The sequence below is a fragment of the Candoia aspera genome, chromosome 5 (genome assembly GCF_035149785.1).
Source record: "Candoia aspera isolate rCanAsp1 chromosome 5, rCanAsp1.hap2, whole genome shotgun sequence".
NCBI classification, from domain to species: Eukaryota; Metazoa; Chordata; class Lepidosauria; order Squamata; family Boidae; genus Candoia; species Candoia aspera.
The window spans coordinates 14,061,272-14,205,450 of NC_086157.1; the positions used below are offsets into that span (position 1 = coordinate 14,061,272).

At 40.9% G+C, this 144,179-nt stretch overlaps 1 protein-coding gene across 2 annotated transcripts; it reads right to left on the reverse strand.

The window, feature by feature from the left end:
- Positions 1-8,794: 8,794 nt before the first annotated feature.
- Positions 8,795-92,996, reverse strand: CFAP99 (cilia and flagella associated protein 99). Of its 2 annotated transcripts, XM_063304638.1 has the most exons (16): positions 92,898-92,996; positions 90,787-90,914; positions 82,960-83,104; positions 81,085-81,179; positions 77,347-77,459; positions 75,424-75,592; positions 61,043-61,123; positions 57,876-57,944; positions 54,283-54,342; positions 49,188-49,276; positions 33,910-34,114; positions 31,960-32,101; positions 25,469-25,620; positions 19,809-20,014; positions 11,369-11,549; positions 8,795-9,113 (listed from the first exon to the last, which is right to left on the reverse strand). In XM_063304638.1, exons 2-16 carry the CDS (start codon positions 90,901-90,903, stop codon positions 8,955-8,957), a joined length of 1,983 nt encoding a protein of 660 aa, XP_063160708.1. In that variant the 5' UTR covers positions 90,904-90,914; positions 92,898-92,996; the 3' UTR covers positions 8,795-8,954. The 2 variants fall into 2 exon arrangements, with proteins under 2 accessions (XP_063160708.1, XP_063160709.1); XM_063304639.1 differs by lacking the exon at positions 8,795-9,113 and having other exon boundaries at positions 11,375-11,549; positions 19,849-20,014.
- Between the last annotated feature and the right edge of the window lie 51,183 nt (positions 92,997-144,179).

Sequence of the window (144,179 nt, forward strand, 5' to 3'; positions counted from 1 at the left end):
CTGCCTGTGGGCTTCAGGGCTGCCAATTCCCTACTGGAAACGACTACTCCGCTCGCCAAAACCGATGGCCCAGGAAAGCTATATGTCTGGACTCCTCGACTTCAGAATGCGGCCTGACGATGTTCTCACCTGCTGCTTTGGACCCTGGCTCCTGGAACTCGTGCAGGCAAGCTGATCTTTGGGTGCTGGTGTATGCGTGTGTATGTATGTATGTATGTACAGTATATATCTCACTGGACTTATTTTTCAGTATCAATATTTGAATGATTTTTTTTTTTGACAAATTGCCATTATTTGCCACAAATTGCTAACCTTGAAAGTACATACCGATTTAAATCTTAGCAGATGGTACAAAGTTTACTAGGACAAATTTAGTATTTCCAACTTTGCTAGGAGTAAGAGATACTTGGATCCTGTTAGGTGATAGGTTTAAATTTGATGTGGAAGCTCATGAATACTTAACTGTCTGGCATAATCCTAATCTAAAAAGTGGGAGTAAAACTTGTTACTGGAAAGAATGCGTGCAAAAGGGTATGATTTCACTAGATCAGTTATTGTTTAATTATTATTTTAAATCTTTTCAGCAACTGCAAACAATTTTCTTTACCATTAATGCAACAATGGAGATATTGCCAGTTAAAATAGTGACCACTCAGTATGGACCTGATGCTATAACAGCTTCTAAAATACCCGATATGTTATTGATACTAAAGAATTCCATTTCAAAATCCAAACCTACTTTTTTCTTTTGTTAAAAGTTAAAGGAACAGTTTAAAATACCTACAACAAATATACAAGAAGCTTGGAATCAAGAATTGGAAACTCCAGTCCTTTCAGATCAATGGACTCAAGATTTGGAAAACACTAAGTTTATGCCCTCTGATTTAAAGCTGAAATTTATCAAAAGATTGTTTTTCATACCTATTGGATACCATCTAGAATGTTTTGTAAAAGATGGATTATTAGTTGTGTCGGTGTTGCAAGAAATTTGAGGGCACCTTAACTCATGGTCATGTTCGTCTTTATTTAACATTACCCCTTTTGGAGTGATGTTATACAATATGTTGACAGAATTATTGGGAAAACTGGTTTTTAAAAAAATGCATATTGCATATACCAACTACTTAGAATTTAACATGTTCTAACAATAGCAAAAAGAATAATCTTTAAGAGATGGAAAATACTATAATTCCAGGTGTAAAGGATTGGATTTCAGAGACATATGATTTAGCAATTTTTGAGAAAATTATATATTCTATAAATTATAAATTATATAATGCATAAGTATATAAATTAAAATTATATATTCTGTTAATCAGAAAATGTCACATTATTTCTCCATTTGGAAAAAATCCTTGGACAGGCTGTGTGAACTTTGAAAGTTTAATTTTCCTCTTTAAAGACTTAACAGCATCAGGTAAACTTGGGATACAGATTGTTTTTTTTTCCTGTTTGTGTAATTCTCCCCCCCCCCTTTTCTCTTTGGTGATTGTTCATTTTTACTTTATATATGCTTGATTGAAAATAGTTTAATAAAACTTATAATAAATTTTTTTGACTTTGCTGGCACATGCCCGGCCTGCCACCACAGGCACTATTGCAACGTGGCCCCAGCAGGGTTGCCTCGTTCTGCCCGAGGCTTCATTGGAATCTTGGGCTTTTGGCTATTCCTGAAAGGCAGTCAGTCTGCAGATAGTATGGACATTTTTTTTGGTGGGTCGTGAATGCAAATTATTTTTATATGCTGATAGTTTAGCAATTTTAGGTAACTATTCTACCTCTCTACCTAATTTTTTACAAGTAATACAATATTTTGGAAAGTATTCTGTTTATAAGATTAATTACAATAAACCTTCCCTTCTGCCTTTGGGCTTTAGTATGTCAATGCAATTATGTTGGGTTTTGTGATTTCTATTTATTATATTAAATACTTGGGACTTTATATCCCCAGAACATTTCTAAATCTATGAAATAAACATTTGGAAACATTTGAAAAATATTGATTTGGATGTTAATAGATGGATTAAAATTCTTACAAATCTGTGGGCTAAAATTATTGCTATTAAAAATAATATTGTCTCTTGTCTGATTTATGCCTTGAGAGGTTTCCCAATGTTAATTCCAAATAAATATTTTCTTCAGATTAGTAATTTATTTAGGAAATGTATATGAAAAATTAGACACAATTTCATGAGCTAAATTCAGGATATTTGCTGCAAATGTGGCAATATTCAAAAAACTACCCATCTTTTACAGTGCCCTTTGGGACCGATATGCACACAGGGTGACTTACTGGTGGGAAACACTTCTGCCATCAATGGGCTAGAGCTATATAAATTTTATATTTTTATTAAATGTTTTTAACTTTTTAACTTTTAATTAATACTTTCCCCCTTTCTATTTCCTGCATTTCTGGCACGAAACAAGACAAGATGAGCTAAATTGAGACTATCATTTGGTGATGGTAGTTTTAATTTACCAGACTAGCAAAAATATCGTTGGGCTTAATTTTATCGGCCACAAGTGTGTGGAATGAAAATTTAGTAATCATCCTCTATGGGCCTTGTTGAACAATTATCTCCACCAGGTCATGGCAAGTTCTTGAAAGAGCATAGAGTAGAAAAGGTGTTTTATTTCCAGGAGTGCATGCTGTGAGAAACCTTTGGGTTTTATTGGGACATAGATCGTAGATTTAATACTGAGTGTCATGAATATTTAACTCTTTGGAAGAATTCTATTTGAAAATAGATTTTGGAAAAGTGTGGATGGAAGCTGGGATAGTTACTTTAAATCAGTTCTTATGTAATTATTGTTTCAAGTATTTTTCTTGGTTTCTGACCAAATTTGGTCTTCCTAGTTCATAACAGTGGCAGTATTTTTAACTTAAGCACATTTTGTTGATTTAATATATGCCAGATGACTTGGCTGCTTCAAAGGTATTTGAGGTGCTTTTTGTTTGATGGAATGCATGACTAGATTTAAAGCCCCAATATATCTACCAAAAAAAGAACATTTTTAAAAGGCATGTCACTGGGATTTATCAACTATTTACTAAAGAACTGGAATATCCAATAATGCCATATCAATGGTTGCAAGTCCTTAAGAACATTAAATTGGTATCGAGGATTTGAGATTAAAATTGATTCATCAAAATTCATCAAAAAATTGTATCTGAGGGTATTAGACTCCCCAAAGAACTTATTTCAATGATGGAAATCAGATTTGTTTTGTTTGAGGTGTAAAATATTTGAGGGATCACTGACACACATAATCTGGTCTTGTGAATTATTAGTATCCTTTTAGAATAATATTTCAATGTACATGTATTTGATGTTAAAGAAGTAAAGCTTTTGATAAATTATAGCTATTATCAGGCACGGGAGAGTTAAGGAATAGGCTGAGGAAATGCATGCTGCAAACAGTCTGTGAGAAAACTAGAACTAGTATTAGCCAAGAGATTTACACACTCATTTAGCTATTTAGAATTTTCTATTGTTTCCTGAAATAATTTTCTATTCTTTCCTGGACTTTCTCCCATAGAATCCATATACTACAGCTCTCACAATATGTGAGTATATTTGTGGTTGTATTTTTGTATGTAGGTTATATATTCAACATACATTGGCTGTAATTTTAATTCAGATTCTTAATTACCTTTATACAGTAGAATCTCAGTTAACCAGAACTCAAGCAACCAGCAAAATAATGAAATACATTAAATAAAAATTTAAATAAAATCAATTTTTAGTGGAAAGGTAAGTTTAAACTTGGCGTGCCACACCTAGCCGCCCCAATCCCTTTCTAGCAGAAAGGGAAGTTTAAACTTACCTTTCTGCTAGAAAGGGATCAGATCAGGGAGGTGCAGTGTGCCAAGTTGAAACTTACCTTGGCGTACCACACCTATCCCTTTCTAGCAGAAAGTATGTTTAAACTTGGCACACTTATTTTTAATAGTAACCCTCAGGCAACCAGAAACTACATTTATCTGGCATCTACCAATCCCCATGGGTGCCGGTTAACTGAGATTCTACTGTAGATGTTTTAAATAAGGAACAAGTGCACAGGGTGATCATTGGCAGCACTGATAGCCCTCATTAAACTTTCTGGTGGAGTTCCCAGGGTAGGGAGGGAAGAGAAAGCACTGGGATGTTGGGGCAGAAGGCCCCAATATGCCACACCGGAAGCTGGGTTCCGCGAGAGGTCACCAGGGGTTCCCTGGAAGATCAAGATTTCAAAAATTACTTCAAATTTGGGCAACTTCACATTAAAGAGGTAAGTTTCATTCTTTATTTTTAGTTTAAGAACACTGTTCACACACACAGGCCTACCCATGAAACAAATATAATAATTTTGCAACTTCTGGCCTATGTTTGAGCCTGAATGTGCAAGGGTTCCCCAAGGCCTGGAAAATATTTCAGGGGTTGCTCCAGGGTCAAAAGGTTGAGAAAGACTGCTTTAGCGGTTGGCTGAGATAAATCTCTTCAAATTAGTTGTCCAATACTCATTTTTCTTCTCCATTTTCTTTCGACCTCTACAGTTTTTTTAATATGCTGAATATTGCATTTTGTTCTTGAACCTGTTCTCATTCTGACAGGGAAATAACCTGTCAGATATTCTGGCTGTTCTACCCAGCTGCAGAAAAGAAAAAGTTGAAGTTTTCCACTTTCTTCCTCCTGAGAAAAAGGGCAGAGTGGTTTTCTTTCAAGTAGAAAACATGGCAGCATACCAAGAAGTGGGGGAGGTCGTAGGTGGAAAATCAAATGACTCCTGGTGGGAGGCAGTGGGGCCGCATTCCCCTGTATGTGTGATTGCAAGGAAGCACTCCATGACATGGCAGCAACAGCCATGGGATGGCACAGAACAGTTTGGACCCAAAAGGCCTGAATGAAGAAGAGTGGAGATTTCTTTTTCAGGCTTGGGACAGTTTTTTTATTTAAATATACATCACTGTAAAATCCATTGATAGAGTTCTCTTTTCTCCTCTTGTTCTCAAGCAAGATGAAAGAGGGAAGCAGGATCATGGCCAGTCCTTTTTTCATTTTTCTCGCCTCCCCCTTCTTTATCTCTACCTTGCAAATGAGCAGAAATATAAAGAAGGTGTATGCTACCTTTACAGAAAATGCCACCCCTCCAGAGGAGGACATGGTAAAGGAAAAGTGTCAGCAAGGTCCAGCAGCAATCACCTGGGAGGCTGGCAAGAGTGATCCAGAGTATATAAATTGATCTGTGAAAGCTGGAATTAGGGGACCTGAAAAACACTACTTCCGAGGTTGGCCATGGAAGAGACAGAATGGCACTTGAGGTACAGATGGAGAAGGGCACCACATCACAAGGTTCACTTGCACCCAGTGTCTACAAAACATATTTCACAAGTACAAAGAAGGAAAAAAATTTAGCTAAATTATCACAGCCTGATCGTGTTTTCTTAAGCACATGAAACATGACATCCTGCTGCTTCAGTTACTTCTGACCCTCCAGGGTGTCTCCATCCACATCTTGGGAACTCAGTATAAAGAATTCTTGGGGTAATGTTAGAGAGGAGTTGGTTGGAGTCATAAATGTGTGCGTGCTTATATGCTGATGCCACATCGTTGGATAAGAACCTACTGATTTGCCGCCAATAGGCAGACTGTACAACACACATTGAGGAAGGATCTGAAAATTACTATATTGAGGAACAAGGTAGGGATATTTGACAGGAAAATGGAATGAACAATTGCATCCTAACATATAATTGGTAACAAATTAGAGCAAGTAGATTCATTTTTGTAGCCTTGTAGAATGTTTACTGAATTTGAGTTGAGATATGCTCATAGAAAGTTAGTGTGTCTGTTGCAAAGAATGTTTAAAAAATGACATGGTTCTGCTCCTCTGTTGATCAAATTGATTGATCAAATTTATACACCACCCATCTCACTGCCAGTGACAAGTAAAAAAGACCATACAAAAATATACAAAGTTAAAAGAGCGCATCCTCAGGCCACCAACCACTCCCAGGGCTGCATACCGCTATTGGATCCCCATGCTAGTTGACAAGACCCAGATCTTAATGCTCTTCTGGAAGGCCAACCACACCTCAGGACGCAGGATATTTCACGGGGGGGGGGGGGCAATGGCAGAGAAGGCTCTTCTAGACACCGCCAAAGTTCTTTAGCCGACAAGGTCTGTAGCATGCCTTCCGTGTTGGACAGGTCAATGTACAGGCAGCCTTCACTTAACTGACCAGATCTCTGTACTCTGATCAAGAAGCAACTGTAAGGACAGCATATGGAGAGACAGATTCAAAATTGGAAAAAGCACTTGTCAGGGTTGTATTCTATCACCTTCATTATTCAACACGTACGCAGAAGTGGTTATGAGAAAGGCACATCTGGAAGAATCTAATATTGGGATAAAAATTGGCGGTAGGAACATCAAGAACCTTCTTTATGCAGGTTATATAACACTGCTGGCAGAAAGTAAAGATCTAGAACAGCTAATCCTAATAATCAAAGATGAAAGTGAAAAACTTGGATTGTGCCTTAACACCAAGCAAACAAAGATAATGACAATGACAGAGAAGATGCATGTCAGCGTTAAGATCAACAATGAGGTAACTGAAGCAGTAAAGGAGTTTAACTTCCTTGGCTCTAAAATTGATCAAAAGGGTGACCCTTTTGATCAGAAGACGTATAGTGCTTGGAAGAACAGCAATGACCAGTACAAATAACATCTGGAAGAATAAAGATATCAGCCTCCCAACCAAATGCAGACTAAATACGATCATATTTTCAATAGCTATGTATGGTTGTGAAACTTGGACTTTGAGGAAGGCAGATAGGAAATAGATAGATGCATTCAAATTGTGCTGGAGATGACTACTACACATCTCATGGATAGTGAAGATTACCAACAAGGAAGTCCTAGACAGAGTCAAACCAAAAATATCCCTGGAAGCCAAGCTCACCAAACAAAAACTGTCATACTTCAGTCATGTTATGTTAGCTGACTCACTCGAAAAAACAATTATGCTGGGATTAGTTAGTGGTAAAAGAAGGGGCTGCCCTAGGACTCACTGGCTTGACACCATCAGAAGGGACACAGGAATGACTTTGATGGAACTAAAGGAAGCTGTAAGAGAGAAAGGCATTAAGAGCATTGATTCACAGTGACCAAGAGTGGGACATGACTGAACGGATAGACAAGACAAGTAGAACAAAGATTCCAATAAAGACCTGACATTAAATTTTTTAATAATCAACCAGTAATATTAGTTGAAAATAACAGTAATATAAACTGAAAATAATACTACTGTAGCCACAGAAGCATTTCCATAATCATGTTTTGGTGGAAAACATATGACTATCACACTCCACCCCCCACAGTACTGCAAAGTGACTCCTGGTTTGCAGGAGACCGTGCCCTTCTAACTTCTGGTTTGCAGGAGACCGTGCCATTCTAACAACCGAATGAAACTACAAGCCCCAATCACTTAATGACCACTATGACTTGCTTAACTACCATGGTAAAAAAAGACGTATAAACCAGTCTGGACTCACTTAACAACCTTACAACCAAAAATCTGGGCTCAGTCATGGTCATTAAGTGAAGACTACCTGTAATGGAGATGAGGCTGTTTCTCAGGTACCCTGGGCCCATGCCATGAAGGGCTTTAAAGGTCATAACCAACATTGTTATATGAAAGTGGGCATGGAAGAGGAAAGTTTTGTTTTGAATCTGCAACAAATCATTGCATTCTGGAGGTTCTGTCAAACCATTTTGGCCCAGCTAAAAACCTTAGCTGAACTGAGACGTGGAATTGTTTTAGGTCTTGGATGAAATAAAATCCAGATGCGGTGACTGGTGCATGTCTTCTCCACTCTCTCTCAGGGTTTCCCAAGGTTGAGAAACCCTGCTCTAGAGCAAGGAAACACATTTCAATCAAGGGCAGAAGAAACTGATACAGGATAACAAAGCTCACTGAAGAGACTACATGTCATTTTCCCAAAAAACAAAATTTGAATTCATGTCTAACTTACATTAGTTTTTAGGCTCTCTTATATTTATAGTATACTGTATGTATATGTGCTCTGACTTTCAGGTCCTTGTAAATTGGGTATTTGCTTACCTGGCTCTGAATGAACCAGGAAAGAGTGGCTCCGTTGTTCCTGTGAGAGAGAAGGTACAACAAAGAGAGCATCTGAGGGGAATCTTCATAGCCAATATTCTCATGAAATTGTCATATATTCATTCTTTCTAAGTACTTTCACAGAACATCTCCCCAGATGGTTATCAAGAGAGTAATAAACAAATAGTAGAATAATTTTGTGCTTTTGATTTTGAGATAAACTATACAGAGAATAAAAAATGTACCTGGCAAGAGTTCATAGTTTCTTTCAAAAACTTTTGTGAAGGGATATAAGAAAGGAGAATAATGATCCTCCTAAACATGGCAGGTAGAAAACACAACCAGATAAACATTTAAGAAATGAACCACCACCACCACCCCTTTGCCCTAAGGAAAGAAAGAACTGGGAAATCTTTGTAAAGAACATTGAAATTGATCCCTCTCAATGTCTCCATTCAAGATTTAGCCAAGCTCTAAAATAGTTACAATTTTCCCTTAGTATTTGCTTTTGATACATTAGACACATTTTATTTTTGACTACAGCACACTGAGGTATTATTTCTACTGAAATGAAAAAAATATTTTGAAGTATCAAAATACATTTGTCCTTTTATTTACTTGAAAAATAGCATGACTTGTTTACCACATACTTGTTTTGAAAACTAGTGATATCATAGCTAAAATGTTAAAAGCATTATAGTTCCAGCATATATGAACTAAAAACAGCTGCCAGTTAATAGCAATATTTATGTTAAAGTATAAAGTAGTTCATGAGATAACTCCAGAAATTGAGTCACATTACTAGTAAATGTCTAATAAACAGAAGTGTATCTAGAAACAGATTTGTCTAACTTCGCAATATACAAGCAGTGGTTCCAGTTCTCATAGCTTCATTTGCTATCATTTTTTGAGCATTATCTCTGGACATAAGACCATGCTGAAGCATCTTAAATTGTTGTTGTCGACTTTCTTCCAATTTCTTCCAGTGATCTTCTCCTTGAGATTTCTGTGAAAGCAAAATATAGATTCCTAGTATTAATTCAAATGTGTTAAATAAAATAATTATTACAACACACTGTACATGGTAGTGCCCTTGAAGACCATCCAGAAGTTGCAACTGGTCCAGAATGCAATGGCACACGCAGTTTGGAGTGCCCCACAGTTCACTCAAATAACACCACTGCTGCATGAGCTGCACTGGCTCCCAGTTGCTTTCTGGGCATAATTCAAGGTACTGGTTATCACCTTTAAAGCCCTATATAGCACAGGGCCAGGTTACTTGTGGGACCACCTGTCCCTGAGGGCATCTGCCCATCCTACTAGAATCATAGAATTATAGGGTTGGAAGGGACCTTGGAGGTCTTCTAGTCCAACTCCCTGCCCAAGGCAGGAATCCTTATACCATTTCGGACAAATGGTTGTCCAATCTTTTCTTGAAAAGGTGATGGAGCACCCACAACTCCAGGAGGTCCCCTCCCATAAATGTTGCCACCTGATGGGACCAAAGAGGTGTGTCTCCTCGGTGGCTGCCTCAGTCCTTTGGAATAGCCTCCCACCTGTGATCCGAGGGATCCTTACCCTTCAAGGGGTAGGGGTACCCTTCAAGGGGATCCCTACTCCTTGAAACTTGGCAGAGTTTGGGAAGACACAGGAAAAAACTCCCTTTTATGTGGTCCTTTATCATGCTACCTAAATTTCCCTCTGATGGTTTTATTGCATTAAATTGAAGTGGCCTCCCTTCTTTCTTCATCTGGCAGCTGGTATTCCTAGATAGTTGAGTAGGATGAAGAGCTTGAATCTTTCAACCCCCATATTGCCTTTTGGGTGGATTTCTGTCTAGAAATTCTGTGTGTTCCTATTGCTTTATCACTTTCCCTTTCAGGAAAGCCAATTTCAATGAACTTAAGCAAGTACTAGGCAGAATTCCATGGACTGAACTCCTCAGGTCAAAGGGAGCACAGAAGGGTTAGAAAATTTGCCAAAAAATAAGATACTGAAAGTAAAATCACACACCATTTACTAACAGTGTCATCCCCTGCTTGACCTCCAGATACCCTAGATTGTCCACTTTGGAAATTCTGCATCAAAAAAAGGGAATGCCACTTCCAAACTGAAACAACTACAGACTGCTCTAGGCTGCCTCAGCAGTGAGCTGAGACTGAGATGAATGTGATATGGACACCCCACAAAAATAATTAGTAAATTAGTAAATCATGCCATGCAGATGTGACTTTGGATCCCCTTTTTGTGAAGCTCCTCATGAAGATGGATATGGTCACACAGGAGTGGAGAAGGTAAATGTTGCTCTTCAAATAACAGGGAAAAAGCTATTATTTGAAGACTGTAAGCTTAAAAAGGCGAAATACTGGAACAGATTATTAAGCAGTTATTTGGCAAGCATTTAAAAATTAAACATTGCCTGTCAGAAAGCAATGTTGTTTGGTATTGCTAGTGTACTTCATTAAGGGTTAGCAGCAGAACACTTATATCCTTGATCAGCAGGTGAGACAGACCCAGAACCAATAGCAACTTGTTGTGATTGCTATATTCCCCAGGAGCAGGGAACTGTTGCTAATTTAAATTCAGAATAAACTCTCTCCTCCAAACAGTCTTCAGTATGGGACTAAATATTTGGTGAGTTTGGAAGACTGAAGCCAGGCCTAACAGTAAAACATTATGGAAAATGTCATAATCTTAAAGCAAATTTTACTGAATACCATGTACATCAAATATTCTACTTCACAAACTACATCACTTGCCAATGTGTACCTGTCCCTGACCCCAAATCTTGACTTTAGCCTTTGATGAGCATTGATGGAATAAAATTGGGAAATGATGGAATTATACTAAATCTGCAAAGTGATTAAACTAGAACAAAGGGACAAAAATGCTTTTAAGGAACTCTAAAGTGTAATTTCAACACGTATTAAAGTGCTTGATTAACATCTGAAACAGCCCAGTTTTATATACATTTTAAACTTTTTTAAAATTTAATTTTGTCATATAGTTGTCATGAATATTATGAGTACAAGTCTTGTATATAAGAATGGAAATTTATGTTCTACTATTAGATATAGAATATATCAAATATACTGAATGTATTAAATGTACTGTGTGTATGTATAATTTTTTAAATTGTAAAGCAAGAATATACAATTATTTAAATTTCCACAACTGCTTCAAAGACCCAGGAAATTAAGAGATAAGGACAGTCTAATTGTTTTATAAAACACAAATGAAGCATTATTTTCCTTTTCTTACTTTCTCTGACTTCCAAGATCGCTTTGATTTTTCCTTACACTTCAGATATGTAGTTTTTAAATATTCAGTTTGCATTTTACGTTCAAAAGACTTTTCCATAATTTTTTTCTGTAGATCTAAAACTTGTTCCTCTTTCAAAATGGCTTCACGAAGTGGTGTCTTAGTTTTCTTTTCCTCCTGTCTAAAAACAAAAATGGTGTAATAAATGATACTTCGTAATTAATTGTGTGAGCCAGCATCAATTAATTACAATTTAATAAGAAAGACATATATTCAATCATGGTTCCATTCTAAACAAAAGGATTTATCAGACATACATTCAGCTGGATTGTGCCCTTATATATTCATAAATAAAAATAAAAGGAATTAAAGTTGTAGACCGGTAGTCCCTGGCAGAGAATTCCAAGCTGTATATGTTTGATCAAATTTCCCCAGAATCCACACCAGAAATGTCTTAATGACCCCCAAGCCTTAATGGACCTGTGATATATTTCTTCTAAATCAGGTGCAAAGGCAAGAAAATTATCAGTTTTCCTCCCACCATAAAAAAAATAGCCAGCAACAAATAGGAAGGGGAATGGTTTGGCTGAGATGACTTTTCAGATTACATAACTTCAAACTGTAGAACGATCTGATTAATGGCAAGAACCTTAAGCCAATTCCTAAAGCTGGGCACTACCAATCCACAGAGGCTCTATCTCTTGAGATTCAGATTCATCTGAAATATAAAGATGAAGGACAACTAAAACATTAATAGGTCAGAACAGTTCACTGCAAGGGAAAACCATAGCACTTGGAGTCTTGTAGTTTAGTTTGTAGTTTAACATAAATGGTAAAGATACAAAGTTCTATATGGCATGGAAAATATAGGAAGCTTTTCCCTTTTCTCATGGTATTAGAACTGAGGTCATCATTGCCAACAAATGATGATATTTAAATGATTTTTAAAGGGGTATAGGGTAAAGTGAAGGTTATATTACTACCATCTGAATCAGAGGCAGCATACCTTAAATATGAGGTCATGGTGTTTGTCCTTTTTACAAAACTTCCATGCATGTGGAGCCTTTTGGCAGAGTGCTGTGAAAGAATTTGGCCCAGGAGGGATCAGAAAAGTCACACACCAGGCATTTCTAAAAAAATAAATTTATTGACAGAAAGCACAAACATGTATTTACAGGCTTGTGCATTTGCACACGCTCAGAGAGGAGCAATCTGCTCATTCAGGCTGCAAGGCTAAAAACTAACCAAGTAACAAGCAAGCTGCCCTTGCCTCAGGCAATGTAACTATTATCACCTAAACTGAGGACAATTAAATTTGACCTCTTCACCCGGCCAGGATAAAGTTACCATAGTAACCTTAATCTGTAGCAGAAAATATACCAAACACTCCCCTTTTTATGCTACGGAATGAGATGCAGACCAGTTTGCTTTGTTAACTCTGTATGTCTTTCCATTTGCAATATTTTAACATTATTCCCCCTTCGGCTTAACAGAAAGCTACCTTCTTTCCAAGCCTAGGTAATTTGTTACTGTTCCAAGGCTTTTTAATGTAAAACGGCTTTTCATGCAGGCTTCAAAATCAAGCCTTTGTTTTTCTGTTGGTGTGAACAGCAGCAAATCATCAACATAAATGCATAGATACATACAGCCTTGTTTGTCTTTCTTCATATATACACAGGGACCTCCCTTTTTTCATAGCCAGGGGGTTGCCGCATGTATAATTTGCGGTCTAAAGAGAAATGCAGTTTGAATGTCATAGTGCTGAACTGACATTCCTTTGAGTGCAGCAATTTTTAACAATATCTAATCGATTCACCTTTAGTAACTGGTGCAAAAGTCTTGTCAAAGTCTAAATCTTTCCTTTGAGTGAACCCTTTTGCAACTAACCTTGCTTTATATTTTTGGATTTTGCCATCAGCATCCCTTTTCAGTTTGAAAACCAACCTACAACCTAGACAGCGTTCATCGGGAGGTAGATTTACTAGTTTCCATGTTTTATTTTCTTTCAAGGATGCTAACTCCTGTTGCATGGCAGAATGCCAATTTTGTGCAATCTCAGGTGGTAAAGAATTCACTTGTTCTAAAGACTCAGGTTCTGTGAATATGTGAAAAGCCTTTACTGTTTCAGCCTGAAAACGTGATGGAGGAACGCCTTTATTACTTCTCTGAGATCTGCGAGGTAATACAGGGCTTAAATTTTGTCTCCTATCACTTTCCTGAGAAGCATCTGTCTCATCAGACAGATCTTCAGTTTGCTTTTCTGGTTTAATGTCCTCATCAGGCAAAAGATCACCATCAGCAAGTCCTTGCTGTTCTCTTGTGGTGGTCAGATCAACTGGAGAGCTAGAATTTAATCTCCCCCAGTTTTGTTCAGCAAAAGCGCTTTTGCTAATTATTAATTTCTCTCCCATTATGAACCTGTAGCTCCTTTGGCTTTGTTCATAGCCAACAAAGATGGCTTTCTTTGTTGTGGGGCCTCCTTTCCTTCTCTGTTGTTTTGGAATATGAACCCATGCAGTGCTACCAAACACTCTAAGATGGTTTACCTTTGGTTTCACACCATAAAACAAATGGAATGGAGTGTCCTGAATCACAGAGTTATACAATCTGTTTTGTACATAAGAGGCAGTAGATATGGCCTCTCCCCAATATTTAAAAGATAAATGTGAATCTTTAAGCATGCATTCCATTGCATTTTGCAAGGTTCTGCCCTTTCTTTCAGCAACACCATTTTGCTGAGGGGTGTAAGGGTTAGAAAGAATTTGTGCTATCCCCTTTTCCACTAGGAACCTTTTGAACTTGTGAGAAAGGTACTCTCCTCCTCTATCATACTGGAGTGCAGATACAGGCCTAGGGAATTTTCCATTTGCCCATGTCACAAAACCTTTAAATTTCTCAAATGCCTCATTTTTGTTTTAAGATGTAGATAAATGTGTATCTTGAGAAATCATCAATGATGGTCATTGCATACCTTGCTTCTCCAAGACTTGAAGCAAAAGGACCAATAATGTCAGAGTGTACAATTTCCAAAGGTCTAGTTGTACCTCTGTCACTGTGCTTACTCACAGGAGCTTTTAGTGTTTTGCATTCTTTGCAAACTACACAATCTAAGTATTTGTCACAGGGTTTTATCTTTAGGTCAGCACACAGCTGTGGCATTTGTGCTATATACTTGAAATTAGCATGACCAAATCTTCTATGCATCAGGTGTACGCATTGGTCATGATATGGAGTGTTGCCAACTGCAGCCTTGCAGCTTGGCTTCCTTGCATTTTGCACAATGTACAAGGAGTCTTTTAATATACCAGTAGCACACAATTTTCCATTTTTACGTATCTCACAACCATTTTTCTTAAATGTTATGACATGCCCTGTTGCAGCCAATTGTGCCACAGATAAAAGGTTTGATTGTAAATTTGGCACATACAACACACCTTTTACAGTTTCTCCCAAGCAGGATAAATACAAGTCACCTTGTCCCAGAATTTTGGTCACAGACCCATCAGCCAAAGATACACTTTGTCTTTCAGTTTTAGACAGTGACACAAAAGAGCTTTTACAATTACATAAATGACAATTGGCCCCAGAATCTAATACCCATACATCAGAATTACCCTTCTCAGCAACCTGTGCAATTTGGGTTGTCTGAAGAGCCTTCTTCTGTGTTGCCCTTGTGTCCTTCTTTCCTGTCTTTCTACTCATGGGTCTCAAGGCACAGTCTTTCTGCAAATGTCCAGCTGAACCACAAGTGAAGCATTGCTGGCTGGCTTGTGCTGTGGCCTCAGCTTCCTTTCCCTTCTTTTCCCTTGTTTTCTGGTACTGCAGCTTTCCAGAAGAGATGGGGGGGATCTTTCCTCTTTCTTCTCCCATTCAGCGAGTAAGCGCTGTGTAACATACAATGGGGTGAGGTCTGCTTCAGGCATAGCCTCCAGGGTACAAATCAGTGTGTCCCACATTTCATTCAGTGAAGACAGGAGGATATAGGATTTTGAGAGAGGTGTAAATTCCACTCCTCTCTCCTGCAACTCAACAAACAGCTGCTGAATATAATGCAGGTGCTCGGGAAGGCTATCTCCTTCTGCAAGGTAGGCTTTGTACAGCTTTTTAGTCAGGGTAACTTTACTCCCTGCTGTTGCCTTTATATACAAGTCTCTCAAAGCATCCCAAAGTTGCTTTGCAGACTGCATATCTTGCACGTAGACTAGCTGATTGTCCTCAACTCCCAGGATAATGGTGGCTCTAGCCCGCTCATTCTGTCTCAGCCATTCAGCACTGGGATTTTGGGGGGTTTGCTCACCAATTGGCAGCCAAAGATTCTCTCTGCGAAGATACATCTCCATCTTCAGGGCCCAATTCAAATAGTTGGTCTCTGATAGGCGCTCCAGAGGCATCACTGAGGGCTGGCTTCTTCCTTCTTTTGCAAGTCACCTCAGCTGGCTTCTTTGTCCTGTAGACTGGCAGTTGCTGGAAAATCTCCAGGTGGCTCCAAAGACCAGTCTTCACAGGTCTTTGCTCCTTGCCTTTAAATTGTGCATGAGGTGTGGAGCTGATCTCTATTCTCTCTGGGGTTTTAGTGGGCTGCTTACTGGGCCCATAACCTTTTGGCAGAGTGCTGTGAAAGAATTTGGCCCAGGAGAGATCAGGAAAGTCACACACCAGGCATTTCTATAAAAATAAATTTATTGACAGAAAGCACAAACATGTATTTACAGGCTTGTGCATTTGCACACGCTCAGAGAGGAGCAATCTGCTCACTCAGGCTGCAAGGCTAAAAACTAACCAAGTAACAAGCAAGCTGCCCTTGCCTCAGGCAATGTAACTATTATCACCTAAACTGAGGACAATTAAATTCAACCTCTTCATCCGGCCAGAATGATTAGTTACCATAGTAACCTTAATCTGTAGCAGAAAACAATATACCAAACAGAACCAAACCAGATAGGCTACTGGCTTGATTCAACAAAGCTCTTTTATGTCCTTATATACATTTTATACAGCTAACATACATAGTAATGAAACCAAAATTACTGCTGAATTTAGAAGTATTTTTTAAAAGGCACCATTGCAGATCTTATTTTAGTGGTACCCTCCCAAAATATCACCAGATTATCTTAATGTTGAGGAAAAAAACAATAAGAATCAAAAGAAAACTCTAACAAATAGAATAATATCAGTAGTTGCCTTAAAAAAAACAACAAAATAGCCTTATAATCTGTTTTTTTTTATATTGCATTCTTTTAAAAGCACTGCAGTTTTAAAAATGATCCAAAAGTAATATTCATGATAACAGATTCTACTAAGAACTTGAAAAGTTTCTCTGTATTATAGGACTGTCAGATGTTGCAAAGAAAATGAAACCAAGCACTTAATTTTCACACAATAAAACAATTCATCTGTACTTCTCTAATGGTGAATAGCCAAAGCCTTAAATTAGACTTTCATCCTATTTATTTTGTGTAGACTAAAACAATCTACAGAGCCAGTTTGGTACTGTTAAGGTACCAGGCTAGAAACCAGGAAACCGTGAGTTCTAGTCCTGCCTTAGGTATGAAGCCGGCTGGGTGACCTTGGGCCAGTCACTCTCTCTCAGCCATAGGAAGGAGGCAATGGCAAACCACTTCTGAAATCTTGCAAAAAAAAACTGCAGGGATTTGACCAGGAAGTCACCAGGAGTCACTGCTGACTCAAAAGCAGTAAAAATTTTAAAAAGTGGATAATTGAACTTCTTAACTTACCTTCTCCATACAGAACCTGGCTTGAAGGCACCAAAAAAAGAAAAAAAAGAAAAACTCTAAATGAAACAAATTGGAAAATATAGCCGAAATTAATAATTAAATGTGAACTAAGTCTGTGTAAAAGGGAACCATTTCCAGAAAAGAACTAAAAAAACAGAGTTTTAAGAACTTTGGAGTGCATAACTTTAAACGGAGAATGGCACAGTCCAAAATTGGAAGATCATAACCAAATTAAAATTTTAATTCTTAAAAACTTCAACATTAAAAGTGTTAACATCAAGTTTTAAAATACTGAGATTTGCAAAATTCTTTCCACCACATATTTAAGGTAACCATGTTTCTGGTTATTGAAATACCATGGGTTAAATACTTATAAACTCTAACTTGTTCAATTTATTCAAATAGATTTTTCTTGTTTAGACAGCATTGTTAACTTAATCATTATAATTCATAATTAGGATTTCTGTTGATAGAATTCATAAAATGCTCACATCAATCTTCTCAACTTCACTGTAACCTGGAATATAGAACTGCCTGCATACAATAAAATAAAGGTATCTTTTACACCCACTTTATGCATGACAGGCCAAGAACGTTAAGGAGCCAACATTATTGGTAACATCCACATTAAGCAGTACAGAATCTAAACAGAGCTCTGCGTAAGTCTGTTCCTAGATTTGTAAACTAATTTCTCAGGGATCTAGGAATGGGTTAGTGCAGGTTGAAATCCCCATTCAGCATTCACTTATCTTTGTAGAGACATTATTTTGAGTTTAATTTCAAACATAGGTTTATGGCAAAAAATGAGAATTAAAAAAAAGTATTTCATTTACATACCAGAAGACTATTTTTTTTTCAATGTTTAATAGAAAGAACTGAATAACATGTTGCTGTCTTTAGGTAAAAAAATGACACATATATAATAGCTCCTAATTTGGGGAAATGGGACAAATTCCTCAATAACTGGGTTAAACAGGAAGTCTTGAATTGTTTTATCCCATGGAATAGAGCTTGCTGTCAAGTAACAGATTAAAATGCTAACTGGGAGAGAAAGGCCAGGCTTCCAAATCCTAGAACATCATAGTGAAAAACTGTCAATTCAAAATATTGAAAACATTAAAAGACAGACATATATTTGTGAGAGGCACCTTAGATAGGTAAAACATTATTTTTGTCAATTTGAAATTCTGAGCAAACAAAACAAACTAAAATCATGAGGACTGGGAGACACAAATGAGGCAATTTATGAGGAGCTAGCTAAGTGTAACTAGTGCATGATATCCTTAAGGAATCACTGTTTGGCAAACTAATTGCTCTAAAGCCCCTCTGATACCACAATCATTCTGTAGTGTCAATGAAGAATCATCCGTGTGTGTTGTCCAACTGTTGGCAATGATGAAGCCTTACCATGTACACACAATTTTTTCCATGGAATCTCAAACTCTGCACTTTGGTTGTTTGGAATTTCTCACATATACAGCTCCCTACAAGGTGTCTGTAGCACACTCTGATTATTATCATATTAGGCGTACAGCCTCATGTGGCGCAGAGTGGTAGGTGGCAGTATTGCAGCCAAAACTCTCCCCACAACCCGGGTTCGATCCCAGCGGAAGCTGGATTCTCTCTCAGGTAGCCAGCTCAGGTTGACTCAGCCTTCCATCCTTCCGAGGTCGGTAAAATGAGCACCCAGCTTGCTGGGGAAGGTGACGACTGGGGAAGGCAATGGCAAACCCCGCTATAGTCTGCCAAGAAAATGTCACGAAAGTGGCATCCCTCCAAAGGGTCAGACATGATTCCGTGCTTGCACAGGAGACCTTTCACTCAGGACTTACAGAGTGGAGGGGCTTCTCATCCAATCATCTGGTTGGTTCTGTGCTTGTTTGTATTACTTGACTAGAGTTCCATCCTGTTCCCCAAGGTAGAAATATACCTGATTATGACTTTATACCTTGGAAAATGGAGCAAGAGTAATCAAGGAACAGATAAAAATAATGTCCATCTCAGACCATGCATAAGTTTCTCTGAAGGCAGCCCTAATACAATATATAACTTGTGGCAATACCGAAAGTAGATGGCAGCAAAGAGGGGCAAGATATACTTCAAGAAGAAAATCATTCCTATTTCATGAGCGGGAATCCCTACCATAAGCATTGTCTTTAAAAATATAATGAACGTTATAATCAAAGGCTCACCCTCTCAAAAAATTGTGAAGATGCAGGATTTCAGATGCTGGCTATTCTGAAGCACAGAACATTCACGAAAATCTATTCTTATAGTACACAACTACACCTGCTGGGCATCATTTGGCCTTGGCTATGAGATCATTAAAGAAATAAATTAAGTGTTCACACTTTTATGGCATCTGGTGTCAAGACCAGCCGAAGAACAGTGTTGCGTCAGTGTATTCCAAACTCTTTATTAAAGTTCTTTATCGCTTACACCATACAGGCAGAATCTTGCCAGACTAAAGCTACTCTAACCTACCTAAGGGTAAATAACCTGGGAGACTCTAGGGCGGAGCTACCTTGAACCTCTTAACTTTCCCAGCAACAGTTTCCAGACTGTAAATCCTCTTATCTGCCTGGAACGCGCTCCCTCCTTCCTGGGAATCAGCGGCAGCGCCGAAATCCACATCTGGTTCATCCTAATAAAGGCATTGTTTAGACAGTGGATTCTGGATAAATATTACAATATTTCAAACTAACTTTAATGCAGCTGCTCTGCCAAACTGTTCTCTGAACATACAAATTTGTTCCAGTTTGTCCAAAAGAAGATGTTCCTTAGCATGTTTTTCATGGATTATCAGATCCCTCTTCTCTTCTTCTGCTTTTTTTTGAGCTGCTTTCAGCAAAGCTAAACGTTCTTGAAGTTCCACAAATGACATCTCACCAAGTACACCATGGTTAGCAGTCTAGGGAAAAGAAAAGCAGAAGTACCATATTTCCATTGTATCTTAATTTATATTACAGTCCACATGTGGACAAAAAAATGCAATTCCAGGAGTTTGGGATTGCGCCCATCTCATTCCTTTCCACTATTACCATCTTTCCTGGTCTTCTTGCTAGGGATTGAGTCTTGAACTTTTGTTGCTACAAATATAAAATGTAAACCTCAAATTTCAAACATTCAAATTCATATTCTGAATATAAACGTCCAAATTTGTTCTGAACCCTCATTCTTTAAATCGCCTAATCAATTTTCTTTCAAAACTTGATGTATTATAACAGCCACTTTACTTTTCATGTAAACTTGATGCAATGCCTCATTTTAGCTATAATACCAAAATGTTTTTTTCTTTTTTTTTCTTTCCCCAAAATGGTGCTTAAGATGGTTGGGAGGGGACTTACTTAGAGAGATATTTATCTCTGAGCTTTCTAAACATAGAATACTCAAGATGATGAATAGCAGCAAAACAAACCTGTCAAAATATAGAATAACTACCCATAATCACAGTACTATAAGGGCCAAATAATAATAATAATAATAATAATAATAATAATAATAATAATAATCTTTCTTGGGAGTCTGTTTCAAAATCTAATCTCACTTGGAATAATGTGTGTTCAGGAATGTAATTCATGCTCATGAGTGCTTCCTAATACTTTAAACCAGAGGAGCACATCTTAAAGCCCTTAGCCCCTCCAAAGCCACAGGTATACTTTGTAATTTTTAATGTGAATATAGGGAGAAATTATGAAAGACTTGTTCATTACAGAGCAATCATTAACTATAAAATTTTCATTATTTTTTCATTTAAACATGAATTATATTAAACAGAGTTCTTTTCATGGCCCTTTCCCTTACCTTTTTGAATGTGGTCCCAGCATGCCAAAGGCCAAGTTTTTCTGTGAGAAAAACTTCCCAACTACTTTATGTATGATTTGATCATAAAAACCTTTATCTGTTTTCACTCCAAGTAAAGGAAGGTACTTTCATTGCTTTTTAGTATTAATGGCCATATCCTACCCCCTGAATGATAAATACTGTAGCTGCTGAGAAATACTAGTGGAATATCCATTTGAAACGTTTAAAATAGATACATCAGTTTTGGGAATAACATCATCTTAATTGCTGCCTTACGACTTTAAAATGCCAAGAAAACTCTTGTTCCATTTTTTCATGTCCTTTCTTATTTTTTTCCAAATAGGGCCATAATTGCTATTTAAGCTTACTTAAATTCTTCAAAATATTAATTCCTAGGTATAAAAGTTGTACATTCAAAGAGAATTTCTAAAATACTGGATATTAATTTTTGCTTATGTGGCAGGGTATGAATTTTAGAAATTGACTGTAGGAAGACTCTTACTATGAGGTAATAAATTACATATTACTAAAATTCTTGAATTAAAATTACCGATCTGCATATGTAATTAGTTTTTTTGCTGTAATCATCCACAGAATAAAAAGCATTCAGTGATGAAGGTAGTGGTGAAATTTATGAACTTATTGTTTTTAAAGAATTCCATCTTTTTACCAGACTTTGTCTTTTAACACATCCTTTCAATTTTTTTCCCCCCTAATATTGACACTGAGCTATTTGGGGATTTTATCCATTTGGTTATCCATGACAGACAGCTTGCATGGTAATATAATTTGAGATTTGACAAGGCAAGTCAATCTTGGTCTTTTGAATCCTGTAAAATTTTGAATTTTACTCTTGTTATTTTCCTACTCCATATAAATCTATTGACTGTTCTTTGCCAATCTTGCAGGATTTTATCTGGAATTAAAATTGGCACCATTTTAAATATTAAATTTATCTTAATTAGTTTGTTCATTGATTCAAGATTGGTATCAGCCCTGTAAGGTAGACCAGACTAAGACACTGTGCAAACCTAAACCTACTTTTATTAAAACAGCTATAGTAACAGAATCTTGCAAGTCTGAATGTGCTTCCCTTCCTCCCAATTTTTATCTTCATGTGAATTAAGAGGGATCCAGACTGAGGCATTTTCATAAACCACTTTCTTGGCCTGGGCTCAAATCTCATTTATCTGATTGTTGCCTTAGTAGCAGACCTTCCCTCTGTCCTTCAAGGCCATCCGCTTTACTCATTATACAGCCCTATGCCATGTAGGGCTTTATAGGTAACAACTAGTACCTTGAATTGCACATGGAAGCAAACTGGCAACCAATGCAGCTCATGAAGAAGGGGTGGTACATATGCATACCAAGGCATACTCATCTCTGCTCATGTCATTGTATTCTGGAGCAGTTAAAGCTTCCAGGTGGTCTTCAAGGGCAGCCCCACATACAGCACATTGCAGGGCATGAGTGACTATCTGAAGGGCCTCCCACTTTAGAAAGGGAAGCAACTGGTGCACCAGATGAAGCTGTGTAAAGGCCTTCTGGAATGCAGTTCCTGAAACATTCAGCTAATATTGTAGTAAAAATGTTATAGTTAACATTCAGTACAAAAATTGATCTACAGGGGAAATGGAGTGCAGGGCGGCAGGGGTGTGGAGCAGCCAAAAGGGTAGAGATGGGGGGGAGATAGGCGGGTGGGGGGAGTTGAAGTGCACTCTGTGGTTGTAATTGCGGGCAAGCTGCCAAGCACCCAAATTTTAATCATGTGACTGCGGGGATGCTGCGACAGCTGTAACTTTGAGGACCCTACCATTCATTCAGCCCCATTGTAAATTCAAACAGTTGCTGAACGAATGGTTGTTATATGAGGACTACCTGTACATGACTGAGGTTTCTCTATCCATTCCCTTTTGAATCAAGGTTATATATGTTTCTTTCCACGTCTGAGGTATTTCCTTTACCTTCTGATTTCACTCATTGTTTTTGTCAATGGTTCTAACAATTCTTCCTGTGACTTTTTCTATATTGAGCTGTCAGCAAATCTAGGCCTGAAGCCTTTCCAATTTCAGTTATTTTTATTGCATCTTTAGTTTCTTGAATAGTTATGGATTTACTTAGTATTGGTTTATGTTCATTAAATTCTTTAGATATTGAATCTTCAATATATCAGTACCAGTAATGTTTATTCAGACAATGACCAGCAAAATTTAAAAAACAACACAAAAGTCAAATAAGTGAGAAAATACTAACTTATCAAGGAGTCTCTGTAATAAAATGTAACATAAGCAATGATATGTTAATAAACCGTGCATGTATAGGTCTAAAACATTACAACCTATGAAGTAAAAATGCATGTCACCGAAAACAAAATAATGAACACCGTTGCAGAATCTGTGCATTAAATCTGAAGTGATTAATAAAACAGAACTGGTTATTTCTGTGACCAGTTATGCCAAATTTTCATCACGGCAAAACAGAATTTGGCTTTTGAACAAGTAATGAAGGGTTTCGAATCTTCTAAAAAAACATAGAAATTGTTTGGCCTTCTTCGGAATTTACATATTATGGCATGTAGAATTTACAGCATAGTAATACTGGTAGTACGGTAATCAGGACAGGAATTTCTGTTGCCAAGCAATGAGGTTGTAAAGCGCGGCATCACATGACCGCATCGCTTAGCAACAGCAATCCTACAGCCACAGTCCTAAGCAGAGGCATGTAATAAAGATTCAACAACAGAGAGAGAACTTTGTACATCTGAAAGTCTTGCCAAGAAACAAGTGGCAGAAGAGCCAAGGCTGAGGAGGAAATATTCTGAGTGAAGGAATAGCTTTGGAAATGGTGTTAATGAAGAAATTTGGTTCCTGGAATCATAGTCTGTTACCTGGATGATAGACTGCTGGCATGAGGTGGCTTACACTTTGCAAAGACTGATACAAATAGGTTTCAAGTAAGGGGTTGTGCAAAGGGTTAGTAAAGATGTGTAGGCCTGCAGGCCACAGTTGTATAACTTTTTTACTTGTTCAGTTGATGGCATAGCTGAAATTACATGAATAGGGAAGCTGTCACTCTATAACTTATTTGTACAGTAGACTCTCAGTTAACCGGCACCCATGGGGATGGGTCGATGCCAGATAAATGTAGTTTCTGGTTGCCTGAGAGTTACTGTTAAACCCACTAGATGGCAGCAGAGAGATACAGATTTTTTTTCTGGTTGCTTGAGAGTGCTGTTTTTTTTCTGGTTCGATTTTTGTGCCAGTTGCTTGAGAGTGCCGGTTGTTTGAGTTCCAATTAACTGAGAGTCTACTGTATAACCAATAGCACAATTCCTTCCAGAAATTCCTGACTTGTTTCTCTGACAGTTTTCACCTTCAGAGAAACTGGAGAACGGCAGAAGAAAATCAGTTATCCTTAATTTGATACTAATACAGTCACAACTGAGAAACAATGGGAGAAACTGACTGTGTAATGCTGCAGTTCTTGATTTTAATAAGTATAGTCAAACATATATATTGGACTTCAAGAAAATGGGCATCACCACTCAGGGCTCTTGAATGAAGAAGGCCAGGAGGTAAGTAATAAATAGAATAAGTAAATACACTTTAATAAACTCAGAGAATGGTAGATAGGTTCTTATGACAGGTAAAACTAACGGGAAAGGAAGTCAAGGTGGGTGGGGAGACTCTAAAAAAGGAGAGGATACTAAAGGCATAATTGCAGACTGTAATAAGAAAAATATAGTTAAAGAAAGCCAATGTAGCTATACAAAAACTTTAGTGAAGATCTGAAACAGAAAACAATGCATATAGTAGATGGAAAGACACTGTATAACCACTCTGCTGTTACCAATATGACAAGAACACCAAGTGCACCATCTAATTTCTTTGACAACTGAAATACAAACAAAAATAACCAAGGTAAGCAGCAGACTACCTTTGATTTTCAATGGGAAAAAATTATATAGTTAAATGTGTTTCTCCCTTGGCTCCTGGTATGTGGAACAGATCATTGAGGGCCAAGGGAATTTAAGAGGTGGCAGGTGGCCCATGGGCCTTGGGTTGCCCAACCCCATGGTTTAGTATTATGAATGAACACAAATAAATACATAAATAAATAAATAGTACTTATTAGTAAAATAAACTAAGGTTTATGGTACTGAACTAAATGAATCACTAACTTAATTTCTTTTCTTGAGAACTTTGAAGCTTAATTACCAGTAATAAAATTTGAGAAAGATGCTTTGCCAGAAAATATCCAAGATACTGCAGATAATTTCATGTGCCTGTCATAAAAAAAATTACTCTCACCACAATGTGCACACAAAAGAATAATGGATAGGTCATGTTATAGCCATGAAAACTATTTGTAAAAATTATAATCATATCCAACATTGTAACAATGGTCTCCAAACCCCTGGAAAAATTCCTGGAGGAGGAATTTTAGAAGTTGTAATTTGTAGTTAGGTATTTGGAGCAAAATAGGATTCATGAGCTGTAACAATAGATTTTTTTTTCTATTTTACTGTCGGCTCATCCATAGTATTTTATTATGAGCTTACCCTGGTTAAGTCAATAAATCTATTTTTCAGGAATGGCAGATATTCTATAGCTCTAATTTGCTGAATCAGTTCATATCTTTTTTTAACTTTCTCTTCTTCATCTTTTAAAGCCTGAAGTAGCGTGTCCTGGCTTTTTTTAGATACTTCTTGAACTAGAAAAGCAGAAAAGCATATAAAACTGTATTAATATCATGCCAAAGGTAAGTAAATATAGAAATAACAGACAAATAGAGTGAATTCTACCATAAATGGGAATTGGAGGTCTCAGTAAGCAGAGGATATCTTTGCAAAGAGCTCTTGCTACTCTGCAATTTGAATCAGTGGCGTGACAATATAGAACCAAAAATACAGATCTGTATTCCATTCTATCCCTGCAGATGGCATCTATAGATACCATAAAGGTAGATGATTCTTTAATTGATTAGGAACATTTAAGGATTTCACAAGTTAAAAGCTCTACCAGGGAGAAGAGGGAACCAATGAGTTTTCTCAAATTTTAAAGCACGTCAGAAATTAGAAGGAACTTTGCCTGCTAGGCTTAGGATGTTTAGGACTTCAGCTGCTACAGTACTGGCTTCAGCTCCATTGAAGGACTGTAACTCTTTCTGCACAAAATACTGGAAAAGGACAATTGCTTGTCCCTGTTCTGAAGGTTTCAGAACTAGCCAGGCACTTACATTTAAGGGGAAAATAATTGGTAATCAGACAAGGGTAGTGGGGAATTGGACTTTCTCTCAAAGTGTCATTTTAAAAGGGAATGGACCTCTTTCAAGTTCCCTCCACCTCTTCAGAGGAATGGAACACCTTTTATCTTTTGTACAGCAGAAATATGTCTGGTCTTCCTCCAAGGCATCTTTCATGTAGGCAAAAAGAATTGGGCTTCAGCAGAGGCAACTCAGCCTATGAAAACCAAGAATAGTAGTCCTTTCAGCGGTTTTTCACTCTAGTTTGGGACAGGATGTTACCCAATTATTGCCATCGCCATGGTTGAAATGTCTTAACATCCCAGAGCATTGAGAAGTCAATCCAGTTTTCCATATGTGACTCATTTAAGCCCTTTCTTTGAGCCAAAACTAGTTTGACCCTGTGGTTTCAGTACTGATGGCACTGGATAAGAAACTATCTTCACACAGAAAGGAAGCTAGAACAGCAAACAGACAAATCTTTTCACAATTACAGGACCACAAATCACTCCAAGTGACAAAGAAATTCAAACAAAAACTTGGTCAACATTCCTTCAAAACCATCAGCAACATAATTCAAGTCTGTTGTTGTTTATTCGTTCAGTCGCTTCCGACTCTTCATGACTTCATGGACCAGCCCACACCAGAGCTTCCTGTCAGTCGTCAACACCCCCAGCTCCCCCAGGGACGAGTCCGTCACCTCTAGAATATCATCCATCCATCTTGCCCTTGGTTGGCCCCTCTTCCTTTTGCCTTCCACTCATCAGCATCTTCTCCAGGCTGTCCTGTATTCTCATTATGTGGCCAAGTATTTCGGTTTGGCCTTTAATATCATTCCCTCAAGTGAGCAGTCTGGCTTTATTTCCTGGAGTACGGACTGGTGTGATCTTCTTGCAGTCCAAGGCACTCTCAGAATTTTCCTCCAACATCACAGTTCAAAAGCATCGATCTTCCTTCTCTCAGCCTTCCTTCTGGTCCAGCTCTCGCAGCCATATGTTACTACGGGGAATACCATTGCTTTAACTATGTGGACCTTTGTTGTCAGTGTGATGTCTCTGCTCTTAACTATTTTATCGAGATTTGTCATTGCTCTTCTCCCAAGGATTAAATGTCTCCTGATTTCCTGACTGCAGTCAGCATCTGCAGTAATCTTCGCACCTAGAAATACAAAGTCTTTCACTGCTTCTACATTCTCTCCCTCTATTTGCCAGTTATCAATCAAGCTGGTTGCCATAATCTTGGTTTTTTTGAGGTTTAGCTCCAAGCCAGCTTTTGCACTTTCTTCTTTCACCTTCATCATAAGGCTCCTCAGTTCCTCTTTGCTTTCAGCCATCAAAATGGTATCAACTGCATATCTGAGATTGTTAATGTTTCTTCCAGCGATTTTAACTCCAACCTTGGATTCCTCAAGCCCAGCACGTGACGTGATGTGTTCTGCGTACAAGTTGAATAGGTGAGAGTATACAACCCTGCCGTATTCCTTTCCCAATCTTAAACCAGTCCGTTGTTCCGTGGTCTGTTCTTACAGTTGCTATTTGGTCGTTATACAGATTCCTCAGGAGGCAGACAAGATGACTTGGTATCCCCATACCGTTAAGAACTTGCCACAATTTGTTATGGTCCACACAGTCAAAGGCTTTAGAATAGTCAATAAAACAGAAATAGATGTTTTTCTGAAACTCCCTGGCTTTTTCCATTATCCAGCGGATATTGGCAATTTGGTCCCTAGTTCCTCTGCCTTTTCTAAACCCAGCTTGTACATCTGGCAATTCTCGGCCCATGAATTGCTGAAGTCTACCTTGCAGGATCTTGAGCATTACTTTACTGGCATGTGAAATGAGTGCCACTGTTCGATAGTTTGAACATTCTTTAGTGTTTCCCTTTTTTGGTATGGGGATATAAGTTGATTTTTTCCAATCCGATGGCCATTCTTCTGTTTTCTGAATTTGCTGGCATATAGCATGCATTACCCTGACAGCATCATCTTGCAAGATTTTGAACAGTTCAGCTGGGATGCCGTCATCTCCTGCTGCCTTGTTATTAGCAATGCTTCTTAAGGCCCATTCAACCTCACTCTTCAGGATGTCTGGCTCTAGCTCACTGACCACACTTTCAAAGCTATCCCCGATACTGTTATCCTTCCTATACAAGTCTTCCGTATATTCTTGCCACCTTTTCTTGATCTCTTCTTCTTCTGTTAGGTCCTTGCCATCTTTGTTTTTGATCATACCCATTTTTGCCTGGAATCTACCTCCAATGTTTCTAATTTTCTGGAAGAGGTCTCTCCAATTCTACTGTCTTCTTCCACTTCCGTGCATTGCTTGTTTAAAAATAATTCCTTATCTCTTCTGGCTAACCTCTGGAATTTTGCATTTAATTGGGCATATCTCCCCCTATCGCTGTTGCCTTTTGCTTTCCTTCTTTCTTGGGCTACTTCTAGTGTCTCGGCAGACAGCCATTTTGCCTTCTTGGTTTTCTCTTTCTTTGGGATGTATTTTGTTGCCGCCTCTTGAACAATGTTGCGGACTTCTGTCCATAGTTCTTCTGGGACCCTATCTACTAAGACCCTATCTACTAACCCTAATCCTTATATCTATTCTTCACCTCCACTGCATATTCCTTAGGAATATTAGTGAGCTCATATCTAGCTGATCTGTGGGTCTTCCCTAATCTCTTGAGTCTGATCCTAAATTGTGCAATAAGAAGTTCGTGATCTGAACTACAGTCAGCTCCAGGTCTTGTTTTTACCAACTGTATAGATGTCCGCCACCTTTGGCTGCAAAGGATGTAGTCAATCTGGTTTCGGTGTTGTCCATCTGGGGATGTCCATGTATAAAGTCATCTCTTAGGTTGTTGGAAGAGAGTGTTTGTTATGCAGAGTGAGTTGTCTTGGCAAAATTCTATCAGCCTATGTCCTGCTTCGTTTTGTTCTCCCAGACAATTTCAGGTGTCAATTGACTGCCCACCTTAGCATTCCAGTCTCCCGTGATGAAAATAACATCTCTTTTAGGCGTGCTGGCCAGTAGGTGCTGCAGATCCTCATAGAACTGCTCTACTTCAGCTTCTTCAGCATCTGTGGTTGGGGCGTATATTTGGATCACTGTGATGTTAGATGGCTTGCCCTGAATTCGAATTGAGATCGTTCTATCATTTTTTGGATTGTATCCAAGCACTGCTTTAGCCACTTTACTATTAATTATGAAGGCTACTCCATTTCTTCTGTGGTCCTCTTGTCCACAGTAGTAGATCTGGTGGTCATTTGATGTGAAGTGGCCCATTCCAGTCCATTTCAGTTCACTGATGCCCAAAATGTCTATCTTTGATCTTGACATCTCACCAATAACCACATCCAATTTGCCCTGGCTCATAGATCTTACACTCCAGGTTCCAATGGTGTGTTGATCCTTAGAACATCGGATTCGCCGTTCACCACCAGCACTGTCGGCCGCTAGTCGTCCTTTCGGCTTTGAGCTAGCTGCGTCATCACGTCTGGGGCTAGTTGAACTCATCCTCTGTTCCTCCACAGTAGCATTTTGACCACCTTCCGACCTGGGAGTCTCATCTTCCGATGGTATACCGACATCTCTGGTTGTACTGATCCATTTAGTTTTCACGGCAAGAATACTGGGATGGGTTGCCATTACCTTCCCCAGGGATCGCATTTAGTCTGACCTCTCTGTCATGACCTTCCCATCTTGGGTGGCCCTTCACAGTTTACCTCATGGCATCATTGAGGTGCTCAAGCTCCAGCACCACGACAAGGTAATGATCCTTTGCTGAAGAAGAATTCAAGTCTAGGAGTAAACAAATTTCTAGACCCAAATTTTGCATTGGATATGTACTTGGATGCCTCAGATCACATTTCTACATGTGCGCAGACAAATATATATCACAGACATGATGTATGGGGTGTCACTAGAAGGGAAGAGTAAACACTGCCCACTCAATGAACTTGAAGCAGATCTCTGAAAGGGAGGGCAGCAAAGTTCTGCCAAGAGTAGAAATTTCACCCTTCAGCAGCATTATCACTGCTTTCCTACCACTTTTTCCAGCAGGAAAATACTAGTGACTGCCATCCCAGACATCTTGTAAGCTTCCTCTGTAGGAAACAACAACTTTAAGCAGGACTGTTAGCTATTATTGTTGTGTTATTTTGTATTTATTAATATGAGATGTATTCTACCAATTATTGTAAACAGGTTTTTTAACTCCTTACATTCATTTTTCTGACTGAAGCAGCATAAAAGCACTTATAATAAATAAATAATAAATGTACATGTACGATCCAACATTCATATCAGAAATGCTTATAATTTGCATATGCTTAGCAACATTTCTGCTTTTTTTCTCTACACCTTGGGTGTTTCACCAATACTCATAGTCAACATAGATCTTCACTCCATCCCTCATTTTGGGCATGCTGATCAACACTCAGGGACAAAGTATAAAATTCAACTGTTCTGTACAGGTAGTCCTCACTTAACGACCACAACTGAGATTGGAATTTCAGTTGCTAAGCAAAGTGGTCATTAAGTGAATCTGACCTGATTTTACGACTTTTTGTGGCAGTTGTTAAGCGAATCACTGCAGGCATTAAGTAAACTATGTGGTTGTTAAGTGAATCACATGGTTCCCCATTGATTTTGCTTGCCAGAAGCTGGCCAGGAAGATTGAAAATGACAATCACATGACCACAGGACACTGCAACAGTCATAAATGTGAACCAATTGCTGAAGGGGTCATTATATATGGCAGGTTTTCTGAAGAGAAGTTGGAATTTTTGAGGGGGTCAGTTGGGCTGTTCGATTTTTTTTTAAGAAAAAAGCTCTGTGCATATTGTGGGGATATGTAAATGCTCTGGTTTATTTTGAAGTGGGATAAGGATTTTAGAATATTTATCTGGATTGCTTTTAAGGTTTGGCTGACTTTAATGATTTGGATTAAGATTAAGGTATAAAAATATTTATTTGGATGGTTTTGGGTTTATTAAGATTATTAAAATTGTACTATTAAGTATAATAAGCAGACAATTTATGTGCTTTTTAGTTTGATTTTTATTATAGTAGACAGAAATGTATAGAATAGTAGTAGGAAGGGAATAAAGTGCTATCTTTTGGGGGGGAAAGTAATAAGATGTGGGCAGGTTATTTTTTGTTAGTTTAGTTGGCAGAGAGGAATAAAATCATAGTGAACAAGGATAATACTTAATTGTTTGCTTTTCAGGTGAAAAACTGTGAAGGGTTTTTTATGTTTTTTAAGTGGGAAGTAAAATTTGTTTTAGAGGGGAATGTTGCACTGAGAATTGAAATGGTTTATAGAAATGTTCATCATAGTTTAAACTGGAGTAAGAGAGTGATACTGATTTATGTGTATCTTTGCTGTAGAAAGTTGGAAGTCACTCTGTAGTAGTTTTCTTTTTTATATTTGCACACCTTTTTAGTTTCTTTTCCTTTCTTTATAGGCTTTTTGTTTCATTCTTTTTAGTTTTTATTTATATGTTGAAAATTTAATAAAGTTTTAAATTTTAAAAAAAGGAATAGGCAATAGCAGTTTCCAGATCATGTCAAGATCATCATTCACTCTTGTTAGCAGTCCCTTCTCTTTTAAGAATCAATTGCTTACTCTAAAAAAAACCCTTCCCATGCCACAGCAAAGAAATTGCCTTAAATAAGCTTCTTCGCAAATATAGCAGAAAAGGTTTTGTTTGCATACTTATGAAATGACATTTTTAATAGTTCCTCTCGTTCATGAATGTCCCAGTTACTAAACAACTTTGTCAAAACTTTACAGATCTGACACTAGTAATACCTATCTGCTGTTTGCATTTTTGGAGTTTCATTTGTGCTTGCTTCATGTTTTTATGTCCCTCTGCCACTTGCTGAATCTTTTTTTTTTTCTCCTTCCTTTCTTGAAGGCATCTTTCTGCACGCTGGTGACGCATTTCTGCTTTCTAAAATCCGAACAAAATTCCAAGTTAGCAAATAGGTATAAATCTATTAAGTTTAATTGGGAAAAAAGGTTATTTCAAATTATTTCACAACAGTCTTCTACAGCTTTCACATTCAAAGGTTAAATGGTGAGAAGGAAGGTACAAACACAAGTTCATCCCAACTTCTCTGCAAATCTATTATGAACTGTGTGTGAAGGCTTGCAGGGGGTGCAGACAAACTCAGTTAAATTTTTCATCTTTGAATGAAAACCTAAAATTTTCTGGGAGAGTGGTTGATGTTGGAGTTACTTTATATACCATTCAATTTTCCATGTGAGAGCCTGAAAAAAATCAGAGATATATACCAAGATAAAAGAAGGATAGATGAAGAAGAATAATGTATTGGAGAAGTAAGGTGGTATTATTTCTATGGAGGAAAACAGTAAGAAATTTAGACAAGTTTATAAAAGATACAGTTATTTTGAAGCTAACAAATATTAGGATAATTAAAACAGTATAATGTATGGCTGTGAAAGCTGAATACTGAGAAAGAGTAAGAGAAAGATAAACACCTTTAAATTATGGATTTGTAAATGGTTACTAATGTACTGTGGACTGCAAAGGGAACCATCAGTTCTGGACCAAGTAAAAGGCTGTCTGAGCAATCAATATCAGCAAGCAGAAACTCATATACTCTGGGCAAGTGGTGTGAGTAGAAGCTGAACTAGAAAAAATGATATGCTTAGCAAAGTTGAGGGCAGTAGAAGAAAGGGAAAATAATGGATAAGGTGAATGGGTAAGATTAAAGTGATCACTGGAATTTCCTTAGAAGAGTAATAGAAGTGATTACCCAAAGGTCACCAGGAATGAAATTCAGATCAAGTAACTATTTCTCATTGCTTCTACATCCTTCTCTTTAATCTCTATACGCATCCTTTTAAGTCTGGACTAATCATAGAACTTTCCAGCCATGTGCTTCTTTAGCTATCTCCCATATTTCCTCCTTTCGGATTAATTATGACAATCACCATCAGTACTTCTCCTCTCAATATTACCCTCTTGAAAAATGGAGGAGGGGGTATTATGTATAGTACCTTGAGTTCCTCTTCCTCTCTCTCAAATTTGTGTGCTGCCGTATCTTCTAGATCCAGAGTGGCTTACAACCTAAATACACATACTAAAATGCAAAACAGTTTCCCACACCTATGATGCATATGTAGTTTGTATTTTATATTTTTAGCAGGCATCACCCTTATTCTTCCCTAAATAATTTGTTCTGAAAAGAGCAGCAACAGTAGGAAGTATAAAGAAACAAAATAAAACTTTGTAAAGCAAGTGACTAGAAGCTGATCAACATGTATACAAAACCATTTGGAGACTTGAAGTAAGATGTTATCAGTACATTGATGATACCAAACTCTTATCATCTCAAAAAGCAAAACATATACAAGCCCTGAAGAAATATCTAGATGCAGCAATGAATTTCACTAGAGATGATAAATCAGAACTGCATCCTAACAAGACAGAAGCACTGTGAATAGGAAGAGGGAGATTGCCTAGTTACCTGCATGTTATTCACACTGTGAAGAAACATTAAGTGCAGTACACACTATAGCCTTTGCTCACACACCCTTTTGCAGTTGAAAGAGCAAAGGAAATCTTTTGAAAAGCATTATTTTTCCTAAATACCTCAAGAATCTTCTTAAACTCCTTTCTTGCCTATTCTGCCAAATGTATCTATTGATAATCTATAATCTAATAATGTATCTATCACCTATAATCCTCATATACAAATCAAGCCCAGATAAAATCTGAAGAGCACTCAGTACCTCTTCCCTCTTCTCTTCAGCTTTTCTTTTGTTTTCCTGAATGCAGTATTGGTGTGCTAAAATAGCTTCCTCATAGCTTAGCTTTCCTTGTAGTTTCCTACATTCTGCTTCTGTTAGCTGTTGGTCCAAATCTTTCCCACGCATTTGTTTTTGCCATTCCAGAAATTTTGATGGATCCCGTCCTCCTTGGAGAAGATGTTCAATTCTATAATAAAAATTAAAATAGGTTATTTGAAGGGAGGGCTGGAACAAGTACAACTCCAACAGTGTTGTCTTATGAGAAGACTAGAGTATTTATAAGATGATGTGGGGGCCTTTGGTCTCTGGCTCAGCTTCACTCTGCCTTTTTTCCCTGGCATTTCCAGCCCTTTTCTTAGACATGTGCCAACCAACACCAAAAGGGTAACCCCTAGGGGAGTAGTCTCTACCTCTTTTAGGTTAAGAAGTAAGCTTTTGTCCTATAAGTAAGCCACTCTAAGTGTCCTAACAGCCAGGAACCACGCTGAGACAAGGAATGGGTCTCTAGTGTTTTATTACTGCTACATAACAGAAAATCCTAACAAACTGAAGAAGCATGGGAAAAACCCAGACATATAAACCCCAAAGGCTAAGGCGGGCCCGATCTGTGTCTCTTTGAATGGATACCTAATTCCTCAGTACTACGCATGCGCTTTACAGCCTGGATGGGAGCCCCCTGCTCGCCATCCTTACTCATGACATCACCCTCCCCTCCAGATTCACATTCCATTTCAGCCCCCTCCCTTCCAGAGGCTTGATAAGATTCAACGTCTCCTTCTAAGGTCCCATGGGAACTGGGCAACGATGGAAAGTCTTCAAAGGAAAACTCCTCCAAGGACGAATCAGTGCTGCTCTCCAGGTCTGATAACGCTGCTGGTGGCCGCTGCTGGAAAATAGCTAGATAATTAGAAGAGTCATCCCCCCTCCCCCCTGGGAAACGCACGCCTGAGGTGGAGGGCTGCGGCCCCCCCTCCTCTGTAACTGGAGTCAAGGCTTCAGGCGGGGGTGGAAGGAAAACTTACGAATTCCTCTGCTTGCTCAGCCAAGTGAGGAATCTCTGGTAGAGTGAGAGGCTTGGGTTTGTGAGGGAAAAGCTGATGGAATCGCTGAACCAGCATTGGTGCATGTACATCTCTGGCATTCTCCCATGTGCGCTCTTCCTCAGGGTACCCTTTCCAGTGTATTAAATATTGGATGCCCCTTCCCCTCCTCCTAGAGTCCAGAATTTCCTTGACTTCGTATTCCTCCTCCCCCTCCCTGGAGGTGGGGGGGCAGTTGCGATCGTAAGGCACTTGGGGGAGGGTCCTTGGCTAGCAAGGCTCTGTGAAAGACTGGATGGATTTTCATGGATGTTGGCAGCTTTAAGCGATAAGCCACTGGATTTATCTGCTGTACCACAGTGAAAGGGCCCACAAACTTAGAGTCCAACTTCTTGGAGGGCCTGGTAGAGTTCAAAAACTTGGTAGAGAGCCACACTTTGTCTCCTACCGCAATCGCTGGCCCCTCTTGTCTGTGAGCATCTGCAGCTCTCTTGTAAGCACTCTTTGCCCTGTTCAGCTGCTCCTTTAACAACTCCTGTGCGGCTTGTTGCTCTTTAAGAAAATCAGCCGCGGCTGGAACAGCTCCCTGCTGGGAGGAGGTGGGCAACACCCGAGGGTTAACCCCATAGAGTGCTTGGAAAGGAGACATCTTGGTAGAGGATTGCACAGAGTTGTTATAAGTAAATTCTGCCATGGGGAGCAGGGCTGGCCAATTGTCTTGCTGTAAGTGGTGTAACACCTGAGATACTGCTGTAGCCATTGGTTAATTTTCTCAGCTTGCCCATTACTAGCAGGATGATGTAATGATGATAGGTGGATCTGGACCCCTAATGACTGGAAAAGGGCCCTCCAGAAGTGAACTGAGGGCCTCTGTCACTCACCAAGTGATTTACCATGCCTCTATACCGAAAAACATGGTCCATGAACAACTGCGCTGTGGCTTGTGCAGATGGGAGGCCCTTGCAAGGAATAAAATGCGCCATTTTAGTGAAAAGGTCTACCACCACTAGTATGGAAGTCAGCCCCTGGACCGGGGGTAAATCAGTGATGAAATCCATGGAGATTGTATCCCAAGGCCTACTGGGGGTGGGTAGGGGTTGCAAGAGTCCTGTGGGCTTCCCTGGGAGAGGCTTGGCTCATCTACAGGTATGACAAGAAGCAACATAACCCTTTATGTCTGCAGTCATCTTAGGCCACCAGTAGTCCCTCAGAGCTCTATGGAGAGTTTTGAAAACACCTCCATGGCCTGCCGTTTGATGGTCATGGCAAAGTCTCAGTACTTCTTCCCTCAATGAGGGGGGAATGTATAATCGCCCACTATGCCAGAGGATTCCTGCCTCCACATTAAATGGGGAGGCAGCGTCTTGCAGGTCCCTCTGGAGGTCATCCATCCTGGCCCTGGCATACGGGTCCTGTTGTTGCTGAGCTCTGACTCTTGTAAATAGGTCCTCTGCTTGTCTGCCTGCTGCTAAAATCTCTGTCTGGCTCCCCCTCATAGACCGCTGAAAATTGTGAGGTTGTAATATAGTAGCCTGTACCTCCTGGTGAGTAGCGGGGGTTGCCTGGATGGATCGAGAGAGGGCATCTGCCAAACAGTTCTGCGCCCCGGGAACATAAGAAATAACAAAATTGAAACGGGAGAAAAACTGGCTCTATCTGATTTGGCATGGGGTGAGGGATCTGGTGTTTTGTAGAAGCTGTAAATTCTTGTGATCAGTGCAAACTTTCACAGGAAAGGTTGCACCTTCTAGCCAGTGCTTCCACTCTTGAAATGCTGCTTTAATTGCTAGCAACTCCTTGTTAAAAACATCATAGTTTCTCTCTGCTGGTGAGAGTATGGTTGAAAAAAAGGCACAAGGAAGCAACGTATTCTTGGTTTTGTTTGTATATTGCAATAACACCGCCCCAATGGCAATATCAGAAGCATCTGAATGCATTATGAATTGCTTTGTGGGATCAGGGTGCTTTAAAAGCGGCTGGGATGCAAAGAGTTGCTTAAATTCTTGGAAGGCTGCTTGCTCTCTCTCCCCCCAAATGAATTTTGATCCTTTCTTCAAAAGTTGTGTGAGGGGTTTAGCCCTGTCACTAAATTTATTTATGAATCTCCTGTAAAAATTGCAAAACCCTAGAAATCTTTGTACCTCTTTCACATTTCGGGGGTTTGCCAAGAAAGAATTGCCTGGACCTTAGAAGGATCCATGGATATGCCTTCTGTTGATATTTTATAGCCCAGGAAATGTAATTCAGTTAAATCGAAGGCACACTTCTCTAGCTTGGCAAACAGCTTGTTCTCTCTCTGTCTTTGTAAGACATTACGTACATGGGTTACATGAGTTGTAGCATCCTCAGAGAATATTAATATGTCATCTAGATAAATGACTAGATACTTATAGTAAATCAGAGAAAATTTGATTCATAAATCGGGAAAATATGGCTCCTGCATTAGACAAGCCAAAGGGCAAAACAAGGTACTCAAATTTACCAAACCTGGTATCGAAGGCAGTCAGATATTCATGCCCCTCTTTCATCCGGATCAGACTGTACGCATTCCTGGAGTCCAACCTAATAAAAATGCGTGCTTTCTGTAAGCGATCCAGCAGATCAGATATTAGCGGGAGGGGATAATTTTCTTTTATTGTGAGTTTATTGAGGGAACTGAAATCGTGTACCACTCTCATGGGTGCCTCCTGGTTTGCCGGTGCCAACGGGTCAGGCTTCTTTGGTATGAAGAAGGTAGGAGCAGACGCTGGGGAAGTAGATGGTCGGATGAAACCCTTTTGGAGATTAGAATCCAAGTAATCCTTTAAGGTGGCTAGTTCCTTGGGGGACATGGGATATTGTTTCCTTGCTGGAATCTTGGCTCCTGGTATCAACTCAATGGTGCAATCACAGTCCCTATGGGGGGGTAGTGCTGTGGCCTCGTTCACTGAAAACGTCTGCAAAATCTGCATACTTGGCTGGCAACTGGACCCCCCCTGCTTCTGTGGTTTCGTTGGTTGCTGGAGAGAGGAGAGCGGCTTGAATCTTGTGGTGCTGGCATTCCTTAGCTGGGAAGGAGATTGCTCCCGTAGTCCAGTTCAACAATGGGTTGTGGATCTTCAGCCAAGGTGTGCCCAGGACTATAGGCACATTAAGTGATGCCGTAACATAAAGTTGGATCCACTCAGTGTGGTCTCCCGTTGTTAGTTGCAAAGGTTCTGTGAACCTTCTAATTGGCCCTGCCTTGAGGGGCTGGCCGTCAATGGTCTCCACTTCTATGGGACGTGGCAATTCTATGGTCGGGATGTTGAAGTCTTGTACAGTCTGTACATCAATAAAATTGGTGGAAGCTCCAGAATCCACAAGGGCCTCTAGCTTGACCTGGTGCTCTGGGTTTACGTGCATTATAAGTAGTAAAAGGATTGCTTGGAATCCTCGGAATGAGCCCTTCTTAATTGATTGATGGTCTCCCTGCTGAGCTCTGTGGAGGGAGACCGACGGAGTTTCCCTGGTTGGAAGTAGAGGCGGAGGTGGCTCTTGGTTCAGCTGCTTGCCCTGGGGGTCTTACTGAAGTTGCTTGGCTTCTCGCTGGGCAAGCTCTCACCATGTGCCCCTGGGCTCCGCAGCAAAAACAGAGGGCTCTCTCTCTCCTTCTCTGCCTCTCAGCCTCGGAAATAAGCCTCCTGCTCGCCCCAATCTGCATCGGCTCCTCTGGTCCTGAGTGAGTGGAGGCTACGGAGAGAGCTGGAAATCCTGGAAACGCTTTGAGGGCCCTGTTTCTCCCCGGCTGCATCTGTCTGAGTTCTTCTAGCCTGGCATCTATGACCACAGACAACTGATATAAGGCTTCTAGGTTAGCTGGTGTTCCCTGGCGCACTAATTCATTCTTAATTTCTTCATCCAGCCCGTTTGAATTGGTCTTTTAATGCACTCTCATTCCAGTCCAGATCTCCTGCTAACAACTTGAAATCAGCAATGTAGATTCCCACCCTCGTTACCTTGCTTGAGCTTCCGAATTTCCCGGCTGGCAGTGACCTCTCTGATCGGGTCGTCGAAGTGTGCTCGGAACCCTGCCAAAAAGTTCTGGTAGTCATTGAGAATCGGGTCGTTGTTCTCCACCATGGGAATAGCCCATTTGGCTGCTGGTCCCTTTAGCAGACTTAGGATGAAGGTGACTCTGGTTCTGTCTGTGGGAAACTCTGCCGGTCTGCTGTCGAAAAACATTGTGCACTGTGTGAGAAAGGTTCTCAACTGTCCTGCTTCTTCTCCAAACTTCTCTGGTAGACTGCCCTGGGATCTCAAGACTACTGGCGGAGCTGCTGCTGCTGCTGCTGGCGCCGGTTGTGGGTTAATCGGAGCTGGTTGTTGTAACTGCTGTAGCATGGCAGCTTGTAATGTGTTAATCTGTAGATCTACCTGTTGTTGGTGTTGTTGCAGGGCTGCTGCCAATTGTTGGATGGCGAGCCGAATTTCTTGGTTTTCTGAAGACATTTCCAAATGTCTCCCCTTTAAATTCTTTGTTCCTCCCTCTTTCGATGGGAGTAGGAGTTTGTTAGGATTGATGTCCTAACAGCCAGGAACCACGCTGAGACAAGGAATAGGTCTCTAGTGTTTTATTACTGCTACATAACAGAAAATCCTAACAAACTGAAGAAGCGTGGGAAAAACCCAGACATATAAATCCCAAAGGCTAAGGTGGGCCCGATCTGTGTCTCTTTGAATGGATACCTAATTCCTCAGTACTATGCATGCGCTTTACAGCCTGGATGGGAGCCCCCTGCTCGCCATCCTTACTCATGACACTAAGTGAGGAAACCCAAAGAACTATGCCCTATCATGCATAGTTCTTAGGACTAGATTTTAGGAAACAGTTTTGACAACACTGTAGAATGTTGCCAGGAACACGTGGTTAAAAATTGTGCTAATAAATAAAATTAATTAATTAATAGGATGAAATATGGGGAAAACTTGAAAAAATCCACCAAAGCTAACAATTTCTGAATTACTGCCCTTGACTTGATCTCTTATTTAAAAGTACTTTTTTACTCAGAGTTGAACCTGCTGTTTTTTTCTCCAACAACCCAACAAATCTGTTTTTTACCACCAAAAGTCCAACCATCCTATCAAATTCCCCATAATGATTCCCCCTCCCTTCCAGATGAACAGAGAAGGTTAATGTTTAAGAGTAAGAGTACGCATAAAACAAAAAATGTGTTCTGTACTTGAAATAAAAAATAGCATTCTGGAAATTCAGGCTGGCCACGATCTGCACAAAACAAAATCAGGAAAAAATTGTCTATTGTACATTTAAACTAAACAAAAATCCAAATGTTTTAGGATGTTCTGAACAAAGAAAACAATGGGATTCAGAACAAACTTCTTTGGCTGCAAAAATGGACAACCATTAGACAGGAGCAAAATCACAGAACAATTCTTTGCTACCAACTAGAAGTTATTCAGACTGTGCAGCCATTTTTCATCAAAACTATAGAATGTTTTAAAATCCTGCTAACTGTGGCACAAAAAGGCCTCATTAACTCTTTTTAAAGGATTTATATTTATCAAATTTTTATCACCGCCCATCTCCCTTCTCATCCCCAGCACACTATTGAGGCAGCCTACATTCAAATATAGCTATTCCAGTTTAGAAGTAATGCCTATGTCTTCTTCCAGCACCATCACAACTGTGGTTGCACATATGAATGATGCCTGAGCACTGCTGGCGATGACCTTGTCAAGGCCTGGCATCCACCCAGTTTCTCCTGGAGGCTACTGCTGCGAGCAAGCCTCTCCTCTCTGGCTTTTTGGCACTTCTCTCCATGGCCATTTTGGCTTGAGTTGGAGAAAGCAAACACCTAGCTTTCACAGAGGCAGCTGGGAAAGGTGGAGAAGCAGCCTTGCCTGCTTCCTGTTTTCAGTTCCTCACATCTCAGCAGAGTCTCAATTACTGAAATCATTGGGATGTTTATTCAAACAAACATTTTGAGGACTGTGATCCTCTTCTTACCATCACATGAAGAGCAAAATGCCCTTTAATTCTTCTGCAGGTCCTAGCAGAGCTCATACACAAATCACAGAAGTAAAAAGCCAAAGTTAGAGTTACCAATGCTTTGTCTCAAGGTCTTCAAAACTGATTATCAGGTGATAGACTCCTTTTGGAAACAGATTCAGAACTTTTCCAAAATAGCATTGTTCCATGTCCAAAAGGAGCTCATCAATTAATATTAAGTGATAATCAGACTCTTTTTGAACACACCCAAGCAAAATGGCAAAACATTTGATAGATGGCTAACCTACCACTCTAGTCATCTGCCAGAATTCACCCCTTCCCCATCTCTAAGCCATATTAATGAGAAAAACATATGGGTATCTTTCTTGCCATCTTGTCATGTCTGGTGAGAGAGCAAGCAAAGTCAGAAAAATCCACCATTTTACCTTAATGTCCCACATTAAAACTGCAAGGACAGTTACTGTTCCCTGGCTTTGAACAAACATTTTATTACAGTCCAAGACGAGATCATAAATGTTAAAACAACCAAATACAATTCGAGAATACAATAAAGTCTTATTAAGTAAGTAAATCACCTGCTTCTCTTGTTGGGTCTGAACATAATGAAGCCTCGTGGCTTGGGCACAGACTTTAGTTATTGTACAGTAGGTACAATAAATAGGTAATTTAAGGATGCTTAGATTTTAGAATAAAATTTAAATACCATTGGTATGAATGACCAGGCAGCCTATCTATTATATCATGAGTAACTCAGGAAAAAAGGAGAGTTGTCAAGTCTGAAGGTCTTGACAACTTTTCCATCATATCCTAGACAAGAGCATCTGAAAGACAATACACCTGCCCAGGTATTTGGACTGGGAGATTAAGCAAACTCTGCTGGCTAATTGCTTTTTACTGTTGCTTTTTTCCTGATGTAAATTGGGAACATTTTTTTTTAGTTTGGACAATTGTTATCTGGATTGTTGATTAATTTTATAGTTTGGTTTTAATTCTTTTTGCCATTCAGAGTCATTGCTAGGACGTGCACACAGCTCCCTTGGTTGTTCTCCACAGGGAATAATCCACCATGACACCCTTCTTTTTTTCCTAAGGTGGGCACTGGACACTATACTTTAAGAAGAACATTGAAAAACTAAGGAATGTCCAAATGGGAGCAAACAAGGTAAGTAGGGACCTGGAAAGAAAACTTATAGGAGTTGGAGTTACTGAATACATTTAGCCTGGAGAAGACTGCAGGGAGACATTGATGTAGTCTTCAAGCATCTGAAAGACTGTCACGAAAAGCTGTTAATTGGCTGGTAAAATGGCATAATATTAGTTGAGCAAACAATTTATTTTCTCTAATACCTGGATGTATTTTTCACCAATACCCTGATTCCTTATGGCCTTTACAACTATATTTGACTCTATACTATCAAATGCTTTTTCATGCATTTTTATCTTATATTTATCCCTTTGCACTTATGAGCCTAATTTGACCCCTAGGGCAAGTGATAAAATATAGACAAGGAAAAGGGTCTCTACATGTTGTCCCTGTGCCTGTTTCTCAGATGGCCTATTATTAATTAAATCAGTCTGCATTATGGCATACTCCAATGAGCAAATGAAGAGCTCAGAGTATGACACAGATAAATGGGTGCATTAGGGCAGAACTCACTGCTGTTAGCCATCTACACTGTTCACTTTTGGGCAGTGGAAAGACTGTTACCAGCAACCTGGTGTTAAGGAGCTAGTCTTCGGTCTATGTCCAGTGGCAGAGAAGTCCAGCAAGAGGAGAATCCTCTTAAAGAAGTCAGTATCCCAACATAACCGAGTATAGTCACATCACTTGGAGAATTTCCTCTTAGGACACTGCTTGATGAACAAGAGATATACTTGTGGCCTATCATTACCTAGCATGTTCAGACCCTGGCATCATCATTCCAAAACTGAAGTGGGTTTCCTCATCTTCTTCTGGCTCACTCAGGTAGCAAAGAATAAAGTCTTCTGCACTGCTGTCTGACCCAACAGATTGACACTCCTCTGCCAATATACCAAACATGCTGCCCCAAGTTGAGGTTGGCATAATTGGCCTACCAAGAAGAATCCCACTTTCTGGCTGCTGCTATTAGTGGAGGAGTGCCCAAACCCCTCCTCCTGGTTATAGCTTAGCCTTAGCCCTCCCCACCCCACCCCCAGGTCAGTTCAATAACCAGGAGCTCTCTTTACCCTTGGCTCAGCATGACTGTCTCTCCACTTCATAGAATCATATAGTTGGAAAGTATCCCTGAGGTCATCTAGTCCAACCCCTCCCCCAGTGCAGAATATACTAGAGCATCTCTGATAGATAACAATCCAGGATGTCTGAAGACTTCAAGTGATGGAAAATTCACATGATGTATCAGTTTGTTCCACTGGCTGACAGCTCATACTTCTTGATTGGTTTGTTGTGAAGAAGTCTCCGCTCAGGGTCAAAGAAACACACAGTTGAGTGTCTTAACATATTGTGTATAGGCACCTACTGTTCAAGCAGATTCTTGAACAGGTAAGTGGAGTTCTACCAAAGGGATCAGGAGTCTGCTTGACCTGGTACTAAACTAGCATCTGTGTACCATTTCATACTCTTAAGACACTTGCCCATAAGAGCAATGGTTGTAATCTCAGTACCTTAAGGGCCAATATTGGTGGTGACCTCTCCATACTAAGACCATCCTTGTGCAATCAGGTTTAATTTGTGAGCAACTCAGCCAATACCTGGTTGCCTTGCCTGGGCCTATGAGGTCCCAGTAACAATTTGGTTGTCCAGAGAGCCCTCAACTATGCAGTTCTCTGATGTGTTCACCTCATCTCCCATTCGAGCCACATCCAGGAATGTGGAATGAAGCAGCATCCAGCCAGGGCCAACAGCAGCAGAAATCCTATCATTCTTACCTAACCCCAACCATTTTGTGATGAGAAAGGTTAACAAGCACAAACTCATCCCTGACTCGGTCAAATCTCTGAGGTGAAGTGAAATTTTGGGGCCTGCTGTGGCAGTCCCAACCACTTCCCCAGTGGTGACACAAAGAAGGCATCACCCACCTGCTGAAGGCGGTTAGGATTAGGATACTTCAGCTACTGTGCAGGCATCTTGCTCTGCTGCCAGAAATGGGAAGCACAGCTGGATAATGTCTAAACAGGTGCTTAAATACCCCAAATATATCAATGTCCTTCCTCCAATGATTCATGCCCTACAGTTGTTGCAATTTTGTAACACAAGTGCAAGCTTGAAGTGTCTCCATACTATGCTGCCCTATAAATTTGTTTATAGTAGTTAATCTGCTAATTTGCTGTGGCACAACTATTACCAAATACTATGAATTCAGATTCAGGAAGGGACAGTTCCCCCTAACTTTTGCCTTCAGCTCCTAGGTTGCTAATTATGGAGAGTGGTCTCATTGCCCAAAATTATTCTGCCCCTTGGCTCTGACATAAAAAAGATCTGAAAGCAAAAAAGTACTTCAGAGAAGAGGTGGGCATGCACAGCTCTTCTCTGCAGTTCCTTAAACCAAATATGCCTTTCCTGGATCACACTGCAGGTGCTATATGACATCACTAGACAGTTCTGTCTAGTGCTTAGTTGGTCTCTGGAACACAGGGACTGGCTGGGCATTAGCCAGGATTGCTCTCCATGCCTGTTAATTCCATGCAGAAACTTCTTTCTTTAAAAAAATTAGGCAGGAGAAAACAAGAAGCAAATATGACTGGACATAGGTATGAACTTGTAATGGTATGTGGGGAAGACCTTGGGAGATGGGGCAAAGAGATGCTGCCTAGAGACCGGTCAGATAAGAGACAGCACAGCCTGCAGCTGGAAAGTGGGGGCAGGGCAAGAGGCTCAGAAGCGACCCTACTTTCTTGGGCTGTAAAGAAGACAGTGGGTGAATTGTATTTTCAAACTTGCAAGATTCTGTTAATGTAGCTTTTTATAATGTGTCTATGGAATGATTTATAGAAATCATGTGACCTTGGTTAGATTTACAGTAAGGGATTATTTATGGAAATTGATGTATATTCTTGTTGTTGAAAGTCGGAAGTCATCTTGTAATCTCTAAAAAATCTTTCATTTTCTGTTTTCTCACTTCTTTTCTTTTTGTAGTTTTTTGCTTTTTTGTAGTTTTTATCTCTGCTTTAAACTTAATAAAATTCTTATTAAAAAAAAGGATTGACTGGCTGGATTTGGGAGGTGATTGATGCCTCTTTAAAGGAAGGAGTGGCACCTGTCTTCCTGAAAAAGGCAACGGTATGCCTCTATTTGAAGAGGCTCTCTCTCAAACCAGCCAAAAGAGACAAGTGACACACGGTCTCCAATTCTTCCTTTTTAGGAAAGGTTTTATGAATAGAATACAATCAGACTACAGAACTCTTAATGGATGTTTATGAACAGAATACAATCCATTCCAGAACTCTTAATGGATATGGAAACAACACTGGTTGTTCTTATAGATGACCTCTGATAGGATCTGGAAGGATAGAGTAGAGTTCTCCTGCAATCTCTCAGCAGTTCTTCAATACTCTTAGCCACAGTGTCCTTCTGAACTGCCTGGAAAGTTTGGTAGTTACAGGCATTGTTTTAGTGTGGTTTTGCTCCTTTCTAAGAGGTTATTCTTTTCAATAGTAGTGGGAGAGGAGTATTGAAGCCCGTGGCCACTCCAGAATGGAATGTGATAGGATTTGGCATTCTCTCCCACATTAACATGTTGGAAATTGTTGGGAGAGGTCAACAGGTTCAGGGTGCAGTAACATCCATATGATTCCCAGCAAAGTAACTGCACTGGACCAGTCAGGATCTCATGTCGGTACAGGTGGTCTTCACTTACCAACCGGCCACTTAAAGGCTGTTCAAAGTTACGGTGGTACCTCAAAAGTAGATTTCTGACTGGGGCCTGAAATTATGACACTCACGAGGCCTCAGCAATGACATGACCCAGATTTGGCCATCCCTGAAGCGGTGGCCATTTTGGTCACGTGACCGCCCTTTGGTACCACGAAGTCCTCCAGGCTTACCACGCTGGATTTCCAAGGCAGCAGGCCTAGTCATGTGGTCACACCACTTCCTGTGATTTAGCAGCCTGCAGAGGGAGTCTTGTGTGTAGGAAGGCTGTTCAGGAGCCTTCCTGCACAGGAATGGTAAGTACTTTTTCCATGCTTGTCTTTAATTTTTTCCCAGTTTTTGTTTAACTTAAGTAGAAATTTGTATGGTGGCATGCATGTTCCATCCACTGCCTGTCTAATTTTTAGTTATATTTAACAATACTGAATGCTGGTTTACTGTTTTTAAAACAGTTGTTTTATAAAAATCAGATATGTATACAGTACTGTACAGTAACAAAAGCTGCAGTGTACTACAGCAGGAAAAAAAGTTACCGTACAGTACCTTTAAATCTGTTTTGTACTGTACTGTAGAACAAAGATTCCAATGAAGACCTTACAGTAAAAGTTTTTAATAATCAATCAGTAATATTAGTTGGAAATAACAGTAATATTAACTGAAAATAATACTACTATAGCCACAAAAGCATTTCCATAGTCATGTTTTGGTGGAAAACATATGACTATTGCACTCCATCCCCCACAGTACTGCAAAGTAACTCCTGGTTCACTTAACAACCGCACTGTTCACTTAACAACTGAAGGAAACCACAATCCCCGATCTTGAATCACTTAATGACTGTTATGACTCGCTTAACAACCATGGTAAAAAAAGGTTTCAAAAATGAGTCTGGACTCACTTAACAACCATTATGACTTACAACTGAAAATCTGGGCTCAATTGTGGTCATTAAGTGAAGACTACCATTCAGTGTTTGAAGACTGCAAGAATCTGGATGGGATGAAACAGGCTGAAATTGAATTCCAGCAAGACAGAATGGCTGTTTATTTCCAGAAAACACACACATACATATTATAGTTTATTTGGTCAATGACCAGCAGAAATAAAAAAAATACAATACCAAAATAAAATCATTCTCTAATTGCTTCTACATTAACTCAGAATAGGGTTATACTCCGCTGAAGGAGCAAGTCTGTAACTTGGAGGCCCACTTCTCTTCCTAGTTCCTGCAAGTAGATGGAGGCCTTAGCTAGGGGAACCTTTGCCTAGTATCAGCTAGTCTGCCAATTGTAGCACTTGCCAACAGCTGATTATATCTTTATTATCTTAAAATTGGGCTACCAGGGACTGCCCTTGAAGACTACCTGGCAACTTAACTGATACAAAATGCAGTAACCCATTACCGGCAGGTAAGACAGCATATATTAGTTGCTACTTTCTTTCCAGATACAATTTCATGTGCTGATTATTATCAGTAAAGCCCTTATATTGTATGCTATGATCACATCTACTAAGTGCGGAGATAGCTCAGATCTCTCCATGGGCATGTAGAATTATTCCTTCTCAGGCCATGTCCAGATAGTTCTGTTTACAGGTAGTCCTCGACTTACAACCGTTCGTTTAATGACAGTTCAAAGTTATGACAGCCTTGGAAAAAGCACTTATGACTGTCATACCACCCTCACAGTCACGTGATTGCTATCTGGGTGCTTGGCAACTGGCTCGCATTTATGACTGGTTGCAGCATCTTGCGGTCACATCTTGCAGTGGGGAAGCTGGATTCACTTAATGACCATGGTGATTCACTTAACAACTGTTGTAAAAATGGTTGTAAAATCGGGTCTGGTTATGTGATGAGTCAACTTACGACTGCAACGACTTACAATGGAAATTCCAGTCCCAATTGTGGTCGTAAGTCAAGGACTACCTGTATAACAGTTCTTAGAAAGCTTTTTCAACTGGTAAATTGGAATTTATCTTGTTTCTAATGTTGGCACAAATGAAACAAGATCTAGACAGATATGATTTGTTAATATTTGTACAATATAGAAAGTTTAATTTATATTTTTTGGCTTGCACTATTACTACCATTATAATATACTGTATTTTACATGTACAGTATATTTATACTTATACATTTGGGATAATTATATATTATGTATTATAAATTTGTAATAGGTGAAACATATTTGGTTTGTTGCTTTAAAATGTGCATAGAAGCAGAGTAATACAATTTTGGTTAAATCCTTAATTTAATTATTATTAATTATAATGGTGTCATCTGTTATCCAAACTCAGGGAATTAACCTATTATCCACTCCTCCTTCCAACCTCTTGTGATATAGTTGGAAGCCAGACACAGCTGCAAAATGGAACGGAGCCATTCACTCTATAGTGTATCTGCTACTCCTGACTGTACTTTTTAAAATTTAATTAATTTTATTCCACCTTTATTATTTTTATAAATAACTCAAGGTGGTGAACATACCTATTACTCCTTTCTCCTTCTATTTTCCCCACAACAACCCTGTGAGGTGAGTTGGGCTGAGGAGAGGGACTTTAGACTTTTACTTACAAACTCCTTGCAAAATAAGCAGACAGAATGACATGAGTTTCAGTGAAGACAACAACTTAGTCCAGAATTAAAATTAAAGAGACCATATCCATGATGGATCACGTCTGAGTCCAGACTACCTCACCTTGTGGACCAGAACCAGGGCAGCTTAGACTCCACAGATCTAGCTCTATAGGGGCCAGGTTTGAAGGTGATTTCTTAAGTGCTATTCAGGTGTTCACAGCATCACTGAATTTCACCCCAGCAAGTATGCAAGATTACAATGGAGACAGAAAGAGGATAGAGGTGGAGATCAGTCAACCTTCCACCTTCTCCAACCTTGATCCAGCCTTTTTTCAAATTTGGGAAAACACACAAAAATCAGGAACCCTGCAGTTTCCTTGGCAAGACTTTTCAGAAGTGGTTTGCCATTGCCTCTTTCTTAGGGCTGAGGGAAAGTGACTGGCCCAAGGTCACCCGGCCAGCTTTGTGCCTAAAGGGGGAGTAGAACTCTCAGCCTCCCAGTTTCTAGCCCAGAGCCTTCACCACCACACCAAACTGGCTCTCCTCATCTAAGAGAGCTGAGAATACTAAAATAGTTGTGCCTTAGATTCTTCTTATGTTCTTATTCAGAATTCACACAACTGTTAATACATCTCAGATAGCAAAGCCTGACCTTTATTAATAATCCTTGGAATCCTTTAAGTTTTGAAAGAGAGGGAAATGATTGTATTATAAACAACAGAGTATATCTTAATCTCCTTTAATACAATACTGTCATTCTCTATTTAACAAGACAATTAAAAGCAGATACATGTTAGATACCTCTTAAGCTCTTGTTCCACTTTTCTTTGGTACAGAACACCTTCTCTTAAGACTGCTGCTGCATTTAGCTTAACAGGTGTATTGTCAGTCTGTTAGATAAATTAATGCATAAATATTTTTAGAAGCAAAGCTGTAAAAGAGAAATCTCGAACAATCTACAACTGATATACACAGTATCATATTCCCTACCTATATTTTAAAATAGTTCTTTAGGTTTCTTTAAGTGGTTAATAGATAGGTAAAGGTAAAGGTTTCCATTGACATTAAGTCCAGTCGTGTCCGACTCTAGGGGGCGGTGCTCATCTCCGTTTCAAAGCCAAAGAGCCGGCGTTTGTCCGTAGACACTTCCGTGGTCATGTGGCCAGCATGACTACACGGAACGCCGTTACCTGCCCGCCGAAGCGGTACCTATTAATCTACTCACATTTGCATGTTTTCGAACTGCTAGTTTGGCAGGAGCTGGGACTAGCAACAGGAGCTCACCCCGTCAAGCGGATTCGAACCGCCAACCTTCCGATCGGCACGCTCAGCAGCTCAGCGGTTTAACCCGCAGTGCCACCACGTTCCTTGGTTAATAGATGATAAATTGTACAGTATCTAATGTAAAAAATATGTTTCTATTCTCATCAATGACATAATCTCAACTTACATACTACATTACAATTACAGAAATAAAGAGTGGGTCTAGGGGGTCTGTTAAATCCCTCCTGATAATTCATTAGAATCACAGCAATATTTTTAAAAAGAAAAGGCTCTCAAGTAATCAAAATATTCTTAAGAAGATTTAAATCAGAAATTACTTCCCAAATGTTTTGTTTCACATTTAGCCTACAATCCAAATCTCATTTATCTAGAAATAATCCATGTAAAAATAGATGGAACTTGTTTCTAAGTAGACATTTCTAGGATCATATTGTTAGAAATTTAAGGTAAATTAACATATATGAATAAAAATAAGAATAGGCCATGGTTTGGATCATGAATCCCCCTCCCACAGAAATACATTAATTCATTGGTCAATGAACAGTAAGGTACATAATTCTCCTTTACATTTCTGTTCCACATAGAATGGTTCAAATTATACTGAGTTTATGGTCAGGAAAGGAAGTATGTTTTCTTAGGTTATGGCTTAGTAAACCTCAGCCATCTGCAGCAACCCCAGTTCATGCTTTTAAAATTTGTTGGTACATTTTTCCTTCCTGTTTTCCTTCCTGCCTTTTCCCTCAAGCACTGGGGGCCAACTGAGTGAAAGTCCCCTTTTGGCTGTTTTGTTATGTTGCCTGGTTGCCATTTTATATTTTGTATTTTATATTTATATATTGTACATGTTTTGATGTTATATGGTTTGGGGTGGGGTATTTTTGTTGGTTGGTTTGTTTATTTAATTTTTATCCCGCCTTTATTTTTATAAATAGCTCAAGGCGGCAAACATTCCTAATGCTCCTTCCTCCTCCTATTTTCCCCACAAGAACAACCCTGTGAGGTGAGTTGGGCTGAGCAAGAGGGACTGGCCCAAGGTCACCCAGCCAGCTTTCATGCCCAAGGAGGAACTAGAACTCTCCTACTATGCTGGATTGGCTCTTGGGCTGAGAGAGAGTGACTGGCCCAAGGTCACCCAGCCAGGTTTCATGTCTAAGGTGAGACTAGAACTCATAGACTCCTGGTTTCTAGCCCAGCACCTTAACCACTAAACCAAACTGGCTCTTATTGTTTTTGTGCTGAATGGTGGTGTACACATTGTGTTTGTTGGTATGACAGCTGGACAGCCTTATACATCTTGCTAATAAACAGACAAATAAACAAACATTTTCTCATGGTTTTATTGGTGAACATAAAGTAAGAGGCCTCTAGAAGACAAAGGATTTCCATCTCCACCCTTAAAACATCCCAAAGTCAACCCAAAGAGCCCCCCAAAACAGCTATTTTGAGACATTTTCTGAGTCATGAAGGTTTAAGGTAGGGATAAGAAATGTTTGCTTCTTAAAGACCTCCCATACCTACATCCATCCTTAAAACTATATAAAAAGACAAAAAATGGATGAGCCTTAAAAATGGATGGTGTTACCATCATAACTTTGGAAAGCTTTTTCCAACCCACCAAAAGCTCAGGAGATTGATTTATAGCACCCTGACCTCTCAAATACTGTGTAACCCTTCTTTGATGGACAAAATGTGCTGAAACAATTAGCCCATTCTCTTCCTATATATAATCCTAGAAGAGATGGATTGATAAAGAAAACTACGGAAAGATGAGGCGAGTCAAGAAAACAGTTGACTGCAATAAAGAGTCTCTCAATTATCTTCACAATATTCTTGTTCCAATTTGGGATGAGGTGTGAATTGAATAAAAAACATTTGGGGAATTTTGAGGTGAACAGGCAACTATGTTTTTAAGCATAATTAGGCAATTACAACTATCATATGTAAAAATCCCAGCAATTTTTCAAAGATTTTCAGTAGCACTGTAGGATTTTGAAGAAATGGTGATAGTGGAATGTTTGCCTAATTATGCTTAATGTGCCCACTATAACCTTTTCTGATTGGTCTACTTAAAGCCTGTATCCATTCCCTGGTTATATTATGTTTAGCTTCTTATAATATACTCTACATGGGGATATCCCTGAAGAATGTGAAGAAGCTTCAATACATACAACATGCAGTAACTGAACTAATAACTGGTGCACAGTATTAAGACTGCATTACTGTATGCCTAACTGAAAAACCTGCTTCATTATAAATAGTATTACTACGTTTTCACTGATCAGCAGCTCTAAACTGACTTGTGGTTGGGTCCAGGCGATGGTTAATGCATCCTTGAGTGACGGGGTATTTCCAGCTGCCTTTAAGGAGGTGCTGGTGCACCCCCTCCTCAAGAAGCCATCCCTGGACCCTACTATACTGGGCAATTTTCGCCCTATCTCCCACCTTCCCTTTTTGGGAAAGGTGGTTGAGAAAGTGGTTGCGCTACAGCTCCAGAGGATTCTGGATGAAACGGATTATCTAGACCCCTTTCAGTCAGGTTTCAGGCCAGGATATGGGACAGAGACCACATTGGTCACACTTATGGATGATCTCTGGCGGGAGCAGGATGGAGGGAGTGCATCTATCCTGGCTCTCTTGGACCTCTCAGTGGCTTTCGATACCATCGACCATGGTATCCTTTTGGGGTGGCTCAGGGGGTTGGGGGTGGGCGGTGTAGTTTTGCGCTGGTTCACCTCCTTCCCCCAGGGCTGTTCCCAATCGGTGGTGATAGGAGAGATCCGACCCTCGACCCCTCCATTGTGGGGTGCCACAGGGTTCGTTCTCTCTCCTCTCCTATTCAACATCTACATGAAACCACTGGGTGAGATCATCCATCACCATGGGATGAGGTATCATCAATATGCTGATGATACTCAGTTATATATCTCCATCCCGAGTGAAGTAAGTGATGCAGTCTCTACCCTCTCCAAGTGCCTGGGGGCTCTGGGGGTCTGGATGGGGAACAACAGACTTCAACTGAACCCTGGTAAAACAGAGTGGCTGTGGATTGACAGCCCCTCGGCTTCCAGGAAGTTGTCATCTTTGGTTCTGGATGGGGTGGCACTGCCCCATTTGGAACCAGTGAGGAACCTGGGGGTCCTCCTGGACACGCGACTCCTGCTCAAAGAGCAGGTGGAAGTCATGGCCAGGAGGGCCTTTGCACACCTTCGGGTAGTGTGCAAGCTCCGCCCATTCCTGGATCGAGATGCCCTCTGAACAGTCATTCATGCCCTTGTCATCTCCCACATAGACTATTGCAATGCACTCTACATGGGGATACCCTTGAAGACTACCTGGAAGCTTCAGCTGGTCCAGAATGCAGCTGCGCAGACAGTTAGCAGTGCTGTAAAATCAGCCCATGTGACAACACTGTTATGTGAGCTGCATTGGGTATCAGTTTGATTCCAGATCCAATTCAAGGTGTTGGTTATCACCTTTAAAGCCCTGCATGGCATGGGACTAGGCTACCTGAGAGACTGTCTCATCCCCATAACATCGACCTGCCCCACCTGGTCAGGCAGAGAGGGCATGCTACGGACCCCATCAACAAAGGAATTTCATCTAGCAGGGTCCAGGAGGCAGGACTTCTCTGCAGCGGCGCCCACTCTTTGGAATATCATGACCCCCAAGTTGAGATGGGTTTCCTTGCTCCCAGACTTCCGGAAGAAATTGAAGACCTGGTTCTGCAGCCTTGCTTGGAATGGAGAGGGTAACAGCTCCACCTGGGGGTGGTTGCTGCCATAGCACCCCTATGGATCGGGATCCCATCTCCCCTTGGATTTAATATTTATTATCTTATTTATGTTTTTAAAATTGTGATTGAGACTTAGATGTTTTTATTATCTTTTTTATTGTAAACTGCCCAGAGTCCTCCATTGGGGGAGAGGGGCGGTAATATAAATCTAATAAATAATAATAATAATAATCATACTGACCATTCTCTAAGGACTATGTGTGTTCAGAACTGAAACAAGAAAGATGCCTTACATTGGAAGTGTTTGAAAATATATTTTAAGGAACAAAACAAAAATACTGTTTTAAGTCAAATGCCACTGTGTTTTCGTGGTAGCAATATGAATGTGTTTTGTCACTACTATTTTCCAGGATATTTTTTTTACTTCCCAATCCAGCCTTCATCCAGGGATTCCTGGTGGTCTTCCATCCAAGTATTAATCAAATCTGATCCTACTTGCCTATTTTTCAAGATCAGCCAGGAATGGTTACCCACTCAGAAATATTTTATGATACATTCAGTAAGAACATTTCTTAAAGAAGTATATCCTTTTCAAATACACCATTTCCTTATACTCTTTTATAAGAGGGGTGAGCCCCTTTCAATCCCCTTTGTGTCACTATTTAACATGATTGCTGAAAACTGATAGCAAACAGAAAATGTAGGAATTAGCCGTATCACAAGAAAAAAGAAAAAAGCTCCCAAACTGGCCTGTCCATGTATTTTATCGCCATCAGAAATGTTAAGAGAAGTTGCCTGTCCATTTTTAAACTGATTTCAATCTGAACTTTTTGTATCTCATCAATTTAGAACATTAGGCCACTCAGAGCAGTTCCTCACCTTGAACTTGATCTTCTGGGCCTGGAATTTCTCAGCAAGGTTTGGGATTTCCTTTATAATCTGTGTGTAAAAATTATTGTGGTGTTATTCTATAAATTACTCTACTGAAAAAGGACCATACTTCAAAATCAAATTATGCATACTGGATTACATGAAATTTAAAGAGTACTTTAATGAACTCTGAGATATATAGATAGTTAAATCAACTTTAAAAAGTAGCAGGAGTCATGTAACATTTTAAACAGCATCTACATGACTGGAAATTTAACAGAAATTAACTACATGAAGATAAAGACAGATGAAATCAAGGCAATAAAAAATAACGGGAACAGAAATAATAACGACACTGTTGTGGGTACATACCACAGGCCATCCAACCAAGAAAAGATACAGATGAAATCTTTACAAATCAGATGGTCAAAGTATCCAGGAAACACACTACAGTGGTAATGGGGAATTTTAATTACCCTGATATTAACTGAGAATAAAAGAATAAAGAAAGAAAGATGGGAGACACCTGATGAGATTGGCATCATTGCATTAAGAGCTCTCAGATAAACTGAGAAACAAAGAGGGTAAGTTTTAAAAACTAAAAGTATGGCATATGACAAAAGCAGAACATCACAAAGTAGCCTGAATCTATGAGGATGGGGTGAGGAAGGCTGAGGCTCAAAATGAGCTAAGTCTTTTAATGAATGCCAAAATTACAAAAAAACAAGAACACCAAACAGGTTCTTTGGGTATGTATAGAACAAGATGAAAGTCAAGAAAATGGTTGGCCAGCTTGTTGGGAGAAGATGGCAAGATGGTGACAGACAACAGGGAGAACACTGAATTGCTTAATTCCTATCAGTCTTTTTGCAAAAGGAAAAAGTGATCCAACCTCTCAGAAGCACCAAAATAATCTCAATGATTGGTGTATTTAAAACATCAAAAGCAATTACCTATTTTCAACGAATTAACTAAGCAAAATACATTTAATTATGTCCTAATCATTAAGTATTTAAAAAAAGAAAATCGAAAGCTGGGATGGGAGTTTCATGGTGAGACATGCTGCTGCCATCAAGATGTTTTTATTATCTAAGCTGTTACATCTATTTCAGGTTCTCAAACTAGTCTATTATCATCCCCCATTCAAAGATGGCACAAGTCTTTAATACAGCCTAACATAAATCAAAAGATCATGGATTCATTATTTCCGACCATAAAGCTGAACAGTTGAGAAATATTGTAGGAATAGCAGCTTAATAATAATAAAACTTAATAGAACTTAAGTCATGGTTCTTCATGTCAAGTTTTTAAAAAAGAATTAACAGTTTACCATTCTATGCTTGATTTCTTTGATTATACCAAAGAAATTTTCAATTCTACCTCTAATCCATTTTAAGACAACTCATTTAAGACAACTCTGGAAACTTGGAAAAGTGGCATATATATGAAATATATGAATGAAAGGGCAAAGAGCAACCAGTGTAGAATAAGAGATATGCATCGTAAAAGAATTTTACGAGGCCTGGAGCAAAGAGAACAAAAAAAAAGTTAAATGTCAATCCTCCATGGTTTAATTTACTACAAATATGTTCCCTTTTTTCTTTCCAATACCCAAGTGATTAAAAAGTTGCTTACTAAATTTAAATAAATCAGCAAAAGAGTTAATATCTAAACATTATATTATTTACTGGAGTATAAGATCCTATTATTAGATGGATTAAAACTTTGGGAAAATAACCTATAAATGGGCATTAAGAAAAGGGATTGAAATAAAGTCTGGGTTTTCAAGCCTGTATTTTCTTTGTGTAAATAAAAAGAAAATTACATTATTTATAGATAGTACATGACTCTAGTGAAACTGGAATATATAAATAAAAAGAAATCAATAACTACAAAAAGAAAGCCACCTATTTTTATCTGTGGTGGATATAGCCAAGTTTTTGAATCTCTGGGAGTTTAATATTCAGGGAAATGAGTAAAATGATCAGTTAGAAAATCAAAATAGACCCACACTTAGCTTTGTTGGGAATATTCATTGAAGACAGTGCCAATAAAATCTAGAAAGTGCAATTATAATTTACATATCTTCTTATCTGCTAACAGATCTGTAATGGTATGTAGGAATGACCTTGGGAGACAGGGCAACAGGAAACAACCAAGAGAACAGTCAGATAAAAGGCAGCTTAGCCAGAAGCAGTACTGTGGGCGGGGCAAGGGACTCAGAAGAGACCCTCCCTAGTTTTGGGGCTGTAAAGGGGATGGGGAGAGAGAAGTACTTTCAGACTTGCAAGATTTGGTAATGTGACCTTACAATAAAGTAGAGTTAGCTCATCTGGTCATGTTTCCTGTCTGGTCTACCTCATAAGACTGACAAACCTGAGGTGTTCAATTGGCAAAGTGAAGCATTATCATGTCTGGAAGATAAGAAACAAATAGAGGAAAGAAGGGCAGAAGATGACAATGTACTCTACTAGACTCTCATCTAGACCCACTGGCTAAAAGTTGTTTACTAACAACTCAGTCATTTCAAATTTTAATTAGTAAATAGTTGCCAATAATAAATCAAATGAGTTGAAAATCCTCCTTGAGAAGTTTATAATGACTGGGGCTGTGAAGAGTAAATTAAAGGAGGATAAAATAAAGGAGAATCAGAATGAAAAGATCTATTAAAATAATAAATCCCTGACTTGGGCCAGGGAAATTTAATTGACAAGAAAGATGTAAAGTAGTGAGAAAAAAATGTTCATGCAAATACTACCCAGCTTATTGGCAGCAGCATTTCTCTAAATTATGATTTCATGTCAAAAGTGTAAAAGGAAAAAATAAAAACTAAAAAAAAACACTTATTGCCAATTACAGTGCATATAAAATGAATATAATGCCTGCATAGGAGTTTCTAAAAGGAAAAAAAGACTGTACAAACAAGTGTTTCTACATGAAAAAAGAAATGTAATGAAAGATAACAAAGCATGCTTTTTTTAAGGCGTATTTGGCATATGACTTAGAAAATACTGTAGCAAAAAAGCAGGCTGGTGTCAGGGAAGGTTGATCCATTATTAAGAAATGTCTTTTATTTCAAAACTTAATTGTGAAATAATCTATAAGCAGAATACAGCTTTCATAGATTTAAAGACAGAATTCGACTATTTCCTGAGGAAAATAAAAAATAAAAAATTTAGAAGCTTCCATAATTTATTGGCATTTGTTATTACTAGTACTTTTCCCTTTTCTTTACCTGCAAACTACCAAGATTCTGGTAGTCTATAAATATAAATAATAACAACTCACACCTGACATGCTGATGAAGAACTGCTAAACGTAATTTTAAATTGTCTTTGCTCTGCACTAGGGATGAACTAAAGGCAACAATATTAGGACAAGGCATTTCAATATGATTAGCAGGCCCCTTTGTGTCAGGATTAGGAGTAACATTAGAATGAGACCATAGTGTGTTGTACTGCAAATCATTATCAATACTAACTGTCAACAAAAAATTATTCAAAATGATTTGAACAACAAATTTACAATAAATAAATCCTATTACCTTTTTTTCTTCCATTTACCCATTGTTGCATTCATTTATTGATTTTTGTTTTACTTACAGAGCATTTGTGATCAAACTTTGGGGCTGCACAGCTGAATTGATTAATATTTGCTTCTAGTAGCAGTTCCTAAAGGTAAAAGGAATTTTTATGCCATTAATTGTTTGCAGAGAAGAATTTTTATGTTTATTCTTTAATGTACAAAAGCAGATACTATACACACACACACACAAACTTTGTATACACACACACACACACACATATATACACACACATATACACATATACACTTATACATATATACATACATACACGGTATATCTGAATTTATTCATTGACACAAAGTTGGAAGGTGTCATTTAAGCCATCAAATCCAATCCCCTCAGTGCAGGAATCCAAATTAAATTATCCCAGGCAGGTGGTTGCCTAGTCCCTGTCTGACCATGACTCATGGATGCGCTCTGTTAGTCTTCTGCCTGTCTGTCCTACATAGTGGCTGTTACTGTACAGTCCTTACACTGTATGTTGCAGATGACTCCTGTTTTTTCTTCTTGGGTTACTGGGTCTTTGGTTTACTTAAGATGTTTTGGAGGGCTTTGATTGATTTGTGTGCTACAGCGATGCCGTGTGGTTGTAATAGTCTGTTGGTGGTTTCCGAAATGCAGTGTTATCCTTTTCATAGCTTGTGTTGGTTGTACTGAGGTGGGTTGGGTGGTCAGGCACTTTTTGATAAAGTTGTGGGGATATAGGCAGTCTGTTTCCTTTTTCTAGAAGACTAGCAGAGCGCATCCATGAACACCAACTAGCAGTCAGAAGACATGATGGCATGAAGACATGACACAACCATACTTTCAACTGGGAAACTGAGCATCCTAGACCAAGCTAAATCCAAAAACGCTAGGGAATTCCTAGAAGCTTGGCACTCAGACAAGTCAGCCATCAACAGGCACATAGAGATAAACAACATTTACACACCATTCAAAAGAGACAGTAAAAAGCTAAAAAGAAAACAAAAAGACCAGAACACCCCCTTGCCAGCAGCCAACACCCAGATAAGAAAAGATTAACACCAGGATTAACACCAGATGATCAAGCAGTATACTATACCCTAATCATGGAACTCCCCATGTGGGGGAGATGGGCAGTGATAGAAATATGATAGATAGATAGATAGATAGATAGATAGATAGATAGATAGATAGATAGATAGATAGATAGATAAACTACGAACTCAGTCAAACAATCATGCAGTAAACAATAGCTTAATCAAGGAACTACCAAGGAGAAAACAACACCTCCACTAATACAGGCAGGGCAAGCTACTGTATATAAACAGGGAGCAAACCCTGCTCCCTTCTAGCACTGAAGATGTTGTCTAGTCGGGCAATGAAACATCTGCAAGAAAACAACCAAGCTCAGAGAACACCAAGGACTCCACAGTTCAACCCTGAGCTACCGACAGGATTCTATGTAATGGAAAGAAGCTAATAGTGAGTGTTCCAAAGGGAGATACTATAAGCACAACTACAAACTGTTCCAATGAGGAAAAAAATGAATACAGCAGAAGAAGCCAGCGTAGCTTCACAAAAGCAGATTCTACAGGTTTTCTGGTCACTCTCATCTCTTCCTTCTGATCAATTCTATGGTCAAACTCTGGTTAGTTCTGCCACCTACAATATGTGCTACACTGTTGAAAGTTACATTCCTCTTCACTGAAACAACCCCACTATATCAGAACCAACATTTCATGTCTCTAAGCAGATTAATCCTCACTTGGCTGTTTAGAGTCCTCCACTTCATATGTTGTATGTGTTGTGATTTTCAAATCTTGAGGTTTCTCCCTAATATGCAAGCAGCTAAACAAACTCAGAAGTCTTCTCAATATGATTAGCAAAATCTTTGGAAGTTTGTTCTTTATATTTGAGTTAACGTAAGTTTGTATCTTTATGATGGAATGTCTAATAGACCCTCGAAAGTGAAGGAAGAAACAGATCCGTTGCACCTCAGCCCAGGGGAAGCATTCATTCATTCATTCATTCATTCATTCATTCATTCATTCATTCCTCAAATTTATGCTACTGCCCATCTCCCCCTGCAGAGGGACTCTGAGCGTGAGACACTTGGAGCACTGAGCATGGGAGACTTGGAGCAACTCCGCCTTAATTTCGCTAGATATAAGGTGAACAGTGGAACTGCTTTAACAGGCTTACAAGATTCTGTTAAATTACCCTACCAGCAATAAAAATCTTTCCAGAAAGCTAGGTGGTTCTTGTTTCCTGAATTTGCCTGCCTTGCACAGCTTGGCATTAATCTTGAAAGCATATCAAAGTAATTCTCCCACTCAACTTATACTTAGTGTAATTAAGGCAGAGTTTGTCTGACTCTCTTTCTCATGCTTCTCCCTTCCCTGATGCTAAGGTATCTTTTTTTCAACAATCCTGTGTCCTCCTTTGTTTTCCCAGGGTCTGTTAGATTAAAGCAAGGAGCTCAAATATCTATTTGGATAAGCAATTCTATAGACAACGTTGAGTGACATACTCAGTACAGAAGTGGAAATAACTGCCAAATGGAACAGGCGTATAACTGTTTTTAATACCATTAGATATAACAACGTCAATTATCTTGTTATAAAAATATCTGTACTAAGAAACCTGTATAACAATACAGAACAAAGCAAAGGCATATACAATCAAGTATTCATTCCATACAATGGACAGCCAGGTGCCTTCATGAAACACATAAGCAGCTTTTGGAACAATAGTTCTTTGGCCAGCTGCTCCATCGCCTGAGTTACAGAGGCATATTTGCCTTTGAACATGAAGGCAGGACAGCCACCTTATCCCCTTGAAATTGGTCTCCTCCATTTTAAAAGCCGTTAAGCTCCTGGATGAGATCTCAAGGCAGTGAATTTGATCAATTAACTATATGGGCTGTGGTTACTGAAGTAGATTTTTGCTTAAGTTTGGCCACTTGCTCTATGCTTTAGTTTAATTTAGTTACTTGGTGCCTTGGTTTTATGCAAAAAATATATATATCATACAAATGGCAATCTGGAACAGAACCCTGAAAAGCCATTATTCAAATATAAGCAACCAATTGTGGCAGGCATATGACTACTCAGCAGTTTCTTGGAAACACAACTATATTTCCAAATTCAGCAAATATGTGTAGAAACTTTCCAGCAAATATAGCAAAGTAAATAAATTATAAAGTAATACTGTACTTGCCTCTGCTTTTTGGCGATTCTTCAGTTTGATTCTTTCTAGATGCTGCTTCATTCTAGGAGGTTTGTAAGTATTCCTGGGAATCTAAACAGAAATACACAGCTAAAAACTACAGTTAGTCCTCACTTACTGACTGCCTCATTCAATGACCATGTCATGCTCCCAGATCAAACATTCCCAGAACATTTGATTGGACTCGCATGCATGTTTCAGTCAACACGACTCTTGCGAGTCGAAGGCACAGGAGGGGGAACATCGTTGGAGTGTGAAATCATCTTGTTTGGACTACCTTACAACGCCAAGGTAGTTTGCAAGGAGCCATTGAAGACAGCTGCAGATTATTTAAGCAACTGGCACGAAAGGGAGGGGTGCATACCTGAGATGGGGGTGGGATTTGAATTCACTGAAGATGTTTAATGGGGAAAAAGGATGGAATTTTTTCATTCGCAACTTTTTCTTTGTACTGAATACTACACACCATTAAAGAGAATTCTAAGTAAATACTTATGAGTAGAATTTAATGGGAAGTTGAGTATTACAGTCATCACAGACCATTCAAAGTTATGATGGTGCTGAAAAAATAACTTTACGACCAATACCCACACTTACAACCTTCACAGCATCCCTCAATCATGTGATTGCCATTAGTCAGTATGTGTTGTCCTGTGATTTTTTGTTTTTTCTCCCCTTGCAGAGCGTAAAAATGGGAGAGGAAGGGATTATGAGAGACTAAGCAGGCACACAATGGGGAATACACATCAAAAGCAATGCAGTGGCGGCAGCAGCTCTGAGTGTGCTTGGGGCTGGTAACTGCTAGCACACTATGCAAACAGCTCAGTGTACTCCCCATTGTATGCCTGCTTACTTTCTTGTAATTCCTTCCTCTCCAATCTCTCCACTCTGGGGTGGGGGGGGGAGAGAAAAAATGGGTCAGGCCCAGGATAGACTGCCTACAGGAATTGCTTAGTTTTTTTCTCCCCCCCCCCTCTTGCTGATCAAAGAGATTGGAGAGGAAGGGATTACAAGAGAATAAACAGGCACACAATAGGGAATACATAGGGCTGCTTGCATAGCACACTTGCAGCTCCCACCCCCAGCACATTGGTTTCAATGTGTATTCTCCACTGTGTGCCTGCTTACTCTCTTGTAATCCCTTCCTCTCCAATGAATGTAAATACAAACATTAATTCCCTTCTTGCTAATTATCCCAGTGCCAGAGTGAGCATTTGAAAAGGCAGGGGAGTGGGAAAAAGGAAAGTACAATCGCAGTCATGTGATTTGCCACTTAGCAACCACTTCGCTTAATGACAGAGCTGCTGGTCCCAATTGTGGTTGCTAAATGAAGACTACCTGTATTAGATTATAAAAGTGGCTTTAGGAGTTTTTGAGAGCAAAAGTCACTGTAAATATGTACCACTTTGCTTCACTCATAACTAATGCTGTTGATTAAAGACTTTTTGAATGGCGACAGCAACTGGATCAACACTACATTGGGACTAAAGAGAGCTAATTCCCAGTCCATGTGTATTTGGGGAGGGAGGGGAGGGAAGAACAATTAGTTTGCCACTACTCTCAGACAACTGAGTGTTTGAACATGATAGAAGCTTCACAACTTTCCCAAATAGCTATCTACAGTCCAGCTCCAACAGGAATTTAAATTGGAATAATCATCTATGTAACCCAGGTAATGATGCTGAATTAATTATATTTTTCTTCTGAATTTGAATTGTCTCTGAATGCAACTAGATCTCATTGATAAGCACTCTGCATTAGAAAAGAAACTCCAATATACTGTTGCTGAAAAATGATCGAGCAGTATCTCTACAAACAGATGCGGGAATTTAAAAGTAATTGACTCAGAAACACAATGCTTGGTAAAAGTTGCAACCCAGAAGTACCAAAGCTAAATAGCAAAAATTACCACATATGGGTGTTTAAAATGGAAATGGTTTTATATATTAAAATATCAAATAAAAAGTTATTAAACTCTTATATGTACTTGTCATGAGCACCGTTGAGCTGATTGTGTCAGCACAACGGCACACATAACAATACCAAGGAAGCAGGGGCAAGGGATTAAGAGATATGCAAGCAACGCACAAAGACAGGCAACAGACACCGGCAACAAAGTAACAACTCCAGCGGAAAGATCCAATCAAGAAGATACATTGTTGCAAAGGGTGAAACTGACAACACCTGAGCACAAGGCACGCCCGGAGCTGTCAACGGAAGCACAGAAGATTATCGCCCGGCTTAAAGTCATCACTGGCCAGAGGAGAAAGATTAAGCAAGACACCCGGGGCACCAGCAGGGGCCCCGCGACCCCTCACCCACCGGCAATGGGGAATTACGCAACGGAGGAAAGGGGGAGCGCTGACTGGCGCAGGCTACTTAAATTCCAGACCGGCGCGCTCCCTCCACTCTCAGCTTTAACTAGGCATGCACTATACTTGAATAAACTCAGAACCTGATTTTCCCTAAATTGGCGTCTGTGTCTTATTGAGTAGCAGGCAGAGCCTGACAGAAAGCTGAGAGTCTCGAAAACCAATCTCGCCAAGCCCCACCAGACGAAGACAAGCCGTGGGAGGAACCAGACGGCGAGAAGCAGAACCGGGAGCAACGATGGAGCCGGCAAACCGCACCCAAGATGGACGAGACGGTCAACAAGCGGCGGAGGCGACCCAACGACGGCCAGGGGCGACATATCCCACCGGAGCCACGGACACCCTCCTTGCCCACCCCACTCTCCAGTCTCAGACCCAGCAAGAGGCAGAGGCGACCCCGCAACGGCTGGAGACGATGCACTCCACCAGAGCCACGGGCACCCTCCCGGCCCACACCGCACCCCAGTTCCGGTCCTGGAGCTTCAGCCCAGCCGCAAGAAGCGCAGCGGAGGACAAAGTCACGGACCAATCACTCCGTTACTGGGCCGACGGGGTAGAACACCGGATGGAGCCACCCTACCCGAATTTGGAGCTCACCTACCCTGAAACACCGACCGGACCATTCCCAACAACATCACGGCCAGCTGACAGGGACATGCAAGCCAGGCTCACAGCCATGGAAGCCCAACTACGGGACCTAGGAGCCATGTTACAGTCCCTGATAACCAATGGACCCTACAAGACGATGCCACCGCAGGTAACCACCCCAAACCAGACCCCGAACGGGAGAGGGCACGCCCACATGCAAGTCGCAGCGGCGAGTGCATCCACGCCGGCAGAGCCCATGAGCCAAAGCACGTGGAGGGGCGACCCACAGCACGCGAGGTTCCCAAGGGACTTTTCAGTTACTTTCGACGGGAACCCCACGAAGCTGTCCTTCTTCGTCACCAATGCCAGAGAATACATGGCCCGCCACAGACACTACTTTGATTCAGAAGCAGAAAAAATCTCGGCGGTAGCCATCAAACTGCAAGACAGGGCGGCGGACTGGTACGTCCAGCTATACAAGTCCAAGTCCCCAGCCCTATCAAACTTCCATACTTTCCTCGCCGACTTGAAACACTATTTTGAAGACCCAATGGCGAAGGAGAGGGCGAAGTGCGCACTGCAAGCACTGAGACAGGGCAAAAGAACTGTAGCTGATTACGCCCTGGAATTCAAAGCCCTCGCGGGCAAAATCACCGAGTGATCAGAGGCCACCCTCACCGAAATGTTCAAAAGGGGACTCAACCGAGAAGTGCTTCAATGGGCACTTTACCGGGACGACCCAACCTCACTCCATGAATGGATTTGCCTCGCCGGCAAAGCGGAACACGCACACCACACGTTCCTGCTGTCGACCGGAGACGACAAACCCCCGCCCTACCCAAGAGGACCCCCCATGCACACGGGGCTAACCGGACACGCGGACCAACAGCGGAGGTTTGCCCGCGGACCGTGCGCAAAGTGCGGGAAAATGGGGCACAAGGCGGCAGACTGCTTCGCAAACAGAGCACCGGACCGCACACCCTGACCCGCACCGAAAACGCCACTCAAACCAGCAAACCCACCTCCCCGGCGATTGACAGAAGCTTTAGCAGCCCCAGACGAGGACGCGGACGCCTACCTCGCTGGGGACGACAGCGACGCCCCGGCACAGCCAGGGGGAAACGCTCCCCGCCTGCTCTAAGTCGCGCCGCAGAGCAGGTGGTGGAAAAGGGACGCAACGCACACAGAGAGAAAGATGACAACTCCATCTTGACAGGAAAAATCAGACTCACCTACGGCCCCAGAGCCACCGCGGCCGAGGCGTTAGTGGACTCTGGGTGCTCCAAAAACCTGATTCATCCTAACATCGTTGCGAAGCTCAAGCTTCCTTGCCTCCCCCTCCCCAAACCGCTGGCATTCCATCAACTGGACAGCTCAACAGCGGGGGGGAAACCAGCCACACAACAGACCAAGACCGTCACCCTAACAATGGGCACCCACAAAGAACAAATATCCTTTGTGGAGACCCAAATCGGGAAACCCATCATAGTGCTGGGCATACCGTGGCTAGGAAGCAACAACCCACGCATCGACTGGAGGAAACGGACCATCCAATTCAGCGATGGCACATACCAAGCTCCAGCGCCGGAGAAGATACCCACCCCGACAGTGGGGAGGGCGGAGGGAGTCGCCCAAGACAATAACCCAACCCCAGAAGGACTACCAGACCAATATGCCGACTTCACAGACGTCTTCAGAGAGGAGGAGGCGGACCAACTGCCCCCCCACCGCAAGACGGACTGCAAAATTGAGCTACTCCCAGACGTACCCCTACCCAAACCAAAGATCTACTCCATGACCCAGAAGGAGCTGGCAACCCTCTGGGAGTTCATCGACAAAAACCTGGCCAGGGGTTTTATAGAGCCAGCGAATTCGCCCGTCGGAGCGCCCGTCCTTTTCCAAAAAAAGAAGGACGGCACCTTACGGCTCTGCACCGATTACCAGGGACTCAATGCCGCATCCTCCTCCAATAAATACCCACTGCCCTTCGTGAAGGACATGCTCGCCCACCTGTCAACGGGCCGCGTGTTCTCCAAACTCGACCTCCGTGAGGCATACTATAGGATCCGAATCAAGGTGGGGGACGAGTGGAAAACAGCCTTCAACTGTCCCCTCGGCGCCTTTCAATACAAGGTACTGCCATTCGGGTTAGCGGGGGCCCCGGGGGTGTTCATGCAACTCATCAACGAGGTGCTACATGAACACCTATTTAAAGGGGTACTAGTGTACATAGACGATGTCCTCATTTACACGAGGACACAGGAAGAACACGAACGGTTGGTCAGACAAGTACTGGACAAATTAAGGGGGGCTAAACTCTACGCCAAACTGTCCAAGTGCGAGTTCCACAAATCGCGCTTGGACTACCTAGGGTACCGAATCTCCAGCAAAGGCGTGGAAATGGACCCCGCAAAAGTCCAGGCAGTTTTGAATTGGGAACACCCACGCAATAGGCGCCAACTTCAAAGCTTCCTGGGATTCACAAATTTCTACAGGTCCTTTGCCAGGGGGTTCGCGGAGATAGCCCTCCCCGTAACAGATCTACTCAAAACCAAAGGAGTTGGAGAAACACGCAGAGTCAAGAACCCGGGGGGCGTGCTTAATTGGACTCCCGCATGTCAAGCAGCGTTTGACAAGCTGAAAGCGCTGTTCACAACGGAGCCAATCCTTGCACACCCGGACCCAGAACGGCCGTTCGTAGTTCAAGCTGACGTGTCTGACTTCTCCCTGGGTGCCATACTGCTTCAAAAGGACCCTGCGGGAATCCTCAAGCCATGCACCTACCTGTCAAAAAAATTCTCGGAGACGGAGAGGCGCTGGCACGTATGGGAGAAGGAGGCGTTCACGGTGAAAACGGCGCTGGAGACATGGCGGCACCTACTTGAAGGGACCTCCCAACCGTTTGAGGTCTGGACAGACCACCGGAACCTCGAGGCCCTCCGGACGTCCAGACGCCTCAGCCCTAAGCAGGTCAGATGGGCTCAGTTCTTCAGCCGGTTTAACTTCCAACTGAAGTTCATACCGGGCAAGAAGAACTTCCTGGCAGACGCCCTCTCCCGACTGCCCCAAGACGAGGAGCCCATCCCAGATATGGTAGGGACCGTACTATCCGCCTCCCAGCTGGGGATGACAGCGACCACTCGGAGCAGCGCACGGAGACAACCCACCCCCACGACACAAACGACGGCAAGCCAACCAGCTAACAGACGGCGCCGACCGCAACTACCAGGGGGGATACGCGCAGACCTCACCGCCGCTCTCAAATCCGACCCCTGGGTCCTGGCCAACCCTGACAAGGTGACAATGGAGCAAGACTTAGCATGGGGAGAAGGCAGACTATACGTCCTGGCCTCGCAGCGCCAGGCGATCCTCAGCAGATCACATGACAGCAAGCAGGCAGGACACTTCGGATTTTTAAAGACCCTGCACCTAACACGAAGGCAGTTCTGGTGGCCCTCATTGAGACGGGATGTCAAGGCATACGTCGCATCTTGCCCAGTGTGCACGATGGCCAAATGGCCACGGGGAAAACCCCAGGGACTGCTGCAAGCGGTGGTGGAGCCCTCCCAGCCATGGGAGGAGATCTCCATGGATTTTATAGTCGACCTACCACCCAGCCAAAAGAAAACAACCATCTGGGTGGTGAAGGACTACTTCTCCAAACAGGCGCATTTCATCCCCTGTGCAGCAATCCCGTCCGCCCAACAACTGGCTAAACTCTTCCTCGTACACGTGTACAGGCTACACGGATGTCCTGTACGCTTGGTGACCGACAGGGGCACACAATTCACCTCAAAGTTTTGGCGGGCTTTTTTAAAACTGATCGGGACACAAAAGCCCTATCCACAGCCTGGCATCCCCAGACGGACGGAGCCACGGAGATCCTCAATGTCACGCTAGAACAATTCCTCCGCTCGTACATCAATTACCACCAGGACGACTGGGTCGATCTTCTCCCGTTCGCGGAAGTCGCCTACAATAACGCCATTCACACGAGCACGGGAAAAACCCCGTTCGAGGTGGTATCAGGTCACGAGTTCGCCCCCATCCCAGAGCTGCCGCAACCCCCACCCCCGCACAGGCGCTGGTGACTGGGGACAGAAGATAGCAGAATCGTGGCCAGTAATCACAGCAGCACTGAAAGAAGCACAGTCAGCCTACAAAGAACAAGCAGACAAGCACTGGCGCCAGCAACCAACATTCCAGGTAGGAGATATGGTCTATCTCTCTACCAAATTCATAAAATCGCCCCAACCCTCGAAGAAACTGGGCCCGAAGTACATTGGGCCGTTCCGGGTAACACAAATAGTTAACCCGGTCACAGCACGCCTAGAACTGCCGCACAATTTAAAGAGACTTCACCCAGTATTCCACTGTAGCCTTTTAAAGCCGGCAAGTACCTCCCGATGGCATCCCAACACGCCCCACCCCCCCAGGTAATGATAGATGGCCAGCAACATTTTGAGGTGAAAGAAGTGCTCGACTTGCGCCGGCATCGGGGCACCCTACACTACCTGGTGAAGTGGAAACACTTCCCCCACCCAGAATGGGTTGCTGCACAACACGTCAAAGCACCGGACCTAATTCGCACGTTCCACACTGCTTACCCCAACAAACCCACAGGTTAACCATTCGGAAGGGGGGCAGTATGTCATGAGCACCGTTGAGCTGATTGTGTCAGCACAACGGCACACATAACAATACCAAGGAAGCAGGGGCAAGGGATTAAGAGATATGCAAGCAACACATAAAGACAGGCAACAGACACCGGCAACAAAGTAACGACTCCAGCCGGAAAGATCCAATCAAGAAGATACATTGTTGCAAAGGGTGAAACTGACAACGCCTGAGCACAAGGCACGCCCGGAGCTGTCAACGGAAGCGCAGAAGATTATCGCCCGGCTTAAAGTCATCACCGGCCTGAGGAGAAAGATTAAGCAAGACGCCCAGGGCACCAGCAGGGGCCCCGCGACCCCTCACCCACCAGCAACGGGGCATTTGGGGCTCGGGGAATTACGCAACGGAGGAAAGGGGGAGCGCTGACCGGCGCGGGCTATTTAAATCCCAGACCGGCGCGCTCCCTCCACTCTCAGCTTTAACTAGGCATGCACTATACTTGAATAAACTCAGAACCTGATTTTCCCTAAATTGGTGTCTGTGTCTTATTGAGTAGCAGGCAGAGCCTGACAGCACTGCGTTAAAATGTTAAATGAAATGGAAAAATTAATTAATTAAATATAATATGAAACTTTGTATTGTTGTTTATTCGTTCAGTCGCTTCCGACTCTTCGTGACTTCATGGACCAGTCCACACCAGAGCTTCCTGTCTGTTATCAACACCCCCAGGGACGACTCCATCACCTCTAAAATATCATCTATCCATCTTGCCCTTGGTCGGCCCCTCTTCTGTCATCTCTAGAATATCATCCATCCATCTTGCCCTTGGTCGGCCTTCCACTCTCCCTAGCATCAGCATCTTCTCCAGGGTATCCTGTCTTCTCATTATGTGGCCAAGTATTTCAGTTTGGCCTTTAATATCATTCCCTCAAGTGAGCAGTCTGGCTTTATTTCCTGGAGTACGGACTGGTGTGATCTTCTTGCAGTCCAAGGCACTCTCAGAATTTTCCTCCAACACCACAGTTCCAAAGCATCTATCTTCCTTCTCTCAGCCTTCCTTCTGGTCCAGCTCTCGCAGCCATATCTTACTACGGGGAATACCATTGCTTTAACTATGCAGACCTTTGTTGTCAGTGTGATGTCTCTGCTCTTAACTATTTTATCGAGATTTGTCATTGCTCTTCTCCCAAGGATTAAACGTCTCCTGATTTCCTGACTGCAGTCAGCAACTGCAGTAATCTTCGCACCTAGAAATACAAAGTCTTTCACTGCTTCTACATTCTCTCCCTCTATTTGCCAGTTATCAATCAAGCTGGTTGCCATAATCTTGGTTTTTTTGAGGTTTAGCTGCAAGCCAGCTTTTGCACTTTCTTCTTTCACCTTCATCATAAGGCTCCACAGTTCCTCTTCGCTTTCAGCCATCAAAGTGGTATCATCTGCATATCTGAGATTGTTAATATTTCTTCCAGCGATTTTAACTCCAGCCTTGGATTCCTCAAGCCCAGCATGTGACGTGATGTGTTCTGCGTACAAGTTGAATAGGTAGGGTGAGAGTATACAACCCTGCCGTATTCCTTTCCCAATCTTAAACCAGTCCGTTGTTCCGTGGTCTGTTCTTACCGTTGCTATTTGGTCGTTATACAGATTCCTCAGGAGGCAGACAAGATGACTTGGTATCCCCATACCGCTAAGAACTTGCCACAATTTGTTATGGTCCACACAGTCAAAGGCTTTAGAATAGTCAATAAAACAGAAATAGATGTTTTTCTGAAACTCCCTGGCTTTTTCCATTATCCAGCGGATATTGGCAATTGGGTCCCTAGTTCCTCTGCCTTTTCTAAACCCAGCTTGTACATCTGGCAATTCTCGGCCCATGAATTGCTGAAGTCTACCTTGCAGGATCTTGAGCATTACTTTACTGGCATGTGAAATGAGTGCCACTGTTCGATAGTTTGAACATTCTTTAGTGTTTCCCTTTTTTGGTATGGGGATATAAGTTGATTTTTTCCAATCCGATGGCCATTCTTCTGTTTTCTGAATTTGCTGGCATATAGCATGCATTACCTTGACAGCATCATCTTGCAAGATTTTGAACAGTTCAGCTAGGATGCCGTCATCTCCTGCTGCCTTGTTATTAGCAGTGCTTCTTAAGGCCCATTCAACCTCACTCTTCAGGATGTCTGGCTCTAGCTCACTGACCACACTGTCAAAGCTATCCCCGATATTGTTATCCTTCCTATACAGGTCTTCCGTATATTCTTGCCACCTTTTCTTGATCTCTTCTTCTTCTGTTAGGTCCTTGCCATCTTTGTTTCTGATCATACCCATTTTTGCCTGGAAGTTACCTCCGATGTTTCTAATTTTCTGGAAGAGGTCTCTCCAATTCTATTGTCTTCTTCCACTTCTGCGCATTGCTTGTTTAAAAATAATTCCTTATCTCTTCTGGGTAACCTCTGGAATTTTGCATTTAATTGGGCATATCTCCCCCTATCGCTGTTGCCTTTTGCTTTCCTTCTTTCTTGGGCTACTTCTAGTGTCTCAGCAGACAGCCATTTTGCCTTCTTGGTTTTCTCTTTCTTTGGGATGTATTTTGTTGCCGCCTCTTGAACAATGTTGCGGACTTCTGTCCATAGTTCTTCTGGGACCCTATCTACTAAGACCCTATCTACTAACCCTAACCCTTATATCTATTCTTCACCTCCACTGCATATTCCTTAGGAATATTAGTGAGCTCATATCTAGCTGATCTGTGGGTCTTCCCTAATCTCTTTAGTCTGATCCTAAATTGTGCAAGAAGAAGTTCGTGATCTGAACTACAGTCAGCTCCAGGTCTTGTTTTTACCAACTGTATAGATGTCCGCCACCTTTGGCTGCAAAGGATGTAGTCAATCTGATTTCGGGGTTGTCCATCTGGTGAAGTCCATGTATAAAGCCGTCTCTTAGGTTGTTGGAAGAGAGTGTTTGTTATGCAGAGTGAGTTGTCTTGGCAAAATTCTATCAGCCTATGTCCTGCTTCATTTGTTCTCCCGGGCCATGCTTACCTGTAATTCCAGGTGTCGTCTGACTGCCCACTTTAGCATTCCAGTCTCCTGTGATGAAAATAACATCTCTTTTAGGCATGTTGTCCAGTAGGTGCTGCAGATCCTCATAGAACTGCTCTACTTCAGCTTCTTCAGCATCTGTGGTTGGGGTGTATATTTGGATCACTGTGATGTTAGATGGCTTGCCCTGAATTCGAATTGAGATCGTTCTATCATTTTTTGGATTGTATCCAAGCACTGCTTTAGCCACTTTACTATTAATTATGAAGGCTACTCCATTTCTTCTGTGGTCCTCTTGTCCACAGTAGTAGATCTGGTGGTCATTTGATGTGAAGTGGCCCATTCCAGTCCATTTCAGTTCACTGATGCCCAAAATGTCTATCTTTGATCTTGACATCTCACCAATAACCACATCCAATTTGCCCTGGCTCATAGATCTTACACTCCAGGTTCCAATGGTGTGTTGATCCTTAGAACATCGGATTCGCTGTTCACCACCAGCACCGTCGGCCGCTAGCCGTCCTTTCGGCTTTGAGCTAGCTGCGTCATCATGTCTGGGGCTAGTTGAACTCATCCTCTGTTCCTCCACAGTAGCATTTTGACCACCTTCCGACCTGGGAGTCTCATCTTCCGATGGTATACCGACATCTCTGGTTGTACTGATCCATTTAGTTTTCACGGCAAGAATACTGGGATGGGTTGCCATTACCTTCCCCAGGGATCGCATTTAGTCTGACCTCTCTGTCATGACCTTCCCATCTTGGGTGGCCCTTCACAGTTTACCTCATGGCATCATTGAGGTGCTCAAGCTCCAGCACCATGACAAGGTAACGATCCTTTGCTGAAGAAAACTTTTTATTAAATATATTTAATATTTTATTGAGCATTTTTAAGAAATATAAACAGAAAATGAGAAAGAAGAAAAAGAAAAGAATGAAAGGATATAATCAGGGAAGCGAAAAGGAATTTAAAAGTTGGACTTCCAGTGGGAATGGCAACTTGAACAGTGTCTCTTTGCAATTTTGCTTTGCAAGTAGACCTGGCAGTGTGGTCTTTGTATAAAATCCCTGGAAGGGTTAACAACTGCTAAATTTATTTATTTTGATACAAATGAAAATCTAAATAAATAGCCTAGAATTTCTTTGAGTATGTGCGGTAATATAAACATGATTAAGATTTATGTAACTATAAGATTGGTTATATTCTGATAGGCTTTCTCGTGTTTATTCCATCACATTCTTTTAAAGAAATGTATAGGATATTGAATAAATTTATTTGGCAAGGGCATCCTAAGAGATTTTCATTGTGCAACTTTTACTAATTTTTGAGATAGATGGTTTTAAGTTTTATACTTTTAGGCTTATCAATGGGCATTTATTCTCCCTTCAATTACTAATTGGAATAAGGGATTTCAGAATCCAGCACTTTTTTACACTTAGTTTGAGAATTATTATTTGATCTCTAAGGAAATCTTAGCAATAATTGGATTTGTGCAGGGAACAATTTCAATATTTGCAATATGTGCTGCAAAACATATATAGGAAGTAGTGGCTGGAAGATACAATTTCTGGCCATTTATGCATGAAAAACTTATCAGATAATCCTAGTTTTAAAAATAGTGTTTAAACCTTGGAGGGAGGGGTAAAACTGGGCCTCTCACAACACTGCTATTTGGGATCAACTCAATTTTGAGAAAGCCATGTTTATTTTAAAAAATGAGCTTGAATTTCCTCAGAGTTCTTCTTGGCAATGTATTCAACCCAAACTTTTGTTACGTCATTTATGTTGGAGGCCTTGGAAGAATTAAGTCAGTAGCCACTTGTTAAAGGAAGGTGAAGAAACTGTTATTATGCCACCTGTAGAATATTGAGCCTGAACGTCCTGTCCTAGTAAATAGATAGAGGGTCTCTTTAAATAACATGAAATTAGCTTTATGACCTTAAAATTACAAGACTGAGTATAACTTTGCTGTTTAGTGCAGGGTGGATTGGTGGGATCTAGCTGCTTTTGGAGAATTCAAAAGAAAATGTATTTTATCTCGTTCCGCACAATTATAGAAGCTACATAGAAGGCAGCTATTTCAATGTACATCCCTAACAGGGACGCGGTGGCGCTGCGGGTTAAACCGCTGAGCTGCCGATCGGAAGGTCGGCGGTTCGAAACCGCGCGGCGGGGTGAGCTCCCGTTGCTCATCCCAGCTCCTGCTCACCAAGCAGTTCGAAAACATGCAAATGTGAGTAGATGAATTGGTACCGCTTCGGCGGGAAGGTAACGGCGTTCCGAGTCGTCATGCTGGCCACATGACCCGGAAGTGTCCCTAGGGACAACGCCGGCTCCAAGGCTTAGAAACGGAGATGAGCACCGCCCCCTAGAGTCGGATTCGACTGGACTTTACGTCAAGGGAAACCTTTACCTTTACCTTTTACCCTAACAGAGGTGGGCTGTAGAGAGCTGCTTATGTGAATTTTAAGGGTGAATTAATAAGTATTCCATCATGTTGGAATATATATGTTCATCTGAGAGTAATGGGCAAATCAATTTCTCACTTCCTCCCTTTTTATGTTTAAATATGAACTGGGAATTAATCACCTAATCCCAGTGTAGCTTTGATTGGTTGCTGTTGCCATTCCAACAAAAATAAGGCCTGTACAACAAAAAAAAAAAAATGAGAATGTTCAATAACAGTTGAGCATTGCCTTGCTGTTGGTGCAATTCAGGCAAACTCATATGGTTTGGTTGTGGCCCATCATTTGTCACATTTGCAGGCAGATATTGATTGTTAACATGACTGGATTGATCACTGTATATAAAGATGAGTATGTTACTTGTGCTTATATACCCAGTATCTGGAAACTATGAAGGCATCTTTTTTTTTCATGCGGGGGCTGGCTAAAATAATTATCATACAATACTGGAAGCAGAAATCAACACCTGATTTATAGCAATGGACTATTGCCTGTGCATCTTTCAAATCAATTTCAATTATGATTGTACTGTGGTGCTTTAAAGTATATGAACCCTTTTGAATTTTCAGTATTTCTGTATAAATATGACCTAAACTTTGATCTGTTCTCCACACAAGTCCTAAAACTAGGTAAACAGAACCCAATTAAACAAATGAGTAAAAAACATTATACTTGTTCATTTATTCATTGAGGAAAATGATCCAAAGCATCCCTAGAACAAAGCTAGATGCTTATTTAGTAGTAGCCTCTGATTTTTGCACTTTTCTTGGACTGAACTGAAATGGTGCTCCTTCTTAGCCTGGGATGGAATTCCCTTCCCATAGATGTGCAGTCCTTTTGACTAATTTGCTGGGACATCTCTTCAGCTTAGAAACTCTTTGCTTCCTCTCCTGACTTTATCACCTATTCTGACAGATGGTAAAACCAGGCAAGGTTCTGATAAAGCTGTGAAATAATTTAAAGATTAGTTCCTTCCCTCTAACTCCGAATAAGATTTAAAGGCTTCTTTATTTGGCCTTGAGAAGGGGCCTAGCCTCATATTATTCTTCTCCACTTTTTAGAGACAGTAGGTTTCTGGACCTAGAAGGAATCCAAGTTGTAGGAGGTTACTTTACAAAGTATTTGTGTTATAAAACTCAAGTTTACACAAATAATTTGGGTTTTTTTATTAATAAATAATCCTTTCCTCAACAACCAAGTTTTCCCAGATGGATTTCTTAAATTCTTTTGGATTCAAATACTTTCAAAAACCAATCAAATTTTTTTTGTACAAAAAAAACAGAACTCACAGGTTTTGCTTTCTCTTGTTGTGGAATTTGCTCAGGAATCAGTATAGCTCGTGGATTAGGGACCGTCAAGTGAAACTCATTTGGTTCGGTTTTCTTTAAAGTTGTAGTAGCGTATTTATCTGCAGTATTATCAAGCTGATTGATCAGTTCTTGTATTTTTGGTTGCCATCTTCCAGGAAAAAAACAAACAAACGTAAATATAGTTCTATTTTTTACTTTGGATTCCATCTGGTTAGCTAATACTAGCACAAGCAATTTCAGTTATTTTACAGAAATTAAACATTTAGACTGCTCCTGAACTGGAAGTCCAATAAATTATTACTTGGCATTTGGAGGAAATACACTCTTCATTTGCATGGTTATTCAACATCTGTATAAAGTGACCAAAGAGGAGTACACTGAGTATAGTGTCATCACTACATTTCTGATACTACTTCCATCAGACTGAAATGAAATTATAAAAATCTTGAAAATACTGCATAAAAATGTGAAAAAAGCAAAATAAAGCTTAAACAACAAAAGGCAAAAAACAGTGATATTAATCTGAAGAAGCTTTCAGACTGTTCCAAATGAGAGTTACCCCTCTTTCTGAATGAGCACAGCAATGGAGATCACTTTGGTTTTGGATAGGCATGCAACAGTTACTGCTTTGCCCACTTTGGGGGAAAACTGGCTTATACTATATTCATTTTATTTTAACCATTTTTCTCTGTAATTTCTGAAGCTGCAATGAAATGTACTGGAAGTACATCCTACTGATCACAGCTGAACTTAGTTCTTACTGAACATGAACTTCTACTTTTTTTTTATTTGATTACATATTTTATTTGGGTTTGCTCACAATATTGATTCCAAATTAATTGCATGATTTGTTCATTTCAATTTTCTTCTAGAAGAAAAGAAACCTCTAATTTTTCTTGATCATCACAGTCTTTATATATATCTTTGTGTACAATCCCTTGAAGCCTGGCTAGGAATGCATGGGAACTGAGATGTGTAATATCCAAATCAATAAAACAGTTCTTGCAACTCCTGATTTTGTTTATTTGCTTCTATTTTGTGGTGCTCTGTTTTTTGTATATTTTATAGTATTACTGAAAAACTATTTACTACCTAAAAGAAAACAATAAGCAAAAACAGAGAATATACCAGCAATGCATATTCCAGCTAGTATCAAATGGATTGAATATTACCTTGAGTCATGAGTCTTAAATATATGCTTAACTAAACTAAACAGAAGAACACACTATGAAAGCCAGGATGACAGCCAGTGGGCAGAATTGTGCCTATGGATACACAGCATCTGAACTTTAGCTGATGTTGAAGAAAAGCCACATTTTGCAGCAATTTTCTGTTCCTCAGAAAAGGAAGGGAAGTTGCAAAAAGACAGAAGAAATCCTGTATGATTGATTCAAGAATTTATGGTATACTAATCATGAATATAGCTTGAAAATGAAATATTCCTCATTTCAACTATCAAATAACCTTCAGGTTAGTGGTTACAAGATGAGATCAGTGAAAGAGAAGCACTCAGTTCAAAGATAGAAACTGAAATAGCTCATTTGTCAATTTAGTCATCAAACAGTGGATTTCAGTCTTATAGCCTATTTCAAATATATCTTAATAAAACACTCCTAAACATTTGAAGCACTGTACTATTAACAGGTACAGCTTTTTTCAATGAACTCCAAATTAGTAAATATAACTGAAACTACACTGATTTTGTTGTACATACATGACAGAATTTACATGGAAGAGACTACAGTGCCAATCTAAGTAAGAATCCTTTCAAATGAACAGTATCACTTAAGCTGCAGTTCCATTCAAAGAACAATATCATTTCCCATTTCTTGGGAATATGCCCTAACAATGAATTGGGAATTACTTCTGAGTAAGCATGTCTAGGATTGCTCTATTACTTACCTTTGCAATGGTTCAATCCAGTTCTCATTTACATAAACTGAATCATATATCTGACTCCATTCATCTTTTATCCATGTATGCAAATTCATGATATTGAAAAAGAACCTAAGGAACTGAAAAAGACTGTATGCATCAATGAAAGGAGCTTAATCAAGAAATTAGTAGCCTTGAAATCAGATCACATAATATATTTTTACCAATAGTTAATTCGTATGTATTGTCCTAACAGTCAGGAACCACACTGAGATGAGGAATAAGTCTCTAGTGTTTTATTACTGCTACATTAGATAGAAAATCCTAACAAACTGAAGAAGCGTGAGAAAACCCATACAGATAAACCCCAAAAGTCAAGGCGGGTCTGTTCTGTGTCTCTTTGAATGACTGCTCAACTCCTCACTACTACGCATGCGTTTTCCCCCCTGGATAGGGGCCCCCTCCTGCTCACCATCTGTGCTCATGACACCTATTCCAATTTCTATTGAAATGCTGAGTACTAGCTATGTTCATAGGTATTTCCCATCAGAGTTGAGGAGATGGCCATTTTGGAAATTCCTACTTTCCTCTATAGTATTCTAAAAATATACCCTAGAGTTTCAGAACCCTCAAAAATAGTATAGTGCAGGGTTTCTCAACCAGAGTTCCATGGAACCCGAGGGTTTCATGAGAGGTCACTAGGGGTTCCCTGAGAGATCATGATTTATTTAAAAAGTTATTTCAAATTCAGGCAACTTCACATTGAAGAGGTAAGTTTCATTCTTTATTTTTAGTTTAAGAACACTGTTAATGCATATATACAGGCCTACACACGAAACAAATATAATAATTTTGTAACTTCTGGCCTATATTTGAGCCTGAATACGTAGGGGTTCCCCAAGGCCTGAAAGGTATTTCAGGGGTTCCTCCAGGGTCAAAACATTGAGAAAGGCTGGTGTAGTGTCTGGTGCAAAGAATTATAGATGGAATCTGCAAAACACCATGGAGTTCTTATCACCACAATGATAAGAAAATACAAGGACTAAATAAAATGTAATGCCTCCAATGTTTTAAGTTGCCTCACATACAGTATTACAAGGAAGGGTCAGTCTTTCGGAGATTGCAGGTTTCAAGACTTGAACACATTCCAGAGGACACAACTCAGCAATCCTTAGTTCAAGACTCTCTCCCCTTACCCAGAAGACATTGGATCACATTAACCATTCCACCAAGGAATCAGTCAAAATTTCCCTCCTTGGGAACTATTCTAACCACCTCTAGAAGTATCAGGGTTGTGATGAAGAATACAGATTTACTAAACTGTGGAGTCCCATGAATTTCCCTACAAGTATTCTCAAAAACTGCATAATGATTAGTTAGCTAAGGCTATGTTTGGTTTTATTTTTTTTAAAAATTGATCATTTCTGATTCTTTGGTTGATTTTGTGCTTTTGTTTTAATTTATTTAATTTATATCTCAACTTTCTATTTTTTAAGGGGCCTTCGAGAGTCAGTTTGGTATGGTGGTTAAGGCATCAGGCTAGAAACTGGGGAACCGTGAGTTCTAGTCCTGCCTTAGACATGAAAGCCGGCTGGGTGACATTGGGCCAGTCACTTTCCCTCAGCCCTAGGAAGAAGGCAATGGCAAACCACTTCAGAAAAACCTTGCCAAGAAAACTGCAGGGACTTATCTATGCAGTCTCCAAGAATCAGACATGATTGAATGGATAAAAAGAAAAAAAAAAAGCGGGGGGGGGGGCTTCAACAGTTAAAAAAAACAAGATATAAAACATTATCATAAAGTTAACACAATAAAATAAATCATAATAAAACATTATAATAAAATTAATAAATGGGGGTATGTAAATTAAATAAATGAACATAAATACAGTGGGTTCCAAGCTGAATTAAATAACTGAGGGGGAAAACACCAAACTTCCTCTATAGACTGTTCTACCAGAGAAAAACTTAGGAAACTGCCAATTTCTTCTAGAAGATCAAAGCTCATTCTGCTAAGTCTTTCTTAGTCCCATGAGAAAGGCAAGCAACCTAGGGCTTCCATGTGAGGGAACGGCGAGCTAAGACATCTCCAAAGGAGCGGAGGGAACTCTGTGACCAAGATTGACAGATTTGTGACTACTCCAATCCAATTAAACCTCTCTGGATAAGGAGAGGAAGAGAGATTGCCCACTTGTGCTCCAAACAGCTGCTCCTTGTGAGGAGACCACAGGACAATGGTCGACTCATGGGTTTGAGCACCTGGAGACCAGGAAAGCCATCAAACTCTCAACCACAGCAGAGCCTATATAGATCCTGGGTTCGTCAAGCCTCACTTTCTAAACTTTTTTGGAATATAACTATTTTAAAGTAAAAAGAGGTCTTCCAAGCAACATCTGAAAAACTACCTGACGAGTGATCCTTCATTCTAGAAAGAAGGAAAAATTAATTAACGATTTAAAGATACAAAGTATAAGGCAAAAAGCTAGATTTTAATCCAAGAAAATTGAACAAACTAAGGGACCAGGCAAATTTGAAATATTTGAATTAATATTTGAAATATGACTTTTGCTATAAGACTTTTGAAATAATTAAAAACAAAACAGTATCTTTGTGGGAACAGAAATTGTTTAGTCTTTCAGGAAAGAGATGATAGGCTGGTTTTTTAAAACAAATGAAGTAGCAAAAGAATGGAGTCAGATTATGTAATACAGAAATGAGGTACTAGAGGGGAGTAAAGACCGCAGGCAGAGTGAAAAAAAGTAAGAAAAGCCTGCTTTCTACTTTTGAATTAGCAGTGACACTTGTAAAAATTACAAATAAGGATATTACTTAATGCAGGGCATCCAAAAGGGCAGTGATGGAGGAAGAGATTAAAGTTTCTGGCCCTTTGGCAGATGAGGCTCTATGCCACCATGCGCATCCCAGAGCTGTGGCCTCACGCATCATCTGGATCCCACACCAGTAGGAAAACATTAGGTACATTAGGTAAAAAAAACAGAACCTTGAAAGCCTGACACTTTCTCTTTCTCCCTCCTTCTTCCCCAAGAAAGTTGTAGGCCAATGCAGAGTTTCTTCCTCACCCCCGCCTGTCTTTCTGATTTAAGCTGATGTTTTTTCTCCTGCACACTTTCTTCAAAGCTATCTCCATACTCTTCTACAAATTTGACTGGAAGTTTTCATGGTGTTTTGGAGTACAGCTCTTGGAAGATTCTAAACCATGAAAATAAAATAGTTGCTGTTTCTTTTTTATTAGGTAGATAAATAACTTCATTATTCTGGCTGAAGCAGCATAATCTTCATTGTCAATACCTAGATTTCTTCTAGTATAGTTACAATGTTTTTACGTATTATGCTACGGAATATATTTTGATTTGGCTTTGGCTAACATCTTGTGCAGTCTTCATGATCTAGCACTGGATGCCAATCCATTGACTGAAACGTATTCAATAAATTTTGGTTAAAATAAATTATAATTAAGTGTGATTTGTGTGTCCAGCCACTCTGTGATCACTTAAATATATTAACTTTATAGCTTACCTTTTTTTAAATTCTGAAAACATTTACAGCTCTGTAGTAGATGAGGGATGCGTCGATACCTATAAACTCAAAGACCTGTCCGCTGCTAATACAAGGTAAGTATTAAAAGCAGTAGCTTAGAATAGTCATTCACAATTTAAAGTATTCAGAAAAAATCCATACAATTTAGATTACAACAGTATTGGATTATTTTTGTTTAATTCTGTTGAAATGCAAATAGTTTAATTACCTTACATATCTTAGCAACATCCATTGATTTGATGATTTTGCTGAACCGTTGAAGTCCAAGTTCCTCCAGTCGAAAAGTAGCCAAATAACAAACAACTATAGAAGACACATATATTAATATTCAAGACAAAGTGAATAATTAAGCCTATTAAATATTTATTCTCTAAATTTTAAAACTAGTATTTCTTTCATTTTCTCCAAATATACTGTAGGTATCCAGGGGTGGGGATGGGGGGGAGGCAAAAAATGCATCACAATGTCACAACACAAATTACATAATTAAACCAGTTCAAAGAAATCCCTTCCTTTATCAGAGCTTCAGACAAGGATCTCAAAGCAGGTTTTAGTATTACTTTCACTTACAAATCCCTTAACTTCCAAAGTTAAGCACTCGCTGTGGGAAAAAACTTTGAAACGTGTCAGTCTATACACATTTAAAACATTCTAAACAATTCAACAGATATTAAAGTACAGCAAGTATGCTTAGAAGTTCAGTCTTAATATTCTAAAAGCTGAAATCTTACATAGATTTTTCTTGTTATTATTGTCCTAAATTCAGAAGTTACGTATATCAACAATACTATAAATTTTAAATCTTCTCAAGCACAGATATCAAGGTAGCCACATCCAAATGTCAACAAAGGTATCTTTGTTGCTATTACAGCAAGAAGCCCATGGGTAATATTTATGAAATAATGAATCCCACAGACCAGATCTGGCAATTCACAGGCTGCAGGTTATATTTGGGGCCACCAAGCTACCTTGTGATTGTGAAATGGCCAATGTTCAGTGGCATTTTGGGGGTCAAAAACAGTAAAATAACAAGGTTAAATGCTGTAATTCCTTTTCTTAACATAGACAACAGAGAGATGTTTCTGCCCCTTTTCCACATCATTGCAACAACTTTTGAAATCCATCAACCAGCCAGGCAGACCAACTGTAGGCCCCAGGCTGAAAAAAGAAACAGCCCATCCTTACCCTAGATCATGGGTATACCATATTTCTAGGTCACACTTAAAGTGCTGAAATCATGTCATGAATGTTCCCACAAAATGGTAGATGTAGGGCAACTTACGTTTTTGCAAAATGTCTACCATGATATGTGTGGCCACTCAGAACACACAAAGGCCAATTGTGATATTACTCGAAGTCACTTCTTCATTCTCCCAAGATGTTCTCTACTACTGCAGATGTCCTTTTCTTCCAGATAAATCAACGGATTTCTAACTAAAGCTTCTGATTGCTACTATTTACCATTTTTATTTTCTACAAGGTGTTTGTAATATTACAGTTTTTCACTTACAGGTAGTCCTCGACTTATGACAATTTGTTTAGTGACTGTTTGAAGTTATGATGGTGCTGAAAAAAGTGACTTGTGACCGGTCCTCACACTTACAACCGTTGCAGCATCTCCATGGTCACATGATCAAAATTCAGGTGCTTGGCAACCAGTATATATTTACGACGGTTGCAGCATCCTGAGGTCACACGATTGCCATTTGCAACTTTCCCAGCTGGCTTCCAACAAGCAAAATCAATGGGGAACCATGTGATTCACTTGACAATTGCATGATTCGCTTAATGGTCATGTGATTCACTTAATGACCACCATAAAAATGTCATAAAATCAGATGCAATCATGTAATGCCTTGCTTAATGACCATACAGCTTAACGATGAATTTTTCAGTCCCTATTGTGGTCGTAAGTCAAGGACTACCTGTATTAAAAAAAAAAAGAATGTAAGAAAAAGAATAATTTTACAGCAAGCACCAAGGGACATTCAAAAACAAATTGGTGTCTAGAGGATACTGCCTATCTTAGTTTGGACTAATTCTCTAACATTATTATATTCTCTCTATATAAATGAATACCTACCAGTATACATATTACGCTCAGAAAATAGGCAATGTTTTCCGTCTCGGATATAAAATGCATTGACCACCACATCCAATACAGTTTTATATTCTAAACAGCCACACAAAATATCCATTACAGGGATTTCATCTGTTACTTTGGAAGCCTACAGAAACAGAATGGATTTAAATGTAAAGACAAAAACCTGATGCATGTAAATAAATGTCATCATTCAATGTAAAATAATAGTAGTAATATTAGTTACTATTGTCCAAAAAGGGTCAACCAAAATGTATAACCATCATTTGAGCAGTGCAAAAAGTACAAGGTATAATCACCCATCATGAATTAACCCAAGCAACATTTATTTATTGATTTATCAATTTTTTCTGCTGCCCATCTCGTACAAAACGACTCTGGGTGGCTTACAGATAATAAAACAACAGTCAGAGTTTTGTATTTGGCACGATCACAGTACCAGCCACCCCCAAGAATGGCTATCCTCCCTCTGATCCCAAGCGAGGTGGCACAGCCATGTTTTCACCCCCTTGTAGAAGGCCAGGAGAGTGGGCCTGTCTTACCTCCGGGGGTAAGCTGTTCCACAGGGCGGGTGCCACAGCAGAGAAGGCCCTCCTTCTGAACCCTGTCAATTGGCAATCCCTCATGAACAGGGTCCGTAGCACGCCCTCTCTGCTTGACTGGGTGGGACGGGTCGATGTGATGGGAGTGAGGCGGCTCCTCAGGTAACCTGGACCCATGCCATGTAGGGCTTTAAAGGTGATAACCAACCCTTGAATTGGACCTGGAAGCAAACTGGTACCCAATGCAGCTCGCACAGCAATGGTGTTATATGTGACCTCCTTGGGGTTCCCAAGACTGCCTGCATGGCTGCATTCTGGACCAGCTGCAGCTTCCATATACTCTTCAAGGGTAGCCCCATGTAGAACGCATTACAGCAGTCTATGCGGGAGGTGACCAGGGCATGAGTGACCATTTGGAGGGACTCCTGATCCAGGAAGGGGCGGAGCTGGAGCACAACACGAAGTTGTGCAAAGGCTCCCCTGGCCACAGCTGCCACCTGCTCTATTTAGCTAACAAAGTAAAAAAGTTGTGTGATAGCTTGTCCAAAAACTTGAAAAATCAGATCAAACTGGATTGAAGAATGACTTACTGTGACATTTATATGTCTCAGAATGCAATGGTAGACTCCTTAGATAATATTTAATAAAATCTGTGTAAGAATGTTAAATGTAAAACAGAAGTCATCACACTGAAATGTTGTGTGTAAAACTCCATGTCCTGATCCTGAACATTCCCTGGAAAACATCAATTCAGCCATTCCAAATGAACTTTCTAGAACAAGAAATTGTATTCTAAATGTAGCATTTTGGCAGGTATGTTCCAGGAAAAAAACAAAATGTTTGAAGTAATACCAGAACATTTGAGGACTGGAACATGGAGTTTTGCTCACACTACTGCTATACTAGGTAATCTGCTCTATTCTTTTCAGCAAAACACTTTAAGAACCATATGACTGAATCCTAGAAATTGCATTACAACTTATTTTTGTGTAGATCCTTGAAGGGCAAAAGTGGTACCTTCCACAACAGTACTGACAAATAAGAAGTGTAGACATGATTTCTTTATCAACTCAGTAATAATTTATTCTCCCTACAGAGAATACAGAATACAGAATATTCTCCCTACAGAGATTAGGATGTCCCCGACCCTGTTGGCCTTTCATAAGGCCCTGAAGACCTGTTTATGTCCCCAGGTCTGGGGCCCCAAATGTGTGAATGGTCCTGTTTCTGAGTTATATTTACATCTATGCACTGCTTACTTGGTGGCCATGTATATGTATTCTGTAATTTAACTGTTTTAACTGAAATTGTTTTAACTGTTTTATAGTTTTTATTGTTGTAAGCTGCTCTGAGTCACTTGTTGAGAAGGGCAGCTACAGAAATTGAATAAATAAATAAATAAATTTCAACATTTCAATTAGTACAAATAGCAAATTTATGACATGACAAACTGAGATGGAATGAAATATAAAAATATCAACTCTTTTAATCGTCTGGATGTGATTGTAGAGCAGCCCAACTAAGGTGACAATAAGTGGCAAGAAAAATATTCTATACTTGTTGATATGCAAAGATAGAGACATTGAAAAAAATACAACTAATACTATGTAATCTGATGTTTATGTTACATTACACAGCATGTATAACTGTCACATTAAAACAATGATAAAGTTTGCTTTTTATTCACATTTCTTAGTATCTTATCCACTTACCACAATAAAATTGTTCCAAAAATTAATTTATTTTTTGATAACCAATAACATCCAGTATTTGAGACGCTTGGCTTAATAACTATTATGAAACCATGTATTTTCAGTATAGGTTATTAGTCTCTCAGTTTATTTTTATTAATCAGATATAATGATAAAATTTCTTCATGTTGAGCTCAGTTACTGGTGGCTACTTGGACACAACCATGTAGTTTATTGGGCAAAAGTATGGAAGTGGCCTGCCATTGCTTTTCTCCCAGATTTTTTTTTATACCCAAATTTAGCATACAGTCTTGAAACTGCTTGTGATACTAACAAGTACTAACCAGGCATGCAAGCACTAACTATCTTCCAAGTCCTGACAAGATCAGCCAGTAATGAAACCAGTTCTTGTTAATAAAAAGGTTGGAGAATTCAGCTGTAGAGTCCCCCAGTCGTGGATTTTGACTCAGCCATCGTTAACTATTTTCCCTCACAAGAGACTGATCTTGGTAGGAGCTAACGGTACAACTTTGGGATTCTCAGCTTTATGTAATGGTTGCCTATTCTAAAACACCATCAGACTCATGAGCAGGAATTCAAAGATATCTGATTTATTAAAGAATAGTATGCAGGATCACAGAGAAAGCCGAGAATGATAAAAGCGCGCCAAATTCAAACTAAAAACCCTCGGTGCAAATGAAATCCCTCCCCCCGTAGAATCTTCTCAAGTTCACAATCCCAGGTGCTCCTAACGGTTTCTGATGGTCTACGGGAAAAGGCCTTGAACAGATAACATAACCCAAACACATTCCATTGTACTGATTTCACATACAGAGCTTGGTACAAGGTTACACAGCAGCTCCCTCCCAAACAGAAATGCGCATCAGCGCCATGGCATGTGAAATGTTACAATGTATAAACTACATTGAATCAGTGAACATGACAAACTGTATAGCAGAAGCTAAGGGTAGCAGTCATTGAGACACGGCATCTCATAAAATGGAAGCAGACACTTTCATAGTCCTTGGGTATCAGGTGTCTGCGCAGACAAAGAACAGGAATTTATTTATTTATTTATTTTTCAGATTTCTATCACCGCCCATCTCTCCCAAAAAGGAGACTCTGTGCGGTTTACAATAAATGTAAGTTTAGGTGATGAATTGTTCCCGAAGATTTACAAGGCAATTTAGAGCAAGCAAATAGTCATATTTCTGTTGAAAAAAAAATATCAAGTTTCCCCACATTGTTAAGTGCAGCCAGTGACCCAGGAGATAAAGCCTTTTGCCGCAATTGCTCAGCCGTGAGTATTATGGTGAGATCTTCACTTGAGCAAGGGCAAGCAGAAGTGGGAATATGCTCCCTAGAGAATACTTGTGCTGCACTTAATAAATCTCATAAGAAGGAGGCGGCTTATTGCCATCAGAGATGCAATGTAGATTAGATCATTTGGGGGGCTCCTTAAAAGGCAGATAGAGCAGTTGTATCAGACTATTATTCTTCAAAGAACGAAGTCTTGTTTATTTCCAGGTGGCAGGGCAAAGAGTTCCTGAGTTCAATTTCTTCTGATAGACTACAGGAGAAAGAACGTGTTAAGTCATCCAAATAACTATATTGCTTCTCAATATTAATTTACCTGAGTTCATTACTATGCTTATGCTTCTCTGTCTCTCTCTCGTCCCATATCAATGCTATATGGCATATCAGGCAGTAAGGGTCCTCCAACTCTTTCAGTCTTGGGCAAGTGCTTCGGCATTCTTCTATGTGATATTCAATGCCTTCAGGTCTTGTATCAGTGTTCTTCACCATGTTATTCGAGGGCATCCTCGTTGTTGTTTAACATCAGGGGAGGTGCAACTCATTACCACTTTAGGGATCTGGTTGTTCTCCATGCAAAAGATGTGACCAGCCAGCTGGAGTCTTCTACATGTGACGATGTTATGAAGTTTATACAAGCCACTCCTTTGGAGCACCTCCTCATTGGTGATGTGGTCAAAATATCGGATCTTTAAGATTAGGCGGAGGCATCTCTGTTGGAAGACGTCAAGCCTCTTGTTGATACTTGCTGATGCCTTCCAAGTCTCGCTGGCATAAGTAGCTGTTGGGATCACAACAGAAGTGAACAGATGGAGTTTAATCTTCAGCGATATGGACGGCAAGGACCAGAACTTGTTCATCCTCCAAAAAACGGCTACTGCCACCCCAATGTGGCACTTAATGTCTGCCTCTGCATCACCATTCCAGGCGATCACACTACCTAAATAGGTGAACCTATCTACTTCCTCTAACTGCTGCAGTCTAAGTACAATTCCTTGTACTGGGGCTGTGGAGCTCACGTGCATGATCTTCAATTTCTCGGCGCTTATCCTGAGGCTTTGTTTGCCTCACCATCCAAGACAGTTGTGGCATGTTGTAATTTCAACTCATCTTCCTCAAGCAAGACTATATCATTGGCGAAATCCAAGTCGCCAAGGTGACTTTGGTCAGTCCAGTGGATGCCTGTCCCAGTGCGTGCTCCAGCTCACTGAATGACATAATCAAGGGCCACAAGGAAGAGGAGTGAAGACAAGATACCACCTTATCTAACCCCAGTGGTAATCTCAAAAAAGTCCATATGACCATTCTCAGTCTTAACACAGCAGCTTGATCGTTGGTACAAATTCTTCAAGATGGTAATGAAGACTGCCAGTATGCCACATAGATGCAGGATTTAGCATAGCTTATGCTATGCTAAATCTATTTTTCTGAATTTTGAATTTTTTCAATTTTTTTTAGTTCTGCTATGGCAATGGGCCCAGATTCAGGAATAGATAGCAGAGGTGTAATCATCAGATCAGATCTTGCACCAGCTCAACAGGAAAGTTAACTACAGATCTCAGGTAAATTTGAAAAGATGCCAGATGATTTCTAATTCTGATTAGCATAAATGAATGAAACTTAAGTAGAGGAATGAAACTTAAGTAAGATCCTACAAATATTAGGTTAAGTCAAGTCCTAAGCCTTAGGAACCAATCCATGGCTACTAAATCCACCTGGGAGATGGTAATACATTACAGCAAACTTAGGGAAATACAGGTAGCTAGCAGTGGGAAGAAGAAGACAGCAAAGGTGTCTCCACCCTTTCCAGGTGTCTGGGGGCTGTGGGGGCCTGGATGGGGAACAACAGGCTTCAACTGAACCCTGGTAAGACAGAGTGGCTGTGGATTGATGGCCCCTTGGGTTCCAGGAAGTTGTCTTCTTTGGTTCTGGATGGGGTGGCAGGGAGGGCATGCTACGGACCCCATCAGTAAAGGAATTTCATCTAGTGGGGTCCAGGAGGCGAGCCTTCTCTGCAGTGGCACCCGCCCTTTGGAACATTTTGCCCCCAGAGTTGAGATGGGTTTCCTCACTCTCGGACTTACAGAAGAAACTGAAGACCTGGTTCTGCCGCCTTGCTTGGGAGAGGGAGAGAGATAGCTCCACCTGGGGATGGCTGGCGCCATAGCACCTTTTAGTCATCATGTTACATCTCCACTTGGATTTTACATTTGTTTTTATGTATATTTTAATGCTAATTTTAGGTGGTTATGTTTTTAGTGTTATTTTATTGTAAACCACCCAGAGTCCCCCATTGGGGGAGATGGGCGGTGATATAAATTTAATAAATAAATAAAGGTCAGCTGGGGGCAACAGGGCCAGTGGATCCCAGGGCAGCCAAAAGGGCAGAGATGGGGGGGAGGTAGGCGGGGGGAGTTGAAACACTCCTGTGGTCGTAAGTGCAGGTGGGCTGCCAAGCACCTGAATGCTGATCATGTGACCGCGGAGGTGCAGCAATGGTTGTAATTTCGGGGACAAGGCATAACTACCATTCATTCAGCCCTGCTGTAACTTTGGTTGCTGAAGTTAAGCAAGGACAACTTGTTAAGTACATTTTTGTAAGAGTTTGATCCCAGAATATGCCATTATTCTGAATAACAAACATAACTTGAGTTCCCTGTAAGAAATAGCATTATATGAAGGAGTCTGACTCACTAGAGTGATTCCAGGGGATTATTCTATCTATTGAAGTGTCTTTTGGGGAATAATTCAAAAACCAAAGAAGTATATACAATTTATCATTAATGTTATTTATTTTCAGTGGTATTAAGGATACATTATCAGCCATTAAAAGGCATTGGTTCACCATGAAGTCTGTCTGAAAAGGGCCTGTAAAGGAGGAATTAGATGAGTCCTTATTAGATAAGTTGTTTGCAGAGTTCTCCTGTGAGGGAAGAGAAGCAGGCATGTCCTGGTTGTTTTAATTTCTGTCTCTAATTCTGGCTCCAATTCCCAAACAGCTAAAGGCTGGAATTGGTTATTTGCAATAAATGAAACTTCTTCACTTACTGGCATAGAGTCACATCCAGATGCCAGTTATCAAACTTTAATTGTTTCAGGGATTTCTAGGAGCTTGAATGTCCAGAATACATTCAAATCCTCTTTTTCTTCTTCCCTACTAATGAAATGAATAATAAAAAAAGTACCCAAAAAAGAAAAAAAAAACCTAAGGCCACTTTAGGACTAATTGGTTGAAAAATTACTCTAAAACTAGGTAATTAGAAATAAATGACAGATAAAATGAGCTAGGGAAAGCCAAGATAAGGAGTCTTGCTGCACTGTCCCACCATCGTGGAAAGATAAGAAAGAAATGTCCCTCCACAGCTTGTTTATATCAAAGACCTTGCACAATTCACAAACCAAATTTCTTTTGAATTCAGTACTGACATATATTATAACCTCCTCAAAGAAAGTTATCTGTTTAAAATGGAAAGTCAAGTCAGGTTTATTACAGCCCTTAAGCCAGATACAATCAAAATATCTAGTAATAGCAGTACTACATTCTTCTATATATATAAAACAGAAACACAATAAGTATGATAAGGTCTAAAACTAATTAAGAATAAAGATACTAAAATAAATTTAAAAATACTATTTTAAGAAATTCTAAACCTAAGTAATGGTGTACAGATGGTAGCACAAAACTGGGCAACTTGGGAAGATATTTTCAAGTCCTTGTCCAAAAGATATAGCATCAAATAGAAATCACACTCCCTTCCTGGAAATTTCTTCAAAATCGGATATATAGGGTCTAGAATCCTCATATAGGGAACAGTATAACAACGCATGGTTTAGGGTTTCTATTGAGCCATCACCACATGGACATAACCAAAGGTGCAGAGGAGTACCCTTAAAAACGGAGGGCAGAGCATCCAGCCTGGCTAAGGTGAAAGCCTTCTGAAATTTCAAAATTGTAATGGATGATAAAGAGGAGGTTGGAACAAACCCTTTTGGAAGAAAATGACAGGTATCGGGGTGTAGTACCTTACTTAAATTTGTCTGGAAATCTATATCCCAGAATCGTTGTTTAAGGGAGGTTCTAGCATTATCAAAACCTAATGAGCACAGACTTTCTATAGGGAAGCCCAGCAATTGAATTTTATCTAAGGCTTTTTTTAAGCCACAATGATATAAAATGGAAACGCCAATATATATCTCTTGAAATTTAGAAATATCATATTTTAAATGTGCATTTTCTGAAAGCTTCAGGAGACACCTCATACCTGTAATACTTTAGTTGATTCATTCAAGAAATGCCCAACACTCTCATTTTCAGGATTGAATCTGTTAAGCTGCCGAACTATTATTTCAATGTGTCTCAATGGGCCAGCCATCTTCATGCTGCCTACACCTGGAATCATTAAATGTCCACATTCTTTTCATTTATAATTTAATCTTAAGCATATAATCATTACAGATACTAACACAGTTTTGTTTGAACAGATTATTTGTCTCCTCATCCAGATACTGGTACACCTGAAACCACCAGAATTAATTTGCTGTATGAGCAAGTTTATTTATACATTTGTTTTCCTGCACCTGCAGTTGCTTTTCAGAGTATATAAGGCTTTTAATTTTTAATGCAATAGGAAACAAACCTAGATTATTGGGATAATGCTTAACTCAGAAGTGTAGACAAGAAAAACTTTTGGCATGTACCTGGCATTCACCATGGAACCAGCCAGAATAGTAAAAGATTTGGATATTTTTGGCATTTGCATGGCACCAATAAATTAGCAAGAATACTCATGATATTTAACCAAAGGTGCTATCAAATCAGAACTTCATCATAGATCTTGAGACACAAATCCTTATGGATCAATGGGGATATAAACAAATAACAGGGGTATAAAAAGAGTATTCTCTTTTAAACAACTTTCAAAACAGTCCAGCTCTTACACTGCATGAGACTGGAAAGACTGCATTAATATTCTATTTTAAAAAACAGTGCTAGAGCTCTTTGCGTCCTGACAATTTCTCAGAGAATAGGATCCAGAAAATGGTGAGGACTACTTTTCAACCCAGTAGCCATCTCCTCATAAATGAGTCCCTTAAGATTCTATTTGGTACCCCCTGCTTCTTAATTTTTACATGAAGCTCCACTGGGCAAAGTCATGTTTTTAAAAACTGTAAACCTTCTAGAGGCTCTATTTCTACAATACACAAAGATAAATATATATAACAATTTGGACTGAGGTGCCAATGCTACATAGTAAACACAGTTCTAGCTCCCTGCCATCTTTTGGTCATATGAAATAATCAGGTATCAGAAATAATCACTGTTGATTATTTCTACTACTACTAGTTTAAACTACTAGTAGTTTAATCTACTACTACTAGTAGTAGATTATTTCGACGACTACTACATCTACTACCCACTTCATTGGTCTAACCTTTTTAAAAAATGCTTCTAAGTCTCTTATCATAATCGTACTGCATGCAGCATGTTTTTAATGAAATATTAAATCTGTACATCTGCCAGCCCTACAAGGTAGATCAATGCCATGTAGGTCAGGGCTACTTTTATTGTAACAGCTATAGCAACCGAATCTTGCAAGTCTGAATGTGCTTCCCCCTCCCTCCCTGTTTATATTTCCTTGGCCTGGGCTCAAGCCTCACTTACTGACTATGGGCTTGGTAGCAGCTCTTCCTCCTGTCCTTCAGGCCATTCCCTCAGCCCTCTACAACATCAGAGCCACAGTTTTGTACTACAAGGGCATCAGATTCAGAAGCCTGATTGTGTGCAGATAGGTGTGGCCTGTGATTCAACAAAGGTTTCATATGGAGCACAGGAAAAATAATGCAAAATCAAATGCCTGATTTTGCACCACAGCAGCACCAAAACTTTTAAAATCTGTGGTTATGCCTCATTGTGTGCAGACAAGTGTAATCTGTAATATCGTGGATCCCAAGTAAAAATCATGCAAATCATAGAGGATTTGTCTCTCAGATTCATGGGTGTCACCTTGGGACCAAAAAACATGACCCTTTGGCCTCCATGGATGATCTGCGGTGTGATGTGGGTCTCGAGTAAAAATCCAGAAAGGATTTTTATGCATCACATCCATGTTTTTGTATCCCAGAAGACAGAAAAATTTAATTTACCAGTAAAGATACAGAGAATCAAGCTTTAAATTCAAACGTATCTTACATTCCACAAGTTGTAATCAAAGACATGCGCGTGGCTTCCAAGCGGGTTATTTTCAACGGACCCGCCTTGTTTTCAGGCATCCTTAGGCGCGTTATTAACAGGATTAACTTCCCTAATATGGACCCTCACGACACGTGTGGAACTGCTGCTAGAGGCCGGGACTGAGCCCCTGAAGCGGCTTACCTTGGCGCGCGTCCCCAGACCACCACCGCCACCCGCGCTGCAGCCGAAGGGCGGCCGTCCAGGCGGTGCAGGAGGGCAAAGCAAGGCGCCCGAACGCTGCTGTCCTGCGGCAGTTTTCTTGTCGCTTAGCAACCCCTGAAACAGCGAGGCGGCTGCAAAAGCCGGAATGGACTCCATTTCAGTAAAAGGATCGCCCGCCCAAAACGGAAACGACGGATGAGAACGGAGACTCTTTCAGTGGATTTCATGGACCTGCCCCGAAGCAGTTTCTGACGTACCATTCTAATGAGGGATTGAGAGCCTTGTAGGCCCAGGTACGTGTTGCTGTGTATGAAGCTCCTCGAAGCTCATAATTTTCATCAAAAAACTAGCCAGCATTACACCATTCGGGTGCATCTAAAACAGGTTCTGTATTTAATATAATAAATTGTTATAGCTAATCATATTTAATTGGGGGAAAAGTTAATTCACTTTTTTTAAAACACACAATAAACCAATGAATATACAGTAATAACTATGTGTGAAGACAGTGATGGATGAGCAACTCTGAATTCAAAGTCCTCAATCTCTTTTCTCCCTTCTTTTTGTTTTTTATACATACATACATACATCCCCTACCTTCTCTTTTACCTTTTTATAAATATATACATTGATTAATAACATTGCTAACGCTTATTATCAGCCAGCTGCTGTGTGTGTCTCCTGACAGGATTCATGAGCAACAATCCTCTGGTTGGTGCTGAGCGGATAAGGAAGTTCAGATGAGAAAGGCCAGCGACCACAGGAGAAGAAGGAATGCTTGAAAACCAAGCCTAAACTCTCAGACAAACAGAACACAGAAGTGCTGAAGGATGACAAGTTCCAGTTGGAGCCAGGAAATGAATCAAGACTTCAAACACCAGATCTGGAACCAGTGTCCAAAAACTGCCTCCTGACTGTGCAAACAATAATATCTGATGGCCAATAACAAAAGTGGTAATTTAAAACCTTTGATAGAGCAGTTAATCTTTAAATTGCCGGACAGATTTTCTGATGGTGTAAGATATGGAAAAATACAATTTGTAAATAAGGAAGATCGATATATATGTATAACCACGTAAAGCAATAACATATAGATCTGGGTTGGGGAGATTTTAAGGTGTAAATACTAATATTAGGTAATAGCAAAGAAGCAATATGTGTAAAAAGTTTAAGCTAGTAAGTAACACAATGTTAAATAATTAAACTAACATGAAGACAGAAAGAGACAGTAGGGAAAACTCACCAAATGATAAGAACTAACACAGGTAAAGATTTAAATGTGTAAAAGCCTTGGGATAATGAGGTGAAAACTGGCAGGCTTACAAATAAGGTAACAACTTAGAACGCTTTCAAAAGGAACAAAGGGAAGAAATGGGCCTAATTAAGAGCTTAGCCTTCAGATGTCTTGTAGTCTAACACTGACCAACAGAGGAGACATATGCCAGAACAACTTCAAACGAAGGCTCCTCCAGGATGTGCTAAGCAAGGAGATAGAGTAAGGTAGGTTTGCTGCGGCCTGACCTCCTGGAAGACGCGTCCTACCCGGTTTTAGGTAGCCAGGGGGGGGGGGGACATGGGGACTCCGGCCTGAAAGCAGAGGTGTTCGAGCCAAACGAACAAAAGGGACGGACCATTGGAGGACTCTGAAAAGGGGAAGGAAGGGTGCGGGTGTCAGAAGGGTGATGTTGCAGCCCCTGTAAAAGGCCAGGAAACTCCACGCGTGGACCCAGGTGAATAGACTTGGTGGAAACAGAGAGCCACTTTAAGACACCTGGGCGGTTGGGGAATTGGGTAGGCCTCTCAAGGTTCTGAGATCCAGTGTGTGTGTGTGTGTGTCGCCCCAAGGGCCTCAGAGGCTGGCAAGGCGGAGCGAGAGTGGATCCCCGAAAGCCGCGGTTCCATACCCCCGCGAGGGGATTGGCCGGAAAAGGGGAGAAGCAAAGTGCATAACTGGATCGATAGAGAACCAGGAAGGGAGGGGCCAAGGATCCAATATAAGCAACGGGAAAGTCCCTTTGGGAGGTGTCCCTTCTGGTTACCCCGCAGTTGTTGCGTCCGCTCTGGGACAATTGGGAATGCTTCTCGAAACTCTTCTCGACGCCATAAGTTGAGGTCGGACTTAAAAATTAGCCAGTGCCTGCTGGGAGGCCGGCCCGGTTTTACCCCCCTGACAGTCAGAGGCTTAAAATTGCTGAAAAGCAAATCCAGCGAGGCTGGAGTGCTCTACCTTGGGGGGGGGGGTAAAAACAACAAGAAGGTCGAGAGGGGGCCCGTACTGATTAGGGTGAGGGAAGGCAGTAACCAATATGGGCAACAAAAGTTCCAAAAGGAAGATGTCCCTTCCAGAATTACCTAGAAACATACCTAAGGAGAGTCCGCTCGGACTCTTGTTGAGGAATTGGGAAAAGAAACCTTATAAGGAAATGGTAACCAATGGCAATTGAGGAAAAAAAGAAAAGAAAAAAAAGGGGGGGAGACCTGTGGGGAGACCTAATAATTAGAATTGAAAAGTTAGTAGTTTTTATTTTATTTTGTTTATTTTTGAGTGTGTTTGTGCATGTACATATATTTTGTTTGTGTGGTGTGTGTGTTTTGATTTTTACTGTCTTTTTGGAAGATATCTTGGGCTGCCATAGGTGCACATTGGCCCCAAGTTTGTTTTGTTGATGGGAAAGCAACCAAAAACAGTTGCCATGTTTATAAGTATGTTTGAATTTTATAACTGTGTCTTGTTTGTGAGAGAGCTGAGAACTGACAACTGTATGTGGATAGAAGGTTTGCTGAAGTGTCAAAGATTGTGATTTAGTTGAGAGTCTGTGGATTGGATTGATGCAAATCCACAATCCAATGTGGCAAGATATTCAGACTTTCTTATCAGTCTTCCTGACATTGGAGGAACAGAGGATGGTTATTGAAATAGGACAAAAAAGGGAAAAGTTGGGAGGATATTGAAAGAAAACTACAAAAGTTGGGGGGGGGGGCGTGCTGGCAGAGCCCATAAATGAACAGGGTGTTTGCAGGGCAACCCCAGGAAGAAGAAAGAAAAAGAAAGATGAAATGCCTTGTTTTTAGCTCAAGGTTTGCGGCCCCAAAGAGGGGGAAGCAGGGGAAGTTTTCGGAAGATTGGGTCGAGGAGGTATTCCATGGAATGGAGGGCTAGGGAAACAACGGTGACAGGCAGGGTGCAGGCTGGACCCTGATCAAAGAAGAGACATTAGAGAAGGGAACTCACCGGGTGGAAAGGACCTGGAGAGACGCAGGCTCTCTGGGGAGGGGAGTTGAGTTGAGTTAAATCACAATAGGGCAGTTGAGCGTGGATTGTCTCCAATAGGCATGGGAGCGGCTAGATTCATCTTGATGGGAGCTATTGCCCTTTTAATAAAGCATTCCTTTCTCCTGGCTGAGAGGTAGGGAGGAAGAGCTTCTGTGTTCCTGCAGTGCTGTGATGGACTGCATGTGGCAACAGCCTGTTGAGGCATTGGTGTGCGGTTTTCTTTTTAAGAGCATTTGTCTGTCTGAATGTGTGCGTACATGTAAGGTTGAGAAACTGTTTTGAGTTGTGAAAAGAGAGTTGAGAGATTGTGTGAGTCTATTCCTTAGGAGAATGCAGGTTCTGGCCATGCCTGCATCCACCATTTATTCTGGTTTTGTGTCTGTGTGTTGGGATTTGTGTAATTTGAATGCATATGATGGGAAAGTTGAAAGGTTTTTGTCAATCCTTTCCCATTTGTTTTGGGTTTTTTTTTTTTTGTTCTTTAATTGTTTGAGGAGTATGTGTGTTTCATTATTTGCCCAGTCTCACCCAAACTCCCCCCTTCAGTCTGCCTCTTGCCTGCTTGTTACAGGCTTGAGGATCCAGATGAGGGGACAGAAGGGTGACAGGGGAGGGGCAATGCTTTTACAAAAGATCCTTTACTCCCCCATCTTTTTAGGATTCTTCCTTTTGCAGTGCCTTTACACACATCAGGGACAATCTTTTAAGTTTCAGAGATTTCTCTTTCTGCAGCTGCTGCTGTAGAAGGAAATGATTACTCCTCTTGTGAAAAGGGGGGGAATGTGGGCAGTTTCAGAGAAGCAATGACTCAGAGAAGGGGGGGCACCCCTTTGCTCTCACAGCTCCACTCTGCTCTGCCCCTGGCATTCCAGTTTTAGAAAAGTGTGTGTGTTTTTATAAATTTTATATGGATTAAATTTTAATCACTCCTCAACATGGCACATGATGATAAAAACAGGAGAGAGAGAGAGGAAAAATTTTGGACAATGTATGGTTTTAGTAGAGCTTCCATGGACTGGTATGATCTATCTGAATTTTGTTTTTGGTTTTTGTTTTTGTTTCTGTTTTAACAATTTTGGCTATGGAAACAGTCCAAACACTAGATAAACTCTTATGTCAATGCTTTCTTTTTTTTCTAGTTTTACAAGTTTTGATTTTAGGGAAGTTATTGGGGAATTAAATATTGGCAATTGAAGTATAATATTGTTTTTATTTTAAAAAAATGAAAAATGACTTTAAGTCATTATATATATATATATATATATATATATATATTAAAATTAGAGGTTTGGCTGTAAAAGTCTTGACCCAATTTGGGGGCTTTTGGAAAAGACTTGTTGTTTAAGCAATTGGATCAGGTGGCGAAGAGATGGCCAGCCTACTTACTTAGGGTGGTATTTTGCTAGGGCAGGAAAATTAGTTTTATCCAAAGTAGTGCTTAGATATATCCAAAACTACACCTACCAATCTAGTCACATGGGACAAACGCTTTAGGGGATTGTGTGTCTAGAATATTTATTTGTCCTGGAATCTTTTTGAAAGCCAAACAGGTGTGTGTGTGTGAGAGATGTGTGGTATGCCAAAAGGGCAACCCAAAGACCAATCAAGTTCAACTCCAGGGGAACCTCCAAAGTGGGGGTGGCCCTGGGGTGAACTGTTTCTTAGAATGGGTGAAAGGCTTTCTTTATAAACTAAAAAGACACTTGGAGAGGCTAGGACCAAAGGCAGGATTAACATGGACACAAGCCTTTTTAGTGACAATACTAAGTCTCTGGATTGCTCCTAAGAAAAGACTAGGAGTCAGTGCACTTGAGATGGGTGACTCTATCTTGGAATTCTTAGTGGAGAAGTAGGAGACCTGCATGCCATGGGGAAGAAATTTGTCTGCAAGTATTTGAAACAGTCATCTGCACAAGTCTTGTCCTTGTCTCCCTGTCTACAGGAACACAGAGCCCTACTGTTGGAACAGCAGGCGCATCCTTTTAAGTCTGGAAATCGAGTTAAACCAGACGGAGGGGAGTCGGCAACTGAGTTGGGAGAAACCCTAAAGAAGACACTGGTGTTGCCAAATACTGCTGGACACTGGACTGTGCAGCCCCAGAAAGACCAAGAAATAGGGCGCACCATGCGCCTGAACTTTTTTTCTAATACCTTATAGTTTTGATAACTATAATAGTCCCTGGACCTGGAAAAGAGAGTCACAGGGTTCAAGGGAAGCTTTGAAGATGTACTCAATTTAGAACAATAGGGAATTTATATTTTCATATGAAAAGGTATTAGGATACAATTCTGAAATCCAGCCTACCTGTAGTATGGAACTACGGTTAATCCACTAGTTTGGATTTGTTAGCCTTATAGGCTGGTGCCTGAGTCACGAGTGGACTGATAAACAACTATTAAGGGGGGGGGGTACTTTAAAACCCAGAAGGAATAAGAGGGATGCACCAGAAGGATCATTTGACAGTGAAGTGTGTGTAGACGGGGTGGGAGTGCCTAGGGGAGTGCCGGATGAGTTCAGGGCTAGAGGCCAAATTTTGGCGGGATTTGAATCCTTTCTGTTTTGGTGGGTGACGGTCGACGGGGATGTGGATTGGATCGACTACATCTATTGTGGCCAACGGGTTCATGAACTGTACCGGAGATGTTGTGAAGGGTATTGCAGAACGGTTGGATGCCACTAGTGGGGTGGCCTGGGAGAGTGGAATGGCATTGGATGTGCTGTTGGCAAAGAAAGGGGGAGTCTGTGTGGTGCTGGGGGGAAGCTGTTGTGCCTTTATTCCGGGCAGCACAGCCCCCGATGGAACTGTTGCTCGGGCCTTGCAGGGTCTGGCTGCACTGTCTGGGGTGTTGGCTGAGGGTTCGGGGGTAGACACCTCCCTTGCAGGGTTGCTGGATTCTTGGTTTGGTGGATGGAAAGGGGCCCTAGATATAGAACAAGAGGGATTTGGGGGGGGGGGGTTATTCAGTAGTTGAAAACAAGCTCTAATGATGGGGATCCTAATCTTGGTGGGATGTGCGTTCCATGTATTATCCCCCTTATCAAAAGCATTGTCCAAAGTACAATCGAAAACATGATGCCTCCAAAATCAATAATGTACCAGAGCTTGGGGAGCCACGATACTCAAGGATATCTAGAGGCAAGAAACATTTTACAACAATTCGAATTACAAATTGAACAAGAGGATAAAAATTAAAAGGGGGGAATTGTAAGATATGGAAAAATACAATTTGTAAATAAGGAAGATCGATATATATGTATAACCATATAAAGCAATGACATATAGATCTGGGTTGGGGAGATTTTAAGGTGTAAACACTAATATTAGGTAATAGCAAAGAAGTAATATGTGTAAAAAGTTTAAGCTAGTAAGTAACACAATGTTAAATAATTAAACTAACATGAAGACAGAAAGAGACAGTAGGGAAAACTCACCAAATGATAAGAACTAACACAGGTAAAGATTTAAATGTGTAAAAGCCTTGGGATAATGAGGTGAAAACTGGCAGGCTTACAAATAAGGTAACAACTTAGAACGCTTTCAAAAGGAACAAAGGGAAGAAATGGGCCTAATTAAGAGCTTAGCCTTCAGATGTCTTGTAGTCTAACACTGACCAACAGAGGAGACATATGCCAGAACAACTTCAAACGAAGGCTCCTCCAGGATGTGCTAAGCAAGGAGATAGAGTAAATGTCACCATATGAGAGATTGGCCTATAAAGATTTCAATGTGTGAAAACCTTGGAATGTTTAAAATATTTCAAAATGAGGCTTTTACAAGCGTAAGCAAAATAAGAGGGGTCCAGGGGATGAGGCGGTCGGAAGATTGTGCGTCTGAGAGTACCCAGCCAATGGGGAAACAGGCCAGAAAAGCGTGGGCGGAGGCGAAATAGGGAAAGGTATAAGAAAGTGTGTATTTGTAATTTTCGGTGTGGCATCTCTCGTTCAGACTCTGCGTAGCCTGGTCAAGGTGCCCACCGCGCTTTGCAAACCGCTCAAATAAAGTAGGTGCCTTTTCAGAGATCTCTGGTCCGTGTTTTCATTATTTTTATATCTAACAATGGTACACCATTTAATATTAACACCAACAGGGAGGTTCCCTGACCTTTATGGGAGCACTGTATTATAGCCCTGAGGAGGTTTTACCATGATTCCCTTAGATATACAACCTTCCCGAATCCAGAGACAGCAATGGGTGAGTTTTTCAGCCACACAGAATTATGCTGCGAACGGAGGGCCAAAGTCAGTAATGGCAGGGGTCCCTCCAGGAGGGCTATTATCCATTTGCTCACCTAACTGCTGCACTGTCAAGTTTCCCACAGCAATCAAATGGTTACTTAGCCATATCCTAGAGTGGACTTCGCTTTCAAACACACCATGTTCCCTCTAATGCTGCGGAGAATTAGGGACTAGGAGAGGTCATATTACATCATTTTCAAGGATGTCAGTGTTTCTGCTTTGCTTGCAGCTAGAAGAACAGAATGCCCCGGAGGAATCTTCCAAGAGAAATGCCGGCTGGTGAGCAACAGTGCTAGGCATCAGCTAAGTGTCCAGCCCTACTCCTGCTCCCAGGCAAATATGTTATGAACGGATTTGGAGGTCGATTTAAGAAACTTTCTGAAGTCTTTATCCTCTGCTTATGTGGGTGATTTCAATGCTAGAAAGGGGGATAATAATTAGAATAAACACCATCGGAGGAGCCCAGATCATTAGATACTACTCCCCACCCATACTTTTAAGGGAATCCAAAGATAATATTGGAGACTTCAAAGCTCAAACCCTCAACTAGCTAGATTTTCCCCACTGAATGGCGCAATAAGCAGTGACTATCATGCATAGTTTTCCCATTGGGCAGATGTGAGGCCTTCCCTTTTAGACTGTTCCATAATTTCTAAAAGCCTTTGTCCTTTTATTGGACTTTCAAATTCATTATCACACTGAAAGTGATAATTCCGCTAACATTTTAAGACTGCAAGCCTTTGAAACTTTTCACCTAAAGTAGAGTTTGGTCCCTGGTAATGAATTAGAAATATGCCTGATCTGTGTTAAGGGTCCCCCTAACAGGGACTTCTGGTGGGAATACAGCTGACTGAACAGCTGTCCGTGAGCTCTGCAAACAGAACTGACAGCGGAGGCTTTTTGCGGGGGGGGAGGGGGCATGGGCAGGTTTCTTCCTGAAGCCCAAGAGCGTTTTCATGACAATGCTCGGAATCATCCCATTTGTTCTCCAGGACGCCATCTTGTAGCCAGAGAATTGCAAACAGCATTTGTGATGATATGGTAAGAGATGACAGGAGGTGGGGATGTCATTGTTTCTAAGGTCTGCTTGCAGCATTAAAGGGACACTAGGTCAGGCCACCCCATTTCTAAACCACCCAATTTATTTATTTTTTTAAGCTTATGTACCCCAAGAGAGGCTTTCTACAGCAAGAGGAAGCGAAATCGCTTGGTGCTATTTCTGGATTAATTTCATCTTTTTTTAAGCTTTGGCTTATTTACCATTTAAACAGGACTGAGAATAAATAGTCATCTCCCTGCTATTATTTACATCAGAGAAACTTTGCTTTCCTACCACATGACACAAACTAGAGTCCATAGCAGAAGTGCAAACAGAGGGAAAGATAAAAAGAAGGGTAGTAAAGCACTAAAGTTTCCAAGTGGAATACCGGATTTGAAAAAGAGCTGTTGATCCATATTCTCTCTAGCAACAAGAATCAGGAAAACCACTTGGTTTCATGAATCTCTCTTTTGCTTTCAGTTTTGTTGTCAAAACAACAAAACTGAAAAACTTTGCTTTATTACCTCATGTCACAAAACGGAGTCCGTCCGTGGCAGAAGTGCAAACAAGAAAAAAGTTAACTACAGCATTAGTTTGTCAATACACCTATCTCTCATATAAAAACATCTTGGGATTGTGGAGAAGCTGAAGTGTCTTGCTGGATTCTTCCATCTTGGAAAGGACTTTGTTTTCTTTTCTGATTTTTGAAAAATAGTATGTCAAACCAAGAAGAATAAAAGTTTAATGAAGAATTAAAGAAGAATTTTATTGAGTAAATAACTATGTCTTAAGTATTCTAAAATTAAGTTCAACTTTGGTATAAAACAACATTGCAGAACTCAGAGAAGATTGTATTCATTTCTTATGCTGTAGTGCCCCCTTGTGGTTAGAGAGAAAGAAGAAAATACAATTTGAAAATCACTGAAGTTCTATATAATATTTTATGCAAAGGAAGAAATGACAAAACTAGACTGGTCTGGTTCTAAAATTAACAATAATATTGCAGTCAAAACCAGTAAAGTGACAATAAAACAATAAAGTGAGTAAATCTATTTGAAAATGTCTCTTAGGAATAAGCACCAATACAAACTATGTTAACCAAGAAAAATAAAACCAAATTATTAGACTTGCCACATCTTGTAATGAGCTCCTCTAACAAGTTCCTTTTGTTTCTATTTTACCACATTTTAAACTCACCATTCAACTTCAGATAGTTTTTTTATCCTACTACGGAGCCTCCTTTGCTTATTTATATTTTACTTATACCACTTATCTCTTGATATGGGGAAAAGGAGGAAGAGACAAAGGACTCCCTTGGCAACTCAACCCTCTTCTAAACCACTGAAACAACAGAAGGTGGACAGATTTGTTATGAGTAAGCGAACCTTGTCAGTAAACTATGATTCCCCAACTTACTTATTGAATAGAAAGGATTCTTTGGAGTGGGACTTACAGGCTGAGATAGTCAGCAATTGTTGGAGTTTTCTTCATCATTGCTAGAAAATGCTTCTTCCCCAGAGGCTGTTGCTGTCTGCACAGCTGCTGAACAATTAAATAAGGAAGGACTCCTTGATCATAAAAGGAAGTCCAAAACTCGTTGGAATTTATAGCCAGACAAAGTCTATTGACGGCACAGACAGTTCTCTCAATCTTTGATTTACTGACTACGATCAAAACTCAAGTTGATTCTTTAAGAGACTCCCTGGTTGAATTTGGCACGAGTCTTGCAAATCAAACTGAGGCCTCTGATAAAGCTAAGGGCTTACACCTGCACCGCTCCTCTCAGTCAGGCTGCAGAGGAAAGGAAGTTTCAGCCTCTGAAGTTAACCCTATAGTAGGAGCTAAAAGGGAAGATAATAAAATGACAAACACCTGTATAGAAATGGATGAAAAGGGTAAAAAACCTGTATTAGGTAAATGTTACTTACAACCCAATAAGATAGCCCTTTAAATACAAACTAATAGAATTAATGGAGGCAAATGGGAGTCGAAAAGAGCTATACTGCAATCAGTTACTATGATGTGAGAAACGATTTGTGGATTTACAAAAGATATACTGGCTACCAGCCAGAGGTAGCTTTAGACAGATTCTCTTGACTTTTGGTCTTTCTGTGATACCAAGTATGCTTCTAAAAATGAAACCTTTTCTGAATACTTTCTCAATATTCCCAATTCAAGTTCTTCATTCAGAGGAAGTTAGTCCCCTTATAATTCAGTATAATCAAGAGAGTGTTAGAAATTTAACTCATAGTAGAAATACTCCTGCAGATAAATCCAAGGACACCTCATTAATGGAGACTATGCCAAGGAACAATAATAGTAAACATTCTCTCCACCCGATAACTCAGTTGTCTCCTGTTCCTTTAGAACGGAACTTAATTAATTTATCCAGCGTTCCACCAGATAATAGACAAGTTGATACACTTAAGAAATTAAATGACTTAAAAGGAGCTTTAATGGCAACTTGCCACACAGCGAACCCTCTATTAAATTTAACACTTCAAACAATGCAAGAAGAAAATCCTCACTTGGGACAATAATATGATTGCACTGAAAAGAGCAAACTAGCTCTAGGCAGAAAGCTGTCAATGAGAACCAAGAACTACAAAATCCAGATGTAGTATCTGAGATAGAGGAGCCTTTTGCTCTCACTACAGGTATTAATATCACACAGAAGCAAGTGGAAACAACTAAAGCAAAAATTATTACAGTGGCCCAAGTTCACGAGCAACCCTTAGAAATTTCCAACCTTGACTCTTTAGAAGGTGGGGATATGGATGGGACCCATTTGGGTCATAAAGAGGGTTTGTCTAGATAGAGGATATTAACACATATGGCCTGACGGTACACAGACCAGTGTAAGATAAATCCCCTGAAAATTATTTCGTGGAATATAGCAGGATGGTATCGTAACAAAGGCCTTAACCATTTAGATAATTTGTTAGATACAGATGTCCTTTTGCTTCAGGAAACTTGGACAGCTTGTATTCAATGGCTATTACTGAATCTTGTATTCAATGGCTATTATTCGTACAAGTTGGAGGCAACCGCTGGCAGAGGCGGATGAAAGGTAGACTGGGAATTCTTATTTCTACTGCTCTGAGAGTAGGCCATAAATCCATTCAGCCACTTAATCAAATAACTATGGCTGGGAAATATTTCATTAATTATTAATGTGTATTTCCTGCCAGTACAAAGAAGAGCCGAAATAGAGGCAATGTGGTCAGATCTAGAGCAGTACGTGGATAACCTCCTTTTGGAATATCCTAGTGCCTCGGTACTAGTGGGGGGATTTTAACACCGGGCTAGGTCCTGATGACCAAACACTGTTCTCTAAATTTCAGCAGTATCTGCCAACCCATGCTCCTAATTTACCTGATGCCACTCTTGTACGCCTCTTCAAGGATAAAAGATCTAACTATGCTGGGATTTGTCTGGCCAAGTTTGCAAACAAGCTTAATCTATACATACTAAATGGCTCCATGGAAAGTGATCACCCAGGAGAATATACATTTCTGGCTGGAACTAGGAAAAGTACTATTGATTATATGCTAGTCTCTATTAACTCATTACATTCAGTGGAGTCCTTTAAGGTGCTTCCACATCTAGAAAATGAGCATCTTCCTTTATGTCTGCATTTGAAGATACCTACTAGTCAGATGCGGCCGGAGACATATTTTACCCCTGTCATTGTACCAGCAGGACAAGTAAGTTGAGCCAGATGGACCTTACAACTTGTTCAAAGGGTGAGGAAGACATTGGCAGAGGATGATTTACAAACAATTCGATCATCATTTATATCTCCCAATACCTCAGAAAGACCCATTGATTTTGTATAAAAATTTAATACCAAAAATTACAACCAGTATTGACTTGCATTACTAACCCTGAGAGCAAAAGGGTTGTGACTTTCTCTAAGACATGGTTCGACAAAGAATGTGTTGAAGCTAAGAAAGCCCTTACTGCAGCTTATCACTTAAATAAATCCGAAACTGAGTCTATTAACACAAATACAAAATCTCTTGAACACCCCATTGCTAGCAAAAAACAGTATAAGAAACTGGTGGCTGATAAGAAGAAGCAGGACATGAAAACCATGTGGAAACGTCTTATTGAAGCTGCCAAACTGAAGAACGAGGATCTTTCCTCTCTCTTCTCCCATTCAGCGAGTAAGCGCTGTGTAACATACGATGGGGTGAGGTCTGCTTCAGGCATAGCCTCCAGGGTACAAATCAGCGTGTCCCACATTTCATTTAGTGAGGACAGGAGGATATAGGATTTTGGGAGAGGTATAAATTCCATTCCTCTCTCCTGCCTCGCACGTGGACTAGCTGATTGTCCTCAACTCCAAGGATAATGGTGGCTCTAGCCCGCTCATCCTGTCTCAGCCATTCAGCACTGGGATTTTGGGGGGTTTGCTCAAAAATTGGCAGCCAAAGATTCTCTCTGCGAAGACACATCTCCATCTTCAGGGCCCAATTCAAATAGTTGGTCTCTGATAGGCACTCCAGAGGCATCGCTGAGGGCTGGCTTCTTCCTTCTTTTGCAAGTCACCTCAGCTGGATTCTTTGTCCTGTAGACTGGCAGTTGCTGGAAAATCTCGAGGTGGCTCCAAAGAAAATCCTCACAGGTCTCCGCCTTTAAATTGTGCATGAGGTGTGGAGATGAACTCTCTATTTTCTCTGGGTTTTACGGGGCTTACTGGGCTGTTTACTGGGCTCATAACCTGTTGGCAGATTGCTGGGAAAGGCTTTGGCCCAGGAGAGATCAGAAAAGTCACACAACCAGGCATTTCTATAAAAAATAATTTTTATTTACAGAAAGCAAAACATCTTTAAAGGCTTCTGCATTCTTGCAGGCCCTCAGTGAAAGCTGCTTAACTCAACTCTACATGCCTACACAGAAAGGAAAAAGAAACTAAAACAAGTCCAGGCAAGTTCCTTCATCCAGGTGCAAAAAATCAACATCAAGTTCCTCCCTCCAGGTGCAAAAAATCAACATCTGAAAAGGGGACAGTTGAATTCAACCTTTTCAACAAGCCAAAATGATTAGTTACCATGGTAACCTTACTCTGTACTAGAAAACATTAACAGTTCTGGTGGGAAAGGAGAATCCGAAAATCCATGTATTTTCATGAATCTCTCTCTCTGAAGAGAACGCTAAAGAAAATATACAGAAAAATCGCTATCTTGACACATTGACCAACATGGCCTCAACAGGAGACAAACAAAGAAGGGGAAAGTCAAGCTCTGCGTTGTTTCAGCAATCCCATCCAAGCTCAGCATTGACATCCAAATGCAGTCTATGACAGCGGTCTAGTTTCATGCATCGTCAGAGGGAGGACTCTTCTCTGTAAATCCTATCGAATTCCACTTCTCGAATTCCACTTCTATAACTCAAGTTTGCAGCCTTGTCAAAGACCAGATCTGGGGGAGAGTTGATGGTTCATGTTCTGGTTGGAAAGGAGAATCCAGAAATCCATGCATTTTCATGAATCTCTCTCTGTCTGAAGAGAACGCTAAAGAAAAATTTCAGAAAAATCGCTATCTTGACACATTTCCCAACATGGCCTCCACAGCAGACGAACTAAGAAGTGGAAAGTAGAGCTCTGCCTTGTTTTAGAAATCCCATACGAGCTCACCATTGACATCCAAATGCAGTCTAGGTCACCGCTTTAGTTTCTTGCGTCATCACACTCAGGACTCATCACTCTAGTTCCTATGAGACCTAAAGATGTAAAGGCAGAATTCCACTTCTGTAACTCACGTTTCCAGCCCAGTCAAAGAACAGATCTGAAAGTGTGTTGAGGATTCATGTTCTGGTTGGAAAGGAGAATCCAGATATCCATGTATTTTCATGAATCTCTCTCTGTCTGAAGAGAACGCTAAAGAAAATGTACAGAAAAATCGCTATCTTGACACATTTCCCAACATGGCCTCCACAGCAGACCAACTAAGAAGGGGAAAGTAGAGCTCTGCCTTGCTTTAGCCATCCCATACGAGCTCAGCATTGACATCCAAATGCAGTCTATGACAGCGGTCTAGTTTCTTGAATCGTCAGAGGGAGGACTCTTCTCTGTAACTCCTATTGAATTCCACTTCTCGAATTCCACTTCTATAATTCACGTTTGCAGCCTTGTCAAAGACCAGATCTGGGGGAGGGTTGATGGTTCATATTCTGCTTGGAAAGGAGAATCCAGAAATCCATGCATTTTCATGAATCTCTCTCTGTCTGAAGAGAACGCTAAACAAAAATTTCAGAAAAATCGCTATCTTGACACATTTCCCAACATGGCCTCCACAGCAAACGTACAAAGAAGGGGACAGTAAAGCTCTGCGTTGCTTTAGCAATCCCATGAGATCTCAGAATTGACATCCAAATGCTTCTAGGTCACCGGTTTCGTGTCTTGCATCATCAGAGGGAGGACTCATCTCTGTAACCCCCTATGAGACCTAATAATGTCAAGGCGGAATTCAACTTCCATAACTCACGTTTGCAGCCCAAAGACCAGATCTGAATGACAAATGATGATTCATGTTCTGGTTGGAAAGGAGAATCCAGAAATCCATGCATTTTCATGAAACTCTCTCTGTCTGAAGAGAACGCTAAAGAAAATATACAGAAAAATCGCTGTCTTGACACATTTCCCAACATGGCCTCCACAGCAGACGAACTAAGAAGTGGAAAGTAGAGCTCTGCCTTGTTTTAGCCATCCTATACGAGCTCAGCATTGACATCCAAATGCAGTCTAGGTCACCGCTTTAGTTTCTTGCGTCATCACACTCAGGACTCATCACTCTAGTTCCTATGAGACCTAAAGATGTAAAGGCAGAATTCCACTTCTGTAACTCACGTTTGCAGCCCAGTCAAAGAACAGATCTGAAAGTGTGTTGAGGATTCATGTTCTGGTTGGAAAGGAGAATCCAGATATCCATGTATTTTCATGAATCTCTCTCTGTCTGAAGAGAATGCTAAAGAAAATGTACAGAAAAATCGCTATCTTGACACATTTCCCAACATGGCCTCCACAGCATACCAACTAAGAAGGGGAAAGTAGAGCTCTGCCTTGCTTTAGCCATCCCATACGAGCTTAGCATTGACATCCAAATGCAGTCTATGACAGCAGTCTAGTTTCTTGAATCGTCAGAGGGAGGACTCTTCTCTCTAACTCCTATTGAATTCCACTTCTCGAATTCCACTTCTATAATTCACGTTTGCAGCCTTGTCAAAGACCAGATCTGGGGGAGTGTTGATGGTTCATATTCTGGTTGGAAAGGAGAATCCAAAAATCCATGCATTTTCATGAATCTCTCTCTGTCTGAAGAGAACGCTAAAGAAAAATTTCAGAAAAATCGCTATCTTGACACATTTCCCAACATGGCCTCCACAGCAAACGTACAAAGAAGGGGAAAGTAAAGCTCTGTGTTGTTTTAGCAATCCCATAAGATCTCAGAATTGACATCCAAATGCTTCTAGGTCACCGGTTTCGTGTCTTACATCATCAGAGGGAGGACTCATCTCTGTAACTCCTATGAGACCTAATAATGTAAAGGCGGAATTCAACTTTCATAACTCATGTTTGCAGCCCAAAGACCAGATCTGAATGACAAATGATGATTCATGTTCTGGTTGGAAAGGAGAATCCAGAAATCCATGCATTTTCATGAAACTCTCTCTGTCTGAAGAGAACGCTAAAGAAAATATACAGAAAAATCGCTGTCTTGACACATTTCCCAACATGGCCTCCACAGCAGACGAACTAAGAAGTGGAAAGTAGAGCACTGCCTTGTTTTAGCAATCCCATACGAGCTCAGCATTGACATCCAAATGTAGTCTAGGTCACCGCTTTAGTTTCTTGTGTCATCACACTCAGGACTCATCACTCTATTTCCTATGAGACCTAAAGATGTAAAGGCAGAATTTCACTTCTGTAACTCACGTTTGCAGCCCAGTCAAAGAACAGATCTGAAAGTGTGTTGAGGATTCATGTTCTGGTTGGAAAGGAGAATCCAGATATCCATGTATTTTCATGAATCTCTCTCTGTCTGAAGAGAACGCTAAAGAAAATGTACAGAAAAATCGCTATCTTGACACATTTCCCAACATGGCCTCCACAGCAAACGTACAAAGAAGGGGAAAGTAAAGCTCTGCGTTGCTTTAGCAATCCCATGAGATCTCAGAATTGACATCCAAATGCTTCTAGGTCACCGGTTTCGTGTCTTGCATCATCAGAGGGAGGACTCATCTCTGTAACTCCTATGAGACCTAATAATGTCAAGGCGGAATTCAACTTTCATAACTAACGTTTGCAGCCCAAAGACCAGATCTGAATGACAAATAATGATTCATGTTCTGGTTGGAAAGGAGAATCCAGAAATCCATGCATTTTCATGAAACTCTGTCTGAAGAGAACGCTAAAGAAAATATACAGAAAAATCACTGTCTTGACACATTTCCCAACATGGCCTCCAGAGCAGACGAACTAAGAAGTGGAAAGTAGAGCTCTGCCTTGTTTTAGCCATCCCATACGAGCTCAGCATTGACATCCAAATGCAGTCTAGGTCACCGCTTTAGTTTCTTGCGTCATCACACTCAGGACTCATCACTCTAGTTCCTATGAGACCTAAAGATGTAAAGGCAGAATTCCACTTCTGTAACTCACGTTTGCAGCCCAGTCAAAGAACAGATCTCAAAGTGTGTTGAGGATTCATGTTCTGGTTGGAAAGGAGAATCCAGATATCCATGTATTTTCATGAATCTCTCTCTGTCTGAAGAGAACGCTAAAGAAAATATACAGAAAAATCGCTGTCTTGACACATTTCCCATCATGGCATCCACAGCAGACGAACTAAGAAGTGGAAAGTAGAGCTCTGCCTTGTTTTAGCAATCCCATACGAGCTCAGCATTGACATCCAAATGCTTCTAGGTCACCGCTTTAGTTTCTTGCGTCGTCACAGGCAGGACTCATCTCTCTAGCTCCTATGAGACCTAATGATGTAAAGGCAGAATTCCACTTCTGTAACTGACGTTTGCAGCCCAGTCAAAGAACAGATCTGAAAGAGTGTTCAGGATTCATGTTCTGGTTGGAAAGGAGAATCCAGAAATCCATGCATTTTAATTAACTCTCTCTGTCTGAAGAGAACGCTAAAGAAAATATACAGAAAAATCGCTGTCTTGACACATTTCCCAACATGGCTTCCACAGCAGACGAACTAAGAAGTGGAAAGTAGAGCTCTGCCTTGTTTTAGCAATCCCATACGAGCTCAGGATTGACATCCAAATGCAGTCTAGGTCACCGCTTTAGTTTCTTGCGTCATCACACTCAGGACACATCACTCTAGTTCCTATGAGACCTAAAGATGTAAAGGCAGAATTCCACTTCTGTAACTCACGTTTGCAGCCCAGTCAAAGAACAGATCTGAAAGTGTGTTGAGGATTCATGTTCTGGTTGGAAAGGAGAATCCAGATATCCATGTATTTTCATGAATCTCTCTCTGTCTGAAGAGAACGCTAAAGAAAATGTACAGAAAAATCGCTATCTTGACACTTTTCCCAACATGGCCTCCACAGCAAACGTACAAAGAAGGGGAAAGTAAAGCTCTGCGTTGCTTTAGCAATCCCATGAGATCTCAGAATTGACATCCAAATGCTTCTAGGTCACCGGTTTCGTGTCTTGCATCATCAGAGGGAGGACTCATCTCTGTAACTCCTATGAGACCTAATAATGTCAAGGCGGAATTCAACTTCCATAACTCACGTTTGCAGCCCAAAGACCAGATCTGAATGACAAATGATGATTCATGTTCTGGTTGGAAAGGAGAATCCAGAAATCCATGCATTTTCATGAAACTCTCTCTGTCTGAAGAGAACGCTAAAGAAAATATACAGAAAAATCGCTGTCTTGACACATTTCCCAACATGGCCTCCACAGCAGACGAACTAAGAAGTGGAAAGTGGAGCTCTGCCTTGTTTTAGCCATCCTATACGAGCTCAGCATTGACATCCAAATGCAGTCTAGGTCACCGCTTTAGTTTCTTGCGTCATCACACTCAGGACTCATCACTCTAGTTCCTATGAGACCTAAAGATGTAAAGGCAGAATTCCACTTCTGTAACTCACGTTTGCAGCCCAGTCAAAGAACAGATCTGAAAGTGTGTTGAGGATTCATGTTCTGGTTGGAAAGGAGAATCCAGATATCCATGGATTTTCATGAATCTCTCTCTGTCTGAAGAGAATGCTAAAGAAAATGTACAGAAAAATCGCTATCTTAACACATTTCCCAACATGGCCTCCACAGCATACCAACTAAGAAGGGGAAAGTAGAGCTCTGCCTTGCTTTAGCCATCCCATACGAGCTCAGCATTGACATCCAAATGCAGTCTATGACAGCGGTTTAGATTCTTGCGTCGTCAGAGGCAGGACTAATCACTCTAGTCCCTATGAGACCTAAAGATGTAAAGGCAGAATTCCACTTCTGTAACTCAGGTTTGCAGCACAGTCAAGGAACAGATCTGAAAGTGTGTTGAGGATTCATGTTCTGGTTGGAAAGGAGAATCCAGATATCAATGTATTTTCATGAATCTCTCTCTGTCTGAAGAGAACGCTAAAGAAAATGTATAGAAAAATCGCTATCTTTACACATTTCTCAACATGGCCTCCACAGCAGACGAACTAAGAAGGGGAACGTAGAGCTCTGCCTTGTTTTAGCAATCCCATACGAGCTCAGCATTGACATCCAAATGCAGTCTATGACAGCGGTTTAGATTCTTGCGTCGTCAGAGGCAGGACTAATCACTCTAGTTCCTATGAGACCTAAAGATGTAAAGGCAGAATTCCACTTCTGTAACTCACGTTTGCAGCACAGTCAAGGAACAGATCTGAAAGTGTGTTGAGGATTCATGTTCTGGTTGGAAAGGAGAATCCAGATATCCATGTATTTTCATGAATCTCTCTCTGTCTGAAGAGAACGCTAAAGAAAATGTACAGAAAAATCGCTATGTTGACACATTTCCCAACATGGCCTCCACAGCAAACAAACAAATAAGGGGAAAGTAAAGCTCTCCTCAGCATTGACATCCAAATGCTTCTAGGTCACCGGTTTCGTGTCTTGCATCATCAGAGGGAGGACTCATCTCTGTAACTCCTATGAGACCTAATAATGTCAAGGCGGAATTCAACTTTCATAACTAACGTTTGCAGCCCAAAGACCAGATCTGAATGACAAATGATGATTCATGTTCTGGTTGGAAAGGAGAATCCAGAAATCCATGCATTTTCATGAAACTCTCTCTGTCTGAAGAGAACGCTAAAGAAAATATACAGAAAAATCGCTGTCTTGACACATTTCCCAACAGGGCCTCCACAGCAGACGAACTAAGAAGTGGAAAGTAGAGCTCTGCCTTGTTTTAGCCATCCTATACGAGCTCAGCATTGACATCCAAATGCAGTCTAGGTAACCGCTTTAGTTTCTTGCGTCATCACACTCAGGACTCATCACTCTAGTTCCTATGAGACCTAAAGATGTAAAGGCAGAATTCCACTTCTGTAACTCACGTTTGTAGCCCAGTCAAAGAACAGATCTGAAAGTGTGTTGAGGATTCATGTTTTGGTTGGAAAGGAGAATCCAGATATCCATGTATTTTCATGAATCTCTCTCTGTCTGAAGAAAACGCTAAAGAAAATGTACAGAAAAATCGCTATCTTGACACATTTCCCAACATGGCCTCCACAGCAAACGTACAAAGAAGGGGAAAGTAAAGCTCTGCTTTGCTTTAGCCATCCCATACGAGCTCAGCATTGGCATCCAAATGAAGTATAGGTCACCGCTTTAGTTTCCTGGGTCGTCACAGGCAGGACTCATCTCTCTAGCTCCTATGAGACCTAATGATGTAAAGGCAGAATTCCACTTCTATAACTCACGTTTGCAGCCCAGTCAAAGAACAGATCTGAAAGTTTGTTGAGGATTCATGTTCTAGATGGAAAGGAGAATCCAGATATCCATGCATTTTCATGAATCTCTCTCTGTCTGAAGAGAACGCTAAAGAAAATGTACAGAAAAATCGCTATCTTGACACTTTTCCCAACATGGCCTCCACAGCAAACGTACAAAGAAGGGGAAAGTAAAGCTCTGCGTTGCTTTAGCAATCCTATGAGATCTCAGAATTGACATCCAAATGCTTCTAGGTCACCGGTTTCGTGTCTTGCATCATCAGAGGGAGGACTCATCTCTGTAACTCCTATGAGACCTAATAATGTCAAGGCGGAATTCAACTTCCATAACTCACGTTTGCAGCCCAAAGACCAGATCTGAATGACAAATGATGATTCATGTTCTGGTTGGAAAGGAGAATCCAGAAATCCATGCATTTTCATGAAACTCTCTCTGTCTGAAGAGAACGCTAAAGAAAATATACAGAAAAATCGCTGTCTTGACACATTTCCCAACATGGCCTCCACAGCAGACGAACTAAGAAGTGGAAAGTGGAGCTCTGCCTTGTTTTAGCCATCCTATACGAGCTCAGCATTGACATCCAAATGCAGTCTAGGTCACCGCTTTAGTTTCTTGCGTCATCACACTCAGGACTCATCACTCTAGTTCCTATGAGACCTAAAGATGTAAAGGCAGAATTCCACTTCTGTAACTCACGTTTGCAGCCCAGTCAAAGAACAGATCTGAAAGTGTGTTGAGGATTCATGTTCTGGTTGGAAAGGAGAATCCAGATATCCATGGATTTTCATGAAACTCTCTCTGTCTGAAGAAAATGCTAAAGAAAATGTATAGAAAAATCGCTATCTTGACACTTTTCCCAACATGGCCTCCACAGCAAACGTACAAAGAAGGGGAAAGTAAAGCTCTGCGTTGCTTTAGCCATCCCATACGAGCTCAGCATTGACATCCAAATGCAGTCTAGGTCACCGCTTTAGTTTCTTGCGTCGTCACAGGCAGTACTCATCTCTCTAGCTACTATGAGACCTAATGATGTAAAGGCAGAATTCCACTTCTATAACTCACGTTTGCAGCCCAGTCAAAGACCAGATCTGAAAGTTTGTTGAGGATTCATGTTCTAGATGGAAAGGAGAATCCAGATATCCATGCATTTTCATGAATCCCTCTCTGTCTGAAGAGAACGCTAAAGAAAATGTACAGAAAAATCGCTATCTTGACACATTTCCCAACATGGCCTCCACAGCAAACGTACAAAGAAGGGGAAAGTAAAGCTCTGCTTTGCTTTAGCCATCCCATACGAGCTCAGCATTGGCATCCAAATGCAGTCTAGGTCACCGCTTTAGTTTCTTGCGTCGTCACAGGCAGTACTCATCTCTCTAGCTACTATGAGACCTAATGATGTAAAGGCAGAATTCCACTTCTATAACTCACGTTTGCAGCCCAGTCAAAGACCAGATCTGAAAGTTTGTTGAGGATTCATGTTCTAGATGGAAAGGAGAATCCAGATATCCATGCATTTTCATGAAACTCTCTCTGTCTGAAGAAAATGCTAAAGAAAATGTACAGAAAAATCGCTATCTTGACACATTTCCCAACATGGCCTCCACAGCAAACGTACAAAGAAGGGGAAAGTAAAGCTCTGCTTTGCTTTAGCCATCCCATACGAGCTCAGCATTGGCATCCAAATGAAGTATAGGTCACCGCTTTAGTTTCCTGGGTCGTCACAGGCAGGACTCATCTCTCTAGCTCCCATGAGACCTAATGATGTAAAGGCAGAATTCCACTTCTATAACTCACGTTTGCAGCCCAGTCAAAGAACAGATCTGAAAGTTTGTTGAGGATTCATGTTCTAGATGGAAAGGAGAATCCAGATATCCATGCATTTTCATGAATCTCTCTCTGTCTGAAGAGAACGCTAAAGAAAATGTACAGAAAAATCGCTATCTTGACACATTTCCCAACATGGCCTCCACAGCAGACGAACTAAGAAGGGGAACGTAGAGCTCTGCCTTGTTTTAGCAATCCCATACGAGCTCAGCATTGACATCCAAATGCAGTCTATGACAGCGGTTTAGATTCTTGCGTCGTCAGAGGCAGGACTAATCACTCTAGTTCCTATGAGACCTAAAGATGTAAAGGCAGAATTCCACTTCTGTAACTCACGTTTGCAGCACAGTCAAGGAACAGATCTGAAAGTGTGTTGAGGATTCATGTTCTGGTTGGAAAGGAGAATCCAGATATCCATGTATTTTCATGAATCTCGCTCTGTCTGAAGAGAACGCTAAAGAAAATATACAGAAAAATCGCTATCTTTACACATTTCTCAACATGGCCTCCACAGCAGACGAACTAAGAAGGGGAACGTAGAGCTCTGCCTTGTTTTAGCAATCCCATACGAGCTCAGCATTGACATCCAAATGCAGTCTATGACAGCGGTTTAGATTCTTGCGTCGTCAGAGGCAGGACTAATCACTCTAGTTCCTATGAGACCTAAAGATGTAAAGGCAGAATTCCACTTCTGTAACTCACGTTTGCAGCACAGTCAAGGAACAGATCTCAAAGTGTGTTGAGGATTCATGTTCTGGTTGGAAAGGAGAATCCAGATATCCATGTATTTTCATGAATCTCTCTCTGTCTGAAGACAACGCTAAAGAAAATGTACAGAAAAATCGCTATCTTGACACATTTCCCAACATGGCCTCCACAGCAAACGTACAAATAAGGGGAAAGTAAAGCTCTCCTCAGCATTGACATCCAAATGCTTCTATGTCACCGGTTTCGTGTCTTGCATCATCAGAGGGAGGACTCATCTCTGTAACTCCTATGAGACCTAATAATGTAAAGGCGGAATTCTACTTTCATAACTCACGTTTGCAGCCCAAAGACCAGATCTGAATGACAAATGATGATTCATGTTCTGGTTGGAAAGGAGAATCCAGATATCCATGTATTTTCATGAATCTCTCTCTGTCTGAAGAAAACGCTAAAGAAAATGTACAGAAAAATCGCTATCTTGACACATTTCCCAACATGGCCTCCACAGCAAACGTACAAAGAAGGGGAAAGTAAAGCTCTGCTTTGCTTTAGCCATCCCATACGAGCTCAGCATTGACATCCAAATGCAGTCTAGGTCACCGCTTTAGTTTCTTGCGTCGTCACAGGCAGGACTCATCTCTCTAGCTACTATGAGACCTAATGATGTAAAGGCAGAATTCCACTTCTATAACTCACGTTTGCAGCCCAGTCAAAGACCAGATCTGAAAGTTTGTTGAGGATTCATGTTCTAGATGGAAAGGAGAATCCAGATATCCATGCATTTTCATGAAACTCTCTCTGTCTGAAGAAAACGCTAAAGAAAATGTACAGAAAAATCGCTATCTTGACACATTTCCCAACATGGCCTCCACAGCAAACGTACAAAGAAGGGGAAAGTAAAGCTCTGCTTTGCTTTAGCCATCCCATACGAGCTCAGCATTGACATCCAAATGCAGTCTAGGTCACCGCTTTAGTTTCCTGCGTCGTCACAGGCAGGACTCATCTCTCTAGCTCCTATGAGACCTAATGATGTAAAGGTAGAATTCCACTTCTATAACTCACATTTGCAGCCCAGTCAAAGAACAGATCTGAAAGTTTGTTGAGGATTCATGTTCTAGATGGAAAGGAGAATCCAGATATCCATGCATTTTCATGAATCTCTCTCTGTCTGAAGAGAACGCTAAAGAAAATGTACAGAAAAATCGCTATCTTGACACATTTCCCAACATGGCCTCCACAGCAGACGAACTAAGAAGGGGAACGTAGAGCTCTGCGTTGTTTTAGCAATCCCATAAGATCTCAGAATTGACATCCAAATGCTTCTAGGTCACCAGTTTCATGTCTTGCATCATCAGAGGGAGGACTCATCTCTGTAACTCCTATGAGACCTAATAATGTCAAGGCGGAATTCAACTTTCATAACTAACGTTTGCAGCCCAAAGACCAGATCTGAATGACAAATGATGATTCATGTTCTGGTTGGAAAGGAGAATCCAGATATCCATGTATTTTCATGAATCTCTCTCTGTCTGAAGACAACGCTAAAGAAAATGTACAGAAAAATCGCTATCTTGACACATTTCCCAACATGGCCTCCACAGCAAACGTACAAATAAGGGGAAAGTAAAGCTCTCCTCAGCATAGACATCCAAATGCTTCTATGTCACCGGTTTCGTGTCTTGCATCATCAGAGGGAGGACTCATCTCTGTAACTCCTATGAGACCTAATAATGTAAAGGCGGAATTCTACTTTCATAACTCACGTTTGCAGCCCAAAGACCAGATCTGAATGACAAATGATGATTCATGTTCTGGTTGGAAAGGAGAATCCAGATATCCATGTATTTTCATGAATCTCTCTCTGTCTGAAGAAAACGCTAAAGAAAATGTACAGAAAAATCGCTATCTTGACACATTTCCCAACATGGCCTCCACAGCAAACGTACAAAGAAGGGGAAAGTAAAGCTCTGCTTTGCTTTAGCCATCCCATACGAGCTCAGCATTGACATCCAAATGCAGTCTAGGTCACCGCTTTAGTTTCTTGCGTCGTCACAGGCAGGACTCATCTCTCTAGCTACTATGAGACCTAATGATGTAAAGGCAGAATTCCACTTCTATAACTCACGTTTGCAGCCCAGTCAAAGACCAGATCTGAAAGTTTGTTGAGGATTCATGTTCTAGATGGAAAGGAGAATCCAGATATCCATGCATTTTCATGAAACTCTCTCTGTCTGAAGAAAACGCTAAAGAAAATGTACAGAAAAATCGCTATCTTGACACATTTCCCAACATGGCCTCCACAGCAAACGTACAAAGAAGGGGAAAGTAAAGCTCTGCTTTGCTTTAGCCATCCCATACGAGCTCAGCATTGACATCCAAATGCAGTCTAGGTCACCGCTTTAGTTTCCTGCGTCGTCACAGGCAGGACTCATCTCTCTAGCTCCTATGAGACCTAATGATGTAAAGGTAGAATTCCACTTCTATAACTCACATTTGCAGCCCAGTCAAAGAACAGATCTGAAAGTTTGTTGAGGATTCATGTTCTAGATGGAAAGGAGAATCCAGAAATCCATGCATTTTCATGAAACTCTCTCTGTCTGAAGAGAACGCTAAAGAAAATATACAGAAAAATCGCTGTCTTGACACATTTCCCAACATGGCCTCCACAGCAGACGAACTAAGAAGTGGAAAGTAGAGCTCTGCCTTGTTTTAGCCATCCTATACGAGCTCAGCATTGACATCCAAATGCAGTCTAGGTAACCGCTTTAGTTTCTTGCGTCATCACACTCAGGACTCATCACTCTAGTTCCTATGAGACCTAAAGATGTAAAGGCAGAATTCCACTTCTGTAACTCACGTTTGTAGCCCAGTCAAAGAACAGATCTGAAAGTGTGTTGAGGATTCATGTTTTGGTTGGAAAGGAGAATCCAGATATCCATGTATTTTCATGAATCTCTCTCTGTCTGAAGAAAACGCTAAAGAAAATGTACAGAAAAATCGCTATCTTGACACATTTCCCAACATGGCCTCCACAGCAAACGTACAAAGAAGGGGAAAGTAAAGCTCTGCGTTGCTTTAGCAATCCCATGAGATCTCAGAATTGACATCCAAATGCTTCTAGGTCACCGGTTTCGTGTCTTGCATCATCAGAGGGAGGACTCATCTCTGTAACTCCTATGAGACCTAATAATGTAAAGGCGGAATTCAACTTTCATAACTAACGTTTGCAGCCCAAAGACCAGATCTGAATGACAAATGATGATTCATGTTCTGGTTGGAAAGGAGAATCCAGAAATCCATGCATTTTCATGAAACTCTCTCTGTCTGAAGAGAACGCTAAAGAAAATATACAGAAAAATCGCTGTCTTGACACATTTCCCAACATGGCCTCCACAGCAGACGAACTAAGAAGTGGAAAGTAGAGCACTGCCTTGCTTCAGCCATCCCATACGAGCTCAGCATTGACATCCAAATGCAGTCTATGACAGTGGTCTAGTTTCTTGAATCGTCAGAGGGAGGACTCTTCTCTGTAACTCCTATTGAATTCCACTTCTCGAATTCCACTTCTATAATTCACGGTTGCAGCCTTGTCAAAGACCAGATCTGGGGGAGTGTTGATGGTTCATATTCTGGTTGGAAAGGAGAATCCAGAAATCCATGCATTTTCATGAATCCCTCTCTGTCTGAAGAGAACGCTAAAGAAAAATTTCAGAAAAATCGCTATCTTGACACATTTCCCAACATGGCCTCCACAGCAAACGTACAAAGAAGGGGAAAGTAAAGCTCTGCGTTGTTTTAGCAATCCCATAAGATCTCAGAATTGACATCCAAATGCTTCTAGGTCACCAGTTTCATGTCTTGCATCATCAGAGGGAGGACTCATCTCTGTAACTCCTATGAGACCTAATAATGTCAAGGCGGAATTCAACTTTCATAACTAACATTTGCAGCCCAAAGACCAGATCTGAATGACAAATGATGATTCATGTTCTGGTTGGAAAGGAGAATCCAGAAATCCATGCATTTTAATTAACTCTCTCTGTCTGAAGAGAACGCTAAAGAAAATATACAGAAAAATCGCTGTCTTGACACATTTCCCAACATGGCTTCCACAGCAGACGAACTAAGAAGTGGAAAGTAGAGCTCTGCCTTGTTTTAGCAATCCCATACGAGCTCAGGATTGACATCCAAATGCAGTCTAGGTCACCGCTTTAGTTTCTTGCGTCATCACACTCAGGACTCATCACTCTAGTTCCTATGAGACCTAAAGATGTAAAGGCAGAATTCCACTTCTGTAACTCACGTTTGCAGCCCAGTCAAAGAACAGATCTGAAAGTGTGTTGAGGATTCATGTTCTGGTTGGAAAGGAGAATCCAGATATCCATGTATTTTCATGAATCTCTCTCTGTCTGAAGAGAACGCTAAAGAAAATGTACAGAAAAATCGCTATCTTGACACTTTTCCCAACATGGCCTCCACAGCAAACGTACAAAGAAGGGGAAAGTAAAGCTCTGCGTTGCTTTAGCCATCCCATACGAGCTCAGCATTGACATCCAAATGCAGTCTAGGTCACCGCTTTAGTTTCTTGCGTCGTCACAGGCAGTACTCATCTCTCTAGCTACTATGAGACCTAATGATGTAAAGGCAGAATTCCACTTCTATAACTCACGTTTGCAGCCCAGTCAAAGACCAGATCTGAAAGTTTGTTGAGGATTCATGTTCTAGATGGAAAGGAGAATCCAGATATCCATGCATTTTCATGAAACTCTCTCTGTCTGAAGAAAATGCTAAAGAAAATGTACAGAAAAATCGCTATCTTGACACATTTCCCAACATGGCCTCCACAGCAAACGTACAAAGAAGGGGAAAGTAAAGCTCTGCTTTGCTTTAGCCATCCCATACGAGCTCAGCATTGGCATCCAAATGAAGTATAGGTCACCGCTTCAGTTTCCTGGGTCGTCACAGGCAGGACTCATCTCTCTAGCTCCCATGAGACCTAATGATGTAAAGGCAGAATTCCACTTCTATAACTCACGTTTGCAGCCCAGTCAAAGAACAGATCTGAAAGTTTGTTGAGGATTCATGTTCTAGATGGAAAGGAGAATCCAGATATCCATGCATTTTCATGAATCTCTCTCTGTCTGAAGAGAACGCTAAAGAAAATGTACAGAAAAATCGCTATCTTGACACATTTCCCAACATGGCCTCCACAGCAGACGAACTAAGAAGGGGAACGTAGAGCTCTGCCTTGTTTTAGCAATCCCATACGAGCTCAGCATTGACATCCAAATGCAGTCTATGACAGCGGTTTAGATTCTTGCGTCGTCAGAGGCAGGACTAATCACTCTAGTTCCTATGAGACCTAAAGATGTAAAGGCAGAATTCCACTTCTGTAACTCACGTTTGCAGCACAGTCAAGGAACAGATCTGAAAGTGTGTTGAGGATTCATGTTCTGGTTGGAAAGGAGAATCCAGATATCCATGTATTTTCATGAATCTCGCTCTGTCTGAAGAGAACGCTAAAGAAAATATACAGAAAAATCGCTATCTTTACACATTTCTCAACATGGCCTCCACAGCAGACGAACTAAGAAGGGGAACGTAGAGCTCTGCCTTGTTTTAGCAATCCCATACGAGCTCAGCATTGACATCCAAATGCAGTCTATGACAGCGGTTTAGATTCTTGCGTCGTCAGAGGCAGGACTAATCACTCTAGTTCCTATGAGACCTAAAGATGTAAAGGCAGAATTCCACTTCTGTAACTCACGTTTGCAGCACAGTCAAGGAACAGATCTCAAAGTGTGTTGAGGATTCATGTTCTGGTTGGAAAGGAGAATCCAGATATCCATGTATTTTCATGAATCTCTCTCTGTCTGAAGACAACGCTAAAGAAAATGTACAGAAAAATCGCTATCTTGACACATTTCCCAACATGGCCTCCACAGCAAACGTACAAATAAGGGGAAAGTAAAGCTCTCCTCAGCATTGACATCCAAATGCTTCTATGTCACCGGTTTCGTGTCTTGCATCATCAGAGGGAGGACTCATCTCTGTAACTCCTATGAGACCTAATAATGTAAAGGCGGAATTCTACTTTCATAACTCACGTTTGCAGCCCAAAGACCAGATCTGAATGACAAATGATGATTCATGTTCTGGTTGGAAAGGAGAATCCAGATATCCATGTATTTTCATGAATCTCTCTCTGTCTGAAGAAAACGCTAAAGAAAATGTACAGAAAAATCGCTATCTTGACACATTTCCCAACATGGCCTCCACAGCAAACGTACAAAGAAGGGGAAAGTAAAGCTCTGCTTTGCTTTAGCCATCCCATACGAGCTCAGCATTGACATCCAAATGCAGTCTAGGTCACCGCTTTAGTTTCTTGCGTCGTCACAGGCAGGACTCATCTCTCTAGCTACTATGAGACCTAATGATGTAAAGGCAGAATTCCACTTCTATAACTCACGTTTGCAGCCCAGTCAAAGACCAGATCTGAAAGTTTGTTGAGGATTCATGTTCTAGATGGAAAGGAGAATCCAGATATCCATGCATTTTCATGAAACTCTCTCTGTCTGAAGAAAACGCTAAAGAAAATGTACAGAAAAATCGCTATCTTGACACATTTCCCAACATGGCCTCCACAGCAAACGTACAAAGAAGGGGAAAGTAAAGCTCTGCTTTGCTTTAGCCATCCCATACGAGCTCAGCATTGACATCCAAATGCAGTCTAGGTCACCGCTTTAGTTTCCTGCGTCGTCACAGGCAGGACTCATCTCTCTAGCTCCTATGAGACCTAATGATGTAAAGGTAGAATTCCACTTCTATAACTCACATTTGCAGCCCAGTCAAAGAACAGATCTGAAAGTTTGTTGAGGATTCATGTTCTAGATGGAAAGGAGAATCCAGATATCCATGCATTTTCATGAATCTCTCTCTGTCTGAAGAGAACGCTAAAGAAAATGTACAGAAAAATCGCTATCTTGACACATTTCCCAACATGGCCTCCACAGCAGACGAACTAAGAAGGGGAACGTAGAGCTCTGCGTTGTTTTAGCAATCCCATAAGATCTCAGAATTGACATCCAAATGCTTCTAGGTCACCAGTTTCATGTCTTGCATCATCAGAGGGAGGACTCATCTCTGTAACTCCTATGAGACCTAATAATGTCAAGGCGGAATTCAACTTTCATAACTAACGTTTGCAGCCCAAAGACCAGATCTGAATGACAAATGATGATTCATGTTCTGGTTGGAAAGGAGAATCCAGATATCCATGTATTTTCATGAATCTCTCTCTGTCTGAAGACAACGCTAAAGAAAATGTACAGAAAAATCGCTATCTTGACACATTTCCCAACATGGCCTCCACAGCAAACGTACAAATAAGGGGAAAGTAAAGCTCTCCTCAGCATAGACATCCAAATGCTTCTATGTCACCGGTTTCGTGTCTTGCATCATCAGAGGGAGGACTCATCTCTGTAACTCCTATGAGACCTAATAATGTAAAGGCGGAATTCTACTTTCATAACTCACGTTTGCAGCCCAAAGACCAGATCTGAATGACAAATGATGATTCATGTTCTGGTTGGAAAGGAGAATCCAGATATCCATGTATTTTCATGAATCTCTCTCTGTCTGAAGAAAACGCTAAAGAAAATGTACAGAAAAATCGCTATCTTGACACATTTCCCAACATGGCCTCCACAGCAAACGTACAAAGAAGGGGAAAGTAAAGCTCTGCTTTGCTTTAGCCATCCCATACGAGCTCAGCATTGACATCCAAATGCAGTCTAGGTCACCGCTTTAGTTTCTTGCGTCGTCACAGGCAGGACTCATCTCTCTAGCTACTATGAGACCTAATGATGTAAAGGCAGAATTCCACTTCTATAACTCACGTTTGCAGCCCAGTCAAAGACCAGATCTGAAAGTTTGTTGAGGATTCATGTTCTAGATGGAAAGGAGAATCCAGATATCCATGCATTTTCATGAAACTCTCTCTGTCTGAAGAAAACGCTAAAGAAAATGTACAGAAAAATCGCTATCTTGACACATTTCCCAACATGGCCTCCACAGCAAACGTACAAAGAAGGGGAAAGTAAAGCTCTGCTTTGCTTTAGCCATCCCATACGAGCTCAGCATTGACATCCAAATGCAGTCTAGGTCACCGCTTTAGTTTCCTGCGTCGTCACAGGCAGGACTCATCTCTCTAGCTCCTATGAGACCTAATGATGTAAAGGTAGAATTCCACTTCTATAACTCACATTTGCAGCCCAGTCAAAGAACAGATCTGAAAGTTTGTTGAGGATTCATGTTCTAGATGGAAAGGAGAATCCAGAAATCCATGCATTTTCATGAAACTCTCTCTGTCTGAAGAGAACGCTAAAGAAAATATACAGAAAAATCGCTGTCTTGACACATTTCCCAACATGGCCTCCACAGCAGACGAACTAAGAAGTGGAAAGTAGAGCTCTGCCTTGTTTTAGCCATCCTATACGAGCTCAGCATTGACATCCAAATGCAGTCTAGGTAACCGCTTTAGTTTCTTGCGTCATCACACTCAGGACTCATCACTCTAGTTCCTATGAGACCTAAAGATGTAAAGGCAGAATTCCACTTCTGTAACTCACGTTTGTAGCCCAGTCAAAGAACAGATCTGAAAGTGTGTTGAGGATTCATGTTTTGGTTGGAAAGGAGAATCCAGATATCCATGTATTTTCATGAATCTCTCTCTGTCTGAAGAAAACGCTAAAGAAAATGTACAGAAAAATCGCTATCTTGACACATTTCCCAACATGGCCTCCACAGCAAACGTACAAAGAAGGGGAAAGTAAAGCTCTGCTTTGCTTTAGCCATCCCATACGAGCTCAGCATTGACATCCAAATGCAGTCTAGGTCACCGCTTTAGTTTCTTGCGTCGTCACAGGCAGTACTCATCTCTCTAGCTACTATGAGACCTAATGATGTAAAGGCAGAATTCCACTTCTATAACTCACGTTTGCAGCCCAGTCAAAGACCAGATCTGAAAGTTTGTTGAGGATTCATGTTCTAGATGGAAAGGAGAATCCAGATATCCATGCATTTTCATGAAACTCTCTCTGTCTGAAGAAAATGCTAAAGAAAATGTACAGAAAAATCGCTATCTTGACACATTTCCCAACATGGCCTCCACAGCAAACGTACAAAGAAGGGGAAAGTAAAGCTCTGCTTTGCTTTAGCCATCCCATACGAGCTCAGCATTGGCATCCAAATGAAGTATAGGTCACCGCTTTAGTTTCCTGGGTCGTCACAGGCAGGACTCATCTCTCTAGCTCCCATGAGACCTAATGATGTAAAGGCAGAATTCCACTTCTATAACTCACGTTTGCAGCCCAGTCAAAGAACAGATCTGAAAGTTTGTTGAGGATTCATGTTCTAGATGGAAAGGAGAATCCAGATATCCATGCATTTTCATGAATCTCTCTCTGTCTGAAGAGAACGCTAAAGAAAATGTACAGAAAAATCGCTATCTTGACACATTTCCCAACATGGCCTCCACAGCAGACGAACTAAGAAGGGGAACGTAGAGCTCTGCCTTGTTTTAGCAATCCCATACGAGCTCAGCATTGACATCCAAATGCAGTCTATGACAGCGGTTTAGATTCTTGCGTCGTCAGAGGCAGGACTAATCACTCTAGTTCCTATGAGACCTAAAGATGTAAAGGCAGAATTCCACTTCTGTAACTCACGTTTGCAGCACAGTCAAGGAACAGATCTGAAAGTGTGTTGAGGATTCATGTTCTGGTTGGAAAGGAGAATCCAGATATCCATGCATTTTCATGAATCTCTCTCTGTCTGAAGAGAACGCTAAAGAAAATGTACAGAAAAATCGCTATCTTGACACATTTCCCAACATGGCCTCCACAGCAAACGTACAAAGAAGGGGAAAGTAAAGCTCTGCTTTGCTTTAGCCATCCCATACGAGCTCAGCATTGACATCCAAATGCAGTCTAGGTCACCGCTTTAGTTTCCTGCGTCGTCACAGGCAGGACTCATCTCTCTAGCTCCTATGAGACCTAATGATGTAAAGGTAGAATTCCACTTCTATAACTCACATTTGCAGCCCAGTCAAAGAACAGATCTGAAAGTTTGTTGAGGATTCATGTTCTAGATGGAAAGGAGAATCCAGATATCCATGCATTTTCATGAATCTCTCTCTGTCTGAAGAGAACGCTAAAGAAAATGTACAGAAAAATCGCTATCTTGACACATTTCCCAACATGGCCTCCACAGCAGACGAACTAAGAAGGGGAACGTAGAGCTCTGCCTTGTTTTAGCAATCCCATACGAGCTCAGCATTGACATCCAAATGCAGTCTATGACAGCGGTTTAGATTCTTGCGTCGTCAGAGGCAGGACTAATCACTCTAGTTCCTATGAGACCTAAAGATGTAAAGGCAGAATTCCACTTCTGTAACTCACGTTTGCAGCACAGTCAAGGAACAGATCTGAAAGTGTGTTGAGGATTCATGTTCTGGTTGGAAAGGAGAATCCAGATATCCATGCATTTTCATGAATCTCTCTCTGTCTGAAGAGAACGCTAAAGAAAATGTACAGAAAAATCGCTATCTTGACACATTTCCCAACATGGCCTCCACAGCAGACGAACTAAGAAGGGGAACGTAGAGCTCTGCCTTGTTTTAGCAATCCCATACGAGCTCAGCATTGACATCCAAATGCAGTCTATGACAGCGGTTTAGATTCTTGCGTCGTCAGAGGCAGGACTAATCACTCTAGTTCCTATGAGACCTAAAGATGTAAAGGCAGAATTCCACTTCTGTAACTCACGTTTGCAGCACAGTCAAGGAACAGATCTGAAAGTGTGTTGAGGATTCATGTTCTGGTTGGAAAGGAGAATCCAGATATCCATGTATTTTCATGAATCTCGCTCTGTCTGAAGAGAACGCTAAAGAAAATGTACAGAAAAATCGCTATCTTTACACATTTCTCAACATGGCCTCCACAGCAGACGAACTAAGAAGGGGAACGTAGAGCTCTGCCTTGTTTTAGCAATCCCATACGAGCTCAGCATTGACATCCAAATGCAGTCTATGACAGCGGTTTAGATTCTTGCGTCGTCAGAGGCAGGACTAATCACTCTAGTTCCTATGAGACCTAAAGATGTAAAGGCAGAATTCCACTTCTGTAACTCACGTTTGCAGCACAGTCAAGGAACAGATCTGAAAGTGTGTTGAGGATTCATGTTCTGGTTGGAAAGGAGAATCCAGATATCCATGTATTTTCATGAATCTCTCTCTGTCTGAAGAGAACGCTAAAGAAAATGTACAGAAAAATCGCTATGTTGACACATTTCCCAACATGGCCTCCACAGCAAACAAACAAATAAGGGGAAAGTAAAGCTCTCCTCAGCATTGACATCCAAATGCTTCTAGGTCACCGGTTTCGTGTCTTGCATCATCAGAGGGAGGACTCATCATTGTAACTCCTATGAGACCTAATAATGTCAAGGCGGAATTCAACTTTCATAACTAACGTTTGCAGCCCAAAGACCAGATCTGAATGACAAATGATGATTCATGTTCTGGTTGGAAAGGAGAATCCAGAAATCCATGCATTTTAATTAACTCTCTCTGTCTGAAGAGAACGCTAAAGAAAATATACAGAAAAATCGCTGTCTTGACACATTTCCCAACATGGCTTCCACAGCAGACGAACTAAGAAGTGGAAAGTAGAGCTCTGCCTTGTTTTAGCAATCCCATACGAGCTCAGGATTGACATCCAAATGCAGTCTAGGTCACCGCTTTAGTTTCTTGCGTCATCACACTCAGGACTCATCACTCTAGTTCCTATGAGACCTAAAGATGTAAAGGCAGAATTCCACTTCTGTAACTCACGTTTGCAGCCCAGTCAAAGAACAGATCTGAAAGTGTGTTGAGGATTCATGTTCTGGTTGGAAAGGAGAATCCAGATATCCATGTATTTTCATGAATCTCTCTCTGTCTGAAGAGAACGCTAAAGAAAATGTACAGAAAAATCGCTATCTTGACACTTTTCCCAACATGGCCTCCACAGCAAACGTACAAAGAAGGGGAAATTAAAGCTCTGCGTTGCTTTAGCAATCCCATGAGATCTCAGAATTGACATCCAAATGCTTCTAGGTCACCGGTTTCGTGTCTTGCATCATCAGAGGGAGGACTCATCTCTGTAACTCCTATGAGACCTAATAATGTAAAGGCGGAATTCAACTTTCATAACTAACGTTTGCAGCCCAAAGACCAGATCTGAATGACAAATGATGATTCATGTTCTGGTTGGAAAGGAGAATCCAGAAATCCATGCATTTTCATGAAACTCTCTCTGTCTGAAGAGAACGCTAAAGAAAATATACAGAAAAATCGCTGTCTTGACACATTTCCCAACATGGCCTCCACAGCAGACGAACTAAGAAGTGGAAAGTAGAGCACTGCCTTGCTTCAGCCATCCCATACGAGCTCAGCATTGACATCCAAATGCAGTCTATGACAGTGGTCTAGTTTCTTGAATCGTCAGAGGGAGGACTCTTCTCTGTAACTCCTATTGAATTCCACTTCTCGAATTCCACTTCTATAATTCACGTTTGCAGCCTTGTCAAAGACCAGATCTGGGGGAGTGTTGATGGTTCATATTCTGGTTGGAAAGGAGAATCCAGAAATCCATGCATTTTCATGAATCCCTCTCTGTCTGAAGAGAACGCTAAAGAAAAATTTCAGAAAAATCGCTATCTTGACACATTTCCCAACATGGCCTCCACAGCAAACGTACAAAGAAGGGGAAAGTAAAGCTCTGCGTTGTTTTAGCAATCCCATAAGATCTCAGAATTGACATCCAAATGCTTCTAGGTCACCAGTTTCATGTCTTGCATCATCAGAGGGAGGACTCATCTCTGTAACTCCTATGAGACCTAATAATGTCAAGGCGGAATTCAACTTTCATAACTAACGTTTGCAGCCCAAAGACCAGATCTGAATGACAAATGATGATTCATGTTCTGGTTGGAAAGGAGAATCCAGAAATCCATGCATTTTCATGAAACTCTCTCTGTCTGAAGAGAACGCTAAAGAAAATATACAGAAAAATCGCTGTCTTGACACATTTCCCAACATGGCCTCCACAGCAGACGAACTAAGAAGTGGAAAGTAGAGCTCTGCCTTGTTTTAGCCATCCTATACGAGCTCAGCATTGACATCCAAATGCAGTCTAGGTAACCGCTTTAGTTTCTTGCGTCATCACACTCAGGACTCATCACTCTAGTTCCTATGAGACCTAAAGATGTAAAGGCAGAATTCCACTTCTGTAACTCACGTTTGTAGCCCAGTCAAAGAACAGATCTGAAAGTGTGTTGAGGATTCATGTTTTGGTTGGAAAGGAGAATCCAGATATCCATGCATTTTCATGAAACTCTCTCTGTCTGAAGAAAATGCTAAAGAAAATGTACAGAAAAATCGCTATCTTGACACATTTCCCAACATGGCCTCCACAGCAAACGTACAAAGAAGGGGAAAGTAAAGCCCTGCTTTGCTTTAGCCATCCCATACGAGCTCAGCATTGGCATCCAAATGAAGTATAGGTCACCGCTTTAGTTTCCTGGGTCGTCACAGGCAGGACTCATCTCTCTAGCTCCTATGAGACCTAATGATGTAAAGGCAGAATTCCACTTCTATAACTCACGTTTGCAGCCCAGTCAAAGAACAGATCTGAAAGTTTGTTGAGGATTCATGTTCTAGATGGAAAGGAGAATCCAGATATCCATGCATTTTCATGAATCTCTCTCTGTCTGAAGAGAACGCTAAAGAAAATGTACAGAAAAATCGCTATCTTGACACATTTCCCAACATGGCCTCCACAGCAGACGAACTAAGAAGGGGAACGTAGAGCTCTGCCTTGTTTTAGCAATCCCATACGAGCTCAGCATTGACATCCAAATGCAGTCTATGACAGCGGTTTAGATTCTTGCGTCGTCAGAGGCAGGACTAATCACTCTAGTTCCTATGAGACCTAAAGATGTAAAGGCAGAATTCCACTTCTGTAACTCACGTTTGCAGCACAGTCAAGGAACAGATCTGAAAGTGTGTTGAGGATTCATGTTCTGGTTGGAAAGGAGAATCCAGATATCCATGTATTTTCATGAATCTCGCTCTGTCTGAAGAGAACGCTAAAGAAAATGTACAGAAAAATCGCTATCTTTACACATTTCTCAACATGGCCTCCACAGCAGACGAACTAAGAAGGGGAACGTAGAGCTCTGCCTTGTTTTAGCAATCCCATACGAGCTCAGCATTGACATCCAAATGCAGTCTATGACAGCGGTTTAGATTCTTGCGTCGTCAGAGGCAGGACTAATCACTCTAGTTCCTATGAGACCTAAAGATGTAAAGGCAGAATTCCACTTCTGTAACTCACGTTTGCAGCACAGTCAAGGAACAGATCTGAAAGTGTGTTGAGGATTCATGTTCTGGTTGGAAAGGAGAATCCAGATATCCATGTATTTTCATGAATCTCTCTCTGTCTGAAGAGAACGCTAAAGAAAATGTACAGAAAAATCGCTATGTTGACACATTTCCCAACATGGCCTCCACAGCAAACAAACAAATAAGGGGAAAGTAAAGCTCTCCTCAGCATTGACATCCAAATGCTTCTAGGTCACCGGTTTCGTGTCTTGCATCATCAGAGGGAGGACTAATCATTGTAACTCCTATGAGACCTAATAATGTAAAGGCGGAATTCTACTTTCATAACTCACGTTTGCAGCCCAAAGACCAGATCTGAATGACAAATGATGATTCATGTTCTGGTTGGAAAGGAGAATCCAGAAATCCATGCATTTTCATGAAACTCTCTGTCTGAAGAGAACGCTAAAGAAAATATACAGAAAAATCGCTGTCTTGACACATTTCCCAACATGGCCTCCACAGCAGACGAACTAAGAAGTGGAAAGTAGAGCACTGCCTTGTTTTAGCAATCCCATACGAGCTCAGCATTGACATCCAAATGTAGTCTAGGTCACCTCTTTAGTTTCTTGCGTCATCACACTCAGGACTCATCACTCTAGTTCCTATGAGACCTAAAGATGTAAAGGCAGAATTCCACTTCGGTAACTCACGTTTGCAGCCCAGTCAAAGAACAGATCTGAAAGTGTGTTGAGGATTCATGTTCTGGTTGGAAAGGAGAATCCAGATATCCTTGTATTTTCATGAATCTCTCTCTTTCTGAAGAGAACGCTAAAGAAAATGTACAGAAAAATCGCTATCTTGACACTTTTCCCAACATGGCCTCCACAGCAAACGTACAAAGAAGGGGAAAGTAAAGCTCTGCGTTGCTTTAGCAATCCTATGAGATCTCAGAATTTACATCCAAATGCTTCTAGGTCACCGGTTTCGTGTCTTGCATCATCAGAGGGAGGACTCATCTCTGTAACTCCTATGAGACCTAATAATGTCAAGGCGGAATTCAACTTCCATAACTCACGTTTGCAGCCCAAAGACCAGATCTGAATGACAAATGATGATTCATGTTCTGGTTGGAAAGGAGAATCCAGAAATCCATGCATTTTCATGAAACTCTCTCTGTCTGAAGAGAACGCTAAAGAAAATATACAGAAAAATCGCTGTCTTGACACATTTCCCAACATGGCCTCCACAGCAGACGAACTAAGAAGTGGAAAGTGGAGCTCTGCCTTGTTTTAGCCATCCTATACGAGCTCAGCATTGACATCCAAATGCAGTCTAGGTCACCGCTTTAGTTTCTTGCGTCATCACACTCAGGACTCATCACTCTAGTTCCTATGAGACCTAAAGATGTAAAGGCAGAATTCCACTTCTGTAACTCACGTTTGCAGCCCAGTCAAAGAACAGATCTGAAAGTGTGTTGAGGATTCATGTTCTGGTTGTAAAGGAGAATCCAGATATCCATGGATTTTCATGAATCTCTCTCTGTCTGAAGAGAATGCTAAAGAAAATGTACAGAAAAATCGCTATCTTGACACATTTCCCAACATGGCCTCCACAGCATACCAACTAAGAAGGGGAAAGTAGAGCTCTGCCTTGCTTTAGCCATCCCATACGAGCTCAGCATTGACATCCAAATGCAGTCTATGACAGCGGTTTAGATTCTTGCGTCGTCAGAGGCAGGACTAATCACTCTAGTCCCTATGAGACCTAAAGATGTAAAGGCAGAATTCCACTTCTGTAACTCAGGTTTGCAGCACAGTCAAGGAACAGATCTGAAAGTGTGTTGAGGATTCATGTTCTGGTTGGAAAGGAGAATCCAGATATCAATGTATTTTCATGAATCTCTCTCTGTCTGAAGAGAACGCTAAAGAAAATGTATAGAAAAATCGCTATCTTTACACATTTCTCAACATGGCCTCCACAGCAGACGAACTAAGAAGGGGAACGTAGAGCTCTGCCTTGTTTTAGCAATCCCATACGAGCTCAGCATTGACATCCAAATGCAGTCTATGACAGCGGTTTAGATTCTTGCGTCGTCAGAGGCAGGACTAATCACTCTAGTTCCTATGAGACCTAAAGATGTAAAGGCAGAATTCCACTTCTGTAACTCACGTTTGCAGCACAGTCAAGGAACAGATCTGAAAGTGTGTTGAGGATTCATGTTCTGGTTGGAAAGGAGAATCCAGATATCCATGTATTTTCATGAATCTCTCTCTGTCTGAAGAGAACGCTAAAGAAAATGTACAGAAAAATCGCTATGTTGACACATTTCCCAACATGGCCTCCACAGCAAACATACAAATAAGGGGAAAGTAAAGCTCTCCTCAGCATTGACATCCAAATGCTTCTAGGTCACCGGTTTCGTGTCTTGCATCATCAGAGGGAGGACTCATCTCTGTAACTCCTATGAGACCTAATAATGTCAAGGCGGAATTCAACTTTCATAACTAACGTTTGCAGCCCAAAGACCAGATCTGAATGACAAATGATGATTCATGTTCTGGTTGGAAAGGAGAATCCAGAAATCCATGCATTTTCATGAAACTCTCTCTGTCTGAAGAGAACGCTAAAGAAAATATACAGAAAAATCGCTGTCTTGACACATTTCCCAACATGGCCTCCACAGCAGACGAACTAAGAAGTGGAAAGTAGAGCTCTGCCTTGTTTTAGCCATCCTATACGAGCTCAGCATTGACATCCAAATGCAGTCTAGGTAACCGCTTTAGTTTCTTGCGTCATCACACTCAGGATTCATCACTCTAGTTCCTATGAGACCTAAAGATGTAAAGGCAGAATTCCACTTCTGTAACTCACGTTTGTAGCCCAGTCAAAGAACAGATCTGAAAGTGTGTTGAGGATTCATGTTTTGGTTGGAAAGGAGAATCCAGATATCCATGTATTTTCATGAATCTCTCTCTGTCTGAAGAAAACGCTAAAGAAAATGTACAGAAAAATCGCTATCTTGACACATTTCCCAACATGGCCTCCACAGCAAACGTACAAAGAAGGGGAAAGTAAAGCTCTGCTTTGCTTTAGCCATCCCATACGAGCTCAGCATTGACATCCAAATGCAGTCTAGGTCACCGCTTTAGTTTCTTGCGTCGTCACAGGCAGTACTCATCTCTCTAGCTACTATGAGACCTAATGATGTAAAGGCAGAATTCCACTTCTATAACTCACGTTTGCAGCCCAGTCAAAGACCAGATCTGAAAGTTTGTTGAGGATTCATGTTCTAGATGGAAAGGAGAATCCAGATATCCATGCATTTTCATGAAACTCTCTCTGTCTGAAGAAAATGCTAAAGAAAATGTACAGAAAAATCGCTATCTTGACACATTTCCCAACATGGCCTCCACAGCAAACGTACAAAGAAGGGGAAAGTAAAGCTCTGCTTTGCTTTAGCCATCCCATACGAGCTCAGCATTGGCATCCAAATGAAGTATAGGTCACCGCTTTAGTTTCCTGGGTCGTCACAGGCAGGACTCATCTCTCTAGCTCCTATGAGACCTAATGATGTAAAGGCAGAATTCCACTTCTATAACTCACGTTTGCAGCCCAGTCAAAGAACAGATCTGAAAGTTTGTTGAGGATTCATGTTCTAGATGGAAAGGAGAATCCAGATATCCATGCATTTTCATGAATCTCTCTCTGTCTGAAGAGAACGCTAAAGAAAATGTACAGAAAAATCGCTATCTTGACACATTTCCCAACATGGCCTCCACAGCAGACGAACTAAGAAGGGGAACGTAGAGCTCTGCCTTGTTTTAGCAATCCCATACGAGCTCAGCATTGACATCCAAATGCAGTCTATGACAGCGGTTTAGATTCTTGCGTCGTCAGAGGCAGGACTAATCACTCTAGTTCCTATGAGACCTAAAGATGTAAAGGCAGAATTCCACTTCTGTAACTCACGTTTGCAGCACAGTCAAGGAACAGATCTGAAAGTGTGTTGAGGATTCATGTTCTGGTTGGAAAGGAGAATCCAGATATCCATGTATTTTCATGAATCTCGCTCTGTCTGAAGAGAACGCTAAAGAAAATGTACAGAAAAATCGCTATCTTTACACATTTCTCAACATGGCCTCCACAGCAGACGAACTAAGAAGGGGAACGTAGAGCTCTGCCTTGTTTTAGCAATCCCATACGAGCTCAGCATTGACATCCAAATGCAGTCTATGAGAGCGGTTTAGATTCTTGCGTCGTCAGAGGCAGGACTAATCACTCTAGTTCCTATGAGACCTAAAGATGTAAAGGCAGAATTCCACTTCTGTAACTCACATTTGCAGCACAGTCAAGGAACAGATCTCAAAGTGTGTTGAGGATTCATGTTCTGGTTGGAAAGGAGAATCCAGATATCCATGTATTTTCATGAATCTCTCTCTGTCTGAAGAGAACGCTAAAGAAAATGTACAGAAAAATCGCTATCTTGACACATTTCCCAACATGGCCTCCACAGCAAACGTACAAAGAAGGGGAAAGTAAAGCTCTGCGTTGTTTTAGCAATCCCATAAGATCTCAGAATTGACATCCAAATGCTTCTAGGTCACCAGTTTCATGTCTTGCATCATCAGAGGGAGGACTCATCTCTGTAACTCCTATGAGACCTAATAATGTCAAGGCGGAATTCAACTTTCATAACTAACGTTTGCAGCCCAAAGACCAGATCTGAATGACAAATGATGATTCATGTTCTGGTTGGAAAGGAGAATCCAGAAATCCATGCATTTTCATGAAACTCTCTCTGTCTGAAGAGAACGCTAAAGAAAATATACAGAAAAATCGCTGTCTTGACACATTTCCCAACATGGCCTCCACAGCAGACGAACTAAGAAGTGGAAAGTAGAGCTCTGCCTTGTTTTAGCCATCCTATACGAGCTCAGCATTGACATCCAAATGCAGTCTAGGTAACCGCTTTAGTTTCTTGCGTCATCACACTCAGGACTCATCACTCTAGTTCCTATGAGACCTAAAGATGTAAAGGCAGAATTCCACTTCTGTAACTCACGTTTGTAGCCCAGTCAAAGAACAGATCTGAAAGTGTGTTGAGGATTCATGTTTTGGTTGGAAAGGAGAATCCAGATATCCATGTATTTTCATGAATCTCTCTCTGTCTGAAGAAAACACTAAAGAAAATGTACAGAAAAATCGCTATCTTGACACATTTCCCAACATGGCCTCCACAGCAAACGTACAAAGAAGGGGAAAGTAAAACTCTGCTTTGCTTTAGCCATCCCATACGAGCTCAGCATTGACATCCAAATGCAGTCTAGGTCACCGCTTTAGTTTCTTGCGTCGTCACAGGCAGTACTCATCTCTCTAGCTACTATGAGACCTAATGATGTAAAGGCAGAATTCCACTTCTATAACTCACGTTTGCAGCCCAGTCAAAGACCAGATCTGAAAGTTTGTTGAGGATTCATGTTCTAGATGGAAAGGAGAATCCAGATATCCATGCATTTTCATGAAACTCTCTCTGTCTGAAGAAAATGCTAAAGAAAATGTACAGAAAAATCGCTATCTTGACACATTTCCCAACATGGCCTCCACAGCAAACGTACAAAGAAGGGGAAAGTAAAGCTCTGCTTTGCTTTAGCCATCCCATACGAGCTCAGCATTGGCATCCAAATGAAGTATAGGTCACCGCTTTAGTTTCCTGGGTCGTCACAGGCAGGACTCATCTCTCTAGCTCCTATGAGACCTAATGATGTAAAGGCAGAATTCCACTTCTATAACTCACGTTTGCAGCCCAGTCAAAGAACAGATCTGAAAGTTTGTTGAGGATTCATGTTCTAGATGGAAAGGAGAATCCAGATATCCATGCATTTTCATGAATCTCTCTCTGTCTGAAGAGAACGCTAAAGAAAATGTACAGAAAAATCGCTATCTTGACACATTTCCCAACATGGCCTCCACAGCATACCAACTAAGAAGGGGAACGTAGAGCTCTGCCTTGTTTTAGCAATCCCATACGAGCTCAGCATTGACATCCAAATGCAGTCTATGACAGCGGTTTAGATTCTTGCGTCGTCAGAGGCAGGACTAATCACTCTAGTTCCTATGAGACCTAAAGATGTAAAGGCAGAATTCCACTTCTGTAACTCACGTTTGCAGCACAGTCAAGGAACAGATCTGAAAGTGTGTTGAGGATTCATGTTCTGGTTGGAAAGGAGAATCCAGATATCCATGTATTTTCATGAATCTCGCTCTGTCTGAAGAGAACGCTAAAGAAAATGTACAGAAAAATCGCTATCTTTACACATTTCTCAACATGGCCTCCACAGCAGACGAACTAAGAAGGGGAACGTAGAGCTCTGCCTTGTTTTAGCAATCCCATACGAGCTCAGCATTGACATCCAAATGCAGTCTATGACTGGGGTTTAGATTCTTGCGTCGTCAGAGGCAGGACTAATCACTCTAGTTCCTATGAGACCTAAAGATGTAAAGGCAGAATTCCACTTCTGTAACTCACGTTTGCAGCACAGTCAAGGAACAGATCTGAAAGTGTGTTGAGGATTCATGTTCTGGTTGGAAAGGAGAATCCAGATATCCATGTATTTTCATGAATCTCTCTCTGTCTGAAGAGAACGCTAAAGAAAATGTACAGAAAAATCGCTATGTTGACACATTTCCCAACATGGCCTCCACAGCAAACAAACAAATAAGGGGAAAGTAAAGCTCTCCTCAGCATTGACATCCAAATGCTTCTAGGTCACCGGTTTCGTGTCTTGCATCATCAGAGGGAGGACTCATCATTGTAACTCCTATGAGACCTAATAATGTAAAGGCGGAATTCTACTTTCATAACTCACGTTTGCAGCCCAAAGACCAGATCTGAATGACAAATGATGATTCATGTTCTGGTTGGAAAGGAGAATCCAGAAATCCATGCATTTTCATGAAACTCTCTGTCTGAAGAGAACGCTAAAGAAGATATACAGAAAAATCGCTGTCTTGACACATTTCCCAACATGGCCTCCACAGCAGACGAACTAAGAAGTGGAAAGTAGAGCACTGCCTTGTTTTAGCAATCCCATACGAGCTCAGCATTGACATCCAAATGTAGTCTAGGTCACCGCTTTAGTTTCTTGCGTCATCACACTCAGGACTCATCACTCTAGTTCCTATGAGACCTAAAGATGTAAAGGCAGAATTCCACTTCGGTAACTCACGTTTGCAGCCCAGTCAAAGAACAGATCTGAAAGTGTGTTGAGGATTCATGTTCTGGTTGGAAAGGAGAATCCAGATATCCTTGTATTTTCATGAATCTCTCTCTTTCTGAAGAGAACGCTAAAGAAAATGTACAGAAAAATCGCTATCTTGACACTTTTCCCAACATGGCCTCCACAGCAAATGTACAAAGAAGGGGAAAGTAAAGCTCTGCGTTGCTTTAGCAATCCTATGAGATCTCAGAATTTACATCCAAATGCTTCTAGGTCACCGGTTTCGTGTCTTGCATCATCAGAGGGAGGACTCATCTCTGTAACTCCTATGAGACCTAATAATGTCAAGGCGGAATTCAACTTCCATAACTCACGTTTGCAGCCCAAAGACCAGATCTGAATGACAAATGATGATTCATGTTCTGGTTGGAAAGGAGAATCCAGAAATCCATGCATTTTCATGAAACTCTCTCTGTCTGAAGAGAACGCTAAAGAAAATATACAGAAAAATCGCTGTCTTGACACATTTCCCAACATGGCCTCCACAGCAGACGAACTAAGAAGTGGAAAGTGGAGCTCTGCCTTGTTTTAGCCATCCTATACGAGCTCAGCATTGACATCCAAATGCAGTCTAGGTCACCGCTTTAGTTTCTTGCGTCATCACACTCAGGACTCATCACTCTAGTTCCTATGAGACCTAAAGATGTAAAGGCAGAATTCCACTTCTGTAACTCACGTTTGCAGCCCAGTCAAAGAACAGATCTGAAAGTGTGTTGAGGATTCATGTTCTGGTTGGAAAGGAGAATCCAGATATCCATGGATTTTCATGAATCTCTCTCTGTCTGAAGAGAATGCTAAAGAAAATGTACAGAAAAATCGCTATCTTGACACATTTCCCAACATGGCCTCCACAGCATACCAACTAAGAAGGGGAAAGTAGAGCTCTGCCTTGCTTTAGCCATCCCATACGAGCTCAGCATTGACATCCAAATGCAGTCTATGACAGCGGTTTAGATTCTTGCGTCGTCAGAGGCAGGACTAATCACTCTAGTCCCTATGAGACCTAAAGATGTAAAGGCAGAATTCCACTTCTGTAACTCAGGTTTGCAGCACAGTCAAGGAACAGATCTGAAAGTGTGTTGAGGATTCATGTTCTGGTTGGAAAGGAGAATCCAGATATCAATGTATTTTCATGAATCTCTCTCTGTCTGAAGAGAACGCTAAAGAAAATGTATAGAAAAATCGCTATCTTTACACATTTCTCAACATGGCCTCCACAGCAGACGAACTAAGAAGGGGAACGTAGAGCTCTGCCTTGTTTTAGCAATCCCATACGAGCTCAGCATTGACATCCAAATGCAGTCTATGACAGCGGTTTAGATTCTTGCGTCGTCAGAGGCAGGACTAATCACTCTAGTTCCTATGAGACCTAAAGATGTAAAGGCAGAATTCCACTTCTGTAACTCACGTTTGCAGCACAGTCAAGGAACAGATCTGAAAGTGTGTTGAGGATTCATGTTCTGGTTGGAAAGGAGAATCCAGATATCCATGTATTTTCATGAATCTCTCTCTGTCTGAAGAGAACGCTAAAGAAAATGTACAGAAAAATCGCTATGTTGACACATTTCCCAACATGGCCTCCACAGCAAACATACAAATAAGGGGAAAGTAAAGCTCTCCTCAGCATTGACATCCAAATGCTTCTAGGTCACCGGTTTCGTGTCTTGCATCATCAGAGGGAGGACTCATCTCTGTAACTCCTATGAGACCTAATAATGTCAAGGCGGAATTCAACTTTCATAACTAACGTTTGCAGCCCAAAGACCAGATCTGAATGACAAATGATGATTCATGTTCTGGTTGGAAAGGAGAATCCAGAAATCCATGCATTTTCATGAAACTCTCTCTGTCTGAAGAGAACGCTAAAGAAAATATACAGAAAAATCGCTGTCTTGACACATTTCCCAACATGGCCTCCACAGCAGACGAACTAAGAAGTGGAAAGTAGAGCTCTGCCTTGTTTTAGCCATCCTATACGAGCTCAGCATTGACATCCAAATGCAGTCTAGGTAACCGCTTTAGTTTCTTGCGTCATCACACTCAGGACTCATCACTCTAGTTCCTATGAGACCTAAAGATGTAAAGGCAGAATTCCACTTCTGTAACTCACGTTTGTAGCCCAGTCAAAGAACAGATCTGAAAGTGTGTTGAGGATTCATGTTTTGGTTGGAAAGGAGAATCCAGATATCCATGTATTTTCATGAATCTCTCTCTGTCTGAAGAAAACGCTAAAGAAAATGTACAGAAAAATCGCTATCTTGACACATTTCCCAACATGGCCTCCACAGCAAACGTACAAAGAAGGGGAAAGTAAAGCTCTGCTTTGCTTTAGCCATCCCATACGAGCTCAGCATTGACATCCAAATGCAGTCTAGGTCACCGCTTTAGTTTCTTGCGTCGTCACAGGCAGTACTCATCTCTCTAGCTACTATGAGACCTAATGATGTAAAGGCAGAATTCCACTTCTATAACTCACGTTTGCAGCCCAGTCAAAGACCAGATCTGAAAGTTTGTTGAGGATTCATGTTCTAGATGGAAAGGAGAATCCAGATATCCATGCATTTTCATGAAACTCTCTCTGTCTGAAGAAAATGCTAAAGAAAATGTACAGAAAAATCGCTATCTTGACACATTTCCCAACATGGCCTCCACAGCAAACGTACAAAGAAGGGGAAAGTAAAGCTCTGCTTTGCTTTAGCCATCCCATACGAGCTCAGCATTGGCATCCAAATGAAGTATAGGTCACCGCTTTAGTTTCCTGGGTCGTCACAGGCAGGACTCATCTCTCTAGCTCCTATGAGACCTAATGATGTAAAGGCAGAATTCCACTTCTATAACTCACGTTTGCAGCCCAGTCAAAGAACAGATCTGAAAGTTTGTTGAGGATTCATGTTCTAGATGGAAAGGAGAATCCAGATATCCATGCATTTTCATGAAACTCTCTCTGTCTGAAGAAAATGCTAAAGAAAATGTACAGAAAAATCGCTATCTTGACACATTTCCCAACATGGCCTCCACAGCAAACGTACAAAGAAGGGGAAAGTAAAGCTCTGCTTTGCTTTAGCCATCCCATACGAGCTCAGCATTGGCATCCAAATGAAGTATAGGTCACCGCTTTAGTTTCCTGGGTCGTCACAGGCAGGACTCATCTCTCTAGCTCCTATGAGACCTAATGATGTAAAGGCAGAATTCCACTTCTATAACTCACGTTTGCAGCCCAGTCAAAGAACAGATCTGAAAGTTTGTTGAGGATTCATGTTCTAGATGGAAAGGAGAATCCAGATATCCATGCATTTTCATGAATCTCTCTCTGTCTGAAGAGAACGCTAAAGAAAATGTACAGAAAAATCGCTATCTTGACACATTTCCCAACATGGCCTCCACAGCAGACGAACTAAGAAGGGGAACGTAGAGCTCTGCCTTGTTTTAGCAATCCCATACGAGCTCAGCATTGACATCCAAATGCAGTCTATGACAGCGGTTTAGATTCTTGCGTCGTCAGAGGCAGGACTAATCACTCTAGTTCCTATGAGACCTAAAGATGTAAAGGCAGAATTCCACTTCTGTAACTCACGTTTGCAGCACAGTCAAGGAACAGATCTGAAAGTGTGTTGAGGATTCATGTTCTGGTTGGAAAGGAGAATCCAGATATCCATGTATTTTCATGAATCTCGCTCTGTCTGAAGAGAACGCTAAAGAAAATGTACAGAAAAATCGCTATCTTTACACATTTCTCAACATGGCCTCCACAGCAGACGAACTAAGAAGGGGAACGTAGAGCTCTGCCTTGTTTTAGCAATCCCATACGAGCTCAGCATTGACATCCAAATGCAGTCTATGAGAGCGGTTTAGATTCTTGCGTCGTCAGAGGCAGGACTAATCACTCTAGTTCCTATGAGACCTAAAGATGTAAAGGCAGAATTCCACTTCTGTAACTCACGTTTGCAGCACAGTCAAGGAACAGATCTCAAAGTGTGTTGAGGATTCATGTTCTGGTTGGAAAGGAGAATCCAGATATCCATGTATTTTCATGAATCTCTCTCTGTCTGAAGAGAACGCTAAAGAAAATGTACAGAAAAATCGCTATGTTGACACATTTCCCAACATGGCCTCCACAGCAAACATACAAATAAGGGGAAAGTAAAGCTCTCCTCAGCATTGACATCCAAATGCTTCTAGGTCACCGGTTTCGTGTCTTGCATCATCAGAGGGAGGACTCATCTCTGTAACTCCTATGAGACCTAATAATGTCAAGGCGGAATTCAACTTTCATAACTAACGTTTGCAGCCCAAAGACCAGATCTGAATGACAAATGATGATTCATGTTCTGGTTGGAAAGGAGAATCCAGAAATCCATGCATTTTCATGAAACTCTCTCTGTCTGAAGAGAACGCTAAAGAAAATATACAGAAAAATCGCTGTCTTGACACATTTCCCAACATGGCCTCCACAGCAGACGAACTAAGAAGTGGAAAGTAGAGCTCTGCCTTGTTTTAGCCATCCTATACGAGCTCAGCATTGACATCCAAATGCAGTCTAGGTAACCGCTTTAGTTTCTTGCGTCATCACACTCAGGACTCATCACTCTAGTTCCTATGAGACCTAAAGATGTAAAGGCAGAATTCCACTTCTGTAACTCACGTTTGTAGCCCAGTCAAAGAACAGATCTGAAAGTGTGTTGAGGATTCATGTTTTGGTTGGAAAGGAGAATCCAGATATCCATGTATTTTCATGAATCTCTCTCTGTCTGAAGAAAACGCTAAAGAAAATGTACAGAAAAATCGCTATCTTGACACATTTCCCAACATGGCCTCCACAGCAAACGTACAAAGAAGGGGAAAGTAAAGCTCTGCTTTGCTTTAGCCATCCCATACGAGCTCAGCATTGACATCCAAATGCAGTCTAGGTCACCGCTTTAGTTTCTTGCGTCGTCACAGGCAGTACTCATCTCTCTAGCTACTATGAGACCTAATGATGTAAAGGCAGAATTCCACTTCTATAACTCACGTTTGCAGCCCAGTCAAAGACCAGATCTGAAAGTTTGTTGAGGATTCATGTTCTAGATGGAAAGGAGAATCCAGATATCCATGCATTTTCATGAAACTCTCTCTGTCTGAAGAAAATGCTAAAGAAAATGTACAGAAAAATCGCTATCTTGACACATTTCCCAACATGGCCTCCACAGCAAACGTACAAAGAAGGGGAAAGTAAAGCTCTGCTTTGCTTTAGCCATCCCATACGAGCTCAGCATTGGCATCCAAATGAAGTATAGGTCACCGCTTTAGTTTCCTGGGTCGTCACAGGCAGGACTCATCTCTCTAGCTCCTATGAGACCTAATGATGTAAAGGCAGAATTCCACTTCTATAACTCACGTTTGCAGCCCAGTCAAAGAACAGATCTGAAAGTTTGTTGAGGATTCATGTTCTAGATGGAAAGGAGAATCCAGATATCCATGCATTTTCATGAAACTCTCTCTGTCTGAAGAAAATGCTAAAGAAAATGTACAGAAAAATCGCTATCTTGACACATTTCCCAACATGGCCTCCACAGCAAACGTACAAAGAAGGGGAAAGTAAAGCTCTGCTTTGCTTTAGCCATCCCATACGAGCTCAGCATTGGCATCCAAATGAAGTATAGGTCACCGCTTTAGTTTCCTGGGTCGTCACAGGCAGGACTCATCTCTCTAGCTCCTATGAGACCTAATGATGTAAAGGCAGAATTCCACTTCTATAACTCACGTTTGCAGCCCAGTCAAAGAACAGATCTGAAAGTTTGTTGAGGATTCATGTTCTAGATGGAAAGGAGAATCCAGATATCCATGCATTTTCATGAATCTCTCTCTGTCTGAAGAGAACGCTAAAGAAAATGTACAGAAAAATCGCTATCTTGACACATTTCCCAACATGGCCTCCACAGCAGACGAACTAAGAAGGGGAACGTAGAGCTCTGCCTTGTTTTAGCAATCCCATACGAGCTCAGCATTGACATCCAAATGCAGTCTATGACAGCGGTTTAGATTCTTGCGTCGTCAGAGGCAGGACTAATCACTCTAGTTCCTATGAGACCTAAAGATGTAAAGGCAGAATTCCACTTCTGTAACTCACGTTTGCAGCACAGTCAAGGAACAGATCTGAAAGTGTGTTGAGGATTCATGTTCTGGTTGGAAAGGAGAATCCAGATATCCATGTATTTTCATGAATCTCGCTCTGTCTGAAGAGAACGCTAAAGAAAATGTACAGAAAAATCGCTATCTTTACACATTTCTCAACATGGCCTCCACAGCAGACGAACTAAGAAGGGGAACGTAGAGCTCTGCCTTGTTTTAGCAATCCCATACGAGCTCAGCATTGACATCCAAATGCAGTCTATGAGAGCGGTTTAGATTCTTGCGTCGTCAGAGGCAGGACTAATCACTCTAGTTCCTATGAGACCTAAAGATGTAAAGGCAGAATTCCACTTCTGTAACTCACGTTTGCAGCACAGTCAAGGAACAGATCTCAAAGTGTGTTGAGGATTCATGTT

What these genes read in the sequence shown, in the direction of transcription:
- CFAP99 (XM_063304638.1), bottom strand. Translation starts at nt 90,903, where the DNA reads ATGAAGATGGCTGGCCCATTGAGACACATTGAAATAATAGTTCGGCAG. An exon ending in AATCAACTAAAGTATTACAG is followed by an intron (nt 83,105 to 90,786) that starts GTATGAGGTGTC and finishes CTGTTTCTGTAG; the next exon opens with GCTTCCAAAGTAACAGATGA. An exon ending in TGAGCGTAATATGTATACTG is followed by an intron (nt 81,180 to 82,959) that starts GTAGGTATTCAT and finishes TGTCTTCTATAG; the next exon opens with TTGTTTGTTATTTGGCTACT.